Here is a 104,660-nt window from a genome sequence, read left to right as displayed (position 1 = left end):
ATTTAGATCGATAAGAGAGAAAAACACAAAAGTGTTTTAGGGTTTGCGTGACGTTTCCTATTTTTACTTTCAAAATTTGTCATGCTAATATAATTGTGAAAAATAATGTATCTTCTAATGACACCTACTACAAGATTTTTTACATTTAGGCACCTTGAAGTATATCTAATTTACAAATCTTTTAATTTCATTTAATTTTTCGATCAGTGGATATATGTCTTCCCTTAACCGAAGTAAGATACCATACTTGATAGTATTTTTTTTTTCAATCTTCTTGCTATCATGAAAGTTTTCATTTCATTGTCCATAAAAACCAAATCATGCTTAAAAATTACTATTATTAACTGTTTTTAAGAACAATTGTCAAAAACCGTTATTTGAAAATATCATCAAACTAACTCCATCATTTTGATATCATATCTCCTTCATTATTACATTACATTTTTCGTGCCTCGATACCATTTTTGATACTTTATTCATATTACCTTGATCATATTTTTCATGTTTTTGGTATCTTCCACCCTTAGTAGAAGACATTTACAAAGAAAAATAAGTTAAAATCTAGGAAAAGACACAAAAGTAAGTGTGGGAAGGAGGATAGAAACCTTACTTTTTGTACCATGAAATGGGGGAAATCAGATAGTAAAAGTAGGGAAAAAGATGAGGATAAATGAGTAAAAAGGGTGAAAATGTATAGGGCACAGCCCTCTATAACTGAGCGGAGTCACTTTCTCTTCTTGGCCTATTCTCTGCTGCGAGATTCACGGGTTCTCTGCACCGCACCGCCCTCATACAGTCCATTCTCCCCCTTCTCCCACCCCATTATTACCCATAAGAAATTGGGTTCTTCTCCCTTGTTTTCTATCGTACAAAAAGGAAAAGTGCAAGGTGTGTTTGTTTTTTTACTTAATTTTAAATAAAATTTTAATACTTAATAATATTAAATATTAAATTATTTGTTTTTATAATATTTTATTTTTATTAAGTATTAAAAAATAAAAAAATCAATATGTTATTTTTTTCTATTTAAAAAAAGCTACATATTTTGATTCTTTCTATTTAATAAAAAGTTTATAGTAAATTATGAAAAAATAAAAAAATAAACAACCTAAATTTTAAAACTAAATTATTTTCAGCAAAAAATCAAAAAAACAAACACCATCCAAGTTATTGAAATTTCAATTTGAAATGGGTGGATGATAAGTATGCATATATATTATACCATCCTTTTTATACTTTAATTTCATTTATTATATATATATATATATAATAAATGAAATTAAAGTATAAAAAGGATGGTATCATAGAACAAAGTTTTGAGACTTGAGAGTTATATTTGATATGATTTGATTGAACATATTTTTCAATACACATAGTTATCAAATTCTACAAATGGTTGATACATATAGGAGTCTAACTCTATAAATAATCATATTTTATTTTTATTTAGGTTTCATTTGTTCGTATTTTGGTCTCATTTTTTTGTACTTTTCTCAAATGATTTGATTGAGATCGTTTTCTTATTTTATCATTTTTCTATGCAAACATACGATGATATTCTCTTTAAATTATGGGTGATAGTCAAACGTAGTGTATTAAAGTAAGAAATAATAAAAATTTACTCAACTCAAATATATACTTAACATTCGTGTTATGATAACTTAATATAAACACAACTTATTTACTAAATAGAAACTCAACATGACACGAAAATATAATTCCAAACATATTAAATCAATTAATATAATTTTAGCCTATAAAATCGATTAACACATTTATAAATTTTAAATCTATAAATATCTTATTTTAAAATACCTTTTAATTATTTTAATTAATCAATTTGTATAATTTTAATTATAATATGGTACTAATGTACAAAGTAAATTAAAATTTTAATTTTGCACTCAGTTCATTATTTTTATTTAATACTTTTAATTATAAAACATTTTTAATAGTTAAAATGAAATACATAAACTTTTGCTTAGTTTATTTAATTTTTTTAATTATATGATATTTATAATAAAAAAAGTATTTTAATTTTTTAAAATTTTCAAACATATCAATTTAGTAAATTTATATGAGTTAAAAGGATCATAAATGGATTGAATCATACATAAATCGCTAGGATAAAATTAAGTAAATAAAAAAAAAGTATGAAAAAAATTGGACTGCGGGCTAAATTTTCCATTTTCATCTCAATTCAAAATCCCAAAATTGGAAAAGAAAAAAAAAACAAAAACAAATGGAGAGCAAAAAAACAACCAGGTTTTTAACTTTTTTTCATCTTGTCAAAATCTTTGAAAGCTATACTCAAGCATAATGGGTCCAAAAAAATGGATTTGCATACCCATTTTGAAGTGTAGATTGACCGTTTGGTTTGAGTCAATTTGAAATTTAATTTCATACATATTTTTTTTAAATAATAATTAATAGAGGAAGGGCTCTAAAGTATTATAAGACTAGAAGGGGGTCCTACTTTTTTGTTTTGTGTTTTTTATATTTTAGAATATCTTTAGAGCCCACTTTAGCTTTGTAAAATTGGTGTTTTTCAGGTTACCCACTTTTTTTTCTTCTTTTGAGGCTCATTTGAATGGTATTTAGAAGACAAAAACATGCTTTTTGAAAGTGTTTTTCATCATGAAAAACACTTCTCCTTTTGAGGTGTTGTGCATTGGCATCTCACCTCTCTCGCCTTGAAAGAATTGAAGTGCATGTTTGAAACAACACATGCAAACATGGCACCTTAGGGGCTGTTTGGGATTGCTTTTAGTTTTTGCTCTTTTGATGGTAAAAGTGGAAGTCTGCATTTAAATAGAAAGTAAATTTTAGATATTTAAGCTATTTTTAAAATTTTCAATTAAATAAAAAATATTACTTAAAAATAGAGATAAATTAGATTGGTTTTGTTTAACACTTTTAAAAATACACCATTTTGTCGGTTTCATCAGCAAACATTTTAACTCATCTTATTTAATTTCCCCACCACAAAAATAAAAATAAAAAAGGTAAAACAAGGTTTGACCCTAATAACCCCACAATTTAATTTTCAAACAAAGAATAAAATAAAATAAAATTCCTTTTCCTTTTTCCCCCCCAATTATTTTGTTATTTTCAAAACCGAAAATGAACCTTACTTTATAAAATAAAAAAACAAAAAAAAAAAAACGGTCATTAGTTGATTATTGTCCATAAACTAAAAAAATAAAAAATAAAAATTTTAAAAAGCACATAACCTATAAGATTAACAAAAGTTCATACACAAATATTATTATGACTTTAAAACACATTTGCAAAGTTTTAAGAATTTCTATCGTTGCTTTTTCTTTTCCTTTTTTTTTTTGATACCTTGAATATACCATATGAAGATCTTGCTAGTTGAAATTGCTTCATGCACTAGAACGATTATGCAAAATGGTTACAGCTTATGTCTTGAAGTCTAATACCGATTATGGGTGGTGTAAGGTGAGATTAGAAGGTATACAAAAGAGAAAATAGGGTAACATAATTTATTTCATCGGTATGGTCATTTCTACATTTAATGACATGATTAGAACAGATGATGGTTAAAATCACAAAGGCATCGACCCACCACATATATACATATATATAATGTCATAAACTTTTTCTCTTATTCGATGAGGAATATCACAGTCTTCATCAAATATTTTTATTTATTTAAAATCACGTAAAAAAAAATATTTTTCAAAATTTTCTCAAATACACACATAAATAGTTGGAATTTGGTAATAAGATATTAATTAAATTTTCAAATACAAATGATCAAAAAACTCCCAAGTTCAATGCATTCCATCCCCACATGTGGCCAAACCCTAATTCCTAAAATCGGTGCACCCACAAAGTCCTTTGGTCATTATCTTGTCTGTCCCGCCAAATGTCAGAAAGAAGAAGAGTCCAAGAAGTTAATATATATATATAAATATAAATATAAATTTAAAGTGGTATAAAGGCTGTCAAGCATCAACAACAAATTATTTGAAGCTCAAAACATGCCCTTAAGACACCCATTTGCTCTTATAAAAAGCAAGTGATTTAATATTTTTAGTGGTCCCTTTCAAGAATGTGGGTCTCTCATTCCCCGTTAGGCCGACCTCAAATCCCTAATTTTTATTTTATTTTATTAACTTAGGTGGTGTTTGTTTTTTTGGCTTTTTGTTAAAAACCATTTAGTTTTAGAATTTAGGTTGTTTGTTTTTTTACTTTTTCATGACTTATTATAAACTTTTTACTAAATAAAAAAAGCTAAAATATGTGGCTTTTTCTAAATAGAAAAAATAACACAATAGTTTTTTTTACTTTTTAATACTTAATAGAAATAAAATACTACAAAAACAAACAACCTAATATTTAATACTATTAAGTATTAAGGTTCTATTTAGAATTAAGTAAAAAAACAAACACCATCTTAGTGTATTATGGCCCAAAAAGTTATCTTAAGACCATGATTCAAGTTTTTCTTATATTTTGAATGCAAATAATCTTGGATTTAAATATTATAACTTTGAAATTTATCAATATTTTATTTTATTTTATTTTTTTAATTAAACCCTTTTAAGTATTACATATATAAATGTATGGTATAACATAGAATTATATTAAAGTTTTAATATCAGTCACTAGAATTTAATATATAATTTGAATTATTAAAAAAAAACATAGGATATGTTTGATAATTGTTTTCGAAAATAATTTTAAAAAATAGTTTTTAAAAACTATTTATTTTAGGACAAAAAATCTGCTTGAAAATCTAAAATATTTTTAATATTTTTAAATATATTTTAAAAATAATTTTTATATGTAATATTTTATTTTTAGCCATTCCATATATTTACATAATTATTTTTTAAAATAATCCTAAAAAATAAATAATTAAAAGATATTTTATAAAAATACTCTATTTTTTATTTTAAAAATATAAAATAGAAAACAGATTTTCATTGACAAATATGTTTCTCGTATTGTTTATTCTAGAGAGAGGAAAACTATTATGAAAAATAGTTCCCAAAAAAGTAATTATATTCTTATCACATTATTCATATGTTTCATATTTTAGATATATTTTTCATATAATAATAGTATTATTTGTGGGTTTTAATTAAATTGTTTACATGTAGATTATATTCTTATTCGATACATGTTTCATAGGGTCAGTGATGACTTGGAAGTTACTGACACAAGCCATGAAGGAATTTATTATCCTTACATTGCATTGGGGATCTCAAACATGTTACATGGCTCTTTCTTTCACATTGTCTCTTGGACCACTCTCGTCTTTCTTTCTTTCTTTCTTTATTATTATTATTAATAATAATATAAATGCTTTTTTTAGCATCTTTGAGAATTTCTTTTGTCTCTGAGTTTAGAACTGTCTTGATTCTTGTTTGTATTTTCAAATTTTCATTTATTATTATTGTTAGAATTTGGTGAACCCAATTTTATTTGGACCAATTGAAAACCTCATGTTGCAATATATATGGTAAAACTATAATTATGAGATTTTTTAACCACCTGTAATAATAAGGATTATAATAATTATGTTTTTATTATAATTATTCATCATTTTAGCACTAATTTTTTATATAACCAATTTTCTTCTTATTTCCTCATAATTTTTTCTTGTTTACGGTTTTTTCACTTAAATTTATGTATTTTTATTTTATTCTCGTTATGGCTGCAACATATATTTAACTCCACCGTTAAATATGGTATAAAAAGAAACTTTTTTTTTTTTTATAAAGTGAAGAAATATTACTTTATCACATAGTGCCACGTGGATAAAAGAATTTTTATTAATGGCCATTTAATCTTATTTTATATATGTCATCATTCAACTATCTACATCTCATCGTGCATATGTTTGGGAAAGATGAACAAAAAATCAATTAATCAATATAAGGGCAGTGGACAAAGAAAAAGGAAATAAAATATATAATTTAATTAATAATAAAAATATTAAAAATTCTCCACCTTTAAATTTTATATATGATAAAAAAAATGGCCATTATATTTTGTCTCACGAAAAAGCAACTATGTCTTGGCTCTTTTTGAGGATACTTTTTCGTTTTTATAAGGTGTCACTTTCCCATAAAGAGGAAAAGTTACAAAATCATTTTGAATACCATCAAAATTATTATTATTATTATTATTATAAAAGATCTCCATCAAAATCACATGAAACCAAAGTTTCCTCATTGTTTACCATGAAAATAAAACAATATTATTATTTATGATTTCATTAAGAATAAAATAAGGCCATTTTGGATTAAACAATTTTTCTTATAGCATAATGTTTGCAAAATGATTCCATAGCTTAATTTTATCAATATGAATAATTAATTCTACGATTCGGTCTATGATCGAGACATAATAGGAAATATTGACGCGTTTTAGGATGATTAAAGTATAATTTATTCTTCAAAATTAATATATTATTGAGTAATTTGATTGACACTCCACTTGATGTATCGTATGAAAAGCATGTTTTATGCCTCTATTCATGTTTGTTGACCATTATGCGATAATGACGTAGAAAATGATTAATTTAATCATCATATGAATCATTGATGCAAAATTTAATTGATAACTCATATTAAATTATAATTTATTTTGTAATGAAATTGTAATATAAATTTAATGAAATTCTTTGAAAATATTTTCACCACAAAGCATTTGATTAATTTTTTTTAAAATATTTTTTGTATCGAATCCTTTGAATCTTAAATGTTTGTACTTGAAAATAAAGAAAACTTTTAGTTAGTGACATTGTTACATTAAATTTATCTTGGTATTACGAAAATTTGATTAGATAGAAAACAACTTCTTGAATTGAAGAATGAATTTTGCTTATAAGCTCAAATTGCTTTTTAAAACAATTAACCCGAACACATGTAAATAAGTTTTTATCGAGTTTAAAAAAGAATTTTTGACTTCCAAAACCGGTCTATGCATGCCCTTATAAAAGATTCCAAACATGTAATTTGAAAATTATGGATCACAAGCACGTCAAAACTTGGGCCCATGACAGGCCCATTTGTCTACTTCTCAAGGTTGGAAGATATATTGGACCTCGTCTTTGATTCATTGCTTGGGCTTGGCAATATATCCCTACAAGCTTTATTCTGGCGAGATTGGGCTGAGCCAATCCCATTTCAGGCATTGAAATCCAAGCCTGTATTGGGCCAACGAGCCACCAACTCATGGGCCTACAAAGATGGTCTAGGCCCAAGATTGAAGAGTTCATGGAGTTTGTTTAGAGGGAGTTGAGACCCATATTTCCAGTCCTTTTTTTTTTTCTACTATAGAATTAAATTTTATACGATAAATTTGAGAAAAATGAATTATTTATTGGAATAAATTAATAATATAAATATTTTAAAATTTTTAATAAGTGAATTAATGGAAAATAGAAAAGACAGATATTTATTAATTTTGTATTTACATTATATCAACCCAATAGTATCATATATTATTGCAGATAATGAAAGAATATGACCTGGAAAGTGATAACTTTATCAGTATATAATTAATTAATTAATTATTTATTTATATATCAAATAATTCAAATCAAATATTTACTCAATAATATTAAATATTTGAAAAAATTTTAATATTGAATTTCAAGTACAAAAATGGAATATTTTTTTTTTTAAAAGAAAGAAAAAATGAGCAATGTGAGAGTTCAATTAACAGGGCTAAAAAAGTTCAACCAATATATTACTGCCACGTGTATCGTTGAGTTGCACCTAGACCGATGATGTTGACTTCTCAAGATGGGAACCAAATTACACGTCAGATGGTTCATGATCGTGCACAGTCGTATCCACCCCACTATTTTACGACCCAAATGTTTCCCCAGCCTCAGCCCTCATCTCTTATTCATCGCTGGGTCCTCTCTTTTCTCATCCATTTCCTCTGATTTGGACCCTCGAATCAAACATTTTCCCAAATTTTCCTTCATTTTCTTTCTGGGTTTTGATTCTTCCTTCAATCTTCTTGGCTTTTCCCCTCTTCTTCTCATCTGGGTCTCTTCTAGAAAATGGGGAAAAACCAAGCTTACAAGGCTATGCAGAGAGCCAGGCTCGGCTCCAGCTCCACTGGCCCTGAAGAGATCGAAGACGGCATGGTTTGTGTCCTTCCATACTATCAATCCATTTCAATTCCTCCTTCCTTCAATACCCAGATTCAAATTTAGATTAATTTTATTGTTTTTCTTCTTCTTTGAATCAATCTTGATTGGTTTTGCGTTCATTCAATTTGTAGGGCTAATGGGCATGCTATGTTTCTGATGTGTTTGTGTGAAGTTGTTTGTGATTGGTGAACTGATTCATGTTTTCTTTTGATGGGTTTCTTTGTTTTGTGAATGTTCTGCAAATCACTTGTCTTAAAATTCTTGGGTTTGAATTGTGATGTCGTAAAATTTGGTATTTGTAATTGAATTTATTCTGTTGTCGTGGAATGTTTAGAGTGGGAATGGGAAATAGTTATTTCTTTTATTATAGCCTTTGATTCAATAGCAACAATTTTTCGATTTCTTATACGGAATCAATAAGATCTCTGTTTAATACGAGGAAGAGTTGAGTATTGTAGGTATTATGGTGTACTGTATCAATTAACTAGTCCAGGGGAAATCATGTTGCAGAACATTGCAGTCACAATTGGGTATTTTGAATAGCAGGGTTTTGTTTCTTTTTAAGTTTGGGGCAGACTTTTTAGTATTGTTTGCCTTTGTGAGGCTACTGAGAATTTTTACATGAACTCCAAAAATTGTTACCCCGTAATTTTCTATACCTTAGGACTGTTCCTTCATTGATCTGAAAGGTTGAATTCTTATTGTGATAACTTTTATTGTTACTGCTCCTTCATTGATTTGAAAGGTTGAATTCTTATTGTGATAACTTTTATTGTTGTTTTATTCAGTACGCATGCGCATTATCTGACTCATATTGGGCAGGCTTCATTGTTTTGAAAGTGTTGTATGCTATCCTGTATTGCACATATGATACAGAAGACATGTGCTACTTGTGCACCCCAAAATAAACCACTGTCAAATTTCAAAATTCTAATTCGAGCAAAAACGATTAGAATATTGTTTGAATTAGTATCCTGCAGGAGGGTCTTCCCAACTCGTCCCCTTAAAGGTCCTAGGTTTGAGCACTCTTCAAAGAAATACTCTATGCCATGTTTCTTTTGGAAAGTTGGACAGGTTTTTATCTTTACGAGGTGCCCTAAATTTGCCAGTTGCTTTTTTTGCTTTGCCATCTTTCCTGTCAATGGTTTGTTCTTTACTTGTATTGTACTTGCCTACTCTGTTCCTTAAGTGTCATTCATCAACAGTCAACTTTTATCCATATGTCAGTTAGGGATATCCTTCAGATACTCAACCATTGTTTTATCCTATATGGAGATGTTTCTCTATATGTATATGCTGATAAGTTGGGTGCGGTTAAGCTAAAGAGTGGAAACCTCTCAGTTAAATAAAAAATCTTTCTGTGGCGTTTTTAGTCCGAGGGAGCAAGTCGTTTTCTTTGGTGTCTTTGCTTGGGACGCTGCCTGGGAGGAAATCTTCATGTCAGATCAGCTTACAAATAGGGTTGACCATCAGTGAGTTGGCTTTTCTTAAGCAAGCAAGATAAGGAGTCAGCCAATGATGTTCTAAGCCATTTTGGGTGGCTTGTACTGAACACATCCTGGTGTTTTCTTTGTTTGGGGTTTTGTGGGTGTTCTTCCTTTAGGTCGAGGAATTTTTGTTATGTTAGCATGTTATTTTTGTGGGAGGAGTTAAAGAGGGACTATTCCTCTTTGTCTATGTTGGTCTACTTGGAGAAAGAGAAATAAAGATGTTTTTGAGGAGTGGAGATTTTGTAAGTGATGTTGAATAATATCTTGTCAAATACTTCGTTCAATTCTTAATTTTTTTAACCCTTTAGGAAGGATCTAATGAGTTCTTTTAGTTTTTGTTCCCTTAGGCGCTCTTTATATTTTCTGTATACATAGGTTGCATCCCCTTAAATATCTTTGTAATCAAAATTATTAAAGCTAGAATGGCTCATAAAATTGTATGCAGCGGTATCATGAAATATGTTATAGGCCTGGCTTTCATACCCTTGAATATCTTCTTTTAGTATTGAGCCACAGCTGCCATAGATATTGAATACTTGTTCTGGTCTTTTTTTGTTTTTATCCGACAGGAATTGTTCCAAGTGCAGCCTAGCCATTTACTTAGGCTGAATATATAATAGTTAAACATGAGATTCTACACATATTTCTCAAGTGTTAGCATGCTCACCCATATAAACAGCTTATGGTTTTTTCATTTTTCTGACAATGGGACTGCATCACATGCTCATCCATATAAAGGCTTGGAAGGTTGCTCCGTTATGTGTGTTCTAGACCATATGGAGGGAGAGAAATAGGAGAGCCTTCGATAATTGTGAAAGTATGGATCAAACAATTAAAAATTCTTTCTTGTTTCTTTTTTGTGATTGGGTTAAGTTGTATACTGGGGATGACTCTTTGTCTATGTTAGGATTTGTGGATTGGTTAGGCTCTATGTAGGGCGAGTTTGCTGGGTTTTGTGTTTTCACGTTTCCTTTTGGGTATTGTGACTACTTTGTATACATTGTATATACCTTTTTTTATTTGTAATACTTCTTCTTTATCTATAAAAAATCAATGAAGCAAAGTTTGACCATTTTCCTGGAGGTCATGAAAATTATTAATTTTAGCCACATCAGATGCTCAATTGTCATGATCTTGCCCTCCATTTTTGAGAACAATGCCATTTTGGAAATTCAAAGACCCATTTTCCAAGCGTTTTTTTTTATATATTCTCTTAATTTACCCATCCAAAAAACATTTTGAAAATTCAATGACAATAAAAACACAGAAAGATCTGCAGAGCTGTGACAAATTACATGACAAGCATTGACCTTCTGCCTTCTCCTTTTCTCCTTCATCTTTCTGTTTATGCAAGAAAATTTTGAATACAGCTTATTTGCACTGGGTGTCTTCAAAAGGCTCCCGTTCTCTTCCACTGTGACTCTTATCTGATGCCCCTCATCAATTATCAACGTGATCAAAAAATGTTTTTTACATTTCAGTTCTGTATGTTTTTGTTATTCTTGATGCGCTTACTCATTCACTCATGCATATCTGGATGCCATTAACCTCCTTATATCCATTGTTTTGTATTCTTGAGCCTTCAACCATTTTGGTAACAGAGCCTTGGCCCTGTTTAGAAACTGTTTTTGAAAACAGTTTTCTAATTTAGAAAATTTGTTTGAAAAACTTTTGACAGAAAATCGTTTTTTAAAATTTATTCTTAAAATAAGTTGGTTTTTTAACAAATTTTAAGTGTTTTCAGATTTTTTTAGTAAGATTTTTTGAGCAACACTTGAAAATATGGAGAATACTTTGAAAAACATTTGTATTGTACATAAGTATGCAGTATCTTCACAAAGAACAAGCAAAGCAAAACAAATTTTCATATTTGAGTTCCCAAACAGAATTTTGTTCCTAAAAGCAATTAAGAACTATTTTAAAAACTGTTTTTTGAGCACTACTTTTGAAAACATTTCCAAAGAGGTCCTTATTCTTATTTGATGATAATCATGATAGTGATTGGAAGATGTTGTGAGCCTTTGCTTCTTTGAGTTATATTTTACAGGTCGATTGGTCCTTGTGTACAAGAGTGTGCCTGAAGTCATTCCCAAGAAGCCTTCTTGAAAAAAATTTATACTTTATTGGTAATAAATATTAGCATAGGTTGTTGAATAAGGTGTATAGGATAATCACATGAGGGTATCAGTTAGAGTGCAACTTCCTGCTTTCATAAGAATCAGCCCCCCATACCTTGGTCTGATCCCCCTTCAGATATAGGGTCCTAGAGAGAAAGCAATCCAAAAGCAGCTCCCTGCCTACCACCAGCAATTGCATGATAAAATATATCATTTGTGAATGGAAAGCATGGTATAATAAGAGCCCACTCACTTCCCAAATCACCATCTTCAACAATTGTGATGTTCACCGGGTTCCTTCACTGCAATGGTGACCAAATATATTGTTTTGGCAGGCTCAATACTGACTGACTATGTTGTAAGAGTAGCACTATGCATCAAGCCCTAAACTATGAAACTTAAGGCCTCCCTATTCATCACTTCCAAAGGAGCTATTACTGGTGAGACATGCTGTTATCTCCACTTCCTGCATTCACCTATATTATGTTCTTCTAAAGCTATACATTAAGGTTATGTTTGGTTCTTGAAAAGTGCCAAGGAAAGAAAAAAAATGTTATAAAGAAAATGATTTTCTTATGTTTGGTTTCTCTATGGAAAATATGAAACAAAATAAAATATAATTAAATTATTTATTTATACATTTTAAAATTATTTAATCTTTACATAAAATATTTGAAATGAGTTTGAAATAGTATATAAAAATAACTCAATTACTTTAAATCTATTTTTTATTTTCCTTCACATTTTTCTTTATTTCTACTTTTACTTTCTATATTCTTTTCCTTCTCATTTTCTCTCAAATTTTTTGGGAACCAAATATATACCTAACTAATCTGGTTATGTGGGTTACTCCCTTGAATCTCTCTTCTTACTAGCTTTGATGCTTTCCCAAGTACACCAAAATGATAAAGAGTACTTTGTTTAGCTTGCCGATTTATTTCATGTTCCTTTTTGTTATCTCTAAGAGGGTAGTTTTTAGATTGAAAAAGATTCAAAGGGACTTTCTTTGGGGTTGGAGGAGGGAGCTTTGGATCAAAAGCCACATCTGGTAAATTGGTTTGTTGTTTGCATGGAAAAATTAAAATAGAGCTTGGACATAAAAAACTTAACCATCTTTAATAAAACTCTTTTGAAAAAATGATCTTGGAGATTTGTGAGTGAAAGGAATCCTCTTTGGAAACGAAGTGAGAGAAGGTATGGAATGGGGGTGTGGAAGATAATTAGAGGTGGTTGAGAGGTTTTCAAAGATAAAACATGTTTCAAGGTTGGTTTTGGGAACAAGGTGAAGTTTTGGAAGGACAAGCGGTGTAGGGACACGCCTTTGAAGGAATCGTTTCTGGAACTTTATGCTATAGCCTTTTCAAAACATGCTTGAGTGGTTGATGTTTAGGATAGTGATGGTTGGGCCCTAAGTTTATTAAGTAGTTGCATGATTGAGAATTAGATGAGGTAGATGTCTTTTTTGGGAGGTTGTGTGACCACTCCATTAGTTTGGGCATTGAAGATATTATGGCGTAGTTAGATACAAAGAATGGTAACTTTTAATTGAGTCTTTGTACTATTTGGCAAGTAGGAAAGCTGAGTCATTCCCTTACAACATAATATGGAATTCTTGGGTACCAATTAGAGTTAGTTTCTTTGCTTAGGAAGCAACTTGGGGTAGGATTTTGACTCTGGATGAACTCAAAAGGAGGGGTTGAAAAATTCCTAATAGATGCTACATCCGCAAAGTAGAAGAAGAAACGGGTGATCATATTCTCCTTCATTGTATGAAAGAATGCATTTTGTGGTAATTGATTTTTGCTCTATTTGGTATACAATGAGTAATGCACTCTTCAGTTGGGGTTCCTCTTGAATTGGAACAGATCCGTTGTAGGAAAAAGAAAGAAAAAAGGCTTGATCGTTGTGGCCATGTGGGATCTCCATATATACTTTGTAGGTCACTCTCTAGATATCTTTCCATATCTTTGGTGCTTTCCCAAGTACACCAAAATGGCAATGCTTCCATGTGGAAATGCACTTTGAGTATATGAATGATCATCATACCAGGATGCATTTCAAACACAATAACTTCCAGCATGGGCACAGAACCGTGTGTGAGAGAAAAAATTATCATTACCGAATGTGGAGACAACTATGCATGTGCATATTTGTGAATTTTATTTATTTATTTTTTGTGTTTGTGCATGAATCTTTTCATGAGCTACAAAGGGTTGTCTTCTAGAGTTGAGCATCTATAGTCACAATTGTTGAAGGCGACCTTAAAGTATGCCTAGGCCCAAGGTTCAACCATTCCCTAGTTATCTAGTTATAGCACTTTCCTTGCTAAGGCGTGTGCCTTGTTGGAGAGCTGTGCCTCATTTACTTCATTTTCCCCTTTTTAGCTCTCTTATTCTTGAAATTTCTAGTTGTATATTGAAATTTATATAATTTCAGTACCTTTTTGTTGAATGCTTTTTTTAAATGCTTGAATTTTACTTTTTGTTACTTCGATTGGATTTTGGATCATAATTTATAAAATTGATATACATCCTAAATTGTGTTTCACTTCGTTCAGGCAAATGCCTTGTGTCGCACCTTGCGCCTAGGTCTGAGGAGACTTTTGTGCCTTGAGTGCGCCCTACACCTTTTAAAACTGTCTAATTATCTATAATCTTATACTCGAAGACAATTTCTGAACATTTATTATCTGTTTTGGTGTTTATATTCAATATTACTGCTATTCTTATTGCAAGTTTTATTGGATTAGAGAGATTTGATTGGGTAAATCTGGCAAGTAGTCATGCCTAGATGAATTTCTTCCCTGGACTTTTACTGATGAGGACAGTCGCAGGTGGATGGTTCTTTTCATTCACCAGAGTGGCATGCTGCTCGTTTGGCCAGCCTAAAAACTTCTCACACAATTACCTGGGAAGAGTTCAAAAAGAAGCAAAAGGTAATCTTCTGGACATGGCTAATGTAGCTTTTCGATATTCCTTGTGGACAACTTTGCACTCATACATTAATATTAAGACTGAAGGCAGTCACAATGGATTTGAAGGGTATGTTCCTTTCCTACTCTAGGGGAATTGTGGGAGGTCTATCCTTGGTCTCATGAGTCAGTTTCCCTGCCTGCATAGTAGTCTTGGCCCCATGGTTCATGGCTGGCCCTTTGTCCTGCCACCAACTAGGCTGCCTGGCATTTAGCATCAACCCATTGTGGGATGACATAACCTAAATGAATCATTACATGAATACATAAATACCAATCCTATATAGTTGGGATGAGCGGTCCTAGTGCATGTGCATATATGTGTGTGTAATATAATGCAGCTAAAATAACAGGTTGCCTGATGAATCATATTCTGATCTACAAAGTTAGCCGAATCCCAGCTATTTGGAGTCCAACGCACACAAAAGATTAACATAGCAGCTCTGGGTCTGATTTCACTGAATGTTTAATCCTGTTGATCCATTAACAAGTTGTTGTTTATGCAATATTTGGCACATATACATATTTTGTTTTGACAAGCTCCTCCATGATATGTGCTAGTTATCTAATATTGATTTGTGGTATTTTCACCATGTCAAATTCATATTTGTTGCTTTTCTTTTTGTGTTAAAATGTACTAGGAAGATGAACTGAGAAAGGGTGAGCTGGAAGCAGATAAAGATAAAATGATGAGAGAGTACAGGGCTCAATTAGATGCTGAAAGGGCAAGCAAGCTGGCCCATGGAAGAAACCATTCAAGCAGCAAGTCTAATCACAAAAAGGGTATGCAGAACTGCACTTAAAAAAACAAAAGCTTTGTTCCTTGTCTCTTTCTCGACTAGCATTTTTCTGAAGGCTAGGTGTGTCCTTGCAGATAGGAAGGACAAAGATTTCAAGAAACGCAGCAGCAAAAAGAGGAAGGTAACTGCCTTTACTTCCTAATACCATACAATTAGAATTTCTTTTTCAAGTAGTTACCAGAACTGAAACTGCATACATAATGGAAGAAACATGACATGACACCCATCGGAAATGAATCAGTACCACCAATGTTTTTGAGATGGAACTAAAAATGTTCTTATTGATATTTGAGAACACCCATACATTTACCTATTCATTTAAGAATATAAATGAATAAACCCAAGTCATTCCTGTTTGCAGCATTCAAGGAGGAGATCTTCCGAGTCTAGCTCCTCAAGTTCATCCTCAGAGTCAAGTAGCGAAGATGAAGAGAGAGAGTCAAGAAGAGCAAAGTCCAGGTCCAAGAGAACGAAAAAGGAGAAGAAGCACAGATCAAAATCAAAGCACTCTATCAGTGATGACAGCGAGGGCAATGGTCCGCTGCCACTCTCTAAATTCTTTGAGAGTGCGAAGAGCTAGTGAACTTATCAAGATCACTGTTATGAACTTCTAAAAACTCTCTTCTTATAGTAGCACATGAGCGGATTCTTTGAGGTCCCTTAAATTTCTAGAAAGTTTGCCTCTCTATTTTCTTTCAGAAATATTGTAGTTTCAGTTTTATTTTATTTTGATCTTGTTTGGCGAGTTGAAATAGTCGAGGGATTGATTGAACCATGTTATGAAACTAATCAGCAAGCAGAGGAAATTGATGAACAAAGCAAACACCATTTCAATTGTTTCAGTCACCCAAAGTCTGATCACAATGGAACATTTTAATTTTAGGGGCCATCCAGGTTTAGGATGGGAATTATATACAGCAGGAAATCATGAGCATATGATTAAAAAGCGCAGAAACCACACTAATCAAAGCCACAATAGTTAGGAAGCAGGATTAATCAATAGTTCTGATACTCGGGGTTAAATGCGAGTGCCTCTCGGTAGATGAGCTCCTTCATCTGCTCTTCGGACAGTGCGTGCTGCTCAAAATCGAAGCTGAAGGGAGTCGTGCATATAGGCTCATCACTGATGTCGTGCAGAGACGTTAAATAGGGATGTGCTAGGGCTTCCTCAACTGCTCACACAATGGAAATTGTATACGAACAAGTTAGGGATCCAGCCAATGGTATATGAATGCTCAGGAATCAAAAGTAAATAGAGGGTGAAGAATAACAAGATAAATTGAATGGTTAGAAATGGAAGCGTTATTTTTTGAAATGGGAGACACTGAAGAACTTCCATCCCTTCATAGTAAGATGATTTTGGAAGCGGTTTAAATGATAATGATGACAGTGGATTTTTTTTCTGTTTATTTTTTATTGAGTCATCATATATTTTATAGGCGGTAACATGCTAATGGCCGTATTGTTTACCTTACCTATCTGTTGTATAACTGGTGACATTTGCTAATTAAATTCTCCTGTGTGTGGGCTACTCACATGTGCATCAATTAAATAACCGGGAGCATGATCAATGCCATTCATCATATTATTGATGTTGATGTGTATATGAATGAGGAGACCATTTAGGGAAAACACTCACCTGTAATCCTCTGCCTGGGATCAAATGTCAACATCTTTTCAACAAGATCGATAGCTACAGGGTGAACTTGTGGGAACTTTTCAGTGAATGTCTGCCGACGGTAAATAGGAAGTTGCCGAATGTATCTCTTTGCATTTTCATTCAAAAACCCCAACTCAGCCTCTGATGGGGTGCCAATCAGCTGCAAGATGTCAAATTGAATAATGAGCTGAAATATGGATAATCATGCTTGCACAATGCATAAAAGTTTGTTTGTAAAATCCGCATGGACCTGAAGGTGGCATGAGAATATGGTTTTAAAAAAAGAGATACAGAGAGTAGGGTGGCATGAGAGAATGCAACTGAAGGCATTCTACATGCTTATTGAATTTTCTTTTGGGTGGTTGTTTAAGAGAGGAGGCAAAATTTGTTCACTTATCGTCAAGTTCAACAACCCAGATTTCTCCACTGAAAGAATCATCCAGGCAACAAAACAACAAGAAATATTAATTGTGGATCATGGTTATCCAATCTCTTCCTTAAGAGAGCCAAACTCTAGCATACACCAAATATAGGCAACAAAACCTGCCACAGTTTCCGATTTGCTACTTTCTAAATTAGCCAGTTCCACAACTTATTTTTGCATAAAGATCATGAGCACAAAACTTAGTTCTCAATATTCTTCTGAATCCTAAAATTAGCATAGAAAATGAGAAATTGTACACAAGCAGAACTTCAGATAGCAGGGTACTTTGTGGTTTCCAGTGAAACTAAATTTTATACATATTTTTATTTTGTAGGGAACAAGAAGAAAACCCTAGATCCCCATGATGGAAAATTGAAATTAAAAAAATAAATTAAAATTACCATGCCTCTTTATTCAAGGAATTACATAAAATATGGAATGATCATGCAATTCAACTAGGCACAAAACCCCAAGAATCTGATGGTAACTTATCAGGAAAATGACAGTACAAAAAATGCAGAAAGAATCACCTCCATAAGCAAACGTAGCTGATGCACATGATCTCTGCCAGGAAACAAAGGCTTCCGATCCATCAATTCCATGAAAATGCAACCTACTGACCATACATCAATGGCCACAGTGTAATCTGAAGAGTTCAACAACAGCTCTGGAGCTCGGTACCATCTCGTAACAACATATTCTGTCATGAAATCAGTTTCAGAGGTGACACGAGCTAGCCCAAAATCACATATTTTCAAATCACAATTGGCATTCAGGAGGAGATTGCTAGGCTTTAAGTCCCTGTGAAGAACATTTGCCGAATGTATATATTTCAGCCCACGGAGGATCTGATAGAGGAAATACTGCACAAAACATTGAAGGATAATTTTAGTATGATCTCTTGGCTGATAGAGATGCTAAACTTAAATGTATTGACCTAAAAATGCAATAAGAAACACAAGCTAAAGGAAATACAAGAGAAATGAGCTGACAAGAAGCAGGATGTTCAAAACCACAACAGTGTTTCTTACTTGAGGACCAGGCATGGTGTCTCTCAACTACTTATTGAGCAATTCAGAGCAAGTTAATCTAAAGCTATTGCATGCATGGATGTACTGTGTAATGCCAATGGGTAAAATGGAAAGTCCCTAGCTTTTTCCAATGAGATCGTTGGTTATACAATTGCTGCAACCATTGCACAGGAGACCTAAGAGGCTGTGGGAACTCAGCACATACAAACCATCCCATCTAAATGAAATGTAGATGGGAAGGATGATAAATATTTTACAGCACCCCGAGGGCAAAATTTTCAGCTTAGAATTTTTAATGCAAATACATTTTCTTTTTGATGGGTAAAAAATGCAAATACATATTAGCTTACACACACCATGCAAATTTCATTTGATGCTCTACTGTCACCACACTTTTCCTGTTTTGATGACCTGCTCTAGGAAACGTCTATTCAAACACCACAAGCCATAAGGGAAACGGACTAATTAAGAATCATAACCATACTTTAACCCCATATTTTTCATCAACTTGCATTGCAAGCCTTTATAGGCTCACTTGCACAATACACGGTATATCATGTGGTTGCCTTTTTTCTTTTAATAGGTAAATTTTTCTCCCTATTGGGACTTGAACTTAGAACCTCCTACAAACTTTCCTGAAGCCATAAGGGTTTCATGGTTATCGCCTATGTTTTTTTTTTTTTTTTTGATAGGAAACAACAATTATATATATTGATAGAAAAAGAAGTACAAAAGAAGGATGAAGAATCCTCCCTCCAAAGATAAAACTAAACAACACAATAAAAGAACAAGAAACTACACTATGAAAACTACGAACAAGCTCTCTTGGCTAGACCATCCCGTTGGAACTACACATTGCTAGCCAATCTAGTTGTAACACGTTAAGGGGAATGCCCTTAAAAACCACGGAACAAAAAGCCCAAAGAGAAGCAAGGAAATGAATGGAATCCCATAGATTCTCTGAATTCCTAGCTATGTCCTCAAATATCCTAGCATTTCTTTCCCGCCACACAACCCAAATTAAAGCAATGCACGCATTTTGCCACAGAACTATCCCTCTCTTGGAAGTGCCAAAACCTTTATAATTGATGAACATCATATCTGAAATGTTTCTCGGAGGAACCCAATCCATCTTGGCTAGCTGAAATAATCTGTGCCACAACCCCATCATCAAAGAACAATGTAGGAAAAGATGATCTATTGATTCTCCTTACTTCATGCACAACTTACAAATGTCAGGACTAAGAGCTTTGTAGGGTCTTCTCAATTGTAGCAAGTCATTAGTATTTACCTTTTTGTGTGCCACTAACCAGACAAAGGACTTGACTTTGAAAGGGACTTGAGAATTCCATACAAACTTAGTAGGGAAAATAGGCGATAAATCAGGTATTTGGGATAAGGCTATAAAGAAAAACTTGATTGTAAACAATCCTGAAGAAGATAAAGACCAGGATCTCGCATCTGAAGCCGAAATGGATAAATGCATACTATCAAGAGATCGCATGAGACATTCTAGATCTTCTATCTCTGAATCGAAAAAATTACGACGGAAATTAAAGTTCCAAGAGAAAGGGTGAGCAGAACCGAGAATTGAAGAAATAGAGATATTTTTATCTGTGACTACTCTAAATAGTTTTGGATATTGTGATCTCAAAGGTTGGTCCTTCTACCACAAATCTTCCCAAAAGCGAATTCTTTCCCCATCTCCTACCACAAACTGAGTATACTTTGAAAAATCCTGAAAGACTTGTGCAATAGCCTTCCAATGACAACGATGTGACCCTCTGACTAAAGTGTTGGCATCCCAACCATTTGAATGTATCTCATAAATGCTTAGAATGACCTGATGCCTCAGAGCTGTACTCTCCCTAGGATACCTCTACAACCACTTCCCTAAAAGAGCGAGATTTCTTAAAGAAATCTTCCCAAACCCCAATCCCCTTTTTGCCCTCGGCTTACACACTACGTCCCAACTAACAAGATGATCTCTTGTACCTTCCCCAACCCCTGACCAAAGGAAATCCCTTTGCAATCTCTCAATTTTTGCAGCCACTGAAGCGGGAATCTTAAACAGGGATAGAAAGTAGCTAGGAATGTAGGAAAGGTATGAGTGGATAAGAGTTATCCTACCACCAAAAGATAAGTAAGCCTTTTGTCACCCGTCTAATCTCTTAGAGATTCTCTCAATCACTAGATCCCAGAATTTGCAAGCAATTGGATTCCCTCCCAAAGGAAGACCCAGGTAGAGTATAGGTCAATCAAAAGCCTTGCAGTCAAGCAACAAGGCTAACCTAGAGAGATGATTCTGATCAAGGTTGATGCCAAAAAGATTACTCTTGTCAAGATTGACCTTAAGCCCAGAAATTTGCCCAAACACTAACAATAAACTCTTAAGAGTTTGCAGTTCTTCCGCACAAGAGTTGGAAAAAAAAATGGTATCATCTGCGAATTGCAGATGGGACACCCTTGTTCTATTCCTACCTACCCTGAAACCCTCCAACATACTTCTTTCCTCAACTCTCAACATCATTCTGCTCAACACATCTGCGACAATAATGAACAGAAAAGAGGATAAAGGGTCACCTTGCCTTAGTCCTCTAGATGCCTTGACCCACCCTTTAGCATTTCCATTCACTAGAATAGCATAAGAGACCGAAGACAGACAACCTCTCATCCAATTCCTCCATTTAGGACTAAACCCCTTCTTCTCCAACACGTGGTCCAAAAAATCCCAATTCACATGGTTATAAGCCTTTTCAAAGTCAATTTTGAAGACAACTCCTTCCTCTCATGATCGCCTTTTCTCATCCACTATCTCATTGGCTATAAGAATTGCATCCAAAATTTGTCTCCCTTAAACAAAAGCACCTTGAGTAGAATGGATAGTTTTGTGTAGTACTCCTCTTAATCGCCTTGATAGAACTTTGGCTATTACCTTATAAAGACAAGTGATCAAGCTAATAGGTCTAAAATCTGAAATCTTCTTTGTTTGGCTTTTTTTAGGCAAAAGAACTATGAAGGAGGCATTGGTGCTTTGATTAATAATCCCGCTATTGTGAAACTCTGCAAACAATCTCACTAAGTCTTCCTTGATCACATTCCAACAATCCTGAAGCACTGCAATGGTAAAACCATTAGGCCCCGACGCCTTATCCCTATCTAACTAAAAAATGGCATTAAATATCTCTTCTTCGGAGAAAAACCTAGAAGCACTCTCTTCTAAGATAGGGGAGCAATCTATGCCTTCTACTCTCCAAGACTCTCCAGGTGGACTCGAGTAGAGCTTTTTAAAATATAGAAAGATCTCCTCTGAGATGCTCTCGAAATTATCCAACACCAAACCTCTTTCATTCTCCAAAAACTTGATGAAATTCCTATTTCGTCTGTCATTAGCCACTTTGTGAAAAAACTTTGAATTGTAATCCCCGTCTTTAACCCATTTTACCTTAGCTTTTTGTCTCCAATGAATTTCTTCCCTCAAAATTAGTTCATCTAACTCCCCTTTTCTTAAAACTCTTTGAGCAGAAAGATCAGAAGAGAGAACCTCTTCTTGCTCAATGGCATCAATGTTAGTTATTTCATCCAAGATGTGTTTTTTTCCTTTCCTTTAGCATTCCAAAAGAATTCTTATTCCAAAATACACATCCCCTTTATCTAGCCCAATGGGTAGCACTCAAACCCTTTAAAATGAGGTGTGAATGGGTTCAAATTCTTACCACAGGTACCAAAATATTAAAATTCCATTGGTTGCTGTAATATGTGCTTCTAATCCAACTCGTTAGATTTTCTATCCAAACCTTTTTTTTTTTTTTTTCATGAAATAGGCTTTGATTTTCTTATCAAACTGTTTTGAATTTTCAAAAGCTCTCTTGTTTATTTCTTTCCACAAGTGTCCAAAGCAAGCACAAACAACTTGCTTTTTTCCCACAAAAGAGTCATGCCAACTCAAAAGACTATCTCTTACCATGGAACACATCACCCAAGCAACACCAAAAAGAGAGAACCAAATGCCTAAGGATATTAGCTTTAGGGGCATTGGAGCAATAGGTGATCAACCAACTCTTCCTCATTTTTTATTTTTTTTTGATAGATAAAGAAAAGATGGATATAAAGAAAAGAGAAGACACCAAAAACAGTGCCCTCAAAGTATATAGGAAGTATACAAAAGAAGCCAAAAGACTCAAACCAAAGGGGGAGGGATAGAAACAAAAAACATCACCTGCCCTTACTTAGAGCCTAACCAACTTTTCCTCATTTTTGCACAAGAAGCAATGATTAAGCATTGTCCATCCCCTCCTTTTAAGTTGTTCAATTGTTAAAATCCTCTCCCAAGTTGCTTCCCATGCAAAGAGACACACTTCCATAGGTGCCCACAGATTCCAAACCATACTAGAGGGAAAAGGCCCACTTCTTTCTTGAACTAAGGACTGGTAGAAGGATTTCACTAGAAACACACCACTCTTGGACTCCATCCACCCCAATCTGTCCTTGTCCTCACTCCTAACTAAGCTCTTCTGCCAGATCTATAGGAAGGACGTCAATCCTTTAATTTCCCAATCATGAAAAAGCCTCAAAAAGCGAGGGCTCCACTGACCCCCCCTCTCCTCCTCCCACACGTTTGCTACCCAAGAGTCTCTATCACGGGATAGAGAGAATAGAGACAAAAAAATGCTTCCATAGATGAGTCACCACATGAGCTATCCTTCTAGAATTTAACATTTCTTTCCATCACCAAGAATGAAGTGATTTCTACTAGTGAAGGATTCCCACTCATTTCTAATAGCCTTCCATACACACCTCGTGACCATCCCTCACTATCTTTGAGCACCAGCCCCTTCTTCCCAAATTTTTATGCAATAACACTTTTCCAAAGGGACTCACTTTTAGAAATGTATCTCCAGCACAACTTGCCAAGGAACACCTTATTAAGAGAAGAGAGATTCCTTGTACCAAGGCCCCTAATTGTTTTATGTGAGCAAACTATGGACCAATTAACTAGATGAGGCTTTTGCACTGCCTCGACCCCACCCCAAAGGAAGTTCCTTTGGATATGCTCCAATCGTAGACTCACCTTTTTAGGGACCATGAACAAGGACATAAAATAGATAGGAAGGACTCGACAAAATACTTTTAATCAAGGTTTACCTCTATCCTTGAGAAAGATATTGTTTTTGCCACATAGCAAGCCTTTTTTTAAATCTTTCTTCAACCCCATCCCACATTTGCACTACTTTTGAGAGGGGCTCCTAAAGGCAAGCCTAGATAAGTAGAAGGAAGATGCCTTACCTTACATCCCATAGTAGCAACTAGGACCTCAACGTCATCAACACCTCCAATTAAGATTAGCTTATTTTTTTCCAAATTGATTTTCAAACCAAATATTGCCTCAAACCAAATGAAATACCAACTCAAGAACTCCAAATGTTCTTGTATAGAGTCGTAGAAAATCAAAATATTGTTAGCAAACAACAGATGAATCAGAGCTAAACCCTTGCCACCTTTACCACCTACCTTGAGTCCTATGATGAAACCCCCTTCCTTAACTCTCCTTAAGATCTTACTAAGCGCCTCCATGACTAAGATAAATAAATAAGGAGAAAGAGGGTCCCCTATCTCAACCCCTTAGAGCTCACCGGGGTTTCGTTGATGAGCACAAAGAATTTTGTTGATGATATATACCATTTAATCCATCTAATCCACTTAAGACCAAAACCCATTTTCTATAAAATCATCAATAGAAACTCTCAATTGACATGATCATATACCTTCTTAATATCCATTTTGCAAATAACTCTACTATTAAAGCTTTTCAACCTTAAGTCAATGGCCTCATTGGTAATGAGAACTACTTCCAGAATTTGTCTACCCTCCACAAAAGCATGTTGACGGTTTGAGACCATTTTTCCCAACCTTTTTGAGTCTATTATCCAAGAATTTTTCCAAACGCTTATAAAAGCCCCCCATTAAGCTAATTGGTCTAAAATTCACCTTTATTTGGGATCAAAACCAAGAAAGTGGCATTAAGACTTCTCATGAAAACTCCTTGAAGAAACCCATTACCTCCTGCTTAACAAACTCCCAACAAAACTTCCAAAAAGCCATGATGAAACCATCTGGTCTCAAGGCATTGTCCCCACTCAAGTTGAACCAAGTAGCCTAAACTTCCTTCTCAGGGAAAGGAGTCTCCAAGATCCTCACACCCTAAAGAATCAAAGCTCATTTTGTTGATGCTTGGTCTCCATTCCACCAATTTGAACAAGAGGCTTTGGAAGGTTTAAGTCACCCCTTCCTTTATGTCAACCTCATTAGAAAGTTGAACCTCATCAACTTTGACTTTGACCAAGAAATTTCTTCTCTGTGCATTGGCTTTTTTTTTGGAAGAAACTGGTATTTTTATCCCTTCCCTTAGTCATAAGCCTATAACTCCCTTGATTTATGTCTTCACGTTGTTTCTTCCGACCTACAAGATTCATTTAGCATTGCCCTTCTAGCTTCTAATTCATCAACGATGAGGGTTGTTTCCCTCTCTTTGGAGTCCCAAAAGCTGATTTTCTTTAAAGCCTCATTTTCTCTTGTGATGACGTTTCCAAAGACCTCCTTGTTCCATTTTTTGATATCCTGCTTAAGGGCCTTTAGCTTTGCTGCCAAGACATGACCATAAGAGCCTGTAAAGGTATAACCCAACCACCAACTTCCTTAAAACCTTTGGTTTTCAGCCACATGTTCTTGAATCTAAAAGGGGTCTTATCACTCAAACCACCCCCATCTAACAAAATAGGAGAATGGTCTAAGGTCTTACCACTCCTTAAAGTCATCATACCTTCCTTCCCATCCATAAAATGTTTTTCTAAGTCCCCCCCCCCCTTTTTGTGATTGATTTTTGAGTTCTTCATTCTACTTCCACACTGATGTATGGCTTAAACTATACCAATTAAAAAAAGATAAAAATGATATCCCTCAACTTGTCTTTATGCAGCCCATCTCCACAGAGAGGGGACATGAGTACTAAATGCACCACAAACCTCAACAGTTTCATTGATAAAGCTGTTAAAGAAGATTACCAAGATGCATTTTTTTGGTGGAAGATGATGCCTACTTTGGCTTCATCTCTTCAATTTGCTCAAACAACAGATGGTAGAGGGATAAGAGGTCAGAAAAGATGTATGTACAGTAAGTAAAAAAGACATGACACCCATTCAATTAGAAGAAAAAAAAGTGATCCTAAACAGAGGAAAATGGAGAAACACAATTCCTGACAGCCACCTGAAGTAGTTGAGATAAAGTATTGTCATGTTGAGCTACTGTTTTTTGCTTAGCTTTGCCTTCCATATATAGTTGACTTGTATTTTTATCTCTTCATCAAGGACGAAAGAAAAATGAAATAGGTTGGTTTTACCAACTAAATGTTTAAACTAGAACCTGACAGTGTTCTTCTGAAAGTGCTTGATTGGAACGAATGATTTGATGAAGGTCAGTATCCATTAGCTCATATGCAATGTAAACATCATTAAATGCTGTCCTCTGAGGTGGTGGTATAATATCTCTAATTGCAACAACCTGTATGACAAATACAGGTGCATTAGTCAATAAGAATTGGCATAAATATATAATATTTACACATTTCTGTCCATGTGCCTGTCTTTATGAGGAAACTAATAATATGACCAAAATAAGAGCTGAACATAGAGCCTAAAAACCATTTCATGATATTATAGGCAAAGACCATTCATTATGATGGACTATCAAGCATGTATATTAAAATTTAAAAAAAAAATCCTAGCACAAAAATATCATAACACAAATCTAATGAAAATAAAATTATCATGACACAAATCTAATGAAAATAGTGGTCATATGACGCAAAGAAGTAAATCATAGCACTCATGAATATAGAACCTAAGCACCAAATTGGAAAAAAAATAAATAAATAAACACATAAAGAGCACTGAGAAATAGAAGAATTAAATAGGGTGGCAAGGACAAAGGAAAGAAAATTTAAGGACACTCGTAACCAGATAACCCAATTCAAATTTCTTGACAAGGCTGCAAGGACAAGTGGTGGGGCATATCTCCTAGCGGTAAAGGAACAAATGTTACAAGTTGGGTATATAGGACATAAAGGGGTGGCTCTCACCATTCACATGCTTCTTGCCTAATTTTTTTCTCCCCCATTTAATTTCAACTAGCCACTTCCATGAGCTAAAAGGCATGAGTATTTTTCAGGAAGAACGTGATTAAACCAAGAAGGTTTGGCTTTATAGACGGTATAGTTCAAATTAGAAGATCAAGAAGAGGAAGGTAAAGGTAATTGTTACACAATGTTTTAAAAGGTTAAAGGCAGTCTTAAGGTGTTTTGCCTAAATGAGGCAATGTATAAGTTTCGAGGCAGAATGAGGTGCAAGGCTCAACTTAAACAAATAAATAATAAAAAATTATCCAAAAAAAAAAAATCACAAAAAAAATGAATAAAAAAAAAAGGCATGAACTTTATAATGATAAAATTAATTATTTTTCATTGTTAATACTTAATAGTTCTAATTTAGTTCATTTTTCTTTCCTAAAATTTAGCTCTCTCATGGTTTTACCAAATAATTTTCAACGTTACTATTACTATCACTAGGATCCCCCAAGGAATATAATAATATCCAATTGTTATATTATCCTTCCCATTTGCATTAATATCCACCCATCCTCTTCTTCTTCATCCACCAATTGTAGTGATATCTTTTTTTTTATCTATCAATAATTTGAGTATATATAAGATCAATCACTAGGAGTGTCAATAATTCCCTTATTCTTCTCAATCTCTTTTTCCCTTCCATTTTAAAAGTTAACTAAAAGTTAAGTCAGCCCTTATTTTGTAAAAGGTTTAACCAAATAGGAACTCAAAATAAAATTCATAAAATCTATATCACAAGTCCACAAAAGCATAGATGATAGGACCCATTAAAACTCATTGAATATTAAAATCAAATATATACCAAAAGCCTATAAAGGCCAAAAACCCTTTGGATATTTGAAGCTTAGATCTCAACAACCTCAAGGCTATAGCCTCAAAGCTATAAACCTCGACAGGGTGAGGCTTAAGCCTAAATTACCTTAACTGAGGCTATAGCCTCAAGGCTAATTTGTAGAGCCTCACCTTGAGGCGAGCCTCAAGGTGTAAGCCTCAATAGCCTTTTCAAACATGGCTATCGCATAAGCTAATAGCATGTTTTTACTAAAAACAGTTTAAAAAGTGATATGAGTATTTTGGGCAAACATTTTATAGAAGCATACTCCACAACATTCAAGCAAATCCAAACAAAACTCATAAAATATGTTACAAGTTGCTCAATATGATGTATCTCATATATGGGGTGTTGTGTAAGCTAGATATAGAGAAGGCGTACGATCACTTGAATTGGGATTTTCTACTATTGGTATTGCAAAGAATGGGGTTTGGGGAGAAGTGGACTGGCTGGATCTCCTGGTGTATCTCCACAGCGACGTTTTCAGTTTTGATCAATGGCTCTCCAGCCGGTTTTTTCAATAGTTCAAGGGTTTGCGTCAGGGAGATCCTCTCTCTCCCTACCTATTTGTTATCGGGATGGAGGCTCTTAGTAGGCTCATCTTTAGAGCAGTGAGGGGGGGTTTTCTTTCGGGCTGCAGGATAGAAGGAAGAAGTGGAGACGGGGCTATGGTAACTCATTTGCTGTTCGCCGATGATACTTTAGTTTTTTGTGAAGCTTCCCAAGATCAGATGGCTCATTTAAGCTGGTTGTTGATGTGGTTTGAAGCCATATCAGGTTTGAGGATTAATTTGGATAAGAGCGAGATTTTGCTGGTTGGGAGAGTAGAGAATTTGGAGGCTTTGGCTCTTGAGGTTGGTTGTAAAGTGGGAAGGCTGCCAAATTCTTACTTGGGGATCCCTTTGGGGGCGAATCACAAGTCCGTGGCTGTTTGGGATGGGGTGGAAGAGAGATTTCGGAGAAGGCTTGCCTTGTGGAAAAGGAATTATATCTCCAAAGGCGGTAGAATTACCCTAATTCGTAGTACTTTGTCAAGTATGCCCATATACTTGATGTCGTTACTTCGAATGCCAAGAGTGGTTAGTTTAAGATTGGAAAAAATTCAAAGGGATTTTTTGTGGGGGGGTGGAGCTTTGGAGAGGAAGCCTCATCTAGTAAATTGGGATTCCGTGTGCTCGGACATAAGGAAGGGTGGTTTGGGAGTTAGACGTTTGACTACTCTTAATAGAGCCCTTTTATGCAAGTGGAATTGGCGGTTTGCGAATGAAAGGGAGGCTCTTTGGAGGCAAGTCATTGGTAGGAAGTTCGGGGAGGAACAAGGGGGCTGGTATACTAGAGAAGTTAGGGAGGGGTTTGGAGTAAGCTTGTGGAAGGAAATAAGGAAGGAAGGAGCTCTCTTGCAAAACAAAGTTGTCTTTTCTGTGGGGAATGGTAGAAGGGTAAAATTTTGGAATGATAATTGGTGTGGGAATTTCTCTCTCAGTAATTTGTTTCCCTCTTTGTATGCCTTTGCTTCATTTAAAGAGGCTTGGCTAGAGGAGTTATGGGATTATTCGGGAGATGAAGGGGTTTGGAATCCTAGCTTCTCTAGGTCCTATAATGACTGGGAGGTGGAGGAGGTGGAGAGATTACTTCTGACAATCCGGGGTAGGAGGCTTAATCCTCTTTTGGAAGATAGAATGCTGTGGAAAGAGACTAAAGATGGGATTTTCTCAGTTAAGTCCCTTTATAGTTCGCTAGCTTCAAGAAGAGATGTTCAATTCCCCTATAGTAATATTTGGAGTACTTGTGTGCCTACCAAAGTGAGCTTCTTTGCTTGGGAAGCTTATTGGGGTAAGGTGCTAACCTTGGATCAACTTAAAAAGAGGGGCCGGTCTCTAGCTAATAGATGCTTCCTTTGCGGTATGGAAGAAGAGTCAATTGATCATATTCTTATTCAGTGCTCTAAGGCAAGAGGGTTATGGGAGTTATTGTTTGCTCTGTTTGGTGTTACTTGGGTCCTCCCTTCTTCGGTTAGAGATACTCTTAGTGGTTGGAGTGGCTTTAAGTTGGGCAAGAAGCGTAGGAAGGTGTGGAACGCAGCCCCGTTGTGCATTTTTTGGGCGGTTTGGAAGGAAAGAAACAGGATAGCTTTTGATAATGAAGAGTTATCAATTCATAGGTTGAAGAATTCTTTTGTTTGTAATCTTTGGCTGTGGACTAAATCGGTTGTAAATGATGGTCCTATTCCTTTGATCAGTTTTTTTGATTGGCTAGGCACTAGTTGAGGGCTGGTATTGTATCTCTTTTTCTTTTTATGCCTATTGGCGCCTCTTGTATACATCCTGTATGCTTGGGTCAGCCTCAAGGCGCCCTTTTCTAATATATTTTTGTTGTGTGTTTGCCTATCAAAAAAAAAAAATATGATGTATCTCATACACATTGGATTACAAATTTATAGCAGGCATATTTAACATCAATACTCACCCAAGAGAGGCCATGACTTATCAATTAGATGGGGATTAAAAACTTTATCAGTTATCTTAGCATAGTTTCTTAGTAATTTGACCATGCAGTAGCCATCTTGGCCTCATAACTTGGGCAACTTATAATGGACAGAAATGTGAAGATAAAAAATAGATGAGGAATTCCAACAATAATTAGAATATATATATATATATATATATGTATGCATATATATATATATATATATATATATATATATATATATATATATATATATATATATATGCATACATATATATTGGTTGTGCATATGTTTTCTCTTTGTTCGGCATTGCTTGGGTCCTTCCTTCATCAGTAAAAGGACACATTTATAGGGTGGCATGGTTCCTTTATAGCAAGGAAACATAAGAAGGTTTCAAGAGCTGCTCCCCTTTGCATTTTTAAAACAATTGGAAGGAAAGAAACCAAAGAGTATTTAACAGTTTGGAGCAACCAGTTCAAGCGTTGAAACATTCTTTCATTGATAGTCTTTTGTCATGGGGCAGCATGTCAATAGAAGTAGGCTCACCGTCTTGTATTAATTTTGTATATTGGGTGGGTTCTTGGTGAGGAAGAGAGTGGCTGTCTTTTGGCTGTCCTCTGCCCCTTTAGGGTTGTGCCTTTGGGTGCCCTTTGTATACATCCTTTATACCTTGATGTATAGCATCCTTGTTTACTTATATAATTTATCCTTTTACTTGTCAAAAAAGTGTGGGTGTGTGGGTGCATGCATGCGCGTGTGCGCATGCATGTGCATGTATGCATGCATGCATATGTGTGGTGTGCATGTGTGTGTGTATGTGTGGCACAAAGGACATAAAAGTGATCAAGATAATCAATGGAGTTAAACAAATTTAAATATATATTTTTTGTAAGGAAACTATGGCTTATAGAGGCAAACCCTAGTACATGGAGTAGACATTAAAACACCAAAAAGGAAGACAAGTGCAAAGGAGCCTAACAAGAGGCTGATCACAAGGCCTTTGCATTTTTTGGACAATTGGAACTAAAGAAACCAAAGAGTATTTAATAGTTTGGAGCATCCAGTTCAAGCATTGAAACATTCTTTCCTTAGTAGTCTTTTTTCATGGGGTAGTATGTCAATTGAAGTAGGCTCAATCTTCTATTAATTTTATATATTGGGTGGGTTCTTGGTGAGGAAGAGAGTGGTTCTCTTTTGGTAGTCCTCTCCCCCTTTAGGGTTGTGCCTTCAGGGTTCCCTTTGTATACATCCTGTATACCTTGATGTATAGCATCCTAGTTTACTTACAAAATTTATCCTTTTACTTGTCAAAAAAAGTGTGTATTGAGAGGGCACGGAGGACGTAAAAGTGACCAAGATAATCAATGGAGTGAAACAAATTTAAACATATTTGTCTGTTAGGAAACTATAGCTTATAGAGGCAAACCCTAGTACATGGAGTAGACATTAAAACACCAAAAAAAAAAAGGAAGAAAAGGAAGTGCAAAGAGGGTTTAGCAAGAGGTCGATCAAGAGTGGCCCTAGGTCAACAAAATCTATTAAAGAAATCTGAAAGAAACAAGCTTCCCTAATCCAGGCCCTAAGGTTTCAAGAGTGGCTCCTTTTTGCAATTTTTTTCTTTTTGGACAATCGGAAGCAAAGAAACCAAAGAGTATTTAATGGTTCAGAGCAGCCAATTCAAGCATTAAAACATTCTTTCCTTTGTAATCTTTTTGTCACGGGGTAGCATGTCAATAGAAGAAGACTCACTATCTCATATTAATTTTGTATATTGAGTGGGTTCTTGGTGAGGAAGAGGGTGGTTATCTTTTGATTGTCCTCTCCCTTCAGGGTTGTGTCCTTTATTTTTTTTTAATACTGGGTAAAGAAAAGATCTATTAAAAAGAGTCGCCAAAAAAGCGACTCAAGGTATACAATACCTATACACCCACCGCCAAACCGGCCAATAAGTACAAGTAAACAAGCGTCCAGTCGAGTCAAAAAACAACCTTAACTAGAGCCCAACCAATCAATAAAACTAACTAAAGTTAGAGGGCGATCAACTATAAACAACTTTGCCTTTGACCAAAGGGAAAAAACAAAAAAGTATTTGAGTCTTTGGATCGAAAGCACATCCTCATTGAAGGTCAATTTATTTCTCGCCTTTCAAACCGTCTAAAAGATGTATAGAGTAGCTGCTCTCCACACCTTCTTACGTTGTTTTCCCACAAAAGAACCATGTCAACTAAGGAGAGTCGCTCTAACTAAAGAAGGCAACACCCATGACACACCAACCAAGGTGAAGAACAATTTTCACAAGACCCATATTTTAGTACAATGAAGAAGAAGGTGGTCTATAGTTTCTTCCTTCTCATGGCACAAAAAGCATCTATTTGCCATGACCCACCCTCTTTTTTGAATTAAATCCAAATTTAAAACTTTTCCCCACGTAGCTTCCCAAGCAAAGAAGCTAATCTTGGGTTGTACCCACATGTTCCAAATGCAACTTGAGGGAAACAAAGAAGGTTTGCCCGACTCTAAAGCATAGTAAAGGGATTTGACCAAGAACTTTCCACTCTTTGTTTCGGTCCAAAACACCATGTCTTCCACATCACCGCACACTCTCTTCTCATGCAACCGCCCCAAGAAGCTTTTCGCCTCCTCCACTCCCCAATCATTAAAGGATCTTGAGAAACAAGGGCTCCACCCCCCCTAACCCCCCTCAGCCAAGAGGTCACAAATATTCGACACCCATGCCTCCTTATCAACAGCTAAAGCAAACAAGGATGGGAATGACACACACAAAGGAGAATCCCCACACCACCTATCCCTCCAAAATCTCACTCTCTGCCCATTACCTACAAGGAAAGAAATCCTAGTACCCACAATATCCTAGTTTAACTTTATCATTTTCTATAACCCAACACCATACAGCTCACTCACTTCCCAAGAACACCATCCCCCTCTTTCTTCCCCGTACTTCCCTCTAATCAATTGATTCCACAAAGCCTCTCTCTTATTTGCGAACCACCAATTCCATTTACAAAGAAGAGTCTTATTGAGTGTCAAAAGACACTTGACCCCCAAACCCCTTTTCTTCTTACTTAAGCACACCAACTCCCATCTTACTAAATGAGGTTCTCGCTCTAAATTTCCACCTCCCTGAAGGAAATCCCTTTGAATTTGCTCTAGTCTCTGTCTAACCGAGCTTGGCATGCACAACAAAGACATAAACCCCCTTCAGGGTTGTGTCTTTGGGTACCCTTTGTATATGTCCTATATAACTTGATTTATAGCATCCTTGTTTACTTATAAAATTTATCCTTTTATTTGTCAAAAAGAGTGTGTGTGTGTGTGTGTGGGTGGGTGGGTGGAGGGGTGTTGTTCTTGATGAGGAAGAGAGTGGTTATCTTTTGGTTGTCCTCTCCCTTTTGAGTTGTGTCTTTGGGTACCCTTTTTATATGTCCTATATACCTTGATGTATAGCATCCTTGTTTACTTATAAAATTTATCTTTTCACTTGTCAAAAGAGTGAGTTGTGTCTTTGGGTACCCTTTGTATATTTCCTATATACCTTGATGTATAGCATCCTTGTTTACTTATAAAATTTATCTTTTCACTTGTCAAAAAGATAATAAATGGAGTAAAACAAATTTAAACATATTTTTTTTGTTAGGAAACTATAGCTTATAGAGGCAAATCCCAATACAAAGAGGGTAGACATGAAAACACAGAAAAAGGAAGAAAAGGAAGTAAGCGTGTGAGTGTGAGTGTGTGTGTGTGTGTATGTGTCTGTTTGGGGTGGGGGGATGGTGTGTTGAGGAAAGGCAAAAAAAAAAAACGGAGGACCTAAAAGTGAACAAGAGAATCAATGGAGTGAACTAGGAAACTATAGCTTATAGAGGCAAAAGTCCTAGTACATGGAGGGTGGTAGACATTAAAACCTAGAAAAAGGAAGAAAAGTAAGTGCAAATGGGGCCTATATAAGAGGCTGAACTCAAGGCCCCAGGTCAACAAAACCTATTCGAGAAATCTAAAAGGAACAAGCTTCCCTAATCTCTCCCCTAAGGAGTCCCTACACCACAAAACAGGATCTAGCAATACCCTCTAGTTGCAAGCGAAAAAAGAATAAAAAAACAATGGACTCCAAATGAGTTAAGGCTAGGTGTTCCTAGTTTGATGGTGTCCATTAAAAAGTAAGGGATTAGGAAGGGTATCCATCCACATTTGACAATCATGCTTACTTTTTATTTTATTTAAAAAAAAAAAAAATCATATTAGCTTCCTAAACAATTTGGCTTCCCTCTTTGTTTCGTTCTGGGTTGCTCAATTCTTTTTGCCTTTTCTGCACACTTTCCAGGCAAGAAATTTCTCATCTTTATATGCATTTATTTCTCTATGATACAATTGTTTCTCATAACATATATATATATATATATATATATATATATATATATATATATATATATATATATATATATTATTTCCTAATGGTCAGTCATTACAGCAATAATGGCAGGCACTACCATTCTGGATTCTGTTGCTTCCAACTTATACAGAACAATGCCATAAGCTCCTCACTGAAAAGTAACCCAAAAAAGAAAAAAAGTCCTAGTAGTGCTACCTAGACTAAAACAATACAATAACCTCAGCATTTCAGTTAGTTGTCCTACTTTCCTATATCCCTTTGTCTATTGGGAACATATATTTTCCATTTCTTTTAGAAAATAATTATTAAAAAAAAAAATCTGGTCCCTAATTGGATCAGTTATGTATAGGAAACTCATATTGCTACAGTTTTATATACAATTGTATTTCCTTAAATACAGGATATACACAAAGAGAATGGCTAGTAGTGTTTGGTTAGTATTTTCAGTTTTATACACGATTGTATTCCCTTAAATACAGGCTATACAGAAAGAGAATGATTAGGTAGTGTTTGGTTACTATTTTGGAAATACTTTTCTTGCTTTTTTGAGCAATACCCAGAGCAAATTCCACTTATAATAACACATACTATTCTAATATTGATTTCAGAGGTAGAATTGATAAAGGATTCCAACAATTTTTATAAAAACAATTGAGCCTACAGAGCTTACCAAATTAGACAAAAAAAAAAACTTCAGATACTAATGAGATTGGTTCAGATGAACAACAGAGTACAACCAAATTCACAATTTTCAACAAGATTTCAGATCCATTCTCATCTTTCCAAGAGGATAAATTATAATGCTCTCGCAAGATTACAATTTCATCTCTCATTTTTCCAGCAAGACTTGAGTGGCTCCTAAAATGTCATTTATCAGCATTAAATAATAGGTAGACTTTTAAAAGTTATCCCACATCATCAATCATTTTCAACTTTATGAGGCTGGTGGTTTCTCTTTGCTAACACCATTCTGAATACCAATGAGTTCAACCCAATGGTATCACTCCTAACTATATAAAAATGCTAAGGAAGGGTGTTTTTAACTAAACTTGTGCACAGTTTCGATCCCTTTTGGAAAATGACAGCTACCTACCCTCTTCAACAACAAAACACAACCCCCTCACAATGAAAGCAATCAAACACTATCTCCAATATTATTTCCTAATAGCTGGATTATGCAGTATAAACAAATCAAATCTTTCACCACCACGGTTCCACATTCCATGGTTTCCACATGACAGAATGCTACACCACAGTGTCTTTTGAGCTTGACATATTAACCAACAAATTATTAGAACCCAACAAGTTGCCCATTAGCCAACAAATGATTAGAACACGACAAGTTGCATATTAGCCAACAATTTTTTTAGGTCCTTCCCTACTTCATTTGTGTGTCTTTTGAGCTTGACATATTAACCAACAAATTATTAGAACCCAACAAGTTGCACATTTGCCAACAAATGATTAGAACACAACAAGTTGCATATTAGCCAACAATATTAGGTCCTCCCCTACTTCATTTTGTGTGTATATATAACTTTTTGGTTGAAAAGATGTCATATACAAAAAAACAAAATAATCAAGTCACATATAGAAAAATAAGATAATCATCACACAACTTCTTTATATGTTTGTAAACTAAATGCTTGTCAGAGGATAAGTTCGTATTCTAAAAACAGAATACTTTACATCTTAACCTTTCTTTATAGAAAATGTCATTTATAGAAAAACAACACAATCACTGCATAATGTTCTATTCATATTTGTATAATAGTATTCAAAAAACAGAATAATTGAGATAAGCCTTTCTTGCTTTCTTTGGCAAAACAAAAAACACAAACAAACAAACCAAGGTTACTACAATCTTGATTGTACAACACAACGCAAACCAGAAAAACAACGAAAGAATGAAATTCCCTTTCTGCATTGACACAAAAACAAACTGAAATCAAAGAATCAGTAACTATCACTCACTGACGTTTTCATGATCCATGTGCCGCAAAAGCTTGATCTCCCGAAGCGTCCTCTTCGCATCGATTTTGTTATCGAATGCATTCGCTATTTTCTTTAGCGCCACGTGCTCGTTCGTCTCCGAATTCAGAGCCGAGCTACCACCAAAAGAAACCAAATCGAATCAAAAATCTCAAAACAAAAATAAATAAAAAATAAAAAATCACCAACGTAGAGAACGAGACAAACGAGCGAGATTGCACTTTACCACACGATGCCGTAAGCGCCCTTCCCTATGGGCATGATTGGAGGCTTGTATTTGGCCGTGACCTCGAAGATGTTCCCGAAGATGTTGTACTGGATGAATCTGCCGCCGTGGCTAAGCGTCGCCGGAATATTCTCCATCCCAGGCACCGGGGCATGCTGCTGCTGGTGATGCGGATCCGGCGGCGGTACCGCGTCGGACATCACCGTGTCGGCGTCCGGCAGTGGCGCTTCTCCATCCATCTCCCTTCCCTTTCTCTCTTCTTCACCGCCTCCCTTCTTCTCCCTCTATGTGGAACCCTAGAAATGGAGATGAGAGCTGAGAGTCAAAGAGAAAACAAAAAAGGAAAAAAAATGTACAGATCTGAAATTTCTGCAAGATTTCTTATTTATATGTTGGTGGTGGTGATGCTGCTGTTTTATACTTTATCCTAAGAGAGAGAGAGGGTGAAAAATGAGCACGTGACCGAGAGCATCTGCTAACGATTTTTCCACGCTTCTCTTCTCCTTTTTATCTCTTGGTGCTCTCGTTTTGCGCCACGTCGGCAAAAATTTACTCGAGCCTACCTTTTAATCTGGTCTCGATTTATGCAATTACTTAATTAGCCCTCTTTGTGCCCCTAGTCATTGAAGATAAAATGGTAATTTAACTTCAATAAGTGAAAAGGCATTAAAAAAGTGTGGCTGCATTGGCATAGCCGGAAACCGAATCAACCCAAGACATGATGGATTGGGTGAAACCGTTAAAGTAAATTTACGTTTTAAGACGAATTTATTTTTTAAATTAATTAAAACCAATAGAATAATGTTTAAAATATATTTAAAATTTTTAAAAATTAATTTTTCCATACTCTAATAATAATAAATTACTTTATTAAAATTTACAATATATATAAAATAAAAAATATAAAAAAAACCACTAAAATAAAGATAATTATTTGTAAAATTCAATCGAAAATTTAAAAATAATTATTTATAAAATATAATTACACCATAATTATCTATATTTGATTTCAACTAAAAGTTGAAAATAAATTCAAAGCCATAATTTCACTGAGTCAATAATATTAAATCAAATTTTCTATTTGTTTAAGATTATATTTAATTCCTAGAAAATACTATGAAAAGAAAATAAAGAAAAAAGAAAAATTAAAAAAATTAAGATAAATAGATTTAAAGTTAATAAATTATTTTTTATGTATTACTTCAAATTTATTTAATTATTCGATAAAAATTAAATAATTTTTAAAATATAATTTTAATTATATTTAATTTTTTTTAGCATGAGAATTATTGAATAATAATTAAAAAAATAAAATAAAATTTAAATTGCAAACAGGGTAAAAAATAAATAAATAAAAATTGAAAGATCTATAGCCATGTAAGCACTTTTAATTAATTATAATTTTTTTATGGAAAATTAGTAAAAAGTCACTTTTCAATATCAAAAAATTCCTAAATGTTATTGAAACCTTTTCCACGTGGATTTAGACAAGCACAAACACAAAATCTAAAGGGTTTTGACTGAAAATAATGACATACTACGAAACACATGATAAGCAAATTTCATTTCTATTTCAATTTCATTTCATTTCATTTTTCAAAAGGACATGGTAGACTTTTGTGAACATGGGACAAAAAATATTGATTCGAGTGGGATGCACATGGCCACTTCCCCTTGGACTAGGCCTTGGTTCTCAAAAAAACTACTATTTTTTGCAACAAATGTATTGGGACAAAAACAATTCAGTTTGTCGCCACAGGACTATCAAAATGTTTGAAGACGTCATGGGAATCTTTCAATAGATTCCCATTCCAATGGTGATGATGTAACATAAAGTGAATTTTCGTAAAATACAAACCTGGGTTCATAATACAATCCATATTTGTATATGAAAAGATATACATATTGTCATGTAACTACTCGTATATGCAAAGATTGACCTACCATTATGTGATCACTCCTCTCAACTCTTGTAGTTATTATTCACTCTTAGATTTTAAAAGTCGGATCTGATACCATTTGTAACAACTTACTCTTTTTTATATAAATATTGTCTTTATAACAACTTACTCTCTCCTATATGAATATTATATCATTCATCGCCCATGAGTCCTTATAACAATTCACTTCTATATAAAAATAGATATTGTTCACTGCTCATGAACCGTGATAACAACTCACTTCTTTCAATGTTAAAAATATTGTTAAGTATTGTTCAACTTTTATGCGCTCTTGTAATAACTTACCCCTCTACTATAGACATTGTCATTATAACTCCTACCCATGTAGATATCGTTATGTACCAAGTAGATACTATTCACCATCCATAAACCCTTTGTAATAACCCACTCCTCTCTTATAGATATCATCGTTGTAACAACTAACTCCCTTCCATGTAAAAGATACTGTCATGTCAAAAGTAGATATTGTTCCCCACACAAACCTTTGTGACACCATTTTTAATAGCCTACCCCCTCACTCACTCCCATTTGTAACCCACTCTCATGCCCTCTCTACTCTGATACCACTCTCATAGTCTTATGTACATACTCTTTTAGTATACATATTGTCCACTTTGAGCTCATAAGTCCTTATGACCTCAACACACATCTATATAATTAAAAGAAAATCACTACATATATAATGTTAAGAATTTTGCTCTCTAACCCATGTAGGATATCACACCCATTGGCAAACGAATCACAAACCGTCTCTTTAAGGCTTAACATAAACTCAACAAATTGAAGAAAATAAACATGTAGTAAAATTTGAACTCATGACCTCCCATTAAACAATTGAGGCTACAGATGACAACAAAAGCGGGTTCGGGATGGAGCACCCCCATCTTGAGCCCATCTCAATCACTTAAAGATATTCTCATTTTCGTCCCAAAAATAAATAAATAAATAAACAAACAGGACAAGGCGAGGTGAATATGAGAAATAGCTTTTCTTTTGAAGAAAATTATATATGTTTAAAAAAATGAAATAAAAATTATTTTTTATTAATTATACATCTAGACGGGACCAAGCGAGACGAATCAATATCCGAACCCACTTTGGGTTCTAAAATAAATTTCTCAAACTTGTTCTATTAGATGCAACACGGGATAGAAATCCAAAAAATATGTACTATTACTATCCCTAATTGAGACAAAAATGTGTAAACATGAATCTGATATTGTGAATAGTTCTATTACCAGGTAGAATAACCAATTTTTTCTAAAAGCTTTAAATACCAATAAGGATTTTAACGGTAAAAATAAGGTATCTTGAAAGAGAGAATGATGACCAGGTAACTGTAACTTACCATTCAGATGAGCCATAACTTGTTTATAGTACATGAAACTCTATATCAAAAACATATCAGCATCAAAATGGAGAAGTAAACAATGCCAGCATCTAAAGCATATCAGGGTGAAAAATGCCAGTTTGATCAAAAGCTCTTTTCACCAAACTTTCAGTTCATCTGGAATATTTAACAATAGATTTTTTTTTTCTGCTAACTCACCCATTTCTGGATCTTGTTGCTGGGGGCTTGAATCTCGGTTTATTTTGGGGGGGAATCGTAACCAAGGGCCTTGGTTCAAAGAAAGTAGTAGCAAGCCAATCTAACCAAGTTTAGAGACTTTGTCGTCCTCAAGAGGAAATTCCTTGATTGGGAAGCCTGAAAATCCAAAAATAGAAAATTCAAAGGAAGTCGAATGTTGCTAAGCCTGCAAGCTCAAAATCAAGAAAATTCATGGAAACCTGGTCATTATGAAAGCCTGAAAACTCATAACCAAGAAAATTCTTACACAGTGGTATCAAGGGGCAAAACAAATCTTGGGGGAAGTTAGAGGAGCAAAATTAATATCCTAAATTGACTCATGCTATGACCAGTATGAGAAATGCAGGTGTGCTTAAATGCATTTTCACCATTTTTGTCTTTTATCTACTGTAGGATGCAGTAAGAGTGCAGTTGGTACACAAGAATAGGAATGAAAATGGAGGTGAATCAAAGTACCAGAGAGAATTCAAAATCCTAAAAAGCATGGGTTTTGATTTCTCCAGGAATGAATTTTTTATTCATGTTCCCACTTTTAATTGAGTAATCGAAACATGGGAATAAATAAGAAATGGAATGAGTTTACCATTCCCATTCCCTATTCCAACATTCCAAACATGCCCTAAATGGAATTGTAGTAAACAAATTTTATATTCTCAATTAAGGAGTGGGTAATTTCAAGGCAGAAGTACATGCTAATAGACACGGTACTTGTATCTATTTCAAATGTATTCTTAATGGAGAAGTAGTTAAGGTGTTGCCACTCAAACTGACTAAAGCTCTTACATATTGACTATTTTGAGTTCTATGAGTTTGTAAATGTGAGAGGAACAACACCTACCAATATGAGAAGTTCTACCATGAAAATGCAGGTAATACATATGATGGATGTGCATCATATTTGGATGCAAGAGCTTGCACAGAAGATGAATCTGCAACTTCTCCAAAACTGCCAAGCCCAAGTTCATTTGCATGGATACCGCCTGTGATGAATGCTGATTGGATCCCAGCTACATTTGCACCCTTTATGTCGTGGTGGAGGGAATCGCCCACAGCAATACAATCTGAAGCATCTACACCAACCATGGCCATAGCTGATTTATAGATTATCTGATAAGATTGCCAAATGCAGTAAAAATACAGTGACTAACGAATGCAAAAGGGAAGCACATGTAACAAGAAAAAAAATGTGTATATTAGTGCGGGAAAACCCTTATCATCCTCATTTATGATACCTAAACAGGGTTGTAAGATCAAGCATGAATTCCACATACAAATTAGGAGGATAAAAATAAATCTAACCAGAGAATCATAACAACACAAAATATATCATTTAGGGAAATAATAGAAAAGAAACTTGCACCCTAAATTTAAGCAAACATGATCAATTTCTTTGAAACATCCCATTGGATTGAGAATGAACTAGATTTGCATGGATGGTCATCATCATCCAAATTAAAAGTATGTCTGGTGGACAAATCTATGGCAGAGATTAGATTATGGTGGCAATTCTTGCTACCAAGATAAGCTTTTAAACATTATTTACCATGATCTATGAAAGAACTATGTGAATTTGTATAAACCTATGGGAAAAAACAGTCTCAACAGAAAAAAAGCTCTCTAGTCCTCCTTAGGTTGGTCTACAATCAGCTGTCAGGAACTTCAAGTTATTGAAGAAGAATATAACAGGAACTTGGGAATTTAGACATGATAAAATTGCATCATATTTTTCTGAAATAAGTTGATGATACCAAGAGACTATTGGACAGTGCAACTTCTAAAGTTTGCATGTGGGCCAAAAACAGAGCTATCTTGGTCTTCTCAGGAATTATCATAGGAAGGGAAATTAGCGTCAGTGAGCCATCATACAGGATATCATAAGAATCAGCATTTCACACATTTCCCAATAATGCCAGCACAATAGAGGAGATAGTTTGATTCCATGGCCACCATAAAACTGGTGCTCAGTCTCTTGGAGAAGTTGTCAAGTCTTAGAGCTAATCCATCCAAGAGGTCGGTTCTTTTCTTGGGAACTCAGGGAAGGTTAACTGGAAGACTAAGAAACCTTTAACCATTTGAAGAAATGGAGCCCAGTCGGATATCTGAGCATTCCTCTGATTTCCTCTCAGCTCAAATATGTGGATTGGAGGCCTTTGGTTGAAATGACTTAGGAGCAATCATGGGGTAGCAAGGCACTATCTTATGTGAGTAGGCTTCAACTAATTTAATCCTTTATTTTCAGCCCCAAATATTCAATTTTAATATGTGAAACTATCTAGAAAGACGACTGAATCCATTGACAGAGCTTTCAGGACATTACATTAGAATGGTGCTGAGCTCAAATCCAATAGTCAGCAAGACATTACTTTAGAATGGTGCTGAGCTCAGATCCAACAGTCAGCAAGGAGGTACATTGGACCCTAGAGGTTGCTGCAATTGCAAGTTCTCGTAGATGGTTCCAATCAAACACAACTGATTAGAGGAAGTTTGTTCCCATAAGAGCATCCCTTGGCACAGTTTTACCATTTCACTAAGAAGAGATTGAGCACACAGGTGCAGGCTTGTATTTTTGAGAAGTACATGGTGCACATGGCTATTGGCAAGAGACAGCCAGAGGAGGTTCGGATTGTTAACCACAGAAGAAGTAATTCATCAATATTCTGTCCAAGGGGGTTGAACTAGCTTCATACAACACTAAAAAGAGCGAAGCTAAATAAACCACAAAGCTCCATACTCAGGCAAATAGAATATAGCATCATTCAATAGAGTGGAGGGGTGAATAGAAGAATACATCCCTCATTGTTCTTGGTCGGGCATAGCCACATAAGCCATTGAATCTTAAGTAGTAAAGCAATTTAGAGGGTAATTGAAGCATAGGTTACCATCCAGGGACCTCAAGAGGTGTGCCTGTGTGGGTTGGCTATCTAGAAACACTGTTTCTTCTTTATTTGTGAATAAACTAAGCTTCTCCACAAAACAAATAAAAGACAAATATGTGGGTGTGGTGCATATTTACAAGCAAAATGCATCTGCAGCTATTAAGGGATGGGAAGAAAGGAAAAACTAATAATGGTCTAACTGCTTCACCTTGTCAGGCTTTCCCATCCATTTTACTTCACCCCCAAGTTTTTCATATTTGGCTGCCAACGCACCTAACAAGATCAAAAATGAATATTTACATCATAAAGAAACAGAACGACAAAAATTTAACAGCTTTCAAGCAAGGCGTAAAGAACAATAGATACTGTGCATTAGCTAGCATCTAAAAGTACTCAAATATATTAGAACTCAAATAGTCAATGGATAAAAATGGTTCCAAATCCCAAAATGAAACAACTTCTATATCCACAAAAGACCTCCAATAATTGGTGAAACTAAAGAGATGAATAAAAATTCATCTCCTTGTCAAGCACTGGTTTGGATTTGCAATTCTATAGCTTCTAAATTATGTCAAATTAAGTTTCAGTTCATGTGAAAACCCTGTGAGACTAAGGATCTAGTAGGAGTACTAGTCAATGTTGATGATCAAGTGATGTATCAAAGAATCCAATATTGGCATGTCAACTTCGTTATGCAGGGAGTAATTTGATTCAGGGATTTAGGATTGGATGGCTAGAGTTGACATGAACTTCTGAATAGTATGAGTGGTGACTCTTGCATTTCAGTAAAACAAGAAAAATCGTTGCAGGACATGAAAAAATAGATTTTCTACTGAAGAATATTATTTTCTGCAATCAAACCAAAAAAAAAAAACACATTTCATATCTTTCCATTCTCTAAATCTAAGATAGTGAATTAGCTATCATATCTAGAATGGTGAATTATTAAGCCAATCACATGAACTGTGCATTTTTCATTAGAGAATGTTATTCTCAAGTCCAAAGAGAATTAAATAACCAACCATCCCCATGTGATAAAAAACTTTATTACCAGGCATGACACAAAAAGCTCTAGCTTCAACAGTCACAAAATCTGGATTTGCTACCACCATAGGGATATTTTTGGCTGCACAACGCCCCAATATTTTCTCAAGATCCTCAAGTTTCATGGGGAGTACAGCACCGGAAGGGAGCCCCAAGGCTTCAGTGCCATGGGCCAAAACAAACTCAGCTTCTTCAACTTTATCCACAACTTGCAAGCCAAGGCCCTGGAACAAGAGATTTAAATGAAAAATCAATGATTATGAATTTCTCAGCTCCCCTCTAAATGCCTTTCAGTGTTATAAACTATTGATGTCATATTTAACAATTAGAAAATGCACAAAAAAAGTCGCTATGTCTAATAATTTAATCAAAGCCTAAAAACAGATCATAATGGTGCTTGTGGCATTGGATGAATCTCAATTTTAGCTTAGACCTAAAATATAGCAAATTATAAGAAATGAGGTTATAATATAATCATTTAATAGGAAAAGCAGTCTTAATTTCATTAACGAAGTGAACACCCCAGTTAGTTAGACGCTTTATGTGAATCAACAATAAAAGGCCTTCCTTTATAACAAGGTTGACAGTTTCTACCTTTCCAAATAGGGCATCCCATTACACTTTGGTTACCCTGGTGCTAGTACATTCAACCTTGGGTCATTCTCTAATTCCACAGGACAGGTAAAGTTTTATCTTTCAAAACCATGTAGTGCAAAATGCTTAGTTCCAGTGACCTATGGTGTATCCTTTACCTTTTTCCTCCTCACAAGGAGTGAGGTTGTATATGTTTTTAAAGAAAACCAAGGGAAAGATAAATGCCTCTAGACATGAAAAGTAGTAAGTAGGAAGGAAGAGGAAAAAAAGGATTGGAACAAAAATCACAGGTTCTTCTCCAAGATATGGATATTTGAATTGAGCAAGAACTGAAAAGTGGGAGAAGGTAATCACCAAAAGCACTAAAACATTCAGAATACCTCAAGAGATATAGCACCCCGGTCACTCCAGGTCATGTGAATACAGGATCTTCCCAATTTTGCAAACCCAGCATCATCTCTCCTATTCATGATAAAATCCATGGCAGTTTCAAGACACTGGCACAAAAAAACACAGCAGGAAAAAAAAGGATGGATATGCTATATTGAGTGATCATTTATTTTACTGGCCTCAGGCAAACACAAAGTGTGAATTGGACAATAATTTGCTCATTGTCAAAATGGTATCAGATATCAATTACAAAAAGGTTATAAACAATTTCAGTACTTAGCTAAAGAAAAAAAAATATGACATTCAACCTGAGTAGGTGCTGATGCGTTAATTCTCCACTAGTGATTGCTCCTACGAAAAGAGAAGGATCAAAGCCAAGGCTCTTCATTTTTTCGATGGTAATTGACGAACGCCTTGAAGAATTACTGATAATCACCATCTTGGCACCACTGGTGGCCAGCTTTTCCACTATTATCCAATAAAAGAATTTAACAATAATAAGCATTATAAGTCTGCAACATTACTCAATTTCAGATCAAACAACTGATGAAATCAACTAAACCAAGTTTACCAAATGCCAAACTAACAGATGAAAACATACATGTTGAGATTGCACCAGGATAAGGTTGCTTCCCATCATGAAGGACTCCAAATTGATCTAAGAACCATGCCTGCACAAAAATCACCAAACTAATTAGTGCATTCAGAGAATAAGTATATACACATAAGTCATTTTTCTTATGGGCTTATGTATGCATACCTATATCTATCTATATTATGAAAGGAAGAAAACCGTCCTTCTGTATGTATGATATGCATTACTAAAATGTCACTGCCACATTTTCTTCATTGTGAAAAAGGTGTAATTGTATAAATCAAAATTTCACCAGCTCATACACCACTCTCATTGAATAAATACAAGTGCACTTCAAACTCTCACTACGGGATAACTGAAAATTAACTAAAGGGCAACATGGTATAAGGTGAGGATGAAACAAAACAAGTGCTAATATCTCATCATTATGTGAAATTGAGGAATTTTGGGTCAAAGGCCACATGAAATTGAGGAATTTTAGGTCAAAGTGGCCTTGGACCCAAACAAAAATTTTACTTTGGGCTTGTGTTGAAACTGTTGTTCAAACTAGCCTCCTGTATTTTTATTTTTATTTTAATTTGAAACTGTATTTCTTCCTTCTCCCTCCACTGGCACACCCATCACCACTGATCACTACTTCTTCGACCTGTCGCCGTTCGCCACCTCCTCCAACCAACGACACACCCTTCTTTTCCTATCTCTTTTTCTTTTTCTCTCCCTCCATCCTACCCACCAAACTCATTTTTCCTTTCCTCCATCTCCTGCTACATCTCACTGCCAACCAACAACACCATGCCTGTCGGTGCCGCTCATGGCGCAACCTTACTGAGCTAACGATGCCCGCAGTTGCCCCCATCGAGACCCACACCTCCATCTTCAATTTTTTTTTCAAAAAAAATAATAAAAAAAATAAAGGATGAGAGAAAGAGGTCATTTTGAACAAAAGTTTCAAAAAGGGCCAAAATGCACATTTGTTTGGTTAAAAGGGTTATTTTTAACCCAAACTCTGAAATTGAGTAATACTTATAATAGCTTCATTATTGTTTGATGACAAAGACACCCCTAATTTTTAACTACATGGGTAGGCACAACTCTAAGTTCAACCATGTTAAAAACTAGTTGCAAGCCTCTACTCAAAATATTTCTTTGTTTAACTTTTCTATAGAAGGTGGGGTGGATGAGGGGTGGGTCTGAGGTTGTTGTGGTTGCCTTTTTTTGTAAGTTAGCAGCCAAAGCTTTGTAGGGCATTTATGCAAGTAAAGACAGTATGTTATTTAATATTAAAAATACAAAATTGTGTATATGTGTGTTTATTTCACTTATACCATCAAAGAGAAGTTGTTTGTAGATTTATAAAGAGATAAATGGGAGAAACAGGAAAAAAGATATATATATATATATATAACGACAACAACAACAAACAAACAAACAGAGGTTCATGTATCCTAATCTGAGTAGCAGGGGCTTAAGCTTTGCTGGGTTGAGTTCATATTAGGATTTAGCAATAAGAAATGGCAAAAGGTAAAGGATTTGATATGAGACATGGACAATTGCATAACCCTGAACCCTGAAATGGAAGCAACATGGCATTTTCCATAACCTTGGAGACCCATGAAGCAATACATATTTTTCTCTATTCTATCCATCAAATAAAATTGCAAACCACTAAAACTTGAAATTGACGCTCAAATTTACCACATATGACATTTTGGTACGGAATTCTTGAAAGTCATAAACAAATTTGATATTCAAACTCGTATGGCACATGAAAATTTTCATTTCCCATTCTGGGTATTGAATGAATGAAATTCATAGTCAATATTAATGCTTAAATCTGCACGGCAAATGAAAATTTTCTAATCCCATTTTCTGGGTATTGAATTTCAATAAATTCAATGCCCAGTTGTAAAGCTCAAATCTGCCTAGTACATGAAATTTCTCATTTCCCTTTCTGGGAATTGGATTACTGAACTTCACACCCAATATTGATTCCTTTCTGGGCATTGAAAATGATTGAAATTCGTACTCATTACTGATGCTCAAATGAGCAGTCACATGAAAATTTCTGGTTTTCCTTCCTGGGTATTGAATTACTGAAAATTTCTGGCTTGTAATATGCCCTTACAAGCATATTACCAATGATTTCATTGAAATCTAAGAAATGGGAAGCAGAATGAGCAAAGAAAATAGACAATCTTGACAAATTTTTGAATGGGCAGTACCTTGAAATGATGAGTTTGAGAAAGTTGTTGAATCCCATTGAAGGTGTGGAAGAGCTGAACATCACTGGATGGTGAAATGGAGCATCTGGGCATCATCTTTGTCAGTGCCTCTTCTTCTCAGCAGAGGAGAGAGATGGTAAAGGGGCTAATCTCACCAAAATCCAATTTTGGATTTCAATGTTTCATTTCAATACTGAACAGTCTCAACCTATATGGCTATATCTAGCAAAGGAAGAAGGTCTTTTATATATATATATATATACCTTAGGAATGATCTTATTGTTTGAGGTATTCCATGGCATTTGAAGTTTAAAGTTATGTTTGGTTATTGAAAATTTAAAAGAAAATGTGAAGAAAATAAAATAAAAGGAAAGAAAGAAAAAAAAAAATATATATATATATATATATATATAATAATTTAATAAATTGTTTTCACTTATTTAACTTATAAAGATTAAATAATTTTAAAATATTAAATTTTTTTACTAATTTTAATTATATTTTATTTTTTTTTCATATTTTTTATATATTAAAACTAAGTATAAGAAATCATGTTCCTTAAGATTGTATTTGGTTCCCAAAACTATTAAGGAAAATGATTCTCTCGGTTTATTTTTTTTAAATATAAAATAAAATTAATTATAATTAATATTAGTTAAAATTTTAGAAATCTATACTTTTTAAAATTATTTAATTTTTACATAAAATAGAAAAAAAGATGTGAAATAAATTTGAAGTAGATAAAAATGATTTATTGATTTTAAATCTAATTTTTATTTTCCTTTATATTTTCTTTCCTTATCTTCTTCCTCTTTATTTTCTTTTCATCATAATTTCCCTCAATTTTTTTAGAAACCAAACATAACTTAATTTTTTTTTTTCTTACTACTCCCAAGAATGAAACATAGTCTAAATGTTTTTTTGATATTCTGTTTGGGTAATTGAAGTAGTATGAGAAAAATAAATATATGGAGAAAAAAAATAAAAGGGAAATGAAATTTAAGATTTAAGTTTTCCATCATGCTTCTCAAATATTATTTCTCTTGCATAAAAGTAAAAAAGAAAAAAAGAAAAATATTATTTCTCAGAAATTTTTAATTAAGCAAAGTTATAATATCATGTTAAACCTTTGGGTCAAATTAGTAATTTAAATGTAGGTCAGATTCTTCGGATATAAAATTAACAAGCTAATATGAAGCCTTTGCGCCTGCCTCTGCCCAAGGAGCGAACACTCTCTGAGACAGCATATGTTGAAAACTTGGATTACATTATTCCAAATCAAATTTATTCAAATAACATGTATTTCCAACAATGCTTATCAATAAGCTATTCAGATGGCTGGTTGATGGCCTTCCCTTGCTCTCTTAGCTTGGCCATGGTTTCTTTCATGGCTTCCTTCCTCTTCTTGCTAGCCAAAACTTTCGCCTGAACGCCACTTAGGTTGGGGTCCTGCTTCTCCTGAGGTGGTGGTGGTGGAGGCCTTCTGGCCGCTCTTGCGCTCTGGTTACCAGAACTCAACCCTAGCACCGCTCCAAGCAAGCCCAAGCTAATGTTCCTGCAGCAAGAACCCCATCAAACATCCAATGCAGTGTTTGATGAACAAAATCCTCGGCACACATTGTGTGCTTTTACCTTACATAGTTCTTTGGTAGCTTAAACAATGGAACAATGACATACATACATTCCATGGCATATAAGCATCTTATAGTATGACAAACATTATGGGTCCAAATCCTAATGGAATAATCTTACAGGAAATTGGTAAGATCTCAAGTTCGAGTCCTACCTTGAGCTCTGCAATTCAACAAAGCTTTATACCCAACTGCAGTCCTAATCCACAATGCCCACTAGTTTTCTTTCTTTTCAATGAAAAGTACATAGGTTACAGTTGTTCAAATTCACACAAATCCTCTACTGATAAATACCGATGGGCTTGAATAGAAGAACGTATATACGAACCTGCGGTGGATGAGCCGATCATCTAGGGCTTGAGCAGAACTTTGATGATGGGAAACCCACACTCTCTCAAACCCTAGAGTATGAAGATGGGGTTTCTTCTTAGATTCTGTTGAGATGAGTGTTGCAGCATATGGTACAGGGGTGGTTAGTGAATGAGCCATGAATCTTTTTCACTTGGGTGTTGTTTGAATTCAAATGAGGGAACATGTGTTTTAAGTCACTTGACCTATAAAAAGAGGATAGTGTCCAGATGTGTAGAAGCAAATGAAGGCTGATAAGTGATCACTATTGGTCGGTTAAAGATAAGGCGTCCATAGTTTTGGACCCTTTGTGTGGCTATTTTCTAAAGCTTTTAGGTCTCATATCTCTCTCTGATTTCTTCCCATTATCTCTATACAGAACAGAAAATACATATCCAGCATGAGAAAAATGTTGATTCTCTCTTTTTAACTCTTTCAAGGCAGCAAATGAACATTTCAACAGACATCATAGACAAAAAAAATTTGAAAAGAAGAAAAACAGCATTCATTTTCTTTCAAACATCCTCAAGAGCCCTGTCAGTGCAAATTCACGACAGAATACATTAAAACAAATTCATTAATGGTGAAAACCGACTTACAAAATAGAGATAAGCATGAACTTCTTTGTTGATATTCATTCCATGATAAGGTACTTGATGCAAAACCTTCCGCATAATGTAGTTTTTAAGTAATTTTTTGCCATCTAAAGGTCATTAGGTGGGGGCACAACATAATTCATCCAGTATAGACGAAAAAGAAAGATAGACCACAGCAATGGCTTCTGAATTTAAGAGAATTGGCGAAATTCATAGCAATAGCATACAGGTCTAGTTGTGAAATATAAGTCAAAACTGGCATTGCATTTCAAACCATGCTAAAAAAATCCATTATCCCTTTCTTCCATCTAAAAACTGAACCATTCAAAGCCGCAAAAATTCAATGGGGGAAAAACAAAAAGTAACTTCAACAAATAACTAGGTTCCAAATTTAACTGCAGAACAACAGCATGTGTACTGAAGATGAAGAGAAAATAATTAAAGCTCAGATCCGGGAGCGATGCATTCATTCATCATCCTCATCATCATCATCATCAGCAGCTGCTGAGTTGAGAGCATTCAATCGTTCAATCAACTTAGCTTTCCTTTCCTCGTAGGTCAGCTTCTTCAAATTGTACCTGTGATGCAAACAAGAAAGCCATTAACATAATTAATAGCACCAACTCATTTACCGAATAATACAAAGAAATCAGGGGGTTGCATACATAAGGCCAGCCAACCAACCAACTCAATATGTATCATAAAGAAGTGACAATTCAAATAGAATTAAAAAAAAAAAAAGATTTTCTGGGGGTGCTTAGAGGATGTTTGTATATGGCATTTAGGCCTATTTAGGGGCACACTGGTTGATGAATAGAGAAATACTCCTCTCTTCCTTAAATGGAGTTTGATGCCGCCAAAAAAGAACAATAAATAATCATCCCTCATAAGTTGTACAAAAAGCAACGATTTTGCTAGGACCCAAATCTCACATGACCAATGTTGCTAGGAATTTAAAGCAGCGATTTTGCACAAAAAGCAACACACATGCTTTGCCAAAACTGTGCTCTAGCAAAATACAAAATTTTCAACCAATGTTGTAATATTTCAAAATAAAAATAAGTCCTAAACACACCATACAGACAAACCAGAGGAACAGAAATTTTCATTAGAAAACAAATTACTGTAAGCATGGTTTAGGTGTATTTGATAAACCAAAACCAGCTCTCCCCCTCTTTTTGATAAAGCAAACCAAGTTATTAATATAGAAGAATAAAAACAAATGGTAATTAAACAACCTACAGATAATAGCATAATAAATGCCAACCGAATAGAAAAAAGAATCAATTTAATCTCAGCCTCACCTCTTGTGCTCTTTCGGTGGCTGCTTCTCAACCTTCTTTTGAATTGGGTTTGCACGGATGGCAGCATGAACCTTCTTGTACATCTCCTCAATGTCATCTGGCTCAACTCCCTTCTTAATATATTCACTGAAGTGAGATTGGTACTTCTCTGGCTCATCTTCTATCAAAGTCTGGAAAGCACCCAACAAAAGGGCTGAGTTATTAAAATGACTTCATCTGAAAAGGAAAACCACTATTTTCGAAATCACATTTATATATGCAACACAGGCAAACGACAAAATTTTAGCCTTACCCCCATATATGCACTAACATGGCCACCATAAATATACTTTCGATGAACCTCGGCATCAAGCTGCTTGCTATCCTTTGAGAATCCAGCAAATCTCTTGTCACTGTGAGGAATGTCCAAGCCACCATCCAGTGCTCCCTGTAGTTAATTGAAATTAAATGACCTCTAGCTTGGGAATAAGTAGACTCAAGTAAACATTCAACCAAAAACAAGCATGTCATGAATGGACAGTAGTGTATTTAATAGAACTCCAAAACATCATGACGATCAGCCATTTCAACTTTGGCCAACAAGCAAGCGAATTGCTTGCCTTTGCTCAGTTACTAAAGCTAGAAAGAGGGTGCAGAAATGACACTGCATGGATATGATTGTTCTTTCAATAAAGTATAAAAGCCACATTATACAGATAGTTAAAATAGCCACTCTTTTTAAGAGAATGACATGCAATTAGGGAAAACAAAATATCATGAAGTAACACTACAATTCAAACTGTTAAACACTGACATACACAAATGACAACATTTTCATTAAATTATAAAAGGTGATCTACCTTTGAAATAAGGTTGTATAAGAGGATCAAGAAGAATTAACTGAATAGATGTATAGTCATATTATTTCAAGTGCAAAATAAAAAGACGGACTTTAACTGTACGCAAAAAAAGTGAGCAACTGAGCGAGGCTTGTAAAATATAATACCTTCAGAGCACCAAAAACACGGTTGCCAGTTGTTGTTCTCACAAGCCCAACATCAAGAAGGGCACGGAATGGCCTCCTGCTATCTGTGGGTTCAACAGAGTAATCCTCACCAGTTGCCTAAGAAGTACAAGTACGCATCAGATAAGTGATCATCAAAACTACATCTTTACAGAACAAGCCAACCTTGAGACCAAGAAACCATGAAAGAAAAGGAAAGCACAGATATCTAACAATTGTACCTCCACATTGCCTTCATATTCACCATCCATCTCAAGCATTTTCAAGACACGGCGAGCCAAGAGAAGCCCAGTGCAGTAAGCTACTCAAAAGGAATTAGTCCATGTTAATGCCACAAAAAAGTTACACATGGTATGTTCTTACAAAGAGGCACAAGTAAAAATTCATAAACATGACAAATTTTAAATAAATAGGAACAATGAACCAATTTCTGATAAATATACCTGCAGCATAGTTGGTCAGACCAACTTCAAGTCCATAGTGAGGTAGCTCATGAGAATATGCAGAAGCAAGGACTATATCACCAGCAATGCTAGCGGATGTTATTTGGGCAATAATATCCTTGTTAGTCTAGTAACAAGGTTAAGGTTTCAAAGATCAACAGCACAGAATGCTTGGCAGATAACAAACAACAAAGCTCATCATTGAAAGAGGGAAAAAAGTAACCCAGTATAATGTACTTCAAACGAGCAAGAAATCACAACATCAGTATGTTGTAACCATTTTGCTTACATTTGATGTATGCATGAAAAGAATTTAATGTTCAAAAGAAAGTTCTTCACCTTTAAGCTTTACACAAAGATCCAAATTGATATATGCATGTTACAAATTAACAAAAGAGGTTGACAGAAGCCTCGACAACCTAGCTTATTGAACCACAAGGGGAAATCAGAAGAATTATGGAAATATTATTATAATAAATTAAGGATACAAATCGCACAACAAAGCGATATTTCGGAGTGTTATACTTGTTCTTGTCTTGATTAATCAGGCGAATCCTAGCCCTGTAGTCAGTCTTTCCCTCTGTAGACAATTTTAGAAATTAAATCCATAAAAAGCGAACAAACGAAAACCCAAAAACTATAAGAATGAACATTGGAAATGTAGTACAATACCTCTCCTTCTCTTGAATTTAACTTGGTACCTCTTGAAGTAAGCCTTGGACTTTTGAGCTTTGACAAAGACCTAGAATACAGAATACATAATTGATCAAGCACTAAAAAAAATGAAAGACAAGCACAATATTGATACAAGACAAGCAGCCATAAATTTAATAGAAGAGTATCACCACCTAAGAAGATAAAACAATGTGACTTCTGCCACTCAATTAAAAATTTTGACAAATAAGAGTAATTAAAGGAAAATTACAGATAAAAAGAGTGATAAAGCGGGAAAAAAAATTTTGAGTAAAGTATCTCAAAAAATTATTAGTAGTGGGGATCGTCTACACCTTCAAATTTAAACCATTACATTAGATAGGAGAAAAATAATATATTATTGGATGAAAAGATAAAATTTCCACCAAACCAAACAGAACACAATCAACTACTAATCAAACCGCTGGCTCTCTTCTTCACTTGTAACTAAAAAATATGCATGTTCTGTCAGGAAACAACCTTATGGAAAATGCAATAGTTGTAGCAATATATGTGCATAAATGTTTGGTTGGACAGTAAATGCATACGAGGTAAAGGAAACAAAATTCCAGATACAGTATTGGACGAAAGCTTATGAACCAGCAAAACACTTCAAGAACCCTGCATTGCAGATGGTAGATCTTAATTATATGGGACACATAAAGAAAAAAACCCATTTTAGAAATCTGATACAGCCATTTAGCTGAGTTGATGTGGATTTTCGTCTTTCAAAACCTAAAACCGTATTTTTCTCGGATAACCCAGTGCTACGCCTAAACCCTAACCCTAACCCTAAAAACCGAAGAAAAAGAAGACAATGACAAAATTTCTATCAGATCATAAGTATTTTGAGCATTGAGTGACTGAACTCTGTCTCAGATCCATCAATCCTAAACCCCCCGTTTGGTTTCTCAGAAACCATCAGAAAACAACGAAATGAAAACCCTGAATCATTTTATTCTTAACATAATTAAAAAACCAAACAAAAACACTAAATGACACGCAAATGAAGAAAACATTCATTTCCCGTATTTTCTAGGCATCCAAACAGACTCGGAATACAATGCACAATAAACCAGTTGAAGAAACCAGTTCTCACCATTGCTGAAGCTCTCGATCCACGCCCTTCTAAGAGAGAGAGAAGCGGCTAGGGCTTAGAGAAGAGTGAAATAGAGAAGCGAAGCACTTTATAAACCCTAGCGTGCCCGAGAATCGACGGCTGCGATTCGTTTTCGTGTGGAGGCTAGGGTTTTTGTGATTATGATGGCATTTTTGTCATTTGCTTTTACTCTACTAGAGTTTAGATCCAGTGCGGTTGAGACTACAAGATGATGAAAACATGTCGAACAATGATTCGTGAACAATAAAATTCGTTTCCATTAATTACCCTATTTTATTAAAACCTATATAAAATTATTCTTTTTATTTAATTTTTTATTTTGTTTTCAAATTTTTTATTCCAATTATTATAATTTCAAATGAATTATAATAAAGTCTCTGTATAAACCAAGGAAAAAAAATTAGTTATGTATGACATATTAAAATAACAATTTAATACCTATTAATAAAAAAATTTATTCCCTTAAATTAAAATATAATAAAATTATTGTCCAGGGTGTGCCTACAAAAATAAAGATTTTCACTAATAAAAATAAAATTAAAAATAAAATATAATTATGAAAAATATTACTTTTTTAATCAAAATTATTGTTATCCAATGTTTGAAATGAGTGAAAACTTATGAACCAATATAAAATCGTATTTGTTAGTACACTTGACTTAGTAAAATTTGTCTTACACTTAAAAGTAAAACTTTTCAAAATCATTGAGTATACTCATTAAAGGCTCGAGGTCAAAACTTTGAAGATAAGTTGAACAATTACTCAATTAAGAGATCGAGGAGCATAGACATAGACAAAAGCACCAAACTCCTACAAATCGTGTTTACATTTTTTTTTCTTCTCAAATCTCTTTATTAACACTTAATTTGTATTTTTAAAATTTTATTTTACTTTTATTTAAAGTCTTTAAATTATAATTTCACGAAATAAGATGATAAAGATGGTTTAATTTGTGACATTAGATTGCCAATATGGCACATGCCAAAATATTATTAAAAGAATCGGAAAATATTTTTTTAATCTATTTTGTTAAACTATCAATACAAAGCATGTTATTTACTAGTTAATTAACAATTTTTTTTTTCAATTTTTAAAATTTATATTTATACAATGATTTAAGTGAATTTATTGCAAATTTTATATGACATTGTAAATCTAAATCCTATACACAAATTAGCATTAACAATTTGACATTAAATTGTTTTAAAGAATATGACATTTGTTTTTTTTTTTTTAGGATAAAGATAGAATCCAAAAAATACAAATAAAATTTAACAAAAAATAGAGTCTATTAGGAGTCTAATAAATTCTTCAGACTTAAAAAACATGTATAATGCACACAACTAATACAATTTCTATTCTTTTTTATGTTATTGTTATAAATTCTGAAAGACCAATTAGTAAAAATGATTTATTAATTTTAAAAAACATATTTAACAAAATTTGGATATAAAACTATTGGTCTATTTGGTAATTGTTTTAATTATGAAAAACAATTTTTGATTACAGTTTTTTAAAATTGTTCTATGATATTTTTATAAAATAAAAGTTTGTTTATAAACTTAAAATGTTTTTAACTTGTTTTCTACTATCTTTAATTATGTTTTAATTTTTTTATATGTAGTGTTTTATTTTTAATCATTCAACATGTTTAAATAATCATTTCATAAAACATCTGTCAAAAAACATGTGAATACAATAAAAAAAATAACTAAAGGATGTTATCAGAAAACATTATATTTTCTGCTCTTAAGAATTGGAAATAGAAAATAAGTTTTAATTGTCAAACATGTTTCATATATTTTTTTGTTTTAGAACTTAGAAAATTGTGTTAAAAAATAGCTCACGGAGAAACCTTTGTTTTTCTCGATACTTGTTTTGGAGATTTGAGAGATGTTATTTTTACAACAAACCTAGTGTAATGTTTTTATTTTTTTATTTTTTTTTAAGTGTTACTATTAATAACAAAAATATAGAAAACACTTTGAAAACTTTTATTTATATTATATGTAAATATATAGAATTTTATAGAAATATATATCAAGAAAACCTTTTTTCATTTTTGGTTTTTAATAATAAATTTTATTTTTTAAAATAATTTAAAATATTTTTTAATAACTGTTTTCAAAAATTATTTTTAAAAAATAATTATAAAAAAGTTATTGAAGAAAATTCTTATTTTTTTCATTTTTATTGTGAATATAATTCTTAATAAATTTTTAAATTGATTTTACTAAAACTTATTAATATTTTATTTTTGTAATTCTTACATTACAAATTTTATATAATTTTGTATGCTCTTAATTTTCTCTTATTTTCTTTCTATATTTTATGTATCACCTATTTTTTATTAAACCTGAAAAAAAAAAAATACTTTGCATCCAATAATTCATCGCCACATGAGCATTGACATTTTCCCTATTTCGAATTCAGTCCCTCCAATCCATTTTATTAAACATTTGACTCCTCAATTCTCCAAATTTCAACATAAGCTCCAAAGAGAAGAGAATAATAGAGCGAGGAGGAAGAGATCTGAGACTCAGCACCAGTAGATCTGTGGATCATTCAGGTTAGAGCATCGATCTTTTCGCATATCTTCTATTGATCCGCTTTCTTATCCTCGCCGCTGTTTGTTTACAGAGAAAACTCACCTCGACAATAAGAAACTTCTGAATTTTTTACACTGATTATTGCGTTTTCGTCTCTCAAATGAAACATCAATTCGACTAATCTAGATGATTGTTCCCGATCGCTTGAGCAAAAATTGATTAAAAAAAATTCCAAGTTTTGTTTGTATAAAAAAATTATTTTCTCTATGTTTTCTCGGAAATTGAAGAGTGGATTGCAGTCTTCCTCGTTTCAATCAATTTTTTGGTACTGATCTGTATTGTAAAGGAGTCGAATCCTTATTTTTGCTATTTTTATTTATTTATCGCATCTGTGAATGAATGAATTACATGCATTTCTTGTGCATTTCAATTGCTGTAAGTTTTCTTAGCCCCTTGTGTATACTCTGTGCTACTGGCAGGATTCGATTATTATTACTTTTTCTGGTTATTGTGAATGAATTTCATGCATTTCTTTTTTTGGTGAATTTTCATAATTGTAATTTTTTTTTGGCCCCCAAATTTATCCTGTACGTTTAGCAGGGTTTAACCCTTTATTATGTGAATAGATTACTTTCCTTTTCGTGTGAATTTTGATGATCTATAAGTTATTTGATCTCCAAATCGACTATGTGTAGTTGGCAAGGTTCAGTTTTAACTGAAACATGATGTTTGTTGGGTGCCTCGTGTGTCTTCTGTGCACCACCACCGCATCAACCTTCTCTTTCTTAGTTTCTGTTTTGCCATGCTATGTGATTGAACACTGGATTATTTGACATTTCAAGTTCTTTAAGAAATTTCTTATACAAAAAGGAAGAGGTTTTCATCTTTTGCATTTGAATAATTTAAAATTTTGCTACTTTTTATGGTCGATCAGCATTCTTCTTGTTTCTCTACATCTAGATGAATTTTTATTTTGATGCCTGGCTATTATTTTACTCTGCCGATAGCGTAAAAGAATTGAATCAGCCAAGTTCAAAGTTATTCATGTGGGTGTATTTGGTATCTTCCACTAATGGATGTTGAATCTTTTGATGTATATAGGAGAGGGTAATGTTATAGATTGCAAGATGTCTTCTGCTCAGGATCCATTTTATATTGTGAAAGAGGAGATTCAAGAATCTGTAAGTTTTTTGTCTGGATTTCTTATATTTGTAGCAACTTCTTAGAGAAAAGAAACATTTGTTGATCTGAAATCGAATGGTCATATCAATGTGGGCTCTTGATGATCTTAATACTTTTGTCATGTGTTATTGGTATTACTTTTGGATGTTGCCATTTAGGAATTAATGTTTAAATCTGCATATCTATCATCATTTTCTTTCAGTTTAGAAATTTGTTTCAGATACTATTTCTTGATTGATTGGTTCAACTAGCTCTAGCATCATGAATTCCTTTGTGGTATATTTTGATAGCCGAATATCAGTAACAACTAGCTAGTGAAATATTTGCTTTCGAAGTAAGGAGTTTATGACATGAATATTTGTGGGTCTTTAAGATGGTTGTTTACTCGTACAGGTATTGTGCATGTGTGGGTTTATAGCGTACAGGTCAATGTTCTGGTGCATACTTTTTAATCAGACCCATTTGTGGATGTCTACAATCTGCTTGAATGGAAAAAAACCATTGGGTTGATTTACTTGTTTATGTTATTTTTCGCTTACCTATTAAAAATTTTTACTTGCTTATGTTATCAAATTCTTTCAGAAAATTACTTGCAGAAGGCAGATGATGAAAGACTTTTGGGATTGTCATGAATGGTCTTATAGATTTTTATTTTTTTTCCCTGATAGGAAAATGTTCTCATAGAAAGCCTATGGTTTGTGATTATGATTATGATTATTTGATTCTATCATTTTCCAGTGAACACAACGGCTTCTTACAATTACCAAATAACTATTCCCCTCATCATATTTATAGTAATGATGAGAATGGTATGACAGGTAGTAACTGAAAGTTAATCAAAATTGTAGAACCAGCTAGCTGACTTTCATTTGTCCAGTCATCAAGTTTTGTCCAATAAAAGAAAGAGACATCTCAAACCTATACTATTTTCTAGTAGGCTGGTCTGTTTCTGATGCTGGTGTGGGGATATGAGAGTGGAAACAGCTTTGTGACAATCAGAAAATTTTGGATTTAGTGTTTGGAGATTGGAGATGGGTTGTTGAGAGGGATACTTTTTCTGCTAGTTTATTCCTTATAAATGTGAAGTAGTTCAGAAGTTTGAAGTTAGATTGATCACTGCTTGAGAATGAGAAGAAGGAAACCAACGGTTAAAAACCTGAAGATTTTTTATAGTGAATGGATGTTCCAAGATAAAGAGATGCTTTCAGTCTAGAAGAGAGCCTTATGAATTTTGATCCCTGGTGTGATATCACTTCTTGTAGTTCTTAAGATACTTCTTAAATGGTAACACCAGAGTTGACTCTTGTTGAAATTATGTAGCAAAAGTTTTGCAATTCGGTATTAAGTTTCAAACCACCAAAGTAATTTCAAGTTTGATGTGACGATTTCTGATCTTCCAGATAGTTGACAAAAGATGAAAATACCCTTGTGAATAATAACTAATGACAGATTTTTTTAATGGGAAAAAAACTAGTGGCATGGCTTCTGTTTGTTTTCAAAGAGCTCAACTATCTGGATGCATCAAAATGATTTTTAATCTTTCCCATGTCCACTTTCTTAGTAGTTGTTTTGGTGTTGGAATTTGTCTATGCTTGCTTTCTTCTTTTGGAATTCTTAGGACACATTATTCAGCTGACAGTTGACTACCTGCTTTAGATTGATAAATTGCTATCTACTTTTCACCAATGGGAACGCATTCCTGTGGAAACCGGAGAGCAAGTACATCTCACAAAGGAGCTGCTTGCTAGTTGTGAAAGCATTGAGTGGCAGGTATGTATCCAAAATTATCATATTTAACTTGGATTAGTTTCAAATTATAGATTGTATTTTAAAGGATCAATCATGTTCTTCCACTTTATGGTTGGATATCCGAAGAATCATGAAGGTGATGAGCTTATCTTAGAATTGAAATAGATGCAGTTATTCTTTTTATGGGATTATGAACTCTATCATCTTAACTTTGCTTATGCGCCTCAATTAATAATCAAAGATTGTCATTCATACCAACTAGGTCAGCATGAAACCCCTCTGATTATTGGATTTTTATCAAGCAATTGGACTGTATTTGCCACTGCTGAAAACCTGCTTTTTTGATAGGAAGGTAGATGAATTGGACAAAACAATTTCCGTAGCAGCAAAAGACCCTGCTTGGTATGGCATTGACGAAGTGGAACTTGATAAAAGGAGGCGATGGACCAGCACAGCTCATACCCAGGTATCATTGGTATTATATGTATTGTATTATGGTTTTAGCAGAAGTTATGATACCATGTTCAGTAAAATGTTTTAACAACGGTTGAGATGTTATGTTCAGCATACATTTTTCTGCTTGAAGATGGCATAAAAACTGTCTTCTTGGCAACATTTTTATGGAATGATGATATTGAGAGTATTTTACATTGTGACCCCTTTGGTCTATTATTCTAGTTTAAGTATCATGAGAAATTATGGTATTTTATCAGGTGAGCAATGTGAAGAAATCAGTAGTAGCTGGAAAAGAATCAAATGGTACGGGCACAGCTAATGTGAATGGAATGCGCCGGGAAATGATGAGGATGTCAAATCCTCATCAGGCGGATAGATCTAATCAGTATGGCTCCCAAGATAATGATGATTTCATATCATCTGAATCAGATCGACAGTTGCTTCTCATAAGGTAGTGTCTTTTTTTCCTTCTTCTTCCCAATCCATTTTCCCATCCATTTCTTTTTATTTTTTGCCTCAAAGTCAAATTGATATTTACCTTCTGTTTTCTTTTCCTCATCTGAGCACATGTTTGTGAGCTTAAGTGTCTATCTTCAGTTGCCTTCTTTGAAAAATAGGTGACAAGAAAACTCAAGATTAGCTATTTTATTCTCTAGATTATAGGGCAAATCGTAGAAACCTTCAAGTTGTAGAAATCTCTACTTTTGTTACTTTTTTTCCTAGAGGTTTATGCAAGTGCTAATCTCATTGAGTCTGTTTACTATTTAAAAAACTCATCTCCTCTAAACATTTTACTTGTTCTAAAATCTTGCAACTAATTGTTAACTAATAGTGCAAAAAGGGTTCTAGCAGTACTTTGAGACTGTTAGCATATAATTTAAAGGAAATTACATCTTTTAACTAGTAAGAAATAATATTTTTAGCAGCAATAAAGGTGTACTCTTGATCCTAGGTTCTTTTTTATTTTATTTTATTTGTTTATTATTAATGAGTATTAAGTTGTGTAGACTATCAACACAAAGCATAGTCTCATCCCATGAAGATGAATATTGAAAGTGACTCTAGACGGAGCTGAATGGAAAAAGGAATTCATGAAGCCAACTGTAAGCAGTTGTGAATATGGCTTTATTGAGCTGAGTTGAGAATAATGTATATATTTATTTCAAAAAATAAGATTAATAATTTCATATATATATATATATATATATTCTTTTTCTTGATTGGCAAAGAAATAAAAAATATATTAAGAAGCCCCTACAAAAAGGGTGCAACTTGAGAACACCAGAAGTACACAAAGAGCACCAAAAGGGAAGAAGGAAATAAACATAAAAACTAAAGAGCTGAACATTCTAACCCGACCGAAACACTCACCAAAATCCCAAAGAGAAAGGTTGGCCCCCATAGGATTCTAGCCCAGTCCAAAAAAGATCTAAAGGAAAAACAATGGTAAGCAAGGAAGAAGAATTCTAGGGTATAAAAAAATGGAATCTGTATGTAAGAAGAAACAAAACCACTGCAAGGTACAAAAAAATTGGATCTATATTTGCCATGTGGTCACTTTTAATTGGGTAGCATTTTTACCAAAAAATGGCTTTTCGGTACCTTAGACTAAAAAAATAATAATGCTATTGATGTTAGTGAAAGGGAAATTTTCTGAAAGAATGATGTTTAACTAGAAAAAGACAGAATTTCAATGTCTTACCTTTTACAATACATCAATGTGTTGTTCCTTGTCATTTATGAAAATTCAGGATTAGCGTCTGTTAGTTCCAGAAACCTGTTACTTGCCCTGTATTTGGGCATTTCTAATTGTGTATTCCATCAATTGATGTCTGCAGGCGACAGGATGAGGAGCTGGATGTGCTTAGTGCAAGTGTGGAAAGAATTGGAGGAGTTGGGCTTACCATACACGAAGAACTCCTTGCACAGGTATGTCTTCTTCTGGGCTGTAGTTTCCTCATAATGCCCCTATCAGAATGCTACTTGCTAGAAAACCGAGGCATGTTATTTTTCCTATCAATTCAGACTGCTACCCATGCTCTTGTAGCTGAATACATTTACTTACAAACTAACCAATTTCATGAAACTTAGTCTATGGAAGAAACCTAACATTTCAGTACCACTAAAACGGACTCTTGGGGCTGCTACAGGAGAAAATTATAGATGAATTGGGCAGTGAGATGGACAGTACTTCAAATCGGCTTGATTTTGTTCAGGTGATTCTTTTCACTACTTTTTTTTGCATTTCTCAAAAATCACATAATCTCCATGGTCTAAACCCCATGATTAATAAATATCTGCAGAAAAAGGTAGCTATGGTGATGAAGAAGGCGAGCGCCAAGGGCCAGATCATGATGATATTATTCTTGGTGGTTCTATTCATTGTCCTCTTTGTTTTGGTCTTCCTTACCTAGGGTATAGACAGAATGAAACCAACTGGAAAGGTGATTTCCAGTTGGGAGAAACCTGAGACTTTGTAAGGAATACAAATGCAAATGAATCAATTTTTGATCTGGGTTTGTTGGGAGAAACCCTAGTTCTTGAACATTCTTAATGATTTTGAGAACTTGGCTTGTTTAATAGGGTATAGCATTTGTTTCTGAACAATCAGAGTTCTATATACAGATGGAGTATTTGTATGTGTTTGGCTAGACACGAAAGATTTGTTGAGGGTGTTACCATCATCGATAAAAGAAGAATTGAATTCCATTTCCTAATGCTGTGATTCATTTTGATTCGTAATGTTTGTGTAATTGTGAGAGACGTTGGCATATGAGAGTGCAGTTTATTTGTTTTTGGTATTTACATCTGGGAACAGTAATTTGTTTTTGGCTTTAGATTTCTATTACAGAACGTAACTAAAGTCGGGTGCCGGAGATTTTCGACATTTTGGATTTACAATGTTTTGGAAAATGGATTTTTTTTTTTTTTAAATTTAAATATAAAAAATAGTTTTATTGATATATATATATATATATATATATATAGACAAGATGGTGTTTGAGAACATCTTTTAATTGTTTGGGTTGCTTTGTTGTTTTAAAAAAGAAAATATACGAAAAATGATTAAAAATAAAATATTATTTATAAAAATCATTTTTAAAATAAAAAATCATGTTAAAAATATTTTAAAATTTTAAACAATTTTTTACTTTATAAAATATTAAAAAATAAATTTAAAAAATAATTCTAATTTTTAGAACCGAGAGCACTTCCAACCATTGATTTTGTTTTGCATTGCTTTGTTGTTTTTAATTACTTTATAACACTCAAAAAGTGTGTGCAAATGTCTTAAATTTATTTTAAAAAATCATTTTATTTTTAGAATAAAAAATTGTTTTCACTAAAAAATTTATTAAACTTATGCTCTAAGTACAAAAACTATAGCATGATCCACGCTTGTACAACAGGCACATGATTGATCATGCGTGTACGTCGAGTCAACAATGGCCATCAATCATACAAGATTAATGTAAATGTCACTTGAAATTTTTTTTTTTGAATCTTGCCATGAATTTTAAAAAATAAAAATAAATCTTTTATTTTCTGTATCTAAATTAGTTTTAAAATTACAAAATTTGTTTATAGAAAAGTTCTTATTGAGCCTATTCAACCTAAAAAAAGAGTATGTGACTTCTCAAATAGTCGATCCAAACATACCCTCAATTATAATTGCAGATTTTATAGCCAAGTTCATCTTCCACAAGAAATAAATAGATGACCTACCTTTCCTCTCTTGATTTAAAGAGACATGCTATAAAAATAGCCTAGTAGAAATAAAAACAAATTGTTCATTTTTCTTTTATTTAAACTCTTTTAATAAAATTAGTTATTCCGCAGCTATTATTAAGCTTAAAAGAACTTATAACTTCTCAAAGGTCACTCCAAACATGCCCTTAATGAAAAGGGCAGATTCTATAACAACTTCATCTTCCACAAGAAAGAAATAGACGAGGATTCCCGGTTTTCCATTAACACCAAATATTATTAAAATCAATTAATTAATTTTGTTACAAACATATCAATCAAAAATTACCAAAAAAAAAAAAAAAATACAAAAGAGAGGAGGAAAAATCACTGTGAAAAATCAATCATATACTCCTCCCTCAAATCTCTTACTCTGTGACTATGAAATGAATGTATTCTCAGATAGCCGAAAGGCTAGCCCATTTCCCAAGTTCATAGGGATCGGCATAGTAATACAACTTAATCCTACTTGAAAGGGACAACCCTGATGCCAACGGTGAGATTTTAGAATCGTAGTAATCATCCTGTTCCGACGGGTCGTCTATGAATGCGGCAACGTCTCCTAGAAGTCTGAATGAGATCCGACGGGCCTGTATCGGCCTAGGGAAATCAAAGTACATTGAAGTTCCAGGCCTAGCCTCTGGCAACCGGTATTCTCCAACTATTATCTCGTGAGACTCCTGTACAATTTGTCGGGTTTTAGATGATCTTCTCGCTAATTATATTCATGTATGTAGCTCTAATCTTAAACTACAATCTGTGGTTGGTTCTTGGAGACCTCCTATGACTTGATGAACAACCTTGAGGACAACCTTAAGATTGTCATTACATTCAACTCATGCATCGACACTTACCTCCACCCTACACCTTTCACCAGTGGAGATTCAACATTAAGAATTATTAACCTCTGATACTCCCAGGGTTAAATTGGACAACATAATGACTAAGTTGGTGGGCGCCAAAGATTTGCTTAAGGAAAATGAGATAGTAAGGGCCTTTTCGATAATGTTTTGTAAAATAGTTCTTAGAAAACAGTTTTCTAAGAATGATTTAAAAAAAAAAAACTATTAATTATTTTCAAGAACAAAATTTTGTTTAAAAACTTAATCATGAAAAATATTTTTTTCAGCTTATTGCTCATTAAAGGTACCGTACGTTTATATACAAAGTTTTTTTTTTTTAGTATTTTTCATATTTTCAATTGTTCTTTAAAATACTGAAAAAAAAACTTTGAAAGCACTTCAAATTTGTTTAAAAAATAACCCATTTTCAAAACAAATTCTCACAAAGTTGTTTGCAATCAAAAGTTTGTCAAATATGTTTTTCAAATTAGAAAAATGTTTTTTGTTTTAAAGAACAGAAACCGTTTTTAAGAATAGTTTCTAAACAGGCCTAATAGACTCATGTTAGCTTCTTCCAACCGTCATCATGTGCTATATATATATAGCAGCCTTATCATAGTGAAAAACAAGACCCAAGGCCTTAACATAGCCATCGATTCATAAATATGTCATAACCTAATATGAGGTCTCCAGGGCTTCAGGTAGAAGGGAATCGCACCTGCTAATGTAGCCTCGTATCCAAATTTTTCATGGATAATCAGAGAGGCTACCTAGCAGGCACTTAGGCCAGTTTTTGACATGATATGAGTGCACATCCAGGAAATACATGTCCTATGAAAAGCTGATCTTGGCTATAAGAAGCATTTCACTAGTGCAACTGCCAGCTAGAATATATGATAAAATATGGATACCCTGTCTAGGGAAGCTTGTACTCTAAAAGCAGAATAAAAGGCAGGTGGAGATGGTACCTGGAGAGCAGATACTTGGATATATAATACAGCTGGGGAGATGTGTCTGTCCTCTAAACACGTTAGGGATGAATCCCAGAAATCTGCACTTGAAGATGGTGAATGGGTAACTCGAGGCTTTATTGCACTGAAAGCATCAAGACGAAATCCAGCCAACAAAGGTGAAACAGGGGAGAGATATTGTTCCAAGACAATATCGTTGCCTATCAACCTCTCAGCTTCAATCGGAACCTGAAAGATGAGAGACGATTATTGATGATGAAGCAAAATTTAATACTGAACAGGAATTATAAATGGACAAGAACAGAAACGTTAGTTTTATACCTTGAACCGATTTAATTGTGGAGCTCTATCCAACAAGTTTTTCACATTTAATTGGTCAGAACTTTGTGATGATGTAAGCTCCGCATCTTTTCTCACTGGGTTCCCCATTACTAGAATTCTTTTGGCATGAAGACATGGGTCACTTTCAACTGCTCCTCCAAAAGAGGCACGCCGACTGGGTGGTTGTGCAAAAGGGTTCTCATCTAGAGACAAAAGATTTAAGTCTTTCTCAAAACTAACAGAACTTGAACCAGGTCGCTGAAGACGCATTGTTATCCAGATGATGCGGCATCGGACAGGATTCCGGAAGGCAAATTTTGCATGTCTAGGTACTCCACCCTCTCCATCCGACTTTTCGGGCCCAAAACATTCTGAGGAAGAAGCAATCAGGGATTGGACATCCCATTTTCCCACGGCTGACCTTTCTTCTTTGTGTATTTTATTGCTGGCCCAGATTTGCACCTGCATTAATAATAGGAAGGGATGTGTCAAAGAAAAGCAGAGAATTAGGAGAAAAACAAGAAAATCAGGACATGTTGTGAGGGGAAAAAAAAATTGTAGTCAATTACATAGTTACTACTAAAAAATTTCATGCAAAATGAAAACCATTAGCATACACTACAAAGTGGAGTGTCTTTGTTTCCGATTAGAGAGAGAAATAAATAAGGTAGAGAATGAATGCAAAAAAATCACAAGAAAGGCGGCAAATCAAATTCAATTTTCATTTAGAATCCTCGAGAAAGAATGAAAATTAGGTTTTGTTGCTACACTACTATCTGGAATGGGTTCTACTAAACTGGAATAACATATTATTAGAAACCTTATTCAAGTAAATTGAGATGATGTGATTCCAGAACTACAGTGAACTGCTTTTCCAAGAGATTAGAAAATCATAATCCCTTTTTTTCCCTTTTAAACAAAGAACCCAAATCAAAATGCAGTTGACAGTGCAACCCTGCAAGCTAGGATACATTACTTCTCTGCAATAGATGGTGTGTAGCCTATAAGTGTCAACATAAGATCTTCAAGGTTGAAATAAAATATGGATTTAAGTTTGCTGTTTTAGATTTCTTCTAAGTACATAAAGTGACGGGTACTGTTAGAAAAGTCGCTCTTCTTTGAACAAGGAAGTAAAAGTGGAAGGATAGGTGTACTTACCATAGGAGCATCAGACATGGAATAACCACATGGACTAACAAGTAACACAACTCCAGAGACATCAGAAAGTGTATTAAGAACAATAACAAATTCAACATTGGAGATATTTGGAGGAGCTTTCCAGTATGAATTCTGTGATCCAGAATTTAAAGGTGCAAGCAACGACAAGAATGGTGCTGAATCCTTTGCCGTTTCACCCTACAATAACAGAATAATTGTTAAACATCAACATCCTGTAAAAGCATTCAGCATTCAAATGCTAAAATAAGTATGTAGCATTTAAAATCTGGTATCAGGCATTACATCAGGGATTAAATGTTCTAGTTATAGGATTTCTTTCATCTTCACTAGGCAGTTGGTGAGACAACCATGAAGGTTCTGTTCTACACAATATGGGAACAATATCATATGAGCTTTAGCAAACATATAATATTTTCCTGTCATGAAGCATTAATATAAATGTGCCAATTAGAATTTAATTGCAATAGCATTTTTTGAAGAATGTATTTCAGAATTAAGACTAGTATGGAAACTGTAAGAAAGTTTCTTGTCAATTCCATAACCATACTTGGTCAGTCTGATACATTTTTGACTCATATCCATGTTAGTCATTTTCAATGCTTGACAACCAAGTCTTGGTATATCATATTTACAATGGCATAATATCAATCTTTTTACATGGATAAAGACATGGGTTATTATGGTCTCTACAACCTATTGGGACTCTACTTTGAACACCTTGCCATTTTTAGTCCCATTTGCTAAATGTTGGGTTAGTGATTTGGAAAAGTGGGATTGTCAAGGGACTTGCAAGATAATCATGGTGTAACTTTGTTTCTCTTTCTCATTTTACCTTTGGTGATTCTCCTATCCTTCTAAAGTACAGGTTTTGGTGACTGGTTGGCCCAAAAGAATTAACCAGGTAAAAATTCTATTCTAGAAAAGCCCACCAATACATTCTAGAAAATATAAATAAAATATACAAGATAAAAAGGTAGCACATGATTAGATAGGTTAATGGTTGGCATAAAAATGGAAGATTTATTTTAGCTTTAAAATGAAAAATCTAATAGTTCTCCATCTAGATAAAATGGTGATGAAGATGAGTATCAATGCAACATGCATAACCATAGAGTAACACAATACAGATTTAATAACTCTTGATAAACATCAAAGTTAAGCTAAGGAATGTACATTGAAAAGAAGGACATATAACATTCACAAGCATGTCAATAATGAAACCAGAATATAAATGAGCCAAGACAATACCGAATGTAAAAAGCTGGCAAATGGAAATTCAGCGAGTGATTCCTGTCCACTAAGCAACTGTCTCAGGACTTTAACAGCTGGCTGATTATCAGATGACTGTTTTCTTTCAGAGATACGATCTCTTGAGAAAAATCCTATAACCTGGTCTAAAGCACTATGTGCAGCATTGTCTGCACGGGCACTTCTTCGTAAGCTAATCAAGACCCTGATATAGTCCAAGATTAATGCATCAAGAACAATATTGTTGCAGCAGTATTTACAGATAACCCCGTCTAGCATTACTGATCGATTTGTACAGCCATCAACTTGGCTGCCATGGTTTGATCCACTCTGGCTCGATAAACCATTATAGTTTGTCACCTCCCTTGAGCTATAGCTTTCGAGTAGAAGAGCTCCTCTCCCAGCACAGCATACTTTACAAGCCTTCCTCTGACATTTAAGACACAAGAAAACAGATTGCGAACCTTGTAAAGACGACACCATGGAGGATGCATGTTCAGGTGCCTGACTTTCAGCACGAACCTGACACATGCCACCACAACAGCTTTCACCAATTGCATTAATATTCCAAAAATCTATAACATCATCATCAACAATTTCAAGACCAATAGCAGCATTAATTTTGTCTTCAAGAGAAGTCTGTCCAAGTAATGCCAGGCTACCTGCAACTCTACATAATCTTCTTGTGTAAGATTCATCAAGCAATACATTTGGATTTATAGTAGCAGGATCAACACCAATTGACAATAAAGCTCTATCCCTTTCAGCAGCAGAAAGATTCAGCCGAAGGCGTTCAATTTCAAGTTTCATGGCTTCTGTGAACTTTAGTTTCCTTCCCTGCAAAATTGTATACATTCAAATAATAGGTAACAATCAATATTTTCTCAGGCATATTTAAAATCTGGAAAAAAAATCTTTGAGTAGTACATTATTAATATTTATGCTCTAAAAATTGGGAAATACAGTGCAAAATACCCCATTTACTTGGGTGGCATTTGGATACATTGCTTTTGTTTTTTCCTTCGAAAAATAGAAAGTTCTATATAAAATATAGGAACTTTTATACAAAAAATAAGTAGATACATTGTGTACTTGAAAAAACTATTTGATTTTTTTTTAAAATTTAAAATAGTAAATTGTAAAAATTTTAAAAACTGTTTTCAAGTACACAAGGGATACCTACTTTTCGTACAAGAGTTCCTACATTTCATATAGGAGTTTCTATTTTTAAAAGCAAAAAATAGGAAATGTATCCAAAAATGCACCCATTTATTTTTTGATAAAAAACAACCCATTTCATTTCAGTTAATGTGAAAGACACAAGAAGGATGAGGCATCCTTCCATAATGCCCAATCTGACCAAAAAGAAGGAAACCTCCAAAAAGAGAAGCAAAACAAGCTCCACAGTCCGGAAAGATTACAAGAAAGACAATCCAAGAAACTGCTACATCAAGTTGCAAACCAACATGGTGTGAAAATATATCTAAACACACAATAGTTTTGTTAATTAGAAGAAAAGTTGTATAAGGGCAGATAAGAGATCCTAAAGCGAGAACAACATACAGCTATGTAATTAAAAAATACAATCATAGTGCTATGGTATGAAGGATAGAACTATCCTCAAAAGGTGATTCCAGTGATTGCGCCTCTTTTATAGAAGAAATCATCTTTCCAGGTTGATGATCCTAGAGACCACTTGACTTCCATGACAAGAAATTAGCCCATGTTGTAGTTTGCTATTGTTTGAATAACGATGAGCCACCTTGGATGAAAGGCTGCAACCCAGCTGAGCTGGAATAAGTCAACACTAAGGATTGGAGGTGCACTGAAATTTGAGAGCAGCTTAAGTTAATATGTTTTAGAAAGGCTTAAGGCTGAAGCCACATGGCTCAAAATAAGGCATCCTTTAAACACTGTTACTGTATGAGATCCATTGAGGATTACAGCTGCAAACCATTGGGCACATGACCAAGACTTCAAAATTTCCTTTGTGAGGCTGGATGTCATGCATTAACCTAAATTATGTGATGAAGCATAAAATAAAGTGTAAGGTTAGTTAAGTTGGAGATGTGTATACATTTTCCAACCCATATAGCCACTGACTGGACCCCAAAAAAAGGGACCAAATAGTTGATATAGTTTCTGGTTTTACAACTAGTGGATTTTCAAAAAGTATTAGCTGAAGGAATGGGTGTGTAAATGATCATTATATAGCAGCAGAACAAATATAGAGCAGCGAAACCAGGATTCAGTATAATTAGATAGTACAAGGCAAACACAAAGTTTATGCGACCAAAATGCAATTTTGTACGCAAAACCAAAGACATGTGATTGCAATCAATACACTGTATACGTAAAATAAATATACAAATAAGACATTTTTGTAGAAAAGAATATTAGAGGACTAGAAGAAGCGAACATTGTAAGAAGGATGAAGTGGGCAACAAATAGAGGCTCTCAAGTCAATGTTAAACAAATACTAACATACCATATTTGGACCCACAAGGGATTTCAAACAATTTATATATTGCTGAGCCCCACTATCTGATGTTCTTCCATCTTTTGATGAAGAAAATATATTGTCAGCTTCAGCACCCTCATTTCCAGTGATAGTATCATCCAAGAAAGCAAGCAAGTCACCTCCTCCATACGTGACATTTCCCCCCTCTGGCTGAGAAATGGATTCTGAAGGCTTACTCTCTCCAGTCAAAAGGTCCAGCCAATTGGCAGAAGCATCAGTTTGCACAGTCTGTGGCAGAGTTTCATTGGATAAAGAAGCAGCAGCAAATGGATTGGTGTCTAAAGCAAACAAAAAAGGGTTGGTTTCTTTTTGAGATTTTTGGGCGAGCTCATATAACCTTGCACCATGGCCCTCTTTAGAAAACACATCCTTCCAAGGAAGAGAAACTCCAAGTACCTCTATCTGTGAAAGCATGTACAGGGTCATTATTGAGCGGAAATTACAGAAGACTTTCCCAACAACAGAAAAAGAAAATCACATAAAATAAAATAAAAAAATCATCAAATATTTTCACTTATGTAGTGTCAAAACTTCATTTACAGATATTCAATGTGATTCATGTTTCATGGCCAGCAATATATCTTAGAAAGCATATACGGTCTAAAGATGAATTAAGAAAAGCTCCCTGAGATGATGCAGATTGTTGAATAAGCAGTTATCAATTTAATGTAACTCACCATGCAAAGATCACGGATAAAAAAACCATAAATAGTGCTCATGAATTCTACAAGGTTGGTCAAGAATGAAGAACATATAACAATGATGGATAAGTCATCATATTCTTATAAATTACTTTGTACCTCACCAAGGGTTATAGGGCTTCTTCCAGAAACAGCAGGATAAAATGTAATTGCAATCACACGAGAAAGAAAATTCAATTCTCCCTCCAATTCTTCAAAATCGTACAATAATGAAAGGCTAGATGTATCTTGATCATGGAGGCGTGCACCTGCTCCAGTTACAGCCATATCCTCAGCACTTATTGGTCCAGGTAGTGGTATCAAAAGATTTGTCCCATTTGCACACTGAGGTATAGAAGCACCCTGTCAAAAAAGTCCAATGCAGGATTAGAAGTGCATTAGCCCCTGCATAGAAACAATTACAATAATTACTAGTACAAAAATTGCAATACCAAACAATGTGTCTCATCCTATCAAAGTGAAACACCTAATCAATAAGAAAGGAAAGGTTAAATTATTTTACAGGAACATACAGTTGCATCAGATGTAAATAAAAAGGATAAAATGTCACATAGATCACTGCAATAGTAGTGACAATAATAATAAAAGGAAGAAGAAGAAAAACACAAGAAAACAACAACAACAGCAACAACAAGAGAAAAGAAGAACAAGAACAAGAACAATAACAATAATGATAATAATCATAGCAGTAACCATGGGAAGTTTTTCCAACAATCCTCCAAATGTCAAAGCTCTTTTTTGGACTGAGGACTTCAAAAAATGTTCCACCATTGATTTGATGCAGTGCAAAGATACACATAACAATGTATATTATGTGTATCTTTGCACTGCATCAAATCAATGTATATTATTTCTGCTTTTGCCTATCAAAAAAAAAAGATACACATAACAATGTAGCATCTGTGTGTTTCATAGATCATGTTCTAAGAACTTAAACCATATACTCCTACTCTGTCCTAGATTTTTCTATTCAATCAGGAGCCTCCAAGGCTAGTTGGGTGCCTTCGGAGGAATCAGCAAGCCTTAACCGAAGATTTCAGGGTTGTCACCCTATAGGCAGGGTGATGACTTGAACTGTCATGGTTTCCATTTTGGACACAAGAAATAAAAGATTTTAAAGCCAAACATATATCAAAGGAGTAGTTAAGTTGAACTTTGGTGGATGTGCTTTGGGCACCAAGGGCAACTTGGAATTGGTGGTGTGATTAGGGATCATCGAGGTTCAATAATCAATATAGGTTTAATCATATTTCATATTATTTAAATAATTACAAAAGTATGTTTGATCAGTTTTTAATACTGAAAGTTCTTTTATATAAGAGACAATAATGCTTTAGGGGTGGATAAAACTAATAATGGGCCTAAAGTCCACAAAAGGTGTGAAATTCAGTTCAAATGTTAACAAACATTTATAATTGAGTTAAAGGATATGATTTTCTCATAATGCCAAAAATACCCGAAGGACAAGGAAATTGTATAAAATGAATTTATACTATGTGACTATGTTGTATCATCTATAATGCACTCTACTTGTTTTTCCTTTTTCTATAGGATTTTAATTTTCTATAATGATAAAAATAACTAAATTAAACCCACGTGCAAAAGTAAAATCTTGATTTGAAAACTTTATTTCACTATATAAGTTTAAATTATTTTTCAAAATACAATTTAAAATGAAAATATTAAAATTATTTTTTAAATGATTTTAACATGATTTTTTATTTCATATAAAAACAATATATATCGTATAAAAATTCTAAAATATATGCAAAAAATCTATAAAAAAAAAAAAGAATTATTGCTCTCTTTCAAATATATGAAAATTACAGTTTAAAAATGTTATTATTAATATTAAATTTTAATGAAAGTTTTATTAATTACTTTTAACAATGTTATTAAAATGTTATATTATTAATAATAAAATAAAATAGGAAAATAAAAATAAAACTAAAGTTAAATTTAAATTATAGAAAATATTTGTTTTTACTTAAAATTTAACTTATTCAATTATAAAATATAAAAATTAAATTAAATTAGAAAAATTAAAAATTAAAAAGATATAACTAAAAGTATATTAATATGTCTACTGTGCTTTTCTTTTTCAAATTTTTTTTAATAAAAAGACAAATTGAAAAATATTAAAACATTTTTAGAAAAGAAATTAAAAAGGTGAAATAAATGTGACACTTGGAGATAAAAAGTGGAGAGTAAAGGAGTGAGAATAAAGAAAAAGGGAAATAATGTATAAAAGTCAAAGAATCAGAACGATGAGACTCATAAACACATTCACTTTTCCTAATTTCCTTCAAGGGTATTTTTGTCTTTCATATTTCATGTCCTTAGCATCAATTATGCTAAATATGTGGACCTTAGATCCATTATCTGCTTTAACTAGCCCTAATTCATAATTGTCCCTTTATTTAATAACTTTATGTTAAATTTAATTAATTATAAAATTTTTAAAATTGTTTATCACCATTTCATTTAATGTTGATACAAGTAATTGTTAATTTTTTTAGTAATATGTTATCTAACAAAATTTAATTTATACACCTTATGTAATTGTATTAAAAAAAGTTATAAGTAATTTATCTAAAATGTAATTAAATTAAATTAAATTCTTATAAACCATATCTACATTCCCATATTTCTATTTTTCTGACTATCTTCATTACCCATTATATAAATACACAAATACCCATTGGGTAAACCATAAGAACCCACTACCCTATCTCTTCTTTCTCACCCATTCTCTTCTTCTCTTCCAAACCCATTTTTTCTTTCTCTGCAACTGAGTGGAATAAAACCACCTTTCCAGCTCCAAAAATCTAGATTCCATTTCTAAATCAAGCATCTTCCCTTTCTCCTAATGTTCCAGGCTGCTCCTTCCTTTTGAATTGATCCACACTACTCCGGGACTTAAATCATCTCTACTCGATTTATTGGCAAACCTCCATGAAATCTATCCTCTAAACCATGTTTCCACTATATATATAACAAAGAATGAGTCACCTTCGATTTTTGCCTAAGACCACCAGACCATCTCTGAGTTGTACTAGGATCGGCTAATACTTCAAACCTTGGGTGGATGGGCTGGTTAAAAGAGAAGCAAAGCAATTGGTATCTTTTGTTGGTGATTATATAACTCCTTGAGTCTATCAAAAGTTGTTTCACTTTTTGGTTTTTCTCCTGTTTGGTTCTGCTAAATGGATCCTTAAGGACTTTGGATCATTAAGGCATACCAAGGAATCTCATTCTCAAACATTGTCAGAGAATTGATATATTCTCTTGTGGATGCCTTGTTTCTTACAAGGAAATAGAGGATAAAACAAATCTTTGAATGCAACACCAAACAACCTCACTTTTTTAGAGCTTCAAAACCTACTATAGTTTGGGGCCAAGTAACCACACTATGCTATAATAAAAAACTGAAGCAAATGTCTATCTGCTCCAGATTGAGTATGTAAGAGGCCCACTTTTGCAAATCACAAAATAAATTACAATGCATGAGAATGTAAGATTTGGAAGGACCAAGATGTATAGAAGAGGTAAAACAAACCTCCAGAACAAGTTTAAGCCCATCTAAAGTGCATCCTGTTCGTACATCAACTGTGGATGGAAAAGTTGAATCGTCTGCACCATGTGAAATTGTGAGAAGAAGTTGACAAACGTGGCAAGGCTCAGCAAGATAAATGAAAAGTTCGACCACATCTGCAGCTTGGGGACAAACCTGTGGGGTAAAAAAGGCATATATCCCATAAGAAAAATATGTATAGATATATCAATGGCCATTGCCAGTTCAAGCGGTTAGGTTCAATCACAAAGACCTAGATTAGAAATACTGGAAATAAGGAATTCAATCACAAGACCATTTTTAAATTGCAATATCATGCCATTCATCATGCAAAGAAAGACTAAAAATACCCAGATTAGGTCTTTTCTCTTGAAACTCAGAAGAGCAGCTCCACCATTGGAACTAGGGAACATGTTGGCAACTGGCTTAAGAAAGAAAGCAGATGGCCGAGATAACACCTGAAATGATCAGTATGATATGTTAAACAATGGTAAACTGCAACACCTAAACAGAAAAACTGGATAGAATTAATGAATACCATATATTTTGAAAAAGTGCCTTTCACTTGCGCAATTGCTTGTATGTATTAAGCAACTCGCCATCCTACAAGTATCATGCACTTATAGTTCGAATAATGAAAAATGCAGTGTCCTTAACTGAGATTTTCTAAAGCCAAAATGACACAAATAACTCACTTCAACTAATCATCAGGAGCCAGCAAAGAGATATTGCCTTGAAAAAGGAGCTCCCACACTAAGGGGAAGGAAGTGATCTCACTCTGTAGCCTATACCCATGCCAACCAGACAACTTTGAAACATCTACCAAACCTTTCAAATCCTCTGCCATATAGAAATCCCCAACTCCATCCACACTTGCAACACTTATGTGGTAAGCAGTTGAACAACATATTAACTGAGAAAACAATGTGACTGATACAAAACAGATCATTATCAATTGGTGAGCTCTTCTAAGGCAAACGCATAAGAGAGCAAATCACTTGTTTCTCCACTTACTATTGACTTCTGCCCTTTGAGCATGGCTTGTTTAGGAGGGTTTAGAGTGTTTAGGCAATGCCTTATTGACTTGTGACTTGTGAGATGGCTAGCTTGTAAATGTCATACAAAGCTTAGAATGCTTTTTTCTTCTCAGGTTGATACAGGAGGGAATAGAAGATAGGATTGAGTTAGATGTAGCCAAGATTAGATCCCTTCACATTAATTGAGTTAGATGTAAATATCATATCAAGAATCACAAATTGTTCCAATAATTTGGAGCAATCCTTCTCAGTGGAGGAAATACAAGTGGTTTTTCACATGGACAAGGAAAAGGCTCCAGACCCAGATGGCTTCACACTTGCATTTTATCAGGATCATTGGAATATCATTAAAGATAATTTGTTGAAGGTTTTCTCAAAGTTTCATAACAATGGAGTCATCAATAATAGCACTAATGTCACTTTCATTGTCCTAGTGCCTAAAAGGAGCCAAACCAATAAAATATTTGACTTTAGACCCATCAGTTTAGTGAGTAGCCTCTACAAATTCATAGTTAAGGTGTTGTCCCATCGTTTACAAGGGGGTTTTGCAAGAGACCGCTCATAATTCTTGAGGAGACTTTGTTGAGGAGAGACAAATTTTGGATTCAATTCTAGTGGCAAATGAAGTAGTGGATGAGAAAAGACATTCTGGAGAGGAAGGAATTGTCTTTAAAATTGATTTTGAAAAAGCTTACAATCATGTAAAATGTGATTTTTTTTTTTTGATCAGAAACGAAGAAGATTATATTAATATAAGAACAAATACAGGAGAGAAAAAAGAGACAATAGAAAGAGAAAAAAACCAAGGGAAAGATGAGAGGTCCTTCCTACACAAATTAACCAAGGAAAAAACTCCCAACAATAGAACTCTAAAAACAAAAAGAAACCCCATCAATCTTCAAACTTTTGAAACGCAAACCCCAATCCAATTGAGTTGTAGAATGCTTAGAGGAACTCCTCTAAAAGCTTCAGTACAAGAAGCCCATAGAGAAGAATAAAACCGGATCAAATCCCAAACCATCTCTTCCGTTCTCCCTTTATCCTCAAAGATCCTATTGTTTCTTTCTTGCCACACCATCCAAATCAAAGTAAGGCAAGCAATTTGCAAAGTGTCTTGCCTCTTAATGAGTTCCCCAAGCCTTTAAAAGAAATAACCAACATGTCCTCAAGGCTCCTTGGAGGGACCCAAATCAACCTTACTAGATTGAACAACCTGTGCCAAAGTCCAATGGTAACGGGACAATGAAGAAAAAGGTGGTCAATCGACTCTCCATTTCCTCAATGGTGCATTCTTTGTAAAATGTGATTTTTTGGATCATGTATTAGAGCAGAAAGGTTTTGGTTGGAGGTGGAAATCATGGATTTGTGGGTGCATTTCATCAGTCAATTTTGTAGTACTAATAAGTAGGATGGGTTGAGGATCTAGGGGTTGAAGGCAAGGTAACACCTGCTCCCTTTTTTTCTTTTTTACCATTGTTGCATATATGTTGAGAGCATAGAACGTGGGAGTCTTAGAAGGTTTTTTGGGTTATAAAAAAAATGAGCAATGCATTTACAGTTCGTTGATGATACAATGTTTTTCTCAAGAGCTAGAGAGGAGGACTGGTTTTGGACACATTTCTAAGCTCAAGGTGAATTTGGATAAGAGCACCTTGTCGAGTATCAATATAAGTTAGACTTGAGTATGTGAGTAGATTACCTTTTTAGTCTACAGGATGTCAGATTAGCCCCTCTCTTTGCTTAGGTCTCCCTTTAGGAGGGAATTCCAAAGCAATATCTTTTTGGGACCTAATTGTAAAGAGGATCTCTCACCAATTGGATGGTTGGAAGAAAGCTTACTTGTCCTTAGGAGGCAAAATCACTCATGTAGTCATGTTTGTCCCTCCTCTCCTTATACTTTCTACCTATGTTCAAAGCCCAAATCATGGTAGCCTCCATAATTGAAAGATTGCAAAAAGATTTTATCTGGTCAGGGCTTGAGTAAGGGAAGAGAGATCACCTTGTGGGTTGGAACTAGGTGTGTAAGCCCAAGAGAGAAGGGGGGTTATGCATTAGGAAGATATCTTTAAGGAATAGAGCCCTTCTGAGGGTAGTGGTTGTGGAGGTTCCTTAAGGACAATGATGCTTTATGGAACCAAGTCATGTTGAGTATTTATGGGTCAAACTCTAATGGATGGAATGTCAATTGTATTGTTAGGTGGTCACAAAAATGCTCTTGAAAGGCTATTGCATAAATATTTTTAGACTTCTTTCATTGCACTCATTATTCTATGGAGGATGATACAAAAATCCACTTTTAGGAAGATCTTTGGTTAGGTGATAAATCACTTAGTGAGCAATTCCCAAATGTCTAGAGAGTAATGAGGTTGAGAAACTTTGTTATTTCCTCGATGCTAGTTTCCTTCTCTCCCTCTGTATCTTGGAACTTCAATTTTCATCATAACCTCTTAAAGCATTAAGGAGCTAGCTAATCTAATGTCTATGTTAGCACAAGCCTATTTGTCACTCACTTTTCCTAACATGAGAGTTTGGTCATTGACATCCTTAAGCTTGTTCTTAATTAGCTCACTTTTTAATGTTATCTTGGCTTTGCCAATTCAATCCCTTTTATTCCTGCAAATTTTATTTCGAAATCCAAAGCTCCACCAAAAGTGAAAGCCTTTGCATGAATTGTGGCAAATAAAAAAATCGATACTAATGGCTTGCTCTAATGGAAAAGATCATACAAAGTGCTTAGCCCAAAATGGTGTGTTATATGCAAGTGAAGTGGGGAGTTTAGAGATTATGTTTTCTTTACATTGCCCTATGGCATTAACATTATGGTGTAGATTGTTCTGACTTATGGGAATTGATTGAGTTCTACCTAGAAATGTGAAGGAGATGCTCCTTATATCATTTAGGGTTTTAAGGGATTTCCTCAAAGTAGGACTCTTTAGCGTATTGTCAACTTCACTTTGATTTGGACCATTTGGTGGAAAAGGAACGGATTTTTGAGAATAGGTAGAGGACTTTAGAAGCAACTTCAAACTTGTTTTATTTCTCTTCTTCACTATAGGCTTCTATTAGTGAAGCTTTTGTAGGCATCCCTTTGAACCTTATTTTACTAGATTAAAACCTAGTTTGCAGAACCATGAGATTGACTAAGGAGTCACCTAGTTAATACCTACCCATCAATAGGTTTTGTCAAGCTAAATTTTGATGGAAGTTCTTTGGGTAACCCAAGGCAGTTATGGATTAGAGGGTTGATTAGAGATCATTTTGGCAGTGTTAAGAGCATTCTCTAAACTTGCAAGCTAGGGTTTAACCATTAAGGTAGGAAATTCTAACCCCTTTAGAAAGATTGTTACTAGCGAAAGCTTTAGGTTTTTCCAATTTCCTAGTAAAAGGTGATTTTGCTTGTCATATAATGGGCCAACTGAGAAAGAAAAAGGACTATGAGAGTTTGACGGATGGTTGCACCAGATCATTGACATTTCTTTAATGTGAGGATGTTCCTTCTCTTAGACTCTTTGCTTAAGCAATGATGTGATAGATGTGTTATCAAAACATGGAGTTAGATTCTTTTGTAGGAGACTTCATATTGTCATGAATTATAGTTAGATTTGACTTTTTTGGACTAATATCCACTCATCTGTCCTCTTTATCCTTCTTTGTATAGAGGATTAAGTACTTCATGGAAGGATTCCTCATCCTCCTTTGTACTTAATATTTCATCATAATGAAATCATAGTTTCTTATCAAAAAAAAAAAAGTTTTGTATATGAGAGAGATCTGTAAAGAAGGATAAGGGATCCTTCAAAGAAAGATTTCAACAAAGGATATGGCTCATCTTTATCCTAGCCTGTCAGCTACTAAAAAAATAGATGGAAATTGCAAATGTCATAATCTAACTTTAATAATGACGACCCTCAATTAATACTCTTCTTGACCTCTCTTTCTACATAGCTTTTTCTCTCTTCTACACACCGTCTCTGTTTCTCTCTCTAGATAGCTCTTTCTCTCTTCTCCATCCACTCTCTTTCTTCTGCAATACCTACTGTTGCTCTCTCTCTCTCTCTCTCTCTCTCCCCAACAACAGTTTCCCCTACTCTCACACCCAAATAGTTGTCACCACAATGAAAAGAAAATGAGCATCAACAACTTAGTGTGACACACAGCTCTCCTGCAGGGTATCAAACCCAAAGCCTTCAAGGACTAATCAGCCTAGGTGACAAATATATAGAACTCTTTCACTCATAATCCTAAGAGAGATACACCCAAAGACCAGAGCCTAAATCTGACTAAGACCAAATAGTCCTAATAGAAAATGGGGAGAGAACATATATAGCAGAGACAGTTTGAGAGGGAGAAAACAAGAAGAGAAAGCACACCAAAAAAGAGGGAACCATCATACCCAGTAGAGATAGTTTGGGAAAGAGAAAACAGCATGAGAAAGCAAACCCAAAAAATGGTGAAAAACTGTCAACCATAGTGAAAGAGTTTGACAGAGAGAAAAGGGATAGGAAGCAAATTGAAAAGAAAAACAGAAAAGAGAAGAGGGAGGATTCAACCCAGTGCAGAGACGGGGAACACGCCTTTTAATTCAGTAGGAAGCAGCCTACTGCTGCACCAATCTGGTGAACCACCACCAAATACTTGCTGGCATCAACAAATCAGAACCCACCATGGCATAGCCATCACATCTTTCTCCATCTTGTTTCTTGTAAACCCCACCAATTGAAACAGACAACCACCCTATGGCAACCATCAGACTGCTAAACTGCTAGAACCTAAATGCATCACATCATATCATGACCATCATCTTCTCCATCACTTCAAATCCACCCACCACCTCCATTTTCCTCCCAATTACATCTTTAAAATTCATCTATGTCAACAAATCCACAATCCATCATAGAAGAACACTCTCCTAAGGATGTTTTGGCAACTCAAATACATTTCAACAGAGTCTTTGGTTTTAAACTTGATTGGAGTGTTTTTCACACTTTGAAAAACAAGATTAAGAGGGGGAAAACTCACAGGTGATGCCAGTGATATACAGCAAATATTGGGGAAGGTCTCTGCTTTTGGCAGAAACCTCAGAGAGGTCTCTTAATTTACCCTAAATTAAATACCATATGGTGTCAAAAGCTATATACTTATATAAGATCACATAAAATAGAACTATCAGATTGGATATCCAAAAAAATCACAAATGGATCCAACTCTTTCCAAAAAGCCATCACATCACCATATTGGACCCTATTTGGACAAATTCTTAATAGATCAGCCTCTTGTGCCAAGTTAAGAACAATTGCAAGTGTAGAAATCGCTAAACTTTGTGTTGGAATAAGTATTCACGAACTTGTGTCTATCTTGCACTATGAAAATCTTTGTAACGCATGGACAAGAATAGATTGATTTCACAAGTAGCAATGGACTGATTGGATCAGGTTTTTATCCCAATTGCCAGCAAAGCAAACCTGGGAATATGGGCCCACCCCTCTACTGAGACAACAAAACCTCTAGTTCATTGCCAAAGAGCACTACCACTAAGGTATAACCCAGCCAGCAGGGTACAAAAATCTATTGATAGCAACTGAGCTCCCATCACTAAGGTGTACTAGATCTAAAAAGACATATCAAACATAGAGAAGAAAAACCAAATGAAAAAAATAATGACTTATTAGAAAATGGCTGGTAAAAGCATTTTAAAAGGAAAAACAAAAAGAAACTAACAAAAAAAGACAAGAACCAAGTAAAACAGTTGTTATGGAAGTGACAAGTTCTAGATGCACCAAATGCAAAAGGAAGCATAAAGCAACAAATGAATTATCATTATATTAATAGACAAAACCCAGAAAATAACATACATGTAAAGGCTGAACAGGGACTGATGGAAGATGCTTGAAAAGCCTAAGTCCAAGAAACATCTCCAGCTGCTTTTGACGTGAGCTATCCACAACTGCATTTTTATATCTTCTCTGCAAAGTGATCTTCATATTCTGTGCTGCAGAGAACTGTTTAAATTTTCCAGCTTCTTCATTAAATATGCTAAGGATTTGGCTGTGCATTGCTTTAGAACCCGTATAAAGTGTTGCATGAATATCCCCAGCAAGCAGGAAAATATCAGCTAGTTGAGATACTGGCGATAAAATTGTTGACCTCTTGAACTCCTCAAATGTCATATCAAATCTCTTCCAAGGTTTATCCGGACATGGATGCTCCCAAGTTGTGGTCCTAGTGTTATGATCAATATAATATGTTTTTCCTGTCACTGCATCAGACCTTTTCTCCCAGCCTTGGGGTAAAGGGGCAGTATACCCACCCTGATTACTATAAGACTGATAACCATAGACAAAGTCTGTGTCAAGTGATATCCCCAGTCGTCTACACTGCTCTGCAAAAACTTGGAGGGCACCAAAGAAACTAGCAGCATTGGTTCTATCCAAAGAGTCTGCACAATTAAACCGTAGCACTCCATTTTGATGTGATCTTAAGCAAAAGGCCCCTTCAAAGTCATCATTATAAACAATTTCACCTCTGCAGTCCTTAATTCGCTGCCGTGAAGGCAGGTAATCCCCTTCAGAGATGCCTATAGATACTGTGGGTGCTTTTAGAAGTTTCCACAGTCCTTCAATTGTTTGCTGTTCACCTTTGAATTTTATACTGGCATGCCAGTCATAGTTTATCAAATGAATTCTAGTATATGGAAGTTTACCAGTTGATCTAATATAGTTCAAAGATTCCTCAAAATGCTGAACTAGAATGGATTCTGATTTTCCTTCTCCATTCCTTAGCAAATTGATGCACACGATAGGAACGAAAGCATTTTTCTTCTGATTTGAGCCAACAGTTGCATCTAAGTTGCGAGAATCATATCTCTTACTTAACCTTTGATAGTACTGTGCACTTCCTTTGTAAGGATCGCGATCTGCAACATATATTTCTGCTTCTGCAGCCGTGATCTTTAATTCTGCACCCCACCAGATTGGAATAGTGCCCCGTCGCCAAATATATGTGTTGAAAGGAACACTTTGGCCAGCCCTCTTTGGAACCCATACAAGTTGTTCACACTCCACTTCATTTCCTGGAAAATCACATCCTTCATAAATTCATTTCCGAGAACAGGCAGCTAAAATTTGTGGCAAGCACTAAGATAAAGAATATGTCAGTTATATAGAATTGAAAAGGGAAATGGATAAAACTGGAATCTGTACATGGAAACCACATATTTGTACATACATGACAAAGTACAAAACAACTATGATTCCACCTAAGTAGATATAATAAAACATACCACAACTTCAGCACATGGAAAGACAGCCTAGCTTAAAAGTTACTCTTATAGATATATTTGGACGACAGAGTACTGGAGAGTTCAGTTGGGAAAGTAAATTAGTTGAATGCAAATTGAAAAATAAAAGTGCCATCCCTTTTTCTTTGTCACATTTCATCTTGATATCCTTTGTTAGGAACTTTTTACACCCTGGAGATATGTAGAGCTCTTGAATTGTACATTGCTTTGGTCTCCTTTATAAGATATGCATTTTGTTTTGCATATAGGCATAATCTTTCTTTTTGATAAGTTTTTTGAAGATCTTCAAAGGTTCTCATCCTTCAGTATATTCATTATACTTCTGCCAAGTTCAATGCAATGAATTATCATGTTCTGAGAATAAAAAAAATAATCCATTTTGATCCTGATGCATTTTCCTGACATATTAAGCATCTTTGCTTCAACAATTCCCAGTTGCAAGTCATCATATTAACCTGGGCAAGAGCAGGAGTATGCATCACCAGAATCTACAATGATTACTCTCTCTCTCTCTCTCTCTCTCTCTCTCTAATAAGAAGGATCAGCAGGTAGAATCCAAAACTTGTCCAGCCCCATTATCCAACTCAGCTATTATTTAGAAAGTTCCAAGCAAGAACAAACTATAATTCAATTTAACCTTGAAAGCAGTTACACGGCTACCTTACCCGTGCTAAAACACGAATTTAACCCCCTGGCCAAGTATCGAGTACCAGGATGCAGCCTACTACGACGAGCAGTGAGAGCAACCATTCCTTCTTGCTGACCTGAGCTTCCAAAACTTCGGCATTCTGTGAATCCCTATATATTAATATCAAGTAAGTGAATATTATTGACAAGTTCTTTCAATAAGAAACTATACATGTAAATTCAAGAAATATAAGGATTAAAAAGGATGAGAATACCTTCATAAAAGGAAAAAAAAAATACATGTATCACATAAGAAAATTAGAGAAAAAAACATAGCTCCCTACAAAAATCACCCATGTGTCCCAAACCCAAAACCAGGTGAGAGAGTTGACCCCCACCAAAGTCCAAAAGAGGGATGACTTGTCTCTTAGCCAGCTTTATTGTCTTCCTAAGCTGCCAATCTAGACTTACAAAAGAGCCAAAGTCCTAGAACTCAAGCAACGTCCAAAATTCCCCCACATCTATTGGTTATAGTTATATCTCAATGGTCCTCTTTGCACATTTGCCACCCAACAAATATTTGTCCTCCAATCCCTCCACCATAAGATTGGAGGCAGCCCCAAACTCCCTCATCATCTTCAGATCTTCCAGTAGTTTCAATACCTCTGTTTAGATAGCTAACCCAAAGCCACTTGCCTTGGAGAAAACTTAAATGGCATTACATCTGTAATCATGAATAAACCCTCAAATTCGCATCTGACCCAACTTACCCTGGAGCAATTGTGGGGAGTTCAACTAAATTAATCATGCACTGACTAGGGCACTCACCACATGAAGAGTGCTTATATTTTCCAACAGATAATCAAAATATTATGAAAAATGATGTCAAAAATCAGATTAGCATCAAAATTGAGATATCATATAGGAAGAAAAACCTGCAGAAGGATGACACAGTGCTGGGGCAGGCCAATTTTTTTGAATGGAATTGAGAACCATCTATTCCAAACAAATTCATCATCAGGCTTGTGCAAGGGCATATGGCTTGGAAAGGGACGAGTAATGTCCCTCGTTTCACAGAAGTAGTGCTTTCCATCAATATCAAGCTCTGTCAATTCTTGAATATTCTTAGCTTCTCCTTTACCCTGGGGTTGAGGATTTTGAAGTGAAACTTTGACCCACTGGCTCTCAGCTACTGTATATACACACCCTCCACCAGGCAAATTTGGAATGCTGGCAGTCAACTTTGTGGCAACCAGAAGCAACCCAAAGCTTCCTACGGCTGAATAACCCAATATTGCCCTGGCATAAGTTACACTCTTACAAAGCCAACTTGAACCATTTGTGATGTAATCCAAAGCCTCCTTTTCAGATCTGAATACATCATAACCCAGCTTCCCACTGTAGCAAAGTGCTCCAGTTGTTGGATCAATATAAATTACCTGAGTATCAGTCCTAGAAGACAAGCTGACAATGATATATACTTCACTAGTATCCAGAGTAACAACGACTACAGATGTGTCTCTTAAACGACTGACTGCAGCAAGCAGATAAAATATCAATGGTGAGCGAAGCAAATAAAGAAAAATCCAATCCAATAGCCAAATAAATAAACAATAAACAAATATACTACTACAATGAACCTACAGAAGACATGAAATATACAAGAAACCTCAACTGGTATGCAAGAACAGCCCTTGCTTAAGTGCACTTTCAACATTAATCAACATGCATTATAACAGAACAATTATTGGGGGGGGGGGGAGAGAACCACAATTGTAGAGAAAATAATGTCAACAAAATGGCAAAAGGGTTATGAAGCAAAAGTAATTAACTACATTGACAAAATTAAAAAAGGAGAAAAACAAAAACAAAAGTAAACTAACCATCTATTTAAAAAGGAAAGGGGATCACAATTACTTATGCCTTTACTAAAAGGTTTGCAGTTCTTAAACAAAATATTTCAATATTTTTTTTTTGGACCAGAAACAAGAGACATAATTATTTATATTAATAAAAACATGAGAAGGATGAAGAATCCTCCTCACGATTACATAAAAACCTGATCAAAATATGGTTGACCACCTCCACTATACAAAAAGTCTATACAAAAGGTTTAGACTACAACGTAATATACAAAGATGCCATCTTCTCAAGTTTTAAGTTTCTAACTAAGCTCCTCCCAAGGATGTCCAAACCCTTTTGATTTTCACACCTTAAGCCAATTGAGCTGGATAACACTAAAAGGAATGTCTTTAATAGCCTCGATGCACGAGGCCCAACAAAAGGAATAAAAGTGAAGTAAATCCCAAAACCCCTCAATTGTCCTCCACTTATTCTCAAAAAGTCTAGCATCTATCTCTCATCACACAATCCAAAGCAATGTGTGACAAGCTATTAGCCAAAGGGTCTTTTTTTTTTTTTTTGATAGGTAAACAAGAAATGCATTAAAAGCGTCAAAAAGAAAGCGCACCAAAGTACACAGGATGTATACAATAGCCGCCAAGAGATGGCCAAAAAACGGAAAGGGAAACAAAAAACTACTCCCTCCCTTAGTGAGGACCCAACCAACCAATAAAGTCACAAAGGGGCATAGGGCTTACAGCTATGTACATCTTGGTACAAGTAAACAAGTTACAAAGGAATAAGTTTTTCAGCCTTAGGATGAAGAGCTCCTTGTTCCTGAATGACCTTCTATTTCTCTCCTTCCAAATTGTCTAAAAGCAACACAAAGGGACTGCTTCCCACACTTTTTTCCACTTCCTTCCAACACACAACCCACACCAACCCAACAAAGTCTCTCTTACAAAAGAAGACAACACCTAAGAAACACCAAAGAGAGAGGACAAAAGCTGCCACAAAGCTCTTGCTACACTACAGTGAAGCAAAATGTGGTCAATCGACGACTCCTAAAAATGGCAAACGAAGCATCCATTTGTCGGGGACGACTCTCTTCTCTAGAGGCAATCTAGAGTCAAAACTTTACCCCACAAAGTCACCCAAGTAAAGAAACACACCCAAGGTGAGAACTCAAGAGTTCCAAACAGCAGCATTTAGGACAGGGTCAAAACTCCCCGTTTGTAGGCAAGAGTAAAGGGACTTCACAAAGCTATTAGCCAAAAGGTCTTGCCTATAATGGAACTCCCCAAACCCGTTATGAAATGATCATCATAACAAATATACTTTTGGGTAGAACCCAATCAATCTTGACTTATCTGAAAAGACAATGCCAAAGCCCCAAAAATAAAATCATCAGACAATGCAGAAAGAGATCATCAATAGACTCTTTACTCTTCTTACATAAAACACACCAATCAGACCTAAGGGATTTGAAAGGTCTTCTCGGCCCTACAGGTGGCGAATGTTCTAAAGAATCAAAGGAGAGTTGAACCAGAGAGCAGGGCTTCCTTCAAGCAGGAAAAATGGGGGTGTGATTCACGTAAGGTGGTGCGCGTGGAAAGAGTGCGCTATAGAGAAGGAAATCCTGATGCAGGCGTAGGTGATGGAGTCACTGGATGGGGGCTCTGGATTCCCAAGGAAAAGGTTAAGCTAATAGACTGTGAAGGTCCTGTTTCTCTGCAAGAGGATGCTGGGTTGGTGAAAGAGACTCTTGACGCGACAAAGAGTGGGTCGGCTAAAGTGGTAAGGAGGGATGGAAAGCAGCTTTTTGGCGGTGGAAGGAATCCTGTGGATGGACAGTGTGGGCAAAGTTCTAAGTGGGCCGAGCCGGGAGGGCCTACTAGCAATGGGTAGCCCAGTCTCCATCGGGCCAAGTTTCCTTTTAAAAGAGCGGGCTTGGGCTTATCCAAAAAGAAGGGGCAATGGGTTGTGACTGTTAGGCCCAATATTTTAAAAGGGCTTAAAAAAGGGCTAGCCCATGCTTCTCTCCTAGGGCTCCCTGCCTCTAAGTCTGGGGAGTTCAAGACAGAGCTCCCGAAGCCAGCTTTTGTTGGGGAGAGCTCAGAGCAGGAGGTGCCCTCGCTGGACCAAGGTCGTAGTGATTCGCCTTTGAAGAGTTTTATGCCAAGTATGTTCCCTTTCTCGACTGCCTTTGAGGGGGTGTTCGGGGAATCTTCTGGCCTTTCTTCTCCTTTTTTTTCGGGGATGGGGGATTCTGTGGAGTACCGCAGGCATGGCAGCCTAAGGGACATATGAAGACCCTTTGGAGGCTGAGGTGCTGCTGTGTATGGTTCTCAAGGATGGACGCTCCTTCACCCTGCCAGGTATTAATGGGGACAACTGCCAAGTGGGAGGGAATGAGGCGGTAACCCTTAAGCCTCGAGGTAATGAGGATCAGACGCTACCTCTTCACATAACTGTAGTAGGAGAAGGGGAAAAGGACAAATCCCCTTGGGTAAGTAAGAAATTCCTGGGATTCTGTAAGTCGATGGGGGTCTCAATTGAAGGCTTCGAAGAGGATATTTTGAGAATCCTTAAGGAGATTGAGAAAATGAGATGTTTTATCAAGAAGCCTAATGAGAGCAAAAGAGGAACGTTGTGGGGTTCAAGGAAGGATAGAGAGCTAAAGAAGCTCGTCAGTACTATTAACTATGATGGGTTGGTTGGAAGAGAGGTAGAGGAAGGGGAGGTGGGAAGGCAAATTACTGTGATCCCTTATGAAGCTTAGATTAATGTCCTGGAACGTTAAAGGCTTGCATGACCCAGATAAAAGAATGGTCATTAAGTTGATGGTGAGAAAACACAAGCCAGATTTGGTTTGTTTTCAGGAGACAAAAATGAAGGAAATGTCTTATAGGATTGTAAGAAGTTTGGGGATTGGTAGGAATTTGGGTTGGGTATCTTTAGATGCAAGGGGTTCGGCAGGTGGGGTGCTAGTGATGTGGGATAAGAGAGTTTTGGAAGGATTGGAGGCCGAAATGGGTTCTTTTTCTATTTCTTGCCGTTTTAGAAATTGCGAGGAGCGTTTTGTTTGGGTATTCTCTGGGTTATATGGCCCGATCAAAGGTAAGGAGAGGAGGGAGTTGTGGGATGAGCTAGTCGCTGTTAAGGGGCTTTGGAGTGATCCTTGGTGTATAGCAGGGGATTTCAATGTAGTGCGGTTCCCAGTTGAAACGAGTAATGGCAGGCAGATGTCGACCACGATGAGGGAATTTTCAGGCTTTATTGAGGAGTTTGAATTAGTTGATCCTCCACTGGGAGGTGGAGCTTTCACTTGGAGTGGAGGAGAAGAAGGCTCCCTAAAGGCTCGGTTAGACCGCTTTCTGTTTTTAGGAGACTGGGAGGAACGTGTGTCGAGAGCAATGCGATTTCTTCTTCTAAGACCTGTTTCTGACCATTGGCCGATTTTGTTAGACTATGGTGGGATGAGAACAAGTAAAAGCCCGTTTAGGTTTGAAAATATGTGGCTAAGGGTGGAAGGTTTTATGGATAAGTTTAAAGAATGGTGGCAGTCCAGGCTTGGTTCTCTTTCTGAGGAAGATAGGAGTAGTCAGCGGATAGCCAGAGATGAATTCAGTCATTGTGCCATCCTTGAAGAAATTTCTTGGAGGCAAAAGTCAAGGGCTCTTTGGCTGAAGGAGGGAGATAGCAATACCAAGTTCTTTCACCGTATGGCCAATGCAAGGAGAAGGGGAAATTTTATCGGTAGCCTGACAGTTACGGGTGTTCGGCTTAATAAAGAGGAGAAGTTTAAAGAAGGGATTGGGTCTTACTTTAAATCCTTGTTTGAGTAACCTCGGGTGAGAAGACCAGATGTGGAGTCAAGTCTATTTAAAATTCTTGACTTGTTGGGTAATGAGATTTTGGAGGGGCATTTTTCGGAGGAGGAGGTTTCTAAAGCTCTCTCAGATTTGGGGGGAGATAAGGCGCCAAGGCCGGATAGTTTTACACTGGCATTCTGGAAGTTTTGTTGGCCTATCGTTGGGGGGGAAATGATGCAGGTGTTTGAGGAGTTCCATGCGCAGAATGTTGTTTTTCGTAGCCATAATGCAACTTTCTTAGTGTTTATCCCCAAGAAAGAGGGAGCTAGTGATGTGCAGGATTTTAGACCCATTAGTCTAGTGGGGAGTCTTTATAAAATCATTGCCAAAGTCCTAGCAAATAGGCTTAAAAGAGTGATGGGAAAACTGGTTTCGTACAGTTAGAATGCTTTTGTGGAAGAGAGGCAAATTTTGGATGCAATTTTGGTAGCTAATGAGGCGATAGACTCAAGGAAGCGAAGCGCCGATACAGGTTTAGTGTGCAAATTGGACATTGAAAAGGCTTACGATCACGTTAACTAGAGGTTCCTTCTTTCAATCTTGGAGAAAATGCGGTTTGGGCCCAAGTGGCAAAGCTGGATTTTTTTCTGCATATCAACTGTGAGAATGGCAGTTTTGGTGAATGGCACTCCCACAGAGTTCTTCTCAACGTTTAGAGGCCTAAGGCAAGGAGACCCACTCTCACCTTATTTGTTTGTGCTGATCATGGAAGCTTTTAGCAGCTTAATCTCAAGAGCTGAGGAGAAAGGTTTCATTAGAGGCTTCAAGGTTATGGGGAGAAGTGGAGAAGGGGCTTCGGTTTCCCATCTCTTGTTTGCCGATGACACTCTTCTTTTTTGCGAGGATAATAGGAACCAGTTGGTTTTTTGGAAGTGGGTTGTTATCTGTTTTGAAGTGGTATCAAGCCTAAAAATAAATTTGCAGAAAAGTGAAATTATCCCAGTTGGGGGAGTGGAGGATGTGGACAGAACCGCTGTGGTTTTTGGGTGTAAAGTAGGGAATCTCCCTACTACTTATCTAGGCTTACCTCTTGGAGCCCCTCATAATTCGTGTAGAGTTTGGGATGTGGTAAGAGGAAAGATTTAAGAGAAAATTGGCTACATGGAAAAAACAATATCTTTCTAAGGGAGGTCGTCTTACCCTCATCAAGAGCACTCTCTCAAATCTCCCCATCTATTTTATGTCACTTTTCGTAATCCCAAGGAAAGTGAGACTTAGATTGGAGAAAATTCAAAGGGAGTTCTTGTGGGGAGATTTGGAGGAGAGAAGGAAGATCCACTTGGTAAAATGGACGGTTATTTGCAAAGATAAGAGGCATGGAAGGTTGGGGTTAAGGCATTTGAAGGACTTCAATCATGCTTTGCTTGGAAAATGGCTTTGGAGATTTTCTTTAAAAAGGGAGAGTTTTTGGAGGAAAGTCATTGTTGGTAAATTTGGAGAGGGGGAAGGGGGTTGGACCACTAGAGAGGTAAGGGAGTCTTATGGGATGGGCCTTTGAAAAGACATTAGAAAGGGATGGGAGGAGTTCTATCTTAGAACTAGTATTCGTATTGGAAATGGTAGACGCACCAGATTTTGGTGGGACTTTTGGCTAGGAGATTCTAAGCTGAAGGAGCTCTTTCCTTTGCTGTTCAGAATTGCAACCCATAATTCTGCTGTAGTGGCTGATCTTTGGGGAAGACAAGGAGGTGGTAGCGGGGGTTGGGAGGTGCACTTTAGAAGACCCTTTCAAGATTGGGAATTGGAGGAGGTGAATCGTTTTCTGGTTCACATTTCTACAGTAAAGGCCCAAGAAGGGGAGGATTCTCTAGTTTGGAAGATTGAGAGGAAAGGAAAGTTTAGTGTTAAATCTTATTATAGGTCTTTAAAAGTGGAGAACAACCCCTTATTTCCAGCAAAGGAGGTTTGGGGTTCGTATGCCCCTTTAAGAACTCGTTTTTTTGCTTGGGAAGCTGTTTGGGGTAAAATTTCTACTGTTGATATGTTAATGAGGAGGGGTTGGTCTATGGTTAATAGATGCAATCTTTGTAAAGAGAATGAGGAATCGGCGGACCGTATTCTAATTCATTGCAGTAAGACAAGGGAGCTTTGGACTTTGGTGCTTTCTTCTTTTGGGGTGGTGTGGGTGTTCCCGAACTCAGTGAGAAATTTGCTTCTTGAATGGAAAATTAAGGGCCTAGGAAAGAAGAGGAGTGTAGTTTGGAAAATGGCGCCTATTTGTTTGTTTTGGTGCATTTGGGGAGAGCGAAATCGAAGAATGTTCCAAGAAGAAGAGATGTCAGATACGAGCTTGAGGAACCTCTTCCTACGGTCTCTTCTTGAGTATCTCAACAGTTTATGGACGTGGACTATCTCTCTTTTCTGAATTTGTTGGGTGTTTGGATTGTTGGTTAACTTTGTCCTTTCTAGATTTTTTTCCTCCTTTGTTGCCTTGGGTTTGGCTTTCTTTGTATACTGTCGGTGTACATAGGGAGCACCCCCTGTTTTGGCGTATTTATATTTGATTTCTTCTCTTTGTCTATAAGAAAAAAAAAAGGTCTTCTCAATCATAGCATACTGTTGGTATTTACCTTCTTGCATGCCACTAACCAAAAAAAGACCTTGACCTTAAATGGGACTTTAGATTTCCATATCAATTTAGCTAGGGAGAAAAAAAATATATTTAATGTATTAAACAAAGCCATGAAGAATGATTTGAATGAGAATAATCCTAAAAAGGTCAATGACCATGCTCTCACATCTGAGGTGGATGAAGACAAGTGCACACAACTGAGGGATGACAAGAGTCTTTCAAGGTCCTCAATCTTTGAATTCATAAGGTTGCAACAAAAATTAAGATTCCAAGAAAACGAAGAAGAGTGACCAAGAATACCTAAAATGGTGAGATTTATAACTATGACAATCCTATAAAGACATGAAAATTATGACAACAAAGGTTGATCCCACCCCCCCCCCCACCATAAATCCTCCCAAAAACAAATTTTCACCCTATCACCTACCACAAAATGAATATAACTTGAGAAAACCTAGAACATTTGCGCAAGTTTTTTGTGCCTATTTTCAATAAATTGTGCCTGAATTTAGAATATGAAATTTTTTTTTCTTTTTCCCCTTGTTTCAATTGATTCAGGAATCAAGATTGCTTCAACATACTAGTAGTTGCTAGGGAGGGCTTTTTAAAGGAAGATAGGGATTTCTTGGCTCCCAATGTTTCTGACAATGGCCCCAGTGATGGCGAAAGTGTTCTAATGCCTTCATCTTCGTCTCTTGCTAACTAACAAGGCTCTCGTGGAGGAAGCGGCAAGATTCCCAATGGGTAAGTGATGGGGGTAAGCCTTTTAAAGTTTATTCAAGGAGGAAAGGGAAGACCTAAGTAAACTTTAAGTAGGATTAATATTAATAAGAATTGAATTAGGATTGGTATTTGTTGGAGTCTAATTAGGATTAGCTAGTTGAGTTATAATATAATTAGAATTTGAGTCATGATAGGTTATTAAAGTTCTAGTAGACTTTGGATATTATAATTAGAATTAGAATCATAATAGGTTATTAGAGTCCTAGTAGACTTTGGATTACTTAGAGAAGCTTATAAATAGGCTAATCAATGTAAATCAAATGGATGAATTGATATTAATAATATTATATTTTCTTTCATTGCAAGGTTGCAACCCTCAATGGTGAGACTCCATTGATTTTCTTCAAGGTGAGACTCCTAGAAGGCCTTAATGAGACTCTAAGGTTTTCTATCTTTTATTTATTGTTTTTTCTTTCTCTCTATTTCTTATCTTATAAGTTTCTCTACCATAAAATTTATCTTTATTCCTCTCCTTACACCCTAAAAATAAAACCCTAGTCCACCTACCCTTGAGTGTAGGCAACCATCCTAGGGTTGTCCTACATCAGTAAGTCATCAGTTCAAGATGGTTTGATGGTTGGAAGGTTTTTTTCCTCAATGTTCTCTTTGTCTAATGACAAGGGTTGCTGTATGGGGAGGACCAATAGCTTGATTTCTTGGAGGGAGCAAAACAAGGGCATTTTAGAAGACATTTACAGGCCTTTGCATGTTTTATCTAGTAAGGATGTGATTATGGAAGCCCCAGAGAACCAACCCAAGGTTGCCAAGACTACGATACCAGAGGTGAGTGTTGAGGAGGGGGCGTCAAGTTTTGAGAGCCTTAGTAGGGACCCGTCAGAAGTAGAGAGCCTCTCTGATCTCTCCTATCAGAAATGCATCTCATTTAGCAAGTTTTTGAGTTTGCAAGTGGATGGGAATAAGAGGGAAATCACAGCCCTATTGAGAAAGTTGGAATCCAGATAGCAGCGCAGAGTTTCAATTGTAAAGAGGAGACCCCCTTCCACACCCTATCTGGTTAGGGAGCTTAGAAATTTGGAATGTTGGGTCAATTACTGCAGTTCAAACAAAAAAAAAAAACCAAAGTAGCGAGTGGGAGTTGGTTTGTAAGTGACCTTCTAGGTTACGTTTTTAGGATGGTGGTAGGTTGGCGTAGCTTCTTGGTGTTAGTCTGGCCGGCAAGGAAAAGCAACTATGGTAGTAGTGGGGTGTTTCAAGTTGTTCTCACCCAAATGTCGTTTAAGTTTGGTTTCTTGTTTTTCTAGGCTTTAGGGTGTTGTCTTTCGTTTTGGGCATTGGTTTATTGTCTCTCTTTCCTTTTGCTTGTATTTGGTTGCTACTTGTATACTCCATGTGTACTTTGTGCGCCATTTCCAAGCACTTTTAATATATTTCCTTTGTTTACCTATCAAAAAATAAAAAATACTAGCAGTTGCTAGGGCCCAAAGGTTGCAATCAAATTGTTCCAAAACATTTGGTGACTGCAGACTTGCTATTTTGGCAAAAGAGGGAAGAGAACATGAACTCTCAACCAGGAGAGGAGACATCACAGAACTTACTTGAATAGCTTTGGACTTAAGAGTTACTCGATAGAGTTCTAAAAGGTTCTGCACAGGAAGATCACACAAGATGGTTAAGATTCTACATATAGAAAATCCCTTTGAAGAAGAGGACAAGGGAGAGTGGAAGAATCCACACTACAAACTAAATAAAGGCCAAAAGTAGAGTCCAGAGCAAATGATTCACCACAGTTAAACAATTTTCAACCTCCTGACTCCACTAAAACAAAGAATATTCAAAAGCCAGCCAAATCTCATGTGACTCGTCCTATTAATAAGGTTAGGAAAAGTGGAAAGCTTTTTTTCACTCAAATAGCTTTGATCTCCTAATATTAACAGTAAGTGAAAAGACATGCACAAAATCCAGACTTGATGGGAAAAAAGCTCATGAAATGTACAAGTATGCCATAACAGTTATTTATCTGCCACGAATATGGACTTCCAAAGGATTAGTTACATAATTGGAGGATTTGAAACTTTAACTATTGTGCATAGATGTCATAGTTACAGAAAGTTGGACCTTGTATTACAGGAACAGAAAGTTTAACCTCTTTGATGATCTCCTTTATTAACATCACAAAATTGGCCTATACTAAAGAGATGTGTTAAAACATGATTAGCACAATACAGAACATGAGCAGATGCAATAAATCCAGTGTCCTTGAAATACAAGGTTTGTTTTTAATATTGTATCTGCAGGGCTCACCAGATGATTCCATTTCTTATAATAAACTAGAACAGTAGTTCTCCAGATCCTGAAGGTTTACAATCCCTGACAAAACAGAAGCAATAATCAGATCAAAAAATAGAGACAAGCCAAGCAGAAGAAAAGACTTAAACTGGTTAAAAAAGAAACAAATGAGTATAGACATGCTTCAACCAAGATCTTTTATGCAAAGTCAACGGAAGGACACAGTGATCACCATACAAACCTCATATCTCTCCCGTCTAAAAGACCCAAAAGAATCATCATATCTGCATCCACCATAATCATCAGTCATTTCCCCATTCTCAGATAATTAGGAATGAAAATGTTGATGATGTTCAAACCTAATAGGGCTTTTTCTTTTAATACCCAGTGTTTGGACAAAAGAAAGACGAGAAGAGAGAACACATGAAGAAGGTCATGATAGTCCACAAACAATGGAAGCTTAAAAAGGCAAACAGGAAGCAATAGAAGGACGAAAGTTTTACTATGCAAGGATAATTAGAAAAACATAGGCCAGCACCAAAAAAAACGGCATATAAATACCAATTTCTTTGCAAATAAAACCAGAGTGCACAACAAGCAGACCTATCACCAAAAAATTGTACTTTGCACCCAGAAGCAACACTGTTTTAGGTTACATTCACCAAACACTAACTAAATTAGGATAAGCGTGAGCTGACATGCATGATACAACAAGAAAATTTATATCCTAAATGCCTAAGTTTCATAGTCACCTAAACATCTTCTCGAGATAAAGGGTAGCAGTGCTTGGCTTGGCATCTCTATGCACCCAAGCCCACCCCAAATTCAAGCATCCAATTTGATTTTTTCCTCATAAATGGATTGCGTGCATATTTCAAATGATTGATCTTCATAAAACAGGCTAGGCACAGCTATGCAACAGGACAATTCTGAAGAGGAGATATGTCCATGCAGAAAAAGATCTCGTCTAGGCCCCTCAGTCACAGGCACCAAACTGAAATGACACAGTTAACCAATACAGAAAATAGTAAAAAAAGTAGGACAACAGGGAAGGACTTATACATATGTAAAACAAATTTCATATATAATTTTGATATATATAGAGAATAAACAATTTTAATTAATTGATCTAAATTTGGATGCTTTTTATTTTTATTTTTTGATGAGTAAAGAAATATGTATATACACGAAAGGAAAGATGTAAACTAGAGTACATGGGCTGTATACAAAAGGCACAAAGTGGCAAATCCACAAAAAAACCAGACTCTCTCTCTCAACAAGATCCCAACCAATCTACAAAATCAATCAAAGGCATTGAACTTTCTTTCATAAACATCTCAACCCAAGCTAACAGATTACTTAGGAACAGCCATTTCAACTTATTCTCAGACTGCTGCTCATTTCTTAACACACTATGGTTCCTCTCCTACCACAAAGTCCAAAAAAACATAGTGGAGTTGCTTACCAAACCTTCTTCCATTTTCTCCCTACAAAAAAATGTCATCTTAAAAGAATTTCTCCCACTAAGGAAGAAAGCACCCAAACTACACCAAATAGGGAGAACGAAAATTGTCATAGAACCCTTAACATGATGGAATGAAGAAGAATGTTTTCGACCAATTCCCCTTTTATTTAACATAGATAGCATCTATTCACCAACAACCATGCTTGCCTTTGAAGCTGATCCCATGCCAATATTTTTCCCTAATTGGCTTCCCTAGCAAAAAGAAAGCTCGTTAGGACCTAAGAATTCCAAATGATGTCCAAAAGGAATGGGGATTGGCCTCCCAGACTCCAAACAAAATAGGAACCGCTATCACATGTCCTAATTAGAGAATAAAGGGATTTCACTGAAAAAAACACCATGCTTCAACCCCTTCCAAATCATTTGATCAAAATCTTTCCCCCTCACCAACTTATCTTGCAACCTTGAGAGAGACGTCTCGGCAACTCCCAATTCCCAATCATTTAAGTGCCTAGAGAAACATGAATTCCAAATAAGCCTTTGCCCTTGTCTCATCCCATATATCCACCGCGCAAGCGTCTCTTTTTTTTTTTATCCAAAACAAAATTTCATTAATACCAAGTTAGAAACACATGAGAAGGAAGAGAAATCCTTCTCAAATATATACTCTAATCAAAAGATTCGATGTTAAAAATGTCTCCTATATGCCACAAACAACTACACAAAATTAAAGAGGTTTTGTTTTCCTAAGAAATCAATGCATCTACAAAAATAGGCCAAAGCTCTACTTCAAGATTTGTTGTATTAAAATCTCTATTTACACACCAAGTTCCAATTAAGTTGAATAGCACTAAGAGGAGTGCCCTTGAAATCTGAAGTTGTTGGGACCCAAAAAGAAAAATAAAAGTAAATTATGTCTTGTATCAATTCCATACTTCTCTTATCTGCGAAAATCCTTCCATTTCTCACCTACCATATCATCCAAATCAAAGTGAGGCAAACAATTTTCCCAAGGGTTTTGCCTCCACTTGCACTCTTAAGACCTCAAAAGGAAATGGTCATCACGTCGCTTATGTTCCTAGGAAGAACCCAATCTAGCCTAACCATGTTGAATAATCTATGCCAAAGCACTATGCTCATCAAACACTGTAAAAAAAGATGATCAAGTGTCTCACCACTTGTCATACACATAATGCATCAGTCAAGACTAGAAGCTTTGTGAGGTCTTTTCACTTATAGAAAATCATTGGTGTTAATCTTCTTATTGGCCACTAGCAAAGAGAAGGCCTAAATCTTAGATGGGGCTTTAGATTGCCAAAATGAATTTTGCTGAAATGAAGGATTTTACTAAAAATATATCCAAAGAAAATAAAGACCTAGCTCTCTTGCTAGAGATAGATGGAATCAAGTGCACACAAGAGAGAGAAGACAATAGTCTTTCCAAATCCTCTATCTTCACAGATGATTACAACGAACAACAAGGTTCTAAGTAAAGGATAGGAGGTTCTAAGAACAAATGAGATAAAGGAGTTTCTGATCGTTACAACTCTAAAAGGATTTAGAAATTGAGAGCATAGAGTTTGATCCCCTAACCAAAGGTTACTTCTCGCACCATATGTCTTCACAAAACTTCACCCTTCTACCATTACCCACTTCAAAGTTACCCTACGATTAAGGAGGTCCCACCCCTTCCTAATAGCTTTCCACACTCCAACCCCACACCCATCTCTCCCCTACTTCCACTCTATGACTTGTTCCTAAAAAACTTCCCCTTTAGAAGCAAATCTCCAACTTGACTTTCCAAGAAGAGCTCGATTTAGAGAAGAAAATTTTTTAATGCTCAGCCTCTCCCACACCTATCGATGCAGTTTTTTCTATAAAGTCCCACCTCTCCAAAGAAAATCTCTTTGCAACTTCTCTACCCCTAATCTTATCTTTCTCAAAATAGCAAATAAGGACATGTAGTAAATGGGCATACTTGATAGTATGCTTTGAATCAACATGAATCTTCCTTATTCATAAAAAAAAAAAAAAAAAAAAAAATCAACGTGAATCTTCCCTCTTTAGAGATATATGGTTTCTTCCACATTGACAATCTTTTGTGACCTAGGTAAGAAGAAGGAAGCTCTTCGACCTCGCAACCCAACTCCATCCTTGACTTCTCCACATTAGCATCCCCACCCACCGCACCAAAAAAAAAAAAAAAAAATTGTATCAATTTTTTTTTCCAAGTTTATTTTCAATCCCAAAATTGTTTCAAACAACATAAGTGAACCATCTGATCTTGAGCATACTCAGAAAAAACTAATGCATCATTTGCAAATAGAAGGTGAGACACTTCCACACCCTCTTTGCGACAAATAACCACCCTTCCAGACCCTCTCCAAATGATGACTTAATGCCTTCATGGCCAACACAAAACGATGCGGTGAGAGAGGGCCCCATTAACAAGCATTGAAAACTTTGTTGTGCATATTCACCAATTAATCCATCCAAACCATTTTTTGCCACAATTTCGAAGGCAGATGAGAAAAGAAACCATTGGAGTGACATAACATGTCAAAAATGACACTCCTCTCGCATGTATCAAGCTCCTCTACAAGTGCAAACAAAAAATATATATCCTTGACCATGTTCATGTCCTACTTTTTTAGGATTTTCGAAAATCAGTCTATCCATCTTGCATGACTTCATATATAAGTTCAGAAAGGCATTAGCATTATCAAATTAATCAGGATACAATTTATTTCATTAGAAATATACTACTTCAGGTAAAAATTAATTTGACTGCAAATGATAGAATCCTAGAGAAATAATGTGGGAGGCTTCAGAAAATAAAGGAGCATGTTTAGATATATTGGTGTGACTTATATTTTTAAGAAAGGATGTTGATGTGATGAAACCCACTAGCCCCAGTTTGCAGGACCACGAGAAAGCTACAATTATTTGACCCCTCCAACTCAAACAGTGTACTATATAAGCCTATGACTTAAACCTGAGACCTCTCATTTGGAAAATAGAGCATCTTACCAGTTGACCTGCCCTAGGGGCACCCAAGTGGACATGTTATTTTGTTGCCAGTATACTTTTGGCAACAAAAAAAATAGAGTTTAGAGACAAGGAAAGATGTGTAGAATCTAAAGTTCTAACCTAAGCACAATTAAAATGAAACACGTAGAATGTAATTCAGTAAAACTACCATATAAAAATACCTAAAAGGAATCCCTTTTTTATCTCAGATCAATTACACACAAGGAAAGAGAGATCAAGAATAATGTTGATTGTGGAATTAGAGCAAGATGTATTGCCTAGCACCATAGCTTCCACGTAATTGCTTTATTGGACATTTTAAAAATTAATTAAAAGTTTTAATAAGCAAAAAAAAAAAAGGAAATTGAATGGCACACAATTATTCTTTCATGGCCTCAAAGTCGCATGTTTTAATCATGAGGCAAATCAAGGCCATGTGCCGCTTGTACTCTATTTTGTTCCTAGATAATGTGACTCCATGCAATTAGCGCCAGATGGATGAAGTGAATAAGTACATATTGCATAGAACATGATCATAAAATACTGATTCTTCACCATTCAAGAGAAAAGCTAGCACTTCTCCACTTAGCAAATATGATAATATGGATGAATAGCAATGCCTCATGATCTAGGATTCAATAAACAGAAAAAAAAAAAAAAGACAATCAACCAAACAAGGCTGATCAAATCAGGAACATGTCCAAACTCTATATTGGAGAGATATTAGAAAGCTGCCTCCCATTTCCAATTATGCCTCAAATGAATCCTCTAGAAACATAAACCGTTCCTCATACGAGATCAAAAGCTAATAACAAAATCACCACAAAATTTTCGAAAAACAAAAACACTTCCCATGTAGAATCAACAGCCATAAAACCATCAACACATAGCCTAATGCACACAAACCAAAATTTTCTCGACCATGTTTCGCTTCGTTGCAAACGATAGAATGTAAACAAATAATAAAAAAAAACACAGGTCTGATTCAAAACAAACATAACTAAATTCAATGATCCTAACTCACAAAAAATAAAAATAAAATTTGAAAAACGGATTCAAATTTAACTAACCTCCTGACAGCTGAATCAAGCTCCAGACCTCCGAAAATCTTCAAAAATCAAGAGGTCAAATTAGGGTTACAGAGCAGGATAATCGGAAGCGGAGCCGAGGGAGATCTCGACGGAGGAGAGAGAGTGAGGCCGAGGGATCCAGATGAAGTTGATGCCGAGGCTCGTCATTCCCAAATTACCTAATATATCCCAACCCGATATTTCGGGTCTTACCCGAAAAATCAAACCAAAGATCGGGTTCTTGTTTTTGTAATTGTCGTTGAGAATAAATTTTTTTTTGACCGACTTTAAATACTAGCCTTTCATCTGTACGGCTAAATCTGAATCCTTAAGGCTATGTTTGGTTCCGAAAAATTTGAAGGAAAATGCGAGGGAAAAAAATACAAAGGAAAAGTAGAATGAAAGAAAAAGTGAAGAAAAATAAAAAAATAGATTAAAAGTTGATAAATTATTTTTTTTGTTACTTCAAACTCATTTTATTTATTTTAACTCATCAATATAAAGATTAAATAATTTAAAAATACATAAGTTTTTAATTAGTTTTAATTATATTTGATTTTCTTTGATATTTTTCATAGGACAACCAAACATGATAAAATCATTTTCCTTAGCATTTTTTTTCTTTCCTTTGTACTTTCCAGGAACCAATGAACGTTGGGAAAAGAAAAATGACTTCGGATTAAATAAATTGACCGAATGTATGAAGAAATAGGATTAGGGTCGCAATTTTTTTTACTACCAATAAACATGGGGCGATTTGGGTTACAAAATTATTAGATAAAAAATATTAGGTTTGTTTGGTAATTATTTTTTATAAAAAAAATTTATTTTTTATGAAAAACACGTTTGATAATTAGAAAATTGTTTTTTTTTTTCAATAACATAAAATATAGTGTTTTCAAAAAACATATTTTAATTGTTTTTATTTGTTTCTTTTTAAAATGATTTAAAAAAATAATTATACAAAGATGTATAATGATTAAAAATAAAATTCTACATATAAAAATTATTTATAAAATATATGTAAAAATATTAAAAACGGGTTAAAACCTAAAACCCAAACAGACTTTTGTTTTATAAGATATTAAAAAACAGTTTTTAAAAACTATTCTCAAATATTATTTTTTATAACCGTTTTCAAAAATTGTTAACAAGGCCTTAAGATTTGTGTGAATTTAAATTACAAATAATCCACTAAAACCATAAATTGCATATCATTAGTTGTTTATTTATTATTATTCAAATATTAAAAATAAAAATGATAAGGAAAAATTATGATATTTGTTGTTTTAAAATTATATTATAATAAGGAGTTTACCATTTTTATTTAATTACTAAAATATAATTAAAATTTGAGTTTATGAGCAGTTATTTATATTAAATTAATAATACGTGATTTTTATGATTTTAAGATATTTAACTTTTAACCTCTTTTATTTTATAGATTATCAAACATTTATTTTATTTAATAACTAATAGAAGCTCATGAAAACTCATACTACTTACTACGGGTTTAGTGGGGGTTGAGAATTCTTAAACTAAATTCAGTTTAGTTTGACATAAATCAAAACTAATAGATGGATTCGATATAGGTTAATCTTATAACCCGTTAAGGTTGCAATTCAATGAACATTATTTTAATGTTATAGGAAATTAACAAATTTTAGCTTCAAAGTAATCATGTTTATGCGTCATCTTCATATTAATTTGCTTAACCCGATTATTAAATGAACGAGCTTAAAGCTTCAACTTTAATATATTATTATGTCATGCTAACATGTTAATGACTTAATCATGATTTATTTAATTATTGGTAACACCGTAAGTGTTGATTTACAAATGATCCATCTGTTTAGATTGTGATGAACTTTCAGTATTTTTAACAAAGTTTCGTGTTACCAAGTTACAATGATTTTATTGTTTTTTTTTTTAACAAATCATTAATTACAATAACTTAATTTATACTTTTATGTAAATTTAAATTATTTAACAAGCTATAATAAATGGATCACTTAACATGTTTCGAAATGTATGGGGTAGTATATAAACAAATCTACACAAATCATATCATATTATATAATCAAGAAGTTGTGTTTGTAGTAAGCACGTGATGATTTTTTTATTTAATAATTGATTTTTTTTATAATAAAAATAATCCATTTTTCATTTTAAAGCAAAATAAGTAATTCTCTAGGTGCATTGATTTGATGTATGTCACACACTTTCATATCTTTCCCCTTTTTTTTTTCAAATGTCACTCAGGCTGGTCATATTCTCCTTTCAATCTAAGTAACAATACTATGTATTTAAAATTTTAAACTCTACCTATCACAAGTCTTCATAGATTTAGAGATGGTTTTTCTCGAAAGTTGTTGAAAGATAATAGATGATTGACTATTTAGAAATAGACACTTTTTGGATAAAAATCATGAAAGCAAATTAAATTGAGATAAACTCAAAATACCGAATCTCTCATAAAAATGAAGTTAAGTTGACAAATTGATGATGATAGATCATTTTCACAAAGAAAATGGGAAATAGCCAAAATCATCTACAAAAAAGCTCATAAATGACAATGTATTGATGAGATAAATAGCGTAAAGTAAAACATTATACTTATATC

The 104,660-nt window shown here is 34.9% G+C and overlaps 7 protein-coding genes across 10 annotated transcripts; 2 read left to right on the top strand and 5 right to left on the bottom strand.

Moving 5' to 3' along the window:
* The first annotated feature begins 7,816 nt into the window (after nt 1–7,816).
* Nucleotides 7,817–16,370, top strand: LOC100264609 (uncharacterized). The gene is made up of 5 exons (XM_002278147.5): nt 7,817–8,140; nt 14,587–14,688; nt 15,366–15,507; nt 15,599–15,645; nt 15,886–16,370. The coding sequence occupies exons 1-5, from the start codon at nt 8,054–8,056 to the stop codon at nt 16,102–16,104; spliced, it is 597 nt and encodes a 198-aa protein (XP_002278183.2). The 5' UTR covers nt 7,817–8,053; the 3' UTR covers nt 16,105–16,370.
* On the bottom strand, nt 16,331–37,283 carry LOC100242320 (mitogen-activated protein kinase homolog MMK1). Its single transcript, XM_010652423.3, has 6 exons — nt 36,744–37,283; nt 36,504–36,633; nt 26,059–26,196; nt 18,139–18,471; nt 17,164–17,344; nt 16,331–16,696 (listed from the first exon to the last, which is right to left on the bottom strand). Exons 1-6 carry the CDS (start codon nt 36,980–36,982, stop codon nt 16,521–16,523), a joined length of 1,197 nt encoding a protein of 398 aa, XP_010650725.1. The 5' UTR covers nt 36,983–37,283; the 3' UTR covers nt 16,331–16,520.
* A 2,747-nt stretch (nt 37,284–40,030) lies between these two features.
* LOC100247455 (uncharacterized) lies at nt 40,031–48,336 on the bottom strand. The gene is made up of 8 exons (XM_002277972.4): nt 48,014–48,336; nt 45,798–45,867; nt 45,505–45,664; nt 45,187–45,268; nt 44,220–44,436; nt 43,377–43,441; nt 41,131–41,399; nt 40,031–40,409 (listed from the first exon to the last, which is right to left on the bottom strand). The coding sequence occupies exons 1-7, from the start codon at nt 48,107–48,109 to the stop codon at nt 41,145–41,147; spliced, it is 945 nt and encodes a 314-aa protein (XP_002278008.1). The 5' UTR covers nt 48,110–48,336; the 3' UTR covers nt 40,031–40,409; nt 41,131–41,144.
* A 925-nt stretch (nt 48,337–49,261) lies between these two features.
* Nucleotides 49,262–50,351, bottom strand: LOC100252564 (uncharacterized). The gene is made up of 2 exons (XM_002277947.4): nt 49,973–50,351; nt 49,262–49,568 (listed from the first exon to the last, which is right to left on the bottom strand). Exons 1-2 carry the CDS (start codon nt 50,131–50,133, stop codon nt 49,340–49,342), a joined length of 390 nt encoding a protein of 129 aa, XP_002277983.1. The 5' UTR covers nt 50,134–50,351; the 3' UTR covers nt 49,262–49,339.
* Nucleotides 50,352–50,833: 482 nt separating this feature from the next.
* On the bottom strand, nt 50,834–55,286 carry LOC100262824 (large ribosomal subunit protein uL18). Its single transcript, XM_010652421.3, has 9 exons — nt 55,131–55,286; nt 54,011–54,080; nt 53,827–53,918; nt 53,339–53,465; nt 53,117–53,196; nt 52,878–52,994; nt 52,185–52,319; nt 51,893–52,062; nt 50,834–51,166 (listed from the first exon to the last, which is right to left on the bottom strand). The coding sequence occupies exons 1-9, from the start codon at nt 55,131–55,133 to the stop codon at nt 51,055–51,057; spliced, it is 906 nt and encodes a 301-aa protein (XP_010650723.1). The 5' UTR covers nt 55,134–55,286; the 3' UTR covers nt 50,834–51,054.
* A 2,302-nt stretch (nt 55,287–57,588) lies between these two features.
* On the top strand, nt 57,589–63,805 carry LOC100257700 (syntaxin-61). The gene is made up of 8 exons (XM_003632038.4): nt 57,589–57,721; nt 58,803–58,882; nt 60,540–60,653; nt 60,985–61,098; nt 61,346–61,539; nt 62,927–63,017; nt 63,239–63,304; nt 63,392–63,805. The coding sequence occupies exons 2-8, from the start codon at nt 58,829–58,831 to the stop codon at nt 63,500–63,502; spliced, it is 744 nt and encodes a 247-aa protein (XP_003632086.1). The 5' UTR covers nt 57,589–57,721; nt 58,803–58,828; the 3' UTR covers nt 63,503–63,805.
* A 1,247-nt stretch (nt 63,806–65,052) lies between these two features.
* On the bottom strand, nt 65,053–102,275 carry LOC100250760 (probable phosphoinositide phosphatase SAC9). 4 transcript variants are annotated; one of them, XM_010652420.3, is made up of 16 exons: nt 102,038–102,275; nt 97,225–97,466; nt 96,714–96,756; nt 96,488–96,553; nt 86,089–86,687; nt 85,192–85,324; nt 83,082–84,298; nt 76,543–76,650; nt 76,178–76,348; nt 72,718–72,960; nt 71,885–72,319; nt 69,397–70,233; nt 68,128–68,325; nt 66,970–67,431; nt 66,646–66,876; nt 65,053–65,515 (listed from the first exon to the last, which is right to left on the bottom strand). In XM_010652420.3, exons 4-16 carry the CDS (start codon nt 96,498–96,500, stop codon nt 65,234–65,236), a joined length of 4,929 nt encoding a protein of 1,642 aa, XP_010650722.1. In that variant the 5' UTR covers nt 96,501–96,553; nt 96,714–96,756; nt 97,225–97,466; nt 102,038–102,275; the 3' UTR covers nt 65,053–65,233. The 4 variants fall into 4 exon arrangements, with proteins under 4 accessions (XP_010650722.1, XP_019075594.1, XP_059593193.1 ...); XM_019220049.2 differs by lacking the exon at nt 97,225–97,466 and having other exon boundaries at nt 96,652–96,756; XM_059737210.1 differs by lacking the exon at nt 97,225–97,466 and having other exon boundaries at nt 96,705–96,756.
* Nucleotides 102,276–104,660: the final 2,385 nt, after the last annotated feature.

This window comes from Vitis vinifera, chromosome 5 (assembly GCF_030704535.1).
Source record: "Vitis vinifera cultivar Pinot Noir 40024 chromosome 5, ASM3070453v1".
NCBI lineage: Eukaryota > Viridiplantae > Streptophyta > Magnoliopsida > Vitales > Vitaceae > Vitis > Vitis vinifera.
This window is presented reverse-complemented; position numbering and strand designations above follow the sequence as displayed.

Excerpts from the sequence above, each read along its gene's own strand:
- LOC100262824 (XM_010652421.3), bottom strand. Across the intron at positions 53,466-53,826 it reads ATCGCTTTGTTGTGCGATTT|ACTAACAAGGATATTATTGC; the intron begins GTATCCTTAATT and ends CCTTGTTACTAG. Across the intron at positions 53,197-53,338 it reads TCTGACCAACTATGCTGCAG|CTTACTGCACTGGGCTTCTC; the intron begins GTATATTTATCA and ends CCTTTTGAGTAG.
- LOC100247455 (XM_002277972.4), bottom strand. The coding sequence starts at position 48,109 with ATGATGCCCAGATGCTCCATTTCACCATCCAGTGATGTTCAGCTCTTC. Across the intron at positions 45,269-45,504 it reads ACGCATCAGCACCTACTCAG|GAGAGATGATGCTGGGTTTG; the intron begins GTTGAATGTCAT and ends TATCATGAATAG. Across the intron at positions 43,442-44,219 it reads AGCTTTTTGTGTCATGCCTG|GTGCGTTGGCAGCCAAATAT; the intron begins GTAATAAAGTTT and ends TGATCTTGTTAG.
- LOC100264609 (XM_002278147.5), top strand. The coding sequence starts at position 8,054 with ATGGGGAAAAACCAAGCTTACAAGGCTATGCAGAGAGCCAGGCTCGGC. Across the intron at positions 8,141-14,586 it reads AAGAGATCGAAGACGGCATG|GTGGATGGTTCTTTTCATTC; the intron begins GTTTGTGTCCTT and ends GGACAGTCGCAG. Across the intron at positions 15,508-15,598 it reads CAAGTCTAATCACAAAAAGG|ATAGGAAGGACAAAGATTTC; the intron begins GTATGCAGAACT and ends GTGTCCTTGCAG.
- LOC100242320 (XM_010652423.3), bottom strand. The coding sequence starts at position 36,982 with ATGGATGGAGAAGCGCCACTGCCGGACGCCGACACGGTGATGTCCGAC. Across the intron at positions 26,197-36,503 it reads GGCACATGGATCATGAAAAC|GTTGTTGCAATTAGAGATAT; the intron begins GTCAGTGAGTGA and ends TTTGTCATACAG. Across the intron at positions 17,345-18,138 it reads AGCTACGTTTGCTTATGGAG|CTGATTGGCACCCCATCAGA; the intron begins GTGATTCTTTCT and ends GACATCTTGCAG.
- LOC100257700 (XM_003632038.4), top strand. The coding sequence starts at position 58,829 with ATGTCTTCTGCTCAGGATCCATTTTATATTGTGAAAGAGGAGATTCAA. Across the intron at positions 60,654-60,984 it reads GTGAAAGCATTGAGTGGCAG|GTAGATGAATTGGACAAAAC; the intron begins GTATGTATCCAA and ends TTTGATAGGAAG. Across the intron at positions 63,018-63,238 it reads ACGAAGAACTCCTTGCACAG|GAGAAAATTATAGATGAATT; the intron begins GTATGTCTTCTT and ends GGGCTGCTACAG.
- LOC100252564 (XM_002277947.4), bottom strand. The coding sequence starts at position 50,133 with ATGGCTCATTCACTAACCACCCCTGTACCATATGCTGCAACACTCATC. Across the intron at positions 49,569-49,972 it reads GATCGGCTCATCCACCGCAG|GAACATTAGCTTGGGCTTGC; the intron begins GTTCGTATATAC and ends TTCTTGCTGCAG.
- LOC100250760 (XM_010652420.3), bottom strand. Across the intron at positions 70,234-71,884 it reads CCCTTGTGGGTCCAAATATG|GGAAGGAAACTAAAGTTCAC; the intron begins GTATGTTAGTAT and ends ACAATTTTGCAG. Across the intron at positions 67,432-68,127 it reads CCATGTCTGATGCTCCTATG|GTGCAAATCTGGGCCAGCAA; the intron begins GTAAGTACACCT and ends TTATTAATGCAG.